General features: G+C 39.8%; 5 protein-coding genes across 6 annotated transcripts; 3 read left to right on the top strand and 2 right to left on the bottom strand.

Moving 5' to 3' along the window:
* Positions 1–21,244: 21,244 nt before the first annotated feature.
* Positions 21,245–63,184, bottom strand: cd109 (CD109 molecule). 2 transcript variants are annotated; one of them, XM_017695709.1, is made up of 33 exons: positions 63,098–63,184; positions 62,746–62,897; positions 62,619–62,647; positions 60,140–60,376; positions 58,954–59,079; positions 58,502–58,541; positions 58,325–58,406; positions 58,073–58,166; positions 57,845–57,989; positions 56,198–56,307; positions 54,229–54,522; positions 53,030–53,128; positions 52,877–52,939; positions 51,388–51,564; positions 50,318–50,470; positions 48,365–48,454; positions 48,178–48,244; positions 47,325–47,421; positions 46,450–46,564; positions 46,231–46,344; positions 41,622–41,840; positions 40,854–40,995; positions 37,945–38,121; positions 34,974–35,055; positions 34,631–34,859; positions 32,952–33,123; positions 31,532–31,722; positions 27,175–27,327; positions 27,026–27,091; positions 24,646–24,782; positions 24,351–24,507; positions 22,132–22,234; positions 21,245–22,005 (listed from the first exon to the last, which is right to left on the bottom strand). In XM_017695709.1, exons 1-33 carry the CDS (start codon positions 63,166–63,168, stop codon positions 21,809–21,811), a joined length of 4,380 nt encoding a protein of 1,459 aa, XP_017551198.1. In that variant the 5' UTR covers positions 63,169–63,184; the 3' UTR covers positions 21,245–21,808. The 2 variants fall into 2 exon arrangements, with proteins under 2 accessions (XP_017551198.1, XP_017551199.1); XM_017695710.1 differs by having other exon boundaries at positions 47,325–47,418.
* A 1,589-nt stretch (positions 63,185–64,773) lies between these two features.
* On the top strand, positions 64,774–69,518 carry naa20 (N-alpha-acetyltransferase 20, NatB catalytic subunit). The gene is made up of 6 exons (XM_017695713.2): positions 64,774–64,934; positions 66,488–66,512; positions 66,803–66,893; positions 67,405–67,540; positions 68,927–69,072; positions 69,194–69,518. The coding sequence occupies exons 1-6, from the start codon at positions 64,882–64,884 to the stop codon at positions 69,277–69,279; spliced, it is 537 nt and encodes a 178-aa protein (XP_017551202.1). The 5' UTR covers positions 64,774–64,881; the 3' UTR covers positions 69,280–69,518.
* A 175-nt stretch (positions 69,519–69,693) lies between these two features.
* Positions 69,694–79,029, bottom strand: crnkl1 (crooked neck pre-mRNA splicing factor 1). The gene is made up of 14 exons (XM_017695712.2): positions 78,848–79,029; positions 77,143–77,295; positions 76,961–77,052; positions 76,701–76,859; positions 76,273–76,439; positions 74,601–74,779; positions 74,347–74,517; positions 73,723–73,914; positions 72,680–72,739; positions 72,492–72,572; positions 72,152–72,391; positions 71,925–72,026; positions 70,731–70,979; positions 69,694–70,137 (listed from the first exon to the last, which is right to left on the bottom strand). The coding sequence occupies exons 1-14, from the start codon at positions 78,893–78,895 to the stop codon at positions 69,790–69,792; spliced, it is 2,241 nt and encodes a 746-aa protein (XP_017551201.1). The 5' UTR covers positions 78,896–79,029; the 3' UTR covers positions 69,694–69,789.
* A 43-nt stretch (positions 79,030–79,072) lies between these two features.
* On the top strand, positions 79,073–134,474 carry cfap61 (cilia and flagella associated protein 61). The gene is made up of 26 exons (XM_017695711.2): positions 79,073–79,175; positions 79,622–79,781; positions 82,242–82,392; positions 82,498–82,574; positions 82,947–83,014; positions 85,069–85,186; positions 85,347–85,479; positions 87,809–88,027; positions 88,605–88,679; positions 88,823–88,944; positions 89,506–89,545; positions 90,505–90,644; positions 92,669–92,795; positions 93,408–93,485; positions 93,585–93,791; positions 95,700–95,828; positions 104,399–104,526; positions 111,766–111,858; positions 116,035–116,203; positions 117,361–117,538; positions 125,651–125,943; positions 126,674–127,001; positions 129,349–129,434; positions 130,000–130,205; positions 132,583–132,679; positions 134,059–134,474. Exons 2-26 carry the CDS (start codon positions 79,639–79,641, stop codon positions 134,260–134,262), a joined length of 3,609 nt encoding a protein of 1,202 aa, XP_017551200.1. The 5' UTR covers positions 79,073–79,175; positions 79,622–79,638; the 3' UTR covers positions 134,263–134,474.
* Positions 134,475–139,709: 5,235 nt separating this feature from the next.
* Positions 139,710–142,275, top strand: insm1a (insulinoma-associated 1a). Its single transcript, XM_017695631.2, has one exon. The coding sequence runs from the start codon at positions 139,895–139,897 to the stop codon at positions 141,266–141,268; it is 1,374 nt and encodes a 457-aa protein (XP_017551120.1). The 5' UTR covers positions 139,710–139,894; the 3' UTR covers positions 141,269–142,275.
* Positions 142,276–144,179: the final 1,904 nt, after the last annotated feature.

The following is a 144,179-nucleotide window of genomic DNA, read 5'->3' as shown; positions in this document are numbered from 1 at the left end:
AGTGAGAATGCCTAGATCTCACAGTATCAACAAATTTGCATTCCAACAAGGGGAGAAAATGCACTGTTTACCATATCATGTTTACCATAACACAGCTTACAGCGTTGTCCCCCGCTCCTACTTTGGACTCTCTAACTACACCTCTGTCTCCACATACCAACCACAGCTAAGTCAGAAAAACCTTCAAAGTGTAACCAAATGGAGCAAACTGTGGAGATCACACAGACTTGGAGAAATATGCATCATCTGTCACTGGCCACATAAGCAAGCATGTGGATGATGCCGTGAACTCTTGAGAAGCCACTACACCACCCAAACAGAAGCTCTGGCTAAATACTGAAGTCTGTTTGCCACTTAAAGCCCATGATGTTGCATTCAGGTCAAGTGAAAGAGTGATTCTTAGCTCAGCTACTGGTTTCAAGGGCTGTATTACAGAAACTTCTTAACGGTGAAATCGTATCTGTTTAGTCATCATGAGAGCTTCAGTTACAACTCAATTTAGGGCAGAACCTATTACAGAACAACAGTTCTTAAGTACATAATCTTATCCATTAACACCCTAACTAAACAAAATGTTGTAAATTCTGCCCTAACTTTAAAACAACTCCAGAGGTGTTTTAACATCTGTTCTAATTCTAATCTCTTCTATTGTTTTATGCAGTAACAGCCAGCATAATTCTTTATAACTAGCATAATTACATTTATCTACACTGAAAATGGTGCTTTGACTTATGAGAATTTTTTTCTAACCGGGTTTTTAAAAACTCCAGACACTGCAGATACAATTTTAAACATCCCCTCTTATTACTTTCGTGTGTTAATGTTGATAAAAACTCATCAGATTCATTGATGTTGGTGAATAATGAGGAGACACAGCTAAATGTGGGATTGTTTTTTAGGAGGAATAACATTAGCGTGGTTGGCTAAAGACGGTGGAGCAGCGACACTCAAGCTATTTGAATGTCTTTACTTCTAAAATGAATACGTCTAAGATTACATTTGACCTACAGCTTATGTGGTCAGACTCTGAAGATGAGACTACACTAAATTCCCAAACTGTCATTACCACTGAGCAAGCTTTTCAGTCAATGCCATGACGGAAGAATAACTAAACAGCTTGGAATTGGCCAGAAATGAAACAAATACCATTCGGCAAACAAAATGAGCTGTAAAAATGCTTTACAGACCAGCTGGAACAAAACAAGATATAATATTGATCCAGCAAAAAATGACAAAACTGAACTAAACTTGATATTGCAGCAGTTTTATGGCTCAGTCAAATTTGGTCAGACTCTGAAGATGAAACTGCATGTTTGGTGAATGGTATTCGGTTCATTTCTGGCCAATTCCAGGCTGTTTAGGCGTTCTTCTGTCACAGCTGCCGATTTAAAAGCTTGCTCAGTGGTAATGACAGTTTCGGAATTTAGTGTCAGGAGCTGGAGAACAAACAAGTCACTGGAGGTCATTAATCTGACAGAGCAACAAGCCGCTTCTTAAGGAATTATAATTTGATGGAAGGACTCGTTAACATTATAACGTATGAAATTACATGAAATTCATGGCCCTATTTATTTATATCTTACTTTATTTATTTAACTGTTGTATTAAAGCAATAGAACACCTGAGGTTGTGCGTTATTGCGAATAACAGTTTGCTCGTGCCTGCAACTAATATGTTATTCGTGATACGGCGGCACGGTGGTGTGGTGGGTAGCACTGTCGCCTCACAGCAAGGAGGGCCTGGGTTCGATTCCCCGGCCGGGCAACCGGGGTCCTCTCTGTGTGGAGTTTGCATGTTCTCCCTGTGTCTGCGTGGGTTTCCTCTGGGTTCTCCGGTTTCCTCCCACAGTCCAAGGATGTGCAGGCAGGCCGATTGTGTAAAATGATCAAATTGTAAGTTGCTCTGGATAAGAGCGTCAGCCAAATGCTGTAAATATAAACGATAACACACTCCCTCTGGTGTTCTATTGCTTAAGTGTGACAGGAAATGTAGATACTGATGAATATGGATAAAGTGCTCAAGTGATGAGAACATTGAAAATATTGCACAGAAATTGGCTGCATTTTCAGTCTTGATTAATGACTTGATTATTTTGATTACGTATACGTTTCAGCTGTGCACGTGTGTTCGGTTGCTAGGTAGCAGACGTGACAGGTGACTGTTGTCTTCGATTATGTAAGTTAAGATTTCCTAGCTTGAGAAAAGATGCTGTAAGATATGATTCATAAATTAAGATAAGATTTGCTTCTGTAATATGAATTTCAGAAAAATCTTATCGTGACCTCTCTGCTCTTAACTTAGATCAAAAGGATATGTCATGTAATTATGTAATATGACCCCAGGATTCTCACTGCTGGCTTCAGGAAACCCAGGACCTCTTATACAATGAAAATCCAGGAACATTTCACAAACAACAACCCATGGTGCATATAATAGGTTATTGAAACTGACACTGACTACAGAAGGAAGAATCGCATTGCCTCTGCAAATGACACCACCCTTCTAGATCAATTGAACAACATCTGTGTTGACCTGTTTTGAAGCATTTAGCACTGAGTCACATCTACCCCTGGCAGCTGGGAGCTCTCTTTGGGAAAGCTGCCATTCTGACAACATCCATGGTCATGAAATGTACCCATCAGCTAATTGATGTGTTCATTGGCATCTTCACCATCTCCTTGTCATAGGCCGCTGTCCCAACCTGCTTCAAATCAGCCACCGTCCTCCAAGTGCCAAAGAAATACTCAGACAAATGCCTCAATAATTATATTCCTGTTGCATTTACTACCGTTTCCATGCAGTGCTTTGAGTGGTTGGCCATAGCTCACATTAAAGACTACATTCCACACTGGACCCTCACCAGTATGCCTACAGGCAGAACCAAGGATGCCTTAACCTTTGCCATTCTTCTGCCTTCGGACAACAAGGACACTTACTCCAGAATGCAGCTCATTGATTTCAGTCAACTTCATCATAGCTCAGAGACTAGTCAACAAGCTCCTTTCACTTGGACTAAACTCTTTACTCTGCAACTTGGTTCCAGACGTCCAGAGCAACAGGCTTCAGACAGGATCCAGAACATGTTGTCCTGCTCTGAACACAATTCAGTCGTCTGCTGTATACCTTGCTCACCCATGACACTTGATGATAGTACTGATGCAGCGTTGCCAAAGGTTGCAGCAGTAATAGCATCAAGCGTGCTGACAACACCACAGTTGTGGGGCTCATTTCCAACAATGACTCCAACAGTCTTTCTTTTTGTATGTCAGCAAGACAAAAGAAGTGATTGTTGACTTTAGGACACACATCTGCACATCAGTCATACAACAGTGGAAACTGCACGGCTTCAAGTTCTTGGAAGTGACTGACAACTTAATATAGCTGACAAAATATTGCTGCATTAAAATTAAAGTCACATGCTCAGAAGCTTGGGCATACACAGCGTACATATGAATAAATGTGTATACATAAAGAAGTTGATGCTCACATGTGTTGTGGTGTGGCTAAACAAGCTTTGTTTAGGCTGGAGAGAGGAAGATGTTTTTCCTGGGACCAAATTTAGCAAACTGACATGAAAACAAAAAATACACCACTCGATTAATTCATAAGGTACTCTTTATGTTCTGAGAGGCAACTATTGAAAATAAATTTTTTTGTTTGAGAATTGATGCAACTTTACTTTGTCAGTCATCTGTCCAGGTGGGCTGAACAACAAAATCAGTGGCACAAAGGAGGCAGACACAGGAGTGCATTTATAAAAATGTTAATTTTTTTTATTAAGCAAACTATCTTGATTATTCAGAGGTGATCGTAAATATTTTAGCCTCTGTGGATCAAATCACAACATGAGCTAATAATTTTATATTAGAGTCCCTGTCTTCGACACATGAAATTATTTCCTTTTTTATTTATTTTTTATTCACTATGGCACTTGTAGTACATAGTAATGTTAGCAAATTACTATTAAAGTAAAATAATATACAGGATTAAGACACTTGACTGAGTGAGAAGCCATGTTTGTAGGTTGTTTTTTTATAAGCATTTACTTGTATCACATATATTTAATTGAAAATAGTATAAAGACAACATATGAAATGTTGAAACTGAGGAATTGTTTTGTTTTTTGAAAAATATATGACAAATTTGAATTAGACAGCAATAACATGTTCCAAAAAAGTTGGGATGGGGGCAACAAAAGGCTGTTAAAGATGTGTAATGTACTGGCAACACGTCAGTAACATAATTGGGTATAAGAAAGTATCTCAGAGAGGCTGAGTCTTTCAGATGTAAAGATGGGGAGGGGTTCACCTCAAGCAAACAGTGCAACAATTTAAGGATTAGCAGTGATCTTTGGGCTCTTAGGTGTCACTGCATTAAAAACAGACTTGATTCTGAAGTGGAAATCGCTGAATGGGCTCAGAAACACTTCTGAAAACCACTGCTGTGGACAGTTTGTTGCTGAAAGTTAAAACTCTAAAACGCAAAGAAGAAACCACATATAAGCAGCATCCAGAAATGCTGCCACCTTCTCTGGGCCTGAGCTCATTTGAAACGGACTGAAGTGAAGTGGAAAAGTGGTCCTATGGTCTGACAAATCAACATTTGAAATTTTTTTGGACATCATGGAGACGGTGTCCTCCGGGCTAAAGGCCTCTCAGCTTGTTATCAGTGCACAGTTCAAAAGCCAGTATTCATGATGGTATAGCAATAGAACTGTTGAGCAGCTGAAATTCTAACAAGAATGGGAAAACATTTTACTTTCAGAACTACAGCTACTGGTCTCCTCAGTTCCCAAACGCAAAACACAGAGTGCTGTTAAAAGAAGAGGTGGCCCCCTGTCCCAACTTTTTTGGATGTTGTTGACATCAAATTCAAAATGGGCATATATTTAAAAAAAAAAAACAATCAAATTGGTCAGTTTCAACCTCTGATATGCTGTCTTTGTAGTATTTTCATTTTTAAATATGGTTTACGTGATTTGCATATCATATATATGATAAATACAACCTCATTTCCAAGGAAGTTGGGACGCTGTGCAGAATGTAAATACGTATATATTTACATTTACATTTATGGCATTTGGCTGACGCTCTTATCCAGAGCGACTTACAACTTGATTATTGTTACACAGGTAGGCGAAGGAGTGTTAGGAGTCTTGCCCAAGGACTCTAAACCAATAAGATAAACCACATAAACCACAATAAACCACAGCGTCCCAACTTCCTTGGAAATGAGGTTGTATTTTTTCTTATTATCTGTGCTGTTGTCCGCTGCTGTTCTGTGTTACATGTTGTAATTCACTCTCAAGTCGAGATCACGAAACCAAGTCGTTCTTTGTATTACGGGCTTTAATCACACAAAGCATGATAGTGTGCTTATTTCCACACAAAGACTTCAAAGGAACAACGCGACCGTACTGTTACATGAAATTCGTCACATTATATCTTTACACTCTTACAAAATTACAGTAACAGAAAACATTAAATGTACCTCATTGGCTGCTTTCCCTTGAGAGAAAATTAGAAATCTTGAGTCCTTAAACGCACTATGCACTTTATCCAATCTTCCTTAATCATTGCTGATCTTAGGCAGAGGAATCAGCGAGGTGTCTGCCTGCTAGCTTGGTCCAGCATGTTACAAGTATGACCCTCAAAAGTAACACCCTATCAACCCGCGGCAGCAAACTTTGGTTCCCCCCTATCAAAACAAACAATATACATGAAATATATGAAGTTATGGGTGGCACGGTGGCGTGGTGGGTAGCGCTGTCACCTCACAGCGAGGAGGGCCTGGGTTCGATTCCCCAGCTGGGTGACTGGGGTCCTCTCTGTGTGGAGTTTGCATGTTCTCCCCGTGTCTGCGTGGGTTTCCTCCGGGTTCTCCGGTTTCCTCCCACAGTCCAAAGACATGCAGTCAGGCCAATTGGACGTGCTAAATTGCCCCTAGGTGTGAGTGACTGTCTGTGTCTGTCTGTCTGCCCTGCGATGGACTGGCGACCTGTCCAGGGTGTATCCTGCCTTCCGCCCGAAGACTGCTGGGATGGGCTCCTGCGACCCTGACGGAGAAGCGGCTTAGAAAATGGATGGATGGATGGATATGAAGTTATGCTTTTAATATTTAACTATTTTACTAGAAATGCATGTATTTATGAACACTATATTTTTTAACCTAATATTTATTAATCTATTATTTATTTATTTATTCTGACCTCGATGGCAGCTACACATGTAGCACTGTGTTTTGGAGAAGCTATATTTTGTTACTCATTCAACAAATGTCTGTGGAGTGAAGGAATGACAAATTAAACTTTGATTAGCTTTACACTGGAAGCACAGTGGAGAAGGAATTTGTTAACACCCTATTACACACAATTCCCTACAGAATTACTGTCACCCTCATTAAAGATGAGCAGACAGGCTGCAAAGAAAGGTCTTTGTTTACCAGTTTGATGTGAATAAGAGAGAAATATTTCCTTTATGTCTAAATCCATAATAAGATTCATTTGAAAATGAGCGTTTTCCCCAAACGCACATGTAGCATAACCATTAGCATCCCTGCATTTTTGACTAGTTTGTCCTCTCACGCCACTGGATCAGCCCTGTGAGACATTCACCCAATTGAGGTCCTGGCCTGGAAATTCGATTTAGATTTTGAAAACTTGTGTGGAAATTGGGGCTAAAAAAGTGTGTAATGCAGACTTGGTTTTAGACACCAAGGTTAGAACACTGAAGTAGGTCAGCAAAAGGAAGTGAAGTCCAAGGCATGTCCATGTTTTTAGTCCATATATACAGGCACTAGGCGCAGCCTCAGAGGCCCAGACAAGTACACAGAGTGTCTAATACATACTCCATGCTAAGTTGGTCACAGCTATTGAGATTTTGTCAGTTTTGTCATGTTTGTGTGTATGTATCTCTGTACAGTAAGTTGTATGTGTCCGACACAGAACTTCTGCAAGCAGTTTCCCATTCTGTGGAGCGTAAGGTATATATCATGTTGCTGGATTGAAAAACTTGTTTTTCAAAAGATTTCTAGCTTTTTGTTGCCTTTCAGCCAGATATCGTGGTGTCTCTGCTGACAAACTTACCAATTTGCTTCCCACATGTCTGTTTTTGTTGTAGGCTGATTTGACATATGCCTGCCCCTACACATCATTCTAAAACTTGAAAAATGTGAAAAGGGTAATGAGGTACAAAGTGAAAAACAAGCGTACTAGGAAACAGAGTGAGGCTCTGAAATGCATAGGATGAGTGCTTTGCCAAGAATAAGGGCAAACAGGGTGCGTAAGGAGAGGCTGATGAGTCCATAAATTGCTAACAGGTGAACATGAAGACTGACTGTCCAAGAACAGAAAGCCAATTCTGAGTAATTCAGATTCAGATTCAGATTCCTTTATTGATCCCAGTTGGAAATTGCAGTTGTTACAGTTGCAGCCATTTATGTAAAAATAAACACTTTACTAATAATTTAAGACAATATAGAGAATTTACAGTATGTACACCAGATTTACCTGGAAACTATATGCCATGAGGTACATGTAGATGTTTTATTAAGTAGTTCAAATAATCTGGTTATTGGATATTTAATAAGTCATTTATAAGTGTTATAGTGTATATGTGTTAAATTCTTGTCAAGTTATCCACCTGAAGGTTTGGTTGCCAGTTTTCAAATGTAGTGCCCACAGGATGTAAATTTTATCGCAACTTTATTCTCCATGCTATAATTATATCATCACCCTCTCTGTTCATTGCTCTGAAGATGTCTGAAAGTTTTTCATTTTCGTTATTATTATTTTTAATGATTTTTCTTACCTTTTTAAATGAATCACATTTATGCCTTGAAACTATAACTCATGAAGTTAGAGTATCATACATGCAACCAAATTGGTTTTCTAATAATAAAAACCATGTTAAACGTTTGATTGGTGATTCCTAATTTCTATACAGTGGAGTAGGTTATGTGAAACATCTCTGCGTTAGTTAACAAAAATTATTTATTGGGCTGGGGGTGGCGGCTTTCACGTCCTGGGGCTGTATTACAAAAATATCTCAAATCTTATGTTTAGTTACCATCACAAGTTTGGACAGAATTTAGGACAGCAGTTATTACAGAACAACAGATCCTAAGTTTATAATCTCATTCATTAACTCCAGATATGAAAACAGTATTAAACAAACATCCTATCCATCCATCCATCCATCCATCCATCCATTTTCTAAGCCGCTTCTCCCTCAGGGTCATGGGGGGATGCTGGAGCCTATCCCAGCGGTCTTCGGGCGGAAGGCAGGATACACCCTGGACAGGTCGCCAGTCCATCGCAGGGCAGACAGACAGACAGACACAGACAGTCACTCATACACTCACACCTAGGGGCAATTTAGCACGTCCAATTGGCCTGACTGCATGTCTTTGGACTGTGGGAGGAAACCGGAGAACCCGGAGGAAACCCACGCAGACACGGGGAGAACATGCAAACTCCACACAGAGAGGACCCCGGTCACCCGGCCGGGGAATCGAACCCAGGCCCTCCTCGCTGTGAGGCGACAGCGCTACCCACCACACCACACCACCGTGCCGCCCAACATCCTAAGTAGGCTAAATATCCTAGAACCCCAGTAGTGTCCTAACTTCTGTATTAACCATTTGTTTCTTTTATTTTTAGGCAACTGCAACATACAACATAGTTCACTACTAGCACAGTGACGTTACATTAATTTACATTACAAAGCGGTGCTTTCACCTGTGAGAAGTGTTCCTCTCTAACTCTGTGTTTTCACAGACACCGCATACATGATCTCCACCATCCCCTCTTATTACCTTAGTGTGTTGTTTATCAGGAGGAATAACATTTTGAATCCATATTCAATGTATCAACATGTTTAACTGAAGTCGGACTGTAAGTTAGGATAAAGATAGTAAACGCAAAGGTCAGCATATAGGCTAGCGAACCAGCGGGCAGTGTTATTTTCATTTAGGTCAAGTAGCAGTAGCTTACCTGATCCGAAGCAGGTAAGAGGAATGGTGACAGTGTAGAACCAAATAAGTTCAGTACATCCACAGGAGCATCTGAAACATACTACCATTATTACAACCCCGCAAGCCTGATGTCTGGCTGTATCGAGAGAATCTGGTTTTCATTGCTCAGCCTTTAACCATCTACTTTGACAAGAATTAAGAATTAAGTATTGTTTGCAATATATTGTGCTGCATTTATATATCATATGTTATTGTATTGCACTGTGTATTGTAGTTTACTGTATTGTATTGTATTGCATTGCACAGAGTTCTGTGCTCAACTCTGTTCCTTCTCTCTCTGTATCTACAGTGACTTTTGTTTCTAGCAGTATCTGAGCTCAGGACCGTCTTTCACTCTAACCTACTGGTTACCAGCAAGGATACTTTCTCTAGATAGACAAAGCACTTCTTGTAAGTCGCTCTGGATAAGAGCGTTTGCTAAATGCTGCAAATGTAAATGTACAAGAGGCAGACAGTTGATCAACATGTAGACAGCCCCATTGTTTGTGTGATGTGTAGTGGCAAATATTTGTTAAAACGGTACCACAACAAAAACACAGTAAAAATCTTGAACAACTTAAAGTCTGGATGCTGCAAATTTCAAAACCCTTTTCACTGTAGAAACTTTTTATGTGCTACTGTTTGCAACTGGTAGCTGGCATTTACCTTGACATGCAAAAGATAAGGTTTTATTGGTATTTATGCTGTGGTTTGTATATTTACTTAAGCTGCCACTTAACAATTCAGCATCACCCACAAACTCTGTGACAATACAGTGCATAAATATAAAATCTACAAACATTTCCGAAATCTTTGTATCTTATTGCAAAGATCATACACGACTCGTATCTGGTGTTATGAGGCTGTGAAGAGGGGTTGAGAAAATGTGTCATCTGCCTCTCACCTTAAGGAACTGGTGGATTCATATGTCCGTTTACATTTTGTGTGAAACTGACCAATGAACGTTCAGGAAATCACAAAGGACTGACCCATCACAACAGAAACCCTTCATTTTTCACTCAGTCGACATCAGAGACGCATGTGAGGTGACGTGCAAAAGATTTACAGCCCCTGAAGTTGCTGCAGCGGTTTTGGAAAGTAGCAACGAAGAGCATTTTGATATGAAACATATGGGTGTCATGTTATGTGCAAGTGCGTTTAACGGAGGATTTAAGAAGACCGAGAAAATGCTCGCAGACCCTGCAGGGTTAAAGCTTTTAACACTGGATGAACATACAATATAAAATGTGCCAAAACATTCAACAGACCACTTGTTATAGATTTTTTTTAAATATGTTAAATTCAGCAAATAAACAGCAATTGTGCATTAAACTGTGCAAAAGCATGTTCCTTGCAGATGATTAACTTATTTCCACATAGAAAAAAGAAAAATAATTGGAGCAGGGGTGCCCAAACTTTTGCATACAACTGTATAGCCTACTCATCTTGCCTGCAGGCCCTCTGGCATTAATTTGTTCCCCCTTGGATATCACAGTTACTTTTTGCATACTCTTTCGGGTTTTTTGTGGTCAATGTAAAGTCTTGTTTGGCTGTCCCATTGTGCCTGATTACTAGTTTTAGTTTTGTCTCTGTACTCTGTGTTCCCTGTATCTTTTTCCAGTTCAGGCCTTGCCTGTTTCCTGCGTTATGTAAAGAGTTATCCTGTGTTGTACCTGTCAACCTGTGCTTCGACCCTTTATTAGGATCAGCCTCTTCCAGCTATGAACAGCCACTGGTTTTGGAAAAGCCCCAAAGCAAATAACTGTGTCCCTGTCTAAGTTGTTGAAAATTGACAGTGTAAAACAGCATCTTAGAAGGGACACAAAGCAGGTCTTCATTTAAGCCCTTTCACCGAGAGAAAGCCTGTGGTTAACATGTTCAGGGGCGTGTACCGGACTGTCTGATGACTAACAATTATTTCTGGAAGCTTGTGTAAGTAGGGCAAGCAAAAGCCTCTATAGACATGCCCTTTCCAGTGAAAAGCACCTTATTTATTTGTTTATTTATTTATTTATCATTTCTGTGGTTAATGTAGTAGCTACTAAAAATTCAAATCTCATCATGGTGTCATTTCTAAAGCAGCCTTGAATTCCAGGTGCATAATATTTACTAGGTTTACTGTGGAATTATCCATCCTTCTTGAGCATTGTTTGCAAGTCACACTCATGCGTTGAGAAAGAAAAAAACACGGAAGGAATTCTGAACATAAACATGCATAAACTTTCTATTTGGAAATCAGTTACCGCAAGCAAATGCTGCTCTTTCCCTGAGTCAGTAGACTGAATCCAACACAGCTCTGAATAAATTGAGTCTCTTAAATATTTATTTAAAGCAAGAAGATTCTGCAACTTATGCACAGTTAATGCTGCTAGTTGTAGTGGCTTGTTTGGTGGACAGACTCTCTGAGCAGTTGTGTGGTCAGCACGTTCTGCTGAGTCTTGAAAACTTGACTGGGACCAACGGGAGCCGTTAAATCCATTCAGATACCAAGTCAGTCTACTCCAAGTTATTTTTTCCTGTGATTTTGTGAAAATGAAGGCTATTCATAAACTAATAATACTTTAAAGTGAACTGTCTTTGTGCTTGTATGTAGCAGAAGCAGTAAGGAAAATTGCAGCAGTGATTAGTGGACCTGAATAAACACTATCAGTAATGTGGACGTACTTCAGAGCAGCATTTGCATTGTTTTGTTTCATTAGGCTCGCTTGTCAGTCCAGTCAAACAAAAGCGTCATTTTCGATGCGGTCAATAAAGTAAACATTATCCCACCAGTTTCATGTGCAATCATGTCATGTTACCAAGCGGTGGAGAAGCAGAGTGAGTCATTTACGTATGCTTTTTTCAAACCCCTCCCCCCCTTTGAACGGACCCCTGATGTATGACTGTGCTTGTTTAAATAAAGTCCCTGGGTGGGATGACGAGGCCAGACAGGGTGTTTTCATGACTCTTTATGATGAGAAGAGCTAGTCATGCCAGAAGCACAAATCACCACAGCAGGCCAGGGCAAGGTCATGTTTTGTTGTTTGTCTGAAACAAATGAGAACTTTCCTACCGGCTATACAGATGGGTGACGTCACCTTGCTTGGCTGCCAAATAATGTCTGTTGATGGGGCAGCTGACCGTCCATTGTTTACGAGACTTGGAATTTAAATTGTGCGCGCTTACTTGAGAGAATTCTCAAATGACAGATTATATGCAAAACTAATAAAGGGTCATAAGAGTTCATCTTCAGTTTAAAAACGTGCAGGGTCGTGCAGAAAGGGCTCTCCAGCCTAACTAACATTTGAATTAAAATTGAATTACCCAACCACTTAGGAAACCCTAAACATCAGGAGCATTTGATACGCTCCATTTAAGCAGCTAATAGTCCCCATCAATAACAGTTCATTCGGAACCTTTTCCCTTTTTCCCTTTGCACTGAACAACTCTCTGTTGTTTTCTGTGATTGCAAACGGAATTACAACCTCTACAACGGAAAGATCAGCAACTTTAACTTCTGATCTAGCCTGCCTTGGTAGTATGTTCAGTTCCAGATCTCTAGCTTGTACTTCAAGTAGAACTAGTTTGAGGGGCATGTGATATTCCATACTGTGTGATAGTAACGGAACAGTCTATACAAGGTTGGCCATATTATGAGTTGGTTGTGGGCCAAATCTAAGATTTTTAAAAATTTATTAGAACAAAGATCAACATTTAAATGATGGCGTGCATCGGAATGATTCTGGAGTAAACTGGTCAATTTTAATCAGGCTAGTGCGCATCTTCCAGAACAGCACTGCGGGTTTTACATATTTGTTCATAATTAGTCATTCAAAGGAGAAGATGCATCTACTCAGTGGCCAATTCTTTTCTGTTTTATTAAAACTTCAGCAGAATCTGAATGAGTTAGAACTATTGCTCTCAATCAATTTAGCAGGTACTTGGCTTTCATCCTGCACTGAGAGCCAGCTGGCACTGCAGCGCCTTCAGTTTATCCAATGCAACGAGCTGTACCTAACAGGGTGTCATCCAGAGCAGTTTACCAGTGGACAAATTTTCCCCTCTTGGCCTCTGCCACTTCAGTGCAAGCTTGTGAATAACGGCGAAGAATCTCACACACTATACAAACCAATTTTAAAGCTGAAAAAGAACGACAATGAGGTCAGCCCTGAGCAAGAAGTAGTGTTCTCGAACAGTGACAAATGTTCAAAGCTTTGTGCTGTGGAAAACGTTTCAGTAGACTTGGCCATAGCATTAACATAAATCATCGCCTTCTCAAATGAGGAAATGTGTCCTGGTGCAGTATCACAAGGAAAATCATTACGATTAGTAAAATAGCGTCTGAGAAAAAGTAATGTAAGTGAACGTAGCCAGAGCTCTGCTGTTTCTTCGGTTGCAGCCAATGCAGTGTGAATGAATGAGTGTATGGGAATAAGAGAGTAAGAAAAAGAGGGAAAGAAAGAGAAGTTTCCATCGTCACAGCATTTCCGCGGCTACTTAAGCCTCTAGCATTACGACTTGGGACAATGTGGTAATGCTACTGTAATGGACTAACTCTCTCAGCTTTTTCTCCTCAACCTTCAGACCGCTCACACTTATGACATCATCATCCCACAGCGGGGCCTGAAAAACTATCTGGTGGGTAAAGTCCTCCAGCCCTCCACACGAATCCCCAAAGTTTATGTACGAGTTCTCCAAAGCTAATGAATCACGTATATCACCTACGGCGTTGCTGCCTATTGCTTGGCTAAGACAGTAACCTCCTGACGTTCACGGCTTAGCCGCAACATCCCTCATGTCTCTGGGGACACACTGTAGACGATCTACATGTGTGTGCATGTTCTTTCCATGATCTTATTCAGCAAAAATGAACGTATACTCAGCCTGGCCCTGTCTGTCCCCAATGCGCCGTGCAGTGCGTTTTTATGGGACGGCGTGAGTTTGACCCACTTTCAGTGTGCTGCTATAAACTGGGCTGCGCTGTTTTTTCTACAACTCAAATTTTCCGTCTCACCTTGTCTTATATTGAGATTAACCTACGACATAGTATTTTAAATTTATTCATCTGCCCTGGGTCAGTCCTAGTGGCCAGCAGCTTTTCTGGCACCTCCAAAATAGTGAGGCTAGCCTCCAAATAACTTGGCCAAAAATCTATCTAAACCCTCAAATCTACACAAAATCCATACCTCTTACCCCAAATATAAATAATCAGATAAGACATGTTTGGTGTCTGAAGTACGTGAAGAGCTGCGAAGCTAATATAGCTAAAAAGCTATGGAAACTTTTGCTTCACCAGTTAGCATTGTGCAAAATGTGTGCCTAAGTCACATGCTTAGAATGTGTTATGTAATCTCTGATAAACAAAATAATATTACAACTCAAACTACCTCTGCTTTATACTGAAGTAAATTCACAAGTAGATATGTTTATATATATATATATATATGTATATATATATGTATATATATATATATATATATATATATATATATATATATATATATATATGTATATATGTGTGTGTGTGTATATATATATATATATATATATATATATATATATATATATATATATATATATATATATATGTAAATGTATGTACTGTATTTTTTCTCAAGTAGAAATACAGAAAAAATACTTGTATTTCCACTTTTACTCAAGTCTGCTTGAGTAAGTACAAGGTAGATGGAGCTCTACCAAAATGACCAGAGAGGGAAAGGCCAAGGTCATTTCTTAATTTCCATATGTTAGTCGCCCAGTCTATTTGAGTTCATTTTTTGGTCATATTATTCACGATACATCGTATTCTACCATTTAAAATACAAAATGATTGTTTATTGTTAATCTTTCATCAGAATGCGATGACTTTTTCGCATCTCTAAAGCATTTTCTGACTTTTGATGTCCCTGTGCATCAGCAATATCCAATAACAATAACCAATAATACCATGTTTCACCTCCCCCAATCTCAAATGCTGTATTATTTCTGATTCACGTTGACCTTAGGACGACTACTTGCTACTACTTGCATCGATGGAATTGCTGTAGGCATATTTAGAAAGCAGAACGTTAAACAGTGTCAGGAACCACATAAGGTATAAGACTCAACTACTTCCATTCACTTTGTAGCTCAAGAGCAAAAGTCAAAAAGCAAATTTCATGTCAGGTCTGAGTGAAAAGTTTGTCTTCGGGTTCCATCGAAGTTTCACTCTTTTCCTTTGGCTTTTTCTGACATTTGCAGTTGTGTGACTACATTCCGTAGGAATGACCCAAACGTGAAATGCTCACTTTTCTCTTGGTGTTTATAAAGCAGTCTTAAACAGAAGCACAGGCACAGGCTACAGTGTCTACTTGGCAGGCTTGTCGTGCAATCATGGCTTAGTCAAGTCTGCCCCCTAGAGGCAGATCAGGTTAATCACATCATGGTCAATCCAGTGCCAGGATCCATAATGTCTGAATTAAAGGGACTTGCTCAACTGTTACTCATTTCCTCGGTGCCTTTGGGGAAGAGTAGAAGGTTCACTCTTTCAAAAGCTCCTTTCTTTTGCTTTCTTTCTTTCTTTCTGTCAGCTGTCCCAGCCAGCACTCCAGTCTTGGGACATCCAAACCTCTGGGTGCAGCACGCTGGCTTTCACGCCAAACCTCATCATTTACCAGTTATAAGCTGAAAATCGGAGTCTGTCATCATGCGAATTTTGATTCAACTTTTATTTTTTCAATCTGAAGCAGATCTAGTGTTGCGTGTTCTCAAAAATGTGTTCATTAAAACTTTTTTGTGTGTCGTCATTGTTTTGAAAGGTGCTGTAGAAAAAGAGAATCAGACTTGAGGCTTTTGTAATGTGAACTTAATGTTTTGTTAATGTTGTGATTTTTTTTTGTGGTGCATTTAGGAAAAGAACACAGCTTTCACAGACCGTGTTGTTAGAACATGTATTTGTGTTAAAAATCAAATAATATGTTGGTTGTATTAAAAATGACACTTTGTCCACCGCAAAAAGTCCAGAACTTCTGGCACTACAAAACTAGAACTGTGCTTTTTCTGTGGGCCATTTTTATGGTTTTTGGTACCTGCACAAGACAGGATCTATTGGAACCTCAGGGAGTTCACTTGTGTTTGGTAACACTTACAATTTGGCTTCACTCTTGCAGATGGTGCACCAGAACGCAAACTAGAATGGCATGTTGATGTGTAGAGTTTGTCTGCTGTAAGATGATATCAGCTAGTTAAGAAGTTAATACTAACACTGCTAGAATTTATGGTAGTACCCAAAATGAGGGTTTTCGCACTCTTTACTTGATTCCACACTTGATGCTCTGTAACAGAACAGCACAATTCAGAACAACATTATTTCGTGTCAGCAGAAGTAGTATTAAGATAACTAGTAAGAAGATATTTTACCATGTTTGTTTGTATTGCCCACCAGAAGTCACGTCACATACATGTTGCAGTTGATAACAGTAAAGTGGCTTTGTCAGCGTGTGGAACCGGAGCTTTCTGTTCACTACCGTGTTTCTATCACTGTGTAAAAGATGCACAAGACTTTCTTTCCTGTTGAATGCACTGAGAAACACTAAGAAATCATATTATTTAAAAAGAAAATTTGAAGAGAAAACAAAAATGGCTGTTTTTCTTCAGCCTTAATGGTTTAAATAGTTAATCATTGTTATTGTGATGGTTCTGCTGGTGTGTCAACCAGAACTAGATTTAGCACCATAAGTCCTGTTGGTTTCCAATATGCAAAATGTGTTGTCTTAACAGTAGGTTAGATTTGCCAAGCAAACAGAAGATTATTCCGTAAATAGCACAGTGGCTTCTAATATCTTGAAGCATTAATACAGCAATAATTAGATGTGTGCAGTCACGTTGTTGTTCTGTTAAGCATTTTACTCCAGCTAGGAACGTGTTTTAGCCCATCAGATTTTAGAGCCAGAACCTTCAGTTTTATAACAGTGATTTTAAACTCGGCCTGGATGTGCTCTGGGCAGCACGTGCTGACTTCATGTATACACCACACTGGTACAATAACGTGAGAAATCAGGAAGGGGAGTAGAACTATTTGGTTTGAGTGAAAGGCTGCAGAGGCATGTTTTCACCAGGCCTTCTTGTTTACGTTCCCATGAGTTCTGGATGTGCGCTGAACAGGACATCTCAGCGTTGTGTTTACATTGGCCGCTGTGTTGTGATGCATATGTGTTTGCAGTATGATTTACTGAAAGATCAAATGCACGGCCAAGTTAATGGGAATATGGCTTCTAGGGGACCGATGGACCCTGATTGTTTGTGAAACGCTCTTAATGTTCTCAACCAAACCAGCTAGCAGTGCACTGAACCTTTTGCCTTCTGCCCTGATCTCTGCCAACTGACAGTCATTATCTTCCCAACTAGTTGTCTGATGATGATTAACAGTTGAAGGCATTGAAAATACCTTGCATGACAATTTGACTGATTGATTCCAGCACTGTTTGGGGCTTGTTTAGTGAGAAACGTCCTTCATGTGACTTTGCTGCAAGATGTGGATAGGTTGTTATCGTTCAAAACTGATTTTTTGATTTGTTCAACTCAAGAAGTGTTGAATTCTGGTACAAACATGAAATGTTAGGAGAGCTCTTTCAATCTAGATTGATGATACTGTGCTCTGTAGTAAGGAAAGTTTTCACATAGGCTGTAATTTGGTATTGCATAATGTGGTACTGTATAAACACAAACGTTCCTGAGCCCTTTGGAGCTCAGTTTGTAGTTTGTCTCTGTATATGAATGATAACAAAAGTTCAAGTAAGTCTCTTGCTGGGGGAAAACAGTCAACCTAAAATCTCACACAAGACCTTCCATGGATACACTAGATCAGAGGTCACTAATAGGTGGACTGCGGTCTGAGCCCAGACCCAGAAGCTGTCCTATGCGGACCTGAACCACGCCTATAACCAACAAACTATGGAGAATTATTTATTTTTGACGGGGTAGTTCTATTTTAATCGGTGTAGATTTTCTAGCCTTTACGGCTTTAGCGGCCCGGGAAACTCACAGACCTCATTCGTTGTGAATATCACACGTGACGCTACTCAACCAATCAGATCTGTGCATTACAATAAGCCCTGAGATTCAAATGAGTCGAATGACACAGGGGGAGGGATGAGGCGAGACACAGCAGTCAGAGAAGAAAGTGAGTCAGAGGGAAGTGATTTCACATGTCGTGCACTAAAAGAGAAATCTGACAATAAATGTTGAAATATTACTGAATTGTACTGAGGAAATTTTCTGGACAAGAGCCCTGCACTAGATGGTGTGCAGTATAACATGCTCAGAACAGTGTCATTTTGATTGCCAATCCTTCTGATATCTTCTCATAACTTCAGTTACATCTTACTGCAGGTAGATGCATGCTGGCAGAGGAAAGCAAGGCTGTAAATTAAAAGTCCTTTTGATCCCATCATAGGCTGGATGACCAAAATATGGAAATTTAGATACAAAGACACAACCTTAAAAGCTTGCAGGTGAATGCACCAAAAATGTAGAGTACATAAGGTATCATATAAAGGGTGTATCCTGCCTTCCGCCCGAAGACTGCTAGGGATAGGGGATAGGCTCCAGCACCCCCCCCGCGACCCTGACGGAGAAGCGAATTAGAAAATGGATGGATGGATGGATAACCTTGTCTTGGCTTGCTCTGCGAATATCAAGCTGTCTTCTTACATTTAGATGACATACCCTTTTTATATACACCTAATACTAGACTAGCATATTTAATTTTGTCTTTTGGACGGCCCCACACTGAGGAAACCGAGGCAGATGGGGAAGTTGAAATAAGAACAGCTGGGAGAAACTTAGTGCCAAAGTGCTATAGGCTCAATAGCTTCCACAAGTTCACCATAGCTCCACATCCCTGTCACTGTGGGGACACTATTGCAACCACATGAGGACAATGGCTTAAAGGGACAATGAATAAATTTAAGACTGAGTTGGGTTGGAATTTTGGACTGCTGCATCACATTGTGTTTCTCCAAGACAGCAAGGTCTATATATTAGCAAATTTGAGCACTTTTATTTTATCACTTGGGGAAAAAATGTGCCCAGTCCTGTGTTCAATGAAGTTGACAAATGGTCAATGCAGCTTTGCAAATGGTCCACAGAACATATTTTGCATATTAGGATGTCTTCTTGTAAATATTCAAGCCAAATGACTTTAAGCTCATTTTGTCAGTGCTTGGAATGTGTGGATTTAACCAGGAACACAAGTTTTACTACAGCCTGAGAGCCAAAAGTCTTACCATATAATATGAGTGATTACTGTGCTTAGTTGTGAACATGAGTGTTTATTTTAGGTTATGGCCGATGAATCTGAAAACCCAATTAGGCTAACAATTCAATGTCTCTTCAGCATAAGAGGCACTTCAATTCATCCATCATAAGAAAGCCAATAATTGGTGCAATAACTTAAGCAATAACTTAAGGCCCCATCATCTGAAGATCGAGTTTGATCTTTGTCAATACCATCATCCATGGCCAGATGTCCAAGAGTGCGTATACTTGTCCTCTCCCTCTCAACCCCAAACTCTGCATGCACATGTGTGTACATGTATACATTATATGTAATAAAAAATAAACTATTTTATTATCATTATTCCATTTGGCTAGCTAGCTCGTTTTGCTTGTGTTATTGATCAGGACTGGCTGTACCCTTGTGTGGGCCTTGAGCGGGATTATGTTGCTTGCTTATGCACAATAACATGATGTACTTACTAATAACAATAACCACAAGCTGTCTAAATGATGCAAATTCTTAACTGGATTTTACATTTTTGTTAATGCTGAGGACTGTATGCCTGTTTGGGGTTTTAATGAGTTACAGTTTAGATTAAAGATATCCAGGGATGTGCCTCACCATGCAGCAATTCTTGCTTACCCAGCTAACCTTAAGCTTAGTTGGATGCAGACAGCACCTGTTTTTTTTTGTTGTTGTTGTTATGAATGCTGTACTTTTTACATATTTAGGTAGAATGATTTCTTTTGCCCTCTTTGGTGATTCTTCTGTGATTGACTTTTCCTCATAAATGTGATGCTTTTATATGTACGTTGACAAGGATCAATCATAGCTGGGATATCTAAAATTGTATTAACAGAGAAAGTTGATATCCCTTGTAGGAAGGGCTAACCACATGTGTGGTCATAAAGCCTGTCGAAGTTGAACCTGTTTCCTAAGTTAGATCCTAGATTGGCTTTTTCTTGTTGCCCAGGACAAATTACATTATTTTAACACCACGCAAAATGAATAGATCCAGATGTCTATGATCTTTTTTTTTTTAAAACATTATTAACCAAATGCTTTTTTTCGCCTCATGCAAGCATCTTAAACAACATAATGATTCAGTAATAACCTAGAAGTTGTTGGGGGCTTCTTGGTGGCCATGGGGCCCTAAGCAGCTGCTTATGTCGCTTATTAGGTAGAGTCTGCATTGTTATTGATTGTACTCTGGATTCTGAATTTGGAGGGCGTGTTGAACAGAGGTTTAACAGGTTGTCTCCATCTATACATTCTTGTTATGAGACCAAATCCGACCTGCAAGAATAACATGTGTGTTGAGCTATCCAATAACATTAAGTTAGTGGCAGTTTTACTTGCACATGCTAGCCTTCACCCTCCCAGCTTAGTAGCATTGTGTGACGGGGATGACTTAGCTAGCAGATGGAGCTGCCAAGTCACATTGCAGGCTGTTTTTTTGGTAAGATCTTATGTTTCAAGCACTTTGACTGTGAGGCAGCTTAACTTGGACTACAATTGCATGCATGTACTTAGATTTATAAAGGCTACTAAAATGTCTGTATTGCTAGTATTTACTCTTTGCCCTTGACTGCTCCTCTCACTCTTGTTCTTATTCCCTATCTCTGGCTATAAACATGTCCCGGGCAGTCCTATTCATCACAGTGCATAAAAGCATGCTGGATATTAAAGTGATTCATTTCCTAGTCAGGAGCTCAGCATTTGGAGTAAATCCTTGGCAGTTTACGTATGGCTCAGTCACAGTGTCTATCATTTACTGCACTTCAAAAGAGCCAGGAGGTGCTAGAGATTCTTCACAATTCTGCGGTTGCCCAGTTAGCCTTTGAGTGAAAGTATGCAAAACAGTATCTATCCATCCATCCATCCATCCATCCATCCATCCATCCATCCATCCATCCATCCATCCATCCATCCATCCATCCATCCATCCATTTTCTAAGCCGCTTCTTCCTCAGGGTCGTGGGACAAAACAGTATATAAAACCAAAATCTTTTTATTCATTTCTTTATCTTGTAATTATTCACAATGAGTGTTAGCATATAATCATTATCATCTGAAAAAGGGTGCTATTTATTTCTAAACCATGTTCATTCATTTCAAATGGCATCAGAATTCTCTAAAAGCTGAGCAGCTTTCATCAAATGTCACTGTAAATTCACATAACAGTCTTGCTAAAATTGTAATATGTATAATTTTAATTAATTACAGTTCATTTAATTACACTGGATAAAAGGAATCAATTGAAATTATATTTGTAAGTGGATTCTATCAGCACAGTTATTGCACATTGTAAGTAAACTGAAAGATAAACTTGCGTTGTTGCTTTCTTCATGTGGAAAGTGCATTCAATGCATTACTTTTTCCAGTGTACAGTAATATGCCTATCTATTTTACTGACCTACTGCAAATATTTTGCAGTACTCACTATGTATCAATTCACCACCACATCTGTATTTCCATGTTGGGGTTTTCTTTTCCAAATTCTGTTCCAGATTACACAAGAGAAACTTTCAGAAGGAACCTTACATTTCAGTGAACATCTTAGAAGCAAAGCGCTAAGGTGATGAGAAGAACAAAGGCCAGGCACTGAACTAAATAGTTGCCCTGATGTGAGGACAAGACGCTATCAAACACAGTCACTTCGTTATTTTCACACTGAGAGCAGTCGTTTCCACAGATTTGACAAACTGACAAGTCTTGTCTGGCCTCAGATGTATAGGTTCTCACTGTCTTCCTCCCTGCAGAGAATTAGGAAGAGGGACAATGCAATTGTGAAAAAGAGTTGTTGAAGACAGATTCAAGCACATAAAGAAAAGCAATGTGTATGAGGTTTTGTCTGGATGAAATCAGACTGATGAGCTTACGTGGCTCATAATAGTCATAAATGGCAACCACTGCATCTTGAACACGGGTCACTTTGAATTCCATTGTGGTTGGAACTTCAATACATTCTTCAATCTTGGTTACCTGTGAGGAGAAAAATGGGAAAAGCAAATCATTGTTGTAGCTTGACCCTTGGAACAATATGTTGTAGTGCATCATGAACCATCCATAACTCAGTTGCTCCCATGCTTTATGTTTCTATGATGGAATCTGTGGTTGGTGTCCCCTCGTTCAGATACAGCTTTTAAATGGCCTTTAAAGCTATACCTTTAGCGCCTTCAGCAGACTATGCAGGACAGTGTTCGCGGGAGATCTAGGGGAAAGTCAGTGAGTAGCAAACTAACAAAAGCAACAGCAAAGTGGAAACTCTGGTTCCTCTCAAGAGCCTTCCCAGTTACAAAAATCCACAAGCTATATAAATGGTAGTAAAAGGCTGGTCACAGAAGAGTTGAACCATTGACTTGATATATGACATATATATTGACATTGATATGATATATACACTCATTGGTTTGAATGGCTGACATGGTTTAAAATGTTTATAATTTTGTTTTAAGAGTAAACGTATGCTGTGGAATAAGCATTTACCATACCATGTTCAAGAAATATATACACATTAATACAATTTAATAGTAGATACATGCTCCAAAAATCTGAGCTGCTGCCTGCTCACAACTGTCTGGACATTTCAGATTGCATAACGATGACAGTGGCACCTCTTTGACAACATAAACAACCTGTTCCAGTGGCAATAGCGAGCATTTAGAAAAGCCTAAATGACCTCTCTTGCGGGGAGGGCTATTGGTCAGGATTTGGAGCAGCAGGAGAACAGACACTTTGTGAGGAAGAATGCAAGTAGCTGATGCACGCCTATTGGGGATCCTGACTGGTTCTTTGGCAGATCTAATATCATCTGCACCAAATTTAGGCCCACCCAACTCAAATTGAACAAAGTAATTTGAAAAATCTCTATAATGAAAACATAACAGAAACTATAGAAAATAGGACAAAATTATGAGACTCAGTAGGCAGGGGTTTTAAAATATATGCATTATTTATCTGGAAGTTCAAACAGGAGACCACTGTAATAGTCCAAGAGAAAAACAGAAATGCATGTAAAAGCATTTCAGCTGCTGATGCAGTGAGTGTAGGATGGAGACGGGCAATGTAAGGTGGAAAAATGTTGTTTTAGATGAACCACACTAGCAGCATGTAGGGGTGGATCTGTCAAAACGCATTCTAAAATCACCCAATTTCCTAAGTGAAATGGGAGAGCCAAGAAGCAGAACCACCGTCTTGTTGCTATTAAACTTAAGAATATTATTGCTCATCCATGTTTTCTCTTCCTGGAGGCAGGCCAAACAGCTAGAAGTGGGTCAGTAGGATTGGTATGGACATGAATTTCGTTATCATCAGCAAAACGAATTTATAACCAGGACCATGTTTACAGAGTGTCTACCCAAGGGGTAACACATAGATAGAAAAAAGTAAAAGTAATATGGATCTCTGTGGGACCTCGTAACCAGGACCGATGATAGGACGAGAGAATGACAATGCTGCCGTCCAATGGGGTTGGAATGGAATCACTTTATATCTGTTCAAGTCTCACATCACTTCTTCAGGGCATTAGTAAATATATGATAGCATCCAGTAAAGTGCTGCAGATAAATCCAAGAGAACTGATACTCTGTCCCGCATCAGAAGCACCAGGCAGGTCAGATTAAAGCAATATCTGTATTGAAAAAAGAGTGTTCAAAGAGTTTATCAATTAAATGAGCTGTTGAAGTTGATCTGCTTCTACTTGTCTAAGGCTAAAATGGGTAAAACTTAGAGATGTAGTATATGTAGGTATGTAGTTTGTTGGATCTGCAGGGTCAAGACTGTGTTTTTTTTAGAAGAAGAAATACAGTATCAGCAATATTAGAAGCATTCTCAATCTTGTCTCTAAGGGGGCACAAAGCAGGCAGACAAGCCTTAACTAACGTAGACAGAATTGGGTCCAGATGGATTTTGTTTTGCAATGATGATGTATAATGAATTCTCATCCGCAGGAGAGAATGTACGGAACAGTGCTGTAATTGAAGAGCTGTTGGGCCCACTCAAAAAAGTTGGGATTTAGACAAAAGGAGAATTTACTGGAGCTGGTGGGATATAGCATTTACATTGTCACGGAAATGAACAAATGCCAGAGAATGCTCACTGAATCTAAGTAGAGGATGACTTTTCCTGGTGAGGTCTCCACTTTTCTGACCAGGCTATTTATGAGGATGCCATTCTGAGCCAAACTGAAGCCAGTGAGAAGGCCAACATCCAGAATAGCCATGCCGGTCTGATTCAACTCCTGGTCTTCTGATAACCTGAGAGGGATGCACATTTAAATATACATAAATGTCTTGTAGTCTAATCAAGAACCTTCTTTTGCATCATTTTGCATATGCTTCAGTCCCACATTGTGACACTGTGAAATATAATTTAAGACATTAGTAGTCTCTTACCGGAAACATATAAAAATGAAGATATTGTACATGTTGTAGTCCATGACGTATATGTCCAAATCAAAGGCCTCGTGGGTGTGGTCATCGCGACGTCTGCGGGACAGCCCTTTGGCCTCTATGTTATAGAATGTAGTAAGCTAATAGAATTGGGGATGAAAAGAACAGATCATTTAAGGGTAATCACTGCCTTAATTATGGCACTTCAGTGTCTTCATTTGCACGAAGCTGAGTATATGAAATAACAAATGATTTCCTTCTTTTCCATTGAACTCCCATCTGTTTTCATTTCTTCTTTGTTTCTTTTTTCTTCTCTCTTTTTTTTTGGAAACAACAGCCCAGAGCTAGAAAAGCATCTCAAGATGTTGCTAGTATCTCACTGAGGAGAACAATACAACTCATTTGGAGTAAAGGGTACAGAAAGCTTCACGCCAAGCTTGCTGTGTTATTATGCATTGCTGTAAGTGAGCAGCTCTGTGCACTAACAACAATGGAACATTTTCCCAATTACAGTCATTCTTTTTATCCATGCAGTTCAAGAGAATGAGTGTTATGACGCAGGACGCCCTGCTTCCTGATTATCACTCACAGCTGCTGGACCCCTGCTTTTGTCTGCAATACCTTGTAAATTGGAATCTCCCAGGCACTGGCAGGCTCTCCAGAGGAGATTTCCAGCTGCCTATGCATGAAGTCATCCTGCTTTAAATACACAGCTGAAATTCCATTGTAAAGGTCATGAAAGTTTGCCATATCGGCTTTTAGAATAAGCTATTGTATTATAATGACATGTGTAATGGCACTGACAGATATCATCCTTACGTATTTGTCTCAGACTGCTTTTGTCATCTCTGATCTCCAGGGTAAACACCCTACACTATACCAATAAGAGTCCTTGGGCAAGACTCCTAACACTACCTTGGCCTACCGTGTAAAATGGTCAAATTGTAAGTCGCTCTGGATAAGAGCGTCTGCTAAATGCTGCAAATGTGCTAAATTTCTTTGGATTTGGATTAGAAAAGCTTTAAAACAGGCGTGAACTGAAGGCTTTTTATATTTAATCAACATCTTTTAATAGCACTAGAAACCCCCCTAAAGAAAGCCTTTAATTGAATTGAGGAGAAACTTAAAACATCTACTGTTTAAAATGAACAAATTTCATCCAGTAATTTCTTACTTTGTAGGTTTAAGGAGCTCATAACATTTATTTACTAGAAGAGATTCCCGGCATTTTAGCAGTTTTGTTTGTTAGCTCTTATTTTTCATCTTAATTTTGGGTTATAAAAAGTTGAGCTTATTTTATAGGTACCTGTATGATGCTTTTTTGTCTTCAAATTTACCAGGTCAGCTTGTATCACCCATATAAAACATAAAACAGGTAAAAAGTTGGCTGCCTCTGAATGGCGTAAGCAAGTAAGTACACTAAACTAATGGAATCCCTGAAATGGGAGTGTTTCTAGTCATTGTAAAGCCTCGTTGTTTGTTACTTATGGAGTCATCCATTATTCTAGTTCTTTGATTCAGCGACATACACGTGGCACTGGATCCGCCGAATGCTTATACCAAAAGGCAGTTTTGTTAATGCAGTTAATGAAGCTTAAATGTTTTGAGTTAAGCAGTTGCTACAAAAATATTTAAATACAACTCATGTAAATGTGAATTAATTCATATTAATGAAGTAATTACTTTATTACTTTAATAGCGGTGCACAAGCTTTTATCCGTACTACACAAAGACTTAGTAGCAAATTAATACAAGGACTCCAGTCACACCTGGACCCAATCACGGAGGTGTGGCCTGTCCTACCAACTGGTGACTGATGAGAAATAATGAAGAAGACTGAAGAAGACTGTCCCTTTCAATAAACCCGATATCCATCAATTAAACAAAATCAGATCAGTCTGCGAGTGTGTTTAAGCTGATCTAAAACATTTGATGTTTCAGCTTTAAATTTGGCTACTTTTTCCATGTTTAGTTGTTTTTTGACCTGTGCAATAAATTTCTAATGTCTTTGTAGTCACTGCATTTAAGGCACAGTTTGAAGATGCTCATTTAAATATTTTTACTGATTTAATATTTTAAAGAAGATGGTTTTTCATATGTTTTTTAAGCAGGGATTGTTCTATTTAGACCCACGAGTTCTATATAGAATCATTTTAAGCTTAAATGTTTCTTTGAATGTTGAAATGATTCTGTGCAGAATGTGTTGTATATGGTTCTATATAGAACATGGTTCTGTATATAGAATCACAAATATTGTGTTAATAATGCTATAAGCTTGGCATTGTAACAACAGCAGAACCATATGCACTTTCTCCATCAATGTGAAGAATCATTTCACCATTTTAAATAATGGTAGAGGTTATGTGAGAGGAGGATACAGTACCTGGAATACAGCAAATCCTTTTCCCACTGCTGACACCCTGATATGGAGCTCCTCCTCGGCTTCAATCTGTTAAATTAGCACCACAATTACTCACAAAAGCAACACAGAACTATAGAGTATAGGACTCAGTGGTTAATGCTGATGTCGACCTCTTGGCATTGATACAGGAGGTAGTTGCTTTGGTTTATAGTGAAGGTGGCTACTTCATCTCTGGGGTCAGTCACTGTGATGGTGAGGTCAATCTGCTCCACACTGCTCAGGGTGGCATAGGCTGAGAGAGCCTGCAGTGCAATCACTGTGTCCTGAAAAGAGAACAGAAAATACAAGCTACAAGCATGAGTTTATGACAATGATGAGAGTAAGAGTTCTTTTTCATTGCAGAGTTATAAGAATTAAGATTGGGAATTTCTAAATATCAGTCTCTTTGAGACTCCCTCTGTTTTAGAATATATAGTTTTATAGTCTTTTTTTCGCCCTGCGATGGACTGGCGACCTGTCCAGGGTGTATCCTGCCCTTTCTTTATATTTAAGATTTTTTTTCCCCTTAAATCTGCACTTTATATATTTTAGCCTTATGTTTAGATATTTTAGCCTTATGTTTAAATTGTTTTGTATGTAGGAAGTGCTGTTGGACTGCTGCTCAATTTTGTTGTACACTGTGCAATGACAATAAACACATCTTATCTTATCTTATTAAAACTTTGTTTTATTTTTGTACATCAATTGCTAGTGCCACTTTGCATGAACAAGGTGTACCACTAGAAATTGTCCAAATTTATTAAAAATCTTGTTAATGTAAATTAAAACTACAAAAATTGCTGCTTGTTCTCTAAGTATAGTGACAGTAATCAGGTTGAAATCACAAAGCCAGTGAATAAAATGTTATCTAAGGACATTGAGCCAATTCAATAAAGCCTCTAAAAACACACAATTATTGGGGTAGGGCTGTTCTTACAGTTAAAATATTTATATGGGGTTAAATTAGACCATGGTTTGCAGCTTTGTTTGGTGTCATTAGTGGAGCTGCTATCATGTGACTTGTAACAAGCAGGTGCCAGCCTGCTGCGCTCTGTGGAACATTTACCACAACTAATCCATCACCTGCCAACCATTAGATCACACATGAAAGGATCAGGGAAGATTCTGCAGATAGCGGCAGGCATGGAAGCTTTGATTAGGCTGCCTTTAATCTTAAAACAAGCTGCAAAACAAAGGCCATCTAAGACTAGACACAAGGCACGGCGCAGCTGGTCTTTAGGTTCTCAGAAAACTATTTAATGATCTAGCTCTTCACTGAGCTCTTCAATATTTGCTTAAAATATTCATTCAATCTCAAAGCAACCATGCATGGATCACAGTGAAACTTCTGACAGTGTAAAATTCTCTTGAGTTACATAATGGAGAGTGTTCGACAACTCATTTGCAACCCATTTAAAACTCAGCTATATATATATATATATATATATATATATATATATATATATATATATATATATGTATATATATATTGCTGTTGTCAGAAGAAAACCTCATCTCCAAAATGATAACTTTACAGGAGAAGGAAAAAACCTGCTTTACTTTTAATGTAAGTCAATAGAACTAGACTTTTTTCCAAGTCATTTTGGGTCATTTATGTTGGTCCATTCATCATGAAATTTGCACACACTATATATGACCATGAGTACTTTCGTATTATGTCAGAAACTGAGAAATGTCAAAAATGGAGATACACGGCTTTATATATATATATATATATATATATATATATATAAATTGCAGTATTTAGCCTGTCCACCATCTGCTTTTAGACTTTCAGTTAATCTTTAGTGACATTTCAGCATTTCGGTTTAATTTAGCAAGGCCATCTATGCACTGCTTTTAGATATACACTGCTCAAAAAAATTACACAAACACTTTTTAATCAAAGTATAGCATCAACTCAATTCAACTTCTGGGATATCGATCTGGTCAGTTGAGTAGCAGGGGCTGGTTGTTAGTTTCAGCTGCTTTGGTGTTAATGAAATTAACAACAGGTGGACTAGAGGAGCAACAGTGAGAAGACCCCCAAAACAGGAATGGTTTGATATGCGATTGACATTTTGTCCCTCCTCACCTTTTCTGACTCATTTTTCACTAGTTTTGCAGTTGGCTTGGGTCAGCATCACTACTAGTACCATGGTGCATTACCTGGACCCTACAGAGGTTGCACAGGTAGTACAACTCCTGGAGGACGGCACATCGGTACGTACCATTGCCAGAAGGTTTGCTGTGTCTCCCAGCACAGTCTTAAGAGTATAGAGGAGATTCCAGGAGACAGGCAGCTACTCTAGGAGAGCTGGACAAGGCCATAGAAAGTCCTTAACCCCTCAACAAGCTCCTTTGTGCAAGGAGAAACAGGATGAGCACTTCCAGAGCCCTACAAAATGAACTCCAGCAGGCCACTGGTGTGAATGTGTCTGACCAAACAATCAGAAACAGGCTTCATGAGGGTGGCCTGAAGGCCTGACATCCTGTAGTGGGCCCTGTGCTCACTGCCCAGCACCGTAGAGCTTGATTGGCATACGCCGTAGAAAACTGCCATTGGCAGATCTGTCACTGGTGCCCTGTGCTTTTCACAGATGAGAGCAGATTTCACCTGAGTACATGTGACAGACATGACAGGATCTGAAGACGCCATGGAGAATGTTATGCCGCCTTCAACATCATTAAGCATGATTGGTTTGGTGGTGGGTCAGTCATGGTCTGGGGAGGCATGTCCCTGGAAGGACACACAGACATTTACACGGTAGACGACGGCACCCTGACTGCTATTAGGTATCGGGATGAAATCCTTTGACCCATTGTCAGATCCTACGCTGGTGCAGTGGGTTCTGGGTTCGTCCTGGTGCACGACAATGCCCAGCCTTATGTGGTGAGAGTATGCAGGCAGTTCTAAGAGGGTGAGGGAATTGATACCATTGACTGGCCCCCTGCTCGCCTGATCTAAATGCAGTAGAACACCTCTGGGACATTATGCTTCAGTCTGTTTGACGACAATTTTTACCTGATTTTCTCCCCAATTTAGTCGTCTACAATTCCACCTGCTAGTTAGGACTCCCCCAATCATACAATGCTACCAATGCTAGGAGGCTTAGGCACAGGCTTCCTCTGAGATCTGTGAAACCAACCACCGCTTTTTTCGAACTCATGCAACGTCACAGGACAGCCGAATGCGCTCGGAGGAAAGCGCCAATCGCCAGATCTGTTACGTCAGCTAACAGATGCCTGCACTGATGAGCATCGCGTTGAGTGATGGGAGGAGAAGCGGAGCCATTCAACCCACCCGGAGAAAGCAAGGCCAATTGTGCTCTCTTGGACTCTTGGCTACAGAAGGCTGTAGCTTCACCAGGGATCGAACTCGCGATCTCCTGATGATAGGGCCAACGGCTTGATGGTTGCGCCACTCGGGAGCCCTCCAGGTTGCACTTCAGACTGTCCAGGAGCTCAGTGATGCTGTAGTCCAGATCTGGGAGGCCCTCCAGAACACCATCTGTCATCTCATTAGGAGCATGCTCTGATGTTGTCAGGCATGCATACAAGCATGTGGAGGCCATACAAACTGAGTACTGAATACCAACCCCACACCATAATCCCCCCTCCACCAAACTTTACATTTGGCACATGGTACAATGCAATCAGACAAGTACCATTCTCCTGGCAACCGCCAAACCCAGACTTATCCATCAGATTGCCAGATGGAGCAGTATGATTGGTCACTCCAGAGAACACATCTCCACTGCTCTAGAGTCCAGTGACGGCGCTTTACACCACTGCATTTGATGCTTTGCATTGTACTTGGTGATGTACGGCTTGCATGCGGCTGCTTGGCCATGGAAACCCATTCCATGAAGCTCTCTATGCCCTGTTCTTGCTAATCTGAAGGCCACATTGAGTTTGGAGGTCTGTAGTGATTGACTCTGCAGAAAGTTGGTGACCTCTGCACAATTTGTGCCTCAGCATCCATCATTTTATGTGGCCTACTACTTCATGGCTGAGTCACTGTCGTTCCCAAACGCTTCCACTTTGTTATAATACCACTGACAGTTAACTGTGGACTATTTAGTAGCGAGGAAATTTCACAACTGGACTTGCTGCACAGGTGGAGTCCGATCACGGCACCATGCTGGGCTCCTGAGAGCGATATATATAAATTGCAGTATTCAGCCTGTCCACCGTCTGCTTTTAGACTTTCAGTTAATCTTTAGGGAAATTTCAGCAAACCTACAAAGTTCAGTCGTAGAAATTGGTTGCGTTTGCTGATTCTCACAATTCTACTAATCCCAATTACACATTTAGTCCTTAAAGCCTTACTACATTTCAGAGTTAATATTGTACATAGTGTTGAAGGCTTGTGTGTAATTTCCTGTTAAATATGATTCCTTTTTTTTTCTGGATCTTATTTTGTACAGTACTGTTTAAACTAGGTGGACCTGATAAACTGGCAACTCAGTAGAAGAGTGTTATTGCCTGGGTGGAACCGTATCCTCCGAGATGGTTCCTCTGCTGGCTAAGCCACTTCAATAGACTGAAGCCGTGCTCCACAGTTCCTTGTTTGTAGAAGGACAGCAGCGTGTAGGCCGCCATTTCAATGTCTGTGGAGCGGGGCTGCCAAGAGTCCGACAAGCTGGAGTCCCGAGAGCTCCACGTGGGCACATCATCTGAAATACAGAGAGCAAAGCCATGACCACCTGTGCAACATCTGCCTTTTTAAAAGTCTTTAACACCTAGCGTATTCAACAACCCCAAACGACAGGACAGCTGGGCAAACAAAATCTCTTCGGTTACACGGTCCATGTTGTTCGTACACTGCACGTGTTCTTTGAATGTGTGATTTCAGAAGCATCCAAACTTAGCATGTTCAAGTGGGAAAGGCAGTCCATTTCTTTACAAATCTGCCTATAAAGATATGGCAAAATGTTTTTTTGCATTTTACATTGCACACCAAATGTTTGGAGACACCTAGGTTTTCCAGGTAAAACACTGCAAATGTTAGTAACACTGGTGCCTTTCAAATAAAGCCAAAAATTTACCACCTTTCAGGTGTTTAAACCATTTCTGGGCAAAAAGTTTTTTTTTTTTTTTCACAAACGTTTGGAAGAAGAAAACTGTCAAATGGCTATTTATGCAAGTTCTGCTCTTTATAGCAAAGAAGACTTTGAAGTCATGAAGCTCAGAGTATTTCTGCAAAGTATCTCCAAACCTTTGATGGGCGGAACAGATGCATCTTCCAAACCAGCTAGTTTGATTAACCTTAGTATGGTGGTAGAATGTAACAATATGTTTTCATGTGCTATGAGAAATGAATCCTTTGTGGAAAAAAAAAATGCAGAAGAATTTTTGAGTCCAAGTGCTCATGGAAGTTGAAGTCAGGTATTCATGAGCTGTTCTAACAGTGTGTTGCGTGTGTTATCCAACATTTCCCTGCCGCCTAAGACATCATGTGAGCTGTGACACAGGTTTAGTTCTTACAGTGATAGTAGTCGTAGTCCATCAAGTAATATGGACAATACAGAACAAATCCAAATGTCCGAAGAGAGAAAAGGGCCAAACGATGTACAAAAAACGGCTAAAGGAAGGAATCCTTTTAAACATGATTCTGGATTTGAAAGCTGAAACACACATCTTCTGCCTTTCCTATCTTTAGCCTATATACTTTCCTTATGCTGGTTTTAGAATAAGCTGATTAAATCACACATAAAATAACACTGCCTTACCTTTAGGTAATAAACTATTTCATTCCGGTTTTGAAATTTATGACTCCAGCTATACTTTCATTACTGTCTTTAAAAATTGTTCCACTAATTGAGATTTACAACTTTTACAGCACCAGCACCACATGAGAGTGATCAAAGACTGGCATAAAAACATCCTATAAATGTCTACTTACCATGTATTTGGGCTCTGTTCATCAGCTCATTGAGGGCGGTGATAGCATGCGGGCTTTTGGCCAGAGAGAGGGCATAAGTCACTAGACACAGGCTGTAGTTACTTGAGATGCCCTCTCTGAGTTTTAAGGTCAAGTAGTTTATAGCAGCAGATACCTGGCCTGAGAAGGTATGCTACCAGATTCAAAGAAACAACAAACAGCATATTAACCCTTCAGCTTGTGTTACGTGATCATTTATATGTAGTTACATTACTACGTTTACATAAGATTTTCATTCTGTATTAACAATTTTGAGTTTCCATCTCTAACAAAATCGATCATTTTTTCTTTGCTCAAAGCAAAACTGTACATTTTATCAAATTAAAGTCATAATGAAGTACACTATATTTCCAAAAGTATTCTCTCACCCATCCGAATCATTGAATTCAGGTGTTCCAATCACTTCCATGGCCACAGGTGTATAAAACCAAGCACCTAGGCCTGCAGACTGCTTCTACAGACTTTAGTGAAAGAATGGGTTGCTCTCAATTCCAGCATGGTGCCGTGATAGGATGCCATCTGTGTAACAAGTCGAGTCGAAATTTCCTCACTACTAAATATTCCACAGTCAACTGTCAGTGATATTATAACAAATTTGAAGTGATTGGGAACGACACAAAGTGGTAGGCCACGTAAAATAACAGAGTGGGGTCAGCAGATGCTGAGGTGCATAGTGAGCAGAAGTCACCTCTACAGACTATAGTGCGCTACAGACCTCCAAACTTCATGTGGCCTTCAGATCAGCTCAAGAACAGCATAGAGAGCTTCATGGAATGGGTTTCCATGGCCGAGCAACTATATCCAAGCCTTACATCACCAAGCGCAATGCAAAGCGTCAAATGCAGTGGTGTAAAGCACCGCCACTGGACTCTAGAGCAGTGGAGACGTGTTCTCTGGAGTGACGAATCACGCTTCTCCATCTCTCAATCCGATGGACAAGTCTGGGTTTGGCGGTTACCAGAACAGTACTTGTCTGACTGCATTATGCCAAGTTTGGTGGAAGGGTTGTTTTTCAAGAGTTGGGCTCGGCCCTTTAGTTCCAGTGAAAGGAACTCTTAAAGCTTCAGTGCCAAGAGATTTTGGACAATTTCATGCTCCCAACTTTGTGGGAACAGTTTGGGGACGGCCCCTTCCTGTTCCAACATGACTGCGCACTAGTGCACAAAGCAGGTCCATAAAGAAACGGATGAGCGAATTTGGTGTGGAAGAACTTGACTGGTCTGAACAGAATCCTGACCTCAACCCAATAGAACACCTCTGGGATGAATTAGAGAGGAGACTGCGAGCCAGGCCTTCTTGTCCAACATCAGTGTCTGACCTCACTAATGCGCTTCTGGAAGAACGGTTAAAAATCCCCATAAACACTCCTAACCCTTGTGGAAAGCCTTCCCAGAAGAGTTGAAGCTGTTATAGCTGCAAAGAGTGGACCGACATCATATTAAACCGCATGTATTCAGAATGGGATGTCACCCAAGTTCCTATGCGTGCGAAGGCAGACGAGCGAATACTTTAGGCAGTATAGTGTATCTCCTCTACTACTTATAAACACAAATATGGTGTGGCATGAAAAATTAGAATTCACACTTTCATCAGAATTTCCCTGCTTTGAGTGTGAAATAATTAAACAAAATACCCCATACATTGTATTCCACATCCTCCAGAAGGGCCATGAGAACATAAGCAGTGAGAGACACAGAGCCATCCAACCCGCCCTGTAGCTCAGTGTGGATGACCCGGCCAGGCTCTTGAAAGGCCCCGTTTGGCCCTTGTTGGGCCCTCAGCCAGAAGGCCGTCCTCATCAACACTGCCTCGTCGATGTACATGAAGGCCCGAGCCTGGAGAAAGCACCTCAGCACAAAAGCTGATAACCTAGAAGTAATGAAGAATGTAACTGTGTTGTATATACTTTGTGTTGTATATACTATGACAGTAATTGGATACTATGACAAACATATATACTTATGTGCATGAATGGCCTCTTACCACGTGCTACCAGAAGAGTCACTGTCTCCAAATGCGCTGAAAGAGCCGTCTATCCTCTGGTATGACAATTCGCGCTCATAACCTGTTTATAATCAGACAGCCAGCACTTATTACTATTATCTCTTTATGACTTTCAGATTAACAGTTCAAGCATCGGCAACTCACTTCCATAACCTCTTCATAGACAAAACAGCACATGACTTATACGCACGTAGCCTCATTCATAGTGAGACCATTCATGTTAATAACCTTTTTCTTGTTATTCTTAACTCAGTAGATTTTGCGTTATATGTAGCTAAAACATTTAAAGTAATATGAAGCCACAGGTACAAAAACAAGAGAATGATGACAGCCTAATCACTGTTTGCTAGCTTGTTTGTCCAGATCAGGAAGCAATCCGTGTGTGCTATTTGATGAGGCTTCTCACTTTACTGATCTGGTGGATTTAGTCTGTATTTTTAGCACTATAGACCTTTTCACATATCTACTTTTTTCTGACGGAAGTCCTTGTTGCAGTGTTACACAGCTTTGGGCTGAGAAGATCATAGACACATACGTAAATGCTGTGTTGGGTTCAGTGAGGACTGCATTCAGTACAATTACAGAGCGGCAGTTAAGGAAAGATAGCATCCAAGCTCAGTACTGTTTCAAGACCATAGAACACAAGTGGGACAGGATTGTATAATCGTGAGAATGCAGCAGATTTCCTCTGGCTTTTATTAAGCTTATTTCATTTAATGACCTATACTGGGTATCTTTACTTGATGTGAAGTTGTTGTATCATTTTATACATTACATTTCATACATTACATTAAGTATGTTAAAATGCACTTAATAATCCAATCCAAATCTCTGCATATTATTCATATGGTTATGTAAAAACTTAGATTTCTTAGATCAGAGTAAAGTCCGATTAAGAAATCAGAAAAAAGAAAGCTGGATTCAAGCTCAGTAATCAGATCATATATACTCTTGCTGGATTGCTTTCAGATTTCTCAGTCTGTGCATGTGCTAAAACAGACCACAGTAACAGAAATAAGCAAGCGGTGTTTAACACGGCACCTGTGAGATGGCAAAATGAAGGATTTAAACATTCTTCAACGTCTATATGATGCATGTTCATATTTTCGCCCTCTTCTTTGAGTTTATTTGCCGGTTCTAAGGAAAAATCCAATTATTGCCTGATTCATGTAAAGTTTTTACGTCATCTGATTACTGAAGTGCACGTAAATGCATTGATCAGATTACTGACAAACATCTGATTTTCTTAAGACAGTCATTAAAGAACATCATGAACAATCATTGATTGTAAGTGGGCATTATAGGTACATCATATTAAATCATACATTAGATTAGTACCTTCTTGCTGCGTTTTGGGAGTTATATTTCACTTTTATGTGCATGAAGATTAATTATTATTATTATTATTATTATTATTATTCATTTGCTTATGTGTGTGTGAGACTGTTGTGTTTCAACAATACTTTTCCTGTTGTTCCAGACAGCTCATGTTTGGTGTTACAAAAAAAACAAATAAAAGCATCTGAGAGCCTCAAAAAACTGCTTTGCACTTGTAAACATGTTGATTGTCAATAGATCACCACCTGCTCAGGAGAGATCAACAGTCAGTTGAGTAATAGGCAAGTTATGCCTGTTTTAATTCCGAATAGTCATAATAGCTCAATACGTGTGCGTTCGGTCAAAAGCGAGGCTTTACCACTCCAACAAGGTAAGCGAGCAGATGTATCCTCAGGTTAAGAAGGACAGAAAACATGACATCCATGTATTTACATGAATGGAGTAAACCTTCCCTAAGTACTTGAGCTCTTACCTCAGTTTCGATGGCTTCTCAGCTGATGAGGAAGAGGAAAAATGGGTTTGTGCAATTAGGTGAATAAATTTGTTATAAGGAGGGGAGGTGTCTTTGTGCCAGCATTTCACTGCTGCTGATTCATTTTACACTGAAACTGAAGGCAGATCGCGGTCTAAAGTTGGTGCTGTTCCCAGTAGGCCTGTGTAGCATCAATGATAGACAAGTTGCCCAATGGTGCTGTGTAAAAGCCGATAATCACCATTTCGGGAAAACAATCGATGATATACAGGCGTACTGGGAACAGCACCAACTTACTGAGAATTAGAGAGGACTAATTTATCATTAAACAGCTTGTAAACATGTTGGGAACTCCATGAGTCAAACATGAGTCCTGGGAGCATAGAAGTGTCCAAAAGCCATCAAACCTACGTTCTAGTCACCTTTTTTTTTAGCTAGAACATATTGCTGATTATTTTTAGATATTGCGCAGGCCTCGTTGCTGCCCACTTTCAGTTCAGTTTCATGTTTCCCCTCAAAAGCTGGCAGCATTTGAGCGAGTAAGTCCTCAGTGGCTTGTAGACTGGACTGGAGCTGGCGGTTGTAGAAAACGTCTAAACATCTGCGGTGGCACTACGGATCTAAATGTCACAGCATGCCCCCTGCCCGTATGTTTACCTTTTTACCGTTTAGTTTCTTGCCACCAAGATCTTCAGCTAACATGTCTCATCTAACGTTTGGTGCAGTCATTTTCACCTCTCCCTCGCTTTATCACTCTGCAGATGTTAGCAGCTGTTACTCCAATAGCTGTGGAGGAATTCACCCACAAAGAATGCATATATGCTTTATTCTGCTCACACAGGACTGTGAGTTTGGTGATCTCCAGCCATTGTGGTCAGATCCTTGAATTTTATTCTTGGCCACGAGATGAAATGACGTACCTTTCCATGGTGAGCTAAGTGGTACAAACTCCAGTATTTCTGAGGTTAATAATCTTCTGTAAGGGTTAGGGTTAGAAATTTGTTTCACCCAGTGTTTAAAAGAAAAGAGCCTATTAGTCAGTCATGGGATCACAGTGTTTTTTCATGGGGTAAATTGTCTACTTATGCCATTGAAGAACTCCATAGCTTGAAAGTGATAAAGATGGTAGAGGTGGCCCACCTTGTGTCATGTAGGTCAGAGCTTTACTGCGGATCTCCTCGTTAACCCGGCCTGTAATGCTCAGGTACTGCAGGATGTAAACGTTTGGGGCAAAATTGATCATGTTCTGTTCACCACAGCCGTATGGCATCTGAATAAGCGCGTCCAGACCATTGATGGATGGCCCCAGAAGGTCACCTTTCACAACCATGCACACAAACAGGAAACAGATAATGGAGTCTGAGAGTCAGATATTCAAATCAAAGCACAAAAATATGCATGTACATATACACATCAGCTAGTGAATCACCTTGCCTGCTGACCAACAGAACATCCAAGTAGGAGAGACAGCTTAAAGAGCCCCCTCTCTGCATATTTACAGCCAGCGGCACCTAAAATTGTGCCCATGTTTACACCAACCCACTACAGCTCCAAACAAGCAAAGAAAGCCGCTAAGTAGAATAGCGTGACAGAAAAGAGAACGTTTCACTGCCTCATGCGCCCGGGGCAAGGAACATAATCACACAGCTGCTGGCCATAAAAGAAAAAAAAAACACCCAGAAGAGTGAACTACAGCCAAGAGTGCCATTATTCCCCTGCTTCCCTTCAAATATTTATGGATCAACTTGTTTAGGGGCTTATCCTCTTATGTCAGTGTTTCCAAGGAAGGCCTATGTTTTATTAGACAAATGAATAGAGAGAAAGGGGAGTGAAAAAGAGCAGGACGAAAGCGAATAAGAGAGATAAAAGATATTGTGAGTGAGTTAAGAAGTTCGAAACATAAAAAGAGGGGAAAGGAGAAGGATCAAGATTGCTGTTAAAGCAAGCAATCAAATATGCTTCAGTGTCTTCTGACAGTGTTGTAACACTGTGTAGTGCGTAGCCGTAAACACTAAGGGCAGAGCGCAGCTGAATGTTGGGTGAGATAATGTAATGGATAACATTCTTGTGTTGTGTGTAACGTCACACTGTACAGTTGCTGAAATTTTGAGGACCGAATCAGGGGGACGACTGCGCTAGAGCGATGCCTTTAATATGCTGTGCTTTGTGAACGATTCGCCTACAAGACATGACAGAAGCCGAGAATGATGAGAGACTACACAGACCTTTAATCCAGTAGCACCCCCTGCACTGTATAGTTAAGAGTTCTCTGCTGCACACATCTCGCTCAGTTCAAGAAGGGTTTAATTAGCTAATGATATAAGGAATTTTAACCAGGATAAGTACAATTATGCAGTGCAGGGGTTGCAGGACTGGACGTGGGGAAAACTGTACTAGCAAACTTACAAAATCTCATCTGTAAAAAAAAAAAACACAAAGTAGTTTTCTGACCTGTGACATTCACTCTTCTATCTAATGGGGCAGTCGTGGGCTGGAGGTTAGGGAACCAGCCTTGTGACCGGAAGGTCACCGGTTCAATCCCCAGAGCCGACAGCACATGACTGAGGTGTCCTTGAGCAAGACACCTAACCCCCAACTGCTCCCCGGGTGCTGCGGACCGGGCTGCCCACCGCTCCGGGCAAGTGTGCTCACTGCCCCCAGTGTGTGTATGTGGTGTTGCACCTCATGGATGGGTTAAATGTGGAGGTGAAATTTCCCTGTCGTGGGACTAATAAAGGTCTCTTAATGTTTAATCTATATAAGCCATTTCACTCTAAATCGTCCACTGCAGGTTACTCCACTGTAAGTAAGTCTACTCAGTTTGTAAGTTGCTCCATTATAAGCCACTGCAAGTTGCATAAATGTAAGTTATAAGTCACTCCACTGTAACCCTTCCACTGTAAGTCACTCCACTGTAAGTCACTCCACTGTAAACCTTCCACTGTAAGTCACTCCACTGTAACCTTTCCACTGTAAGTCACTCCACTGTAAACCTTCCACTGTAAGTCACTCCACTGTAAACCTTCCACTGTAAGTCACTCCACTGTAACCCTTCCACTGTAAACCTTCCACTGTAAGTCACTCCACTGTAAGTCTACCACTGCAAGTCATCATAAGACTATAAGGCCCAATCCCATTTCTTCTTTTTACCACTTCCTCTTATTTTCGAGTGTCACCCTAACCCCTTGGAGCTGAGTTGCAAGTGGTAGTGGTTGAAATCTTGTCCTACAAAATGGGAAAACCCTCAAATAAAAATATAATAAACTGCTTCATCAACAGGCCACTAGCACTGCTCTGTAGGTGACCTGGGTAAGGTAAGGTAGGTAAGGTAAGGTTCAGTGCCCTCACTGCTGGGCTTTAGTTACATTTAGGGCATCATATGACTTCAAAAGGGGTTTAAGATAATTATTTATTATTGCCCACTGCTAATTCTTTGGTGATACGAAGCTGAAGTCAGCTATTCGCCAGCTTCTTGTTTGAATTTTCCTGTTCCACCTTAAATGGTGCAGCAGTTATGTTCTGGCACTTCAGGCCTCAAAACTGCTGGACTATTTAAAGTGGAACGGAAAAATTCAGAGCTACCAAAACACGAGCATGCTATTAGTGATTTTTTTGTTCTTGGTATGACAAAAATGAACATAATACATTGAAACGACATTAAACTACGATAATACAGTGGTTATTGTCATTTTTTAAAGTGAGAAATGTCTCACATTTGTGGGTTTCTTTGGTCGCTCACACAGCCATCTTGCCGGTTTTTCTTTTTTTTCTCATAACACTCTGTTTGGTGTGTACCTCTGAAAAATCTCAGTTGTAGCTCTAACACTTCGCCCTACCCCTCTATCTCAACAAAAAATGGGGCACCCTTACCCTAGACGTGAACGCGGAGGGCTAAGGGCTAAGTGGTAGGCGTGAGGGGCGAAATGAGACTGGGCCTAACACTGTAAACCTTTCACTACAAGTCACTCCACTATCACATAGGCTGTATGCATAAATGCAAGTGGTGGAATTGAAGGCAAGGTGGAAGAGAGCTGATCCAGTTGACATACCTACAGCAGTCACCATAGCCCTCTGACTGCCCGGCACCACATTTACAGGGAAGTTAAACTCCATCTCTCTGGACAGGGTCATCTTGTTCAGGGGAAACTCAAGAAACAGTGTCTGAGAAAACGACTGCTCTATTCCTTCGGGCTGAAGAGAAGAAAAAGAAAGATATTGTACATTTACTGGTCTTTAGAAATCTTGTAGCTCCATTGTGCTGACGCACGGTTCGAGAGTGTAGCCCATCTGTTGATGCACAGTTTGTGCCATCATCTAGTTCTTTATCATTTGCCAGGTTTTGACCACTTTTGGACGTTTTTGGCTACTGGACAGCTCTCAACCAAGCAGTGACATTGCTGTGTTTGATACGGTCAGATGGAGCTCATAAAGTGTTCAGTGAGTGGAAATGCAAAGTGAGTGTTTCTAATAAAGTGCTGGGTTTTAATGACACAGTCAGGCCTTCAAGAAGCTCTTTTATTTAGTTTGATTTGTACAGAGTACAGACGCTAAGGGCTTAGGACACATAATAAATCTTCTTCATGCTGTGTCTCTCAGTCTGCTTAATGTGGTCAGAAAAAAACGTGCATTTGGGGCCCAAGAAAAGGGCGGTGAATTGTTTTTCGTTTAGAAATTGGATTGGGGGATGCAGCTGTTTCTAAAGGAGATCATAACTAAACAAGTGAAGTTGACATTTAGCGAATGCTATAATCAATTTTCGAAACTGATGAAATATTTAATCACCGTAAAGCGTTTAAAGGAATTGTTTTTCATGTTACCTTGACCAGGATGGTTTGGTAGACAGAATCAGAAGCATAGAGGGAGATGGCTTTGACGATGATGGGCACCTGTCCTAACTCCGTGACTCTAATGGGGAACAGCACTGTAGTGCCATTCTGACTCCATACAGACACCCTAATCATGCTATCCATAGAAGAGTTCCCACCACTAGGAGACACAAACTCAAACATACTGCTCTCTTGGACCATCACGAGCACCTAGACAGGTATGACAGAAAGACACAGAAAGAGAGAGAGAGGGTGAAGTGAGACTTGGGTGCACACTTTTCATGTGAAGTGTGCCTCAAAATATCCACTAATCCTCTAATTATATCTCAGAATTATCATTTTCTCAGGGTTTAGATTTTTTTATGATTTGTGTTTAAACTTTATTAGTATAGATCTTGTGCCTACACAGTCAGTATGGCAGGAGTTGCTGAAATACGCATTCTGTAGGGGAGAGCGGGCACAACCAAACATTGGGTAAAATGAAACATGGGTATTTTGTGCAACAACATGCTTTAGGTCATCATATCATATTTCAGTAGCATATCTGTGAATTTTCTCAGCTGAAGTCAGCTATTTGCCAGCTTCTTGTTTAAATGTTCCCGTTCCACCTTAAATGGTGCAGCAGTTACATTCTGGCGCTTCAGGCATGAACACTGCCGGACTATTTAAAGTGGAATGGAAATGTTATCTAGGTAGCACCAAAACATGAGCATGCTATTAGCGATTTTTTGCGCTTGTTATGACGAAAATGACCATAATACATTAGACAACATTAAACTAAGATAATGGTCATCGTAATTTTTTGGCGGAGAAATTTCTCATATTTGTGGGTTTCTTTGGTCGCTCACGCAGCCTTTTCTTTTTTTCTAATAACACTCTGTTTGGAGTGTCATATCATATTTCAGTAGCATATCTGTTCATTTTCACCCCAATTAGACAGATATTTCATCCTGGAGAAGAGCCATGAATGTAACTTTTTACACAGTGAGCACAACCTACAGTCCGGCCTGGAGTACGGCCTCTACACAGCAGGGTTAGCTGTAACACCCTGTTACAACTAAGCCACCCATGAGGAACCATGACAGAGGTCGACATCGCTCCATATAAAAGTTAAAATGGTTAATTATTTGGAAATTTGTATGCACAGATTCAACAAGTATATTGTAAAGATATTATGTAAATACCAGATCATTTAGTTGTATCATGATGACATTTCAATAAACTTGACCAAGCCACTCATAAATATTCACCACTCATAAATATTGTTATGCATATTTTTAAGCATGTATGTATTGGAAAGTTCATCTGGTTCAAACATGATAGACTTGTAATTAATCAATTGCCCATATTAACTAGAGGTGTCTGTTAAAATGAGTCCACTCAAGTTTGTAAGTAACATTCCGCTTGCACTCATTCCGCTTTTCACTGAATTGTTCACAAAAGTTGTACTGTATCTTATACATACTCTAACACGTATTCTACTGTGTCTTATACATACTCTAATACTTATTCTACTGTATCTTATACATACTCTAACACGTATTCTACTGTATCTTATACATACTTTAATACTTATTCTACTGTATCTTATACATACTGTAATACTTATTCTACTGTATCTTATACATACTCTAACACGTATTCTACTGTATCTTATACATACTGTAATACTTATTCTCCTGTATCTTATACATACTCTAACACGTATTCTACTGTATCTTATACATACTGTAATACTTATTCTCCTGTATCTTATACATACTCTAACACGTATTCTACTGTATCTTATACATACTCTAACACGTATTCTACTGTATCTTATACATACTGTAATACTTATTCTCCTGTATCTTATACATACTCTAACACGTATTCTACTGTATCTTATACATACTGTAATACTTATTCTACTGTATCTTATACATACTCTAACACGTATTCTACTGTATCTTATACATACTGTAATTCTTATTCTCCTGTATCTTATACATACTCTAACACGTATTCTACTGTATCTTATACATACTGTAATACTTATTCTACTGTATCTTATACATACTCTAACACGTATTCTACTGTGTCTTATACATACTGTAATTCTTATTCTCCTGTATCTTATACATACTCTAACACGTATTCTACTGTGTCTTATACATACTGTAATACTTATTCTACTGTATCTTATACATACTCTAACACATATTCTACTGTATCTTATACATACTGTAATACTTATTCTACTGTATCTTATACATACTCTAACACGTATTCTACTGTATCTTATACATACTGTAATACTTATTCTACTGTATCTTATACATACTCTAACACGTATTCTACTGTGTCTTATACATACTCTAACACATATTCTACTGTATCTTATACATACTCTAACACGTATTCTACTGTGTCTTATACATACTCTAACACATATTCTACTGTATCTTATACATACTGTAATACTTATTCTACTGTGTCTTATACATACTCTAACACGTATTCTACTGTATCTTATACATACTGTAATACTTATTCTACTGTATCTTATACATACTCTAACACGTATTCTACTGTATCTTATACATACTGTAATACATATTCTACTGTATCTTATACATTAACACGTATTCTACTGTATCTTATACATACTCTAACACGTATTCTACTGTGTCTTATACATACTCTAATACTTATTCTACTGTATCTTATACATACTCTAACACGTATTCTACTGTATCTTATACATACTCTAACACATATTCTACTGTATCTTATACATACTGTAATACTTATTCTACTGTATCTTATACATACTCTAACATGTATTCTACTGTATCTTATACATACTGTAATACATATTCTACTGTATCTTATACATTAACACGTATTCTACTGTATCTTATACATACTCTAACATATTCTCCTGTATCTTATACATGCTGTAATACTTATTCTACTGTATCTTATACATACTCTAATACATATTCTACTGTATCTTATACATACTGTAATACATATTCTACTGTATCTTATACATTAACACATATTCTACTGTATCTTATACATACTCTAACACGTATTCTACTGTATCTTATACATACTCTAACATATTCTCCTGTATCTTATACATACTGTAATACTTATTCTACTGTATCTTATACATACTGTAATTCTTATTCTCCTGTATCTTATACATACTCTAACATGTATTTTACTGTATCTTACACATACTCTAACACGTATTCTACTGTATCTTATACCTACTCTAATACATATTCTATTAACACGCATACTCCAGTAACAGAATTGGTGTTTCAGGGATAGATTAAGTGGTTCCTGCCAGTAAATGTAGATGTCTTCACATCAACACTTTGAAGCAAAAAAGCCTGTTTATGTTCTGTAAAGAACTGAGAACTATGTGCTTGTGGTCTTTCATGCGTTGACAGAAATGAATTCCATATTAAGTGAGCTATGGTTATGTAATCATGATACACATATGTGTGTTCTGGAATGTGTTTCAGGAAGTCTGAAACTGTAAACCCTGCGTTAATTTTAACCCAGCAGAAAAATCTTCACTCTTCTTCTGCCCCATGTCCAGTCTGAAATATGTCGAAGAAACAAAGGCCTGTTTGATACTTGACATCGACTTCCATAAAGTAAAAAGAGTTAACAGCTTTTTCATTGAAAAACTACTCAAGTGAGTTAGTTACTTGCCTTACAGAAAGAATAGTAACTTACGTTTAATGATACATGTTAAAAGTAAGCGGTTCAAAGGAGCAGCGACTGAAATTTCTGCCACCAGCAGCAGCAGCTGCAGCACACTGTAGCACTCTCTTAAGAGTTCAGTTCTACCAACTTTTTCCAGTTGATTTTTTTGGGAACCCGTGACCACTGAATGCCTTATTGTTGAAGTCCAGGTTAATCCAGTATTATATAATAAGTAAATAAAAGAATACAGGACATCTGACTTTTTTCACTTTAAATAAACAGTACACACAGCAGAAACCCTCCTTAATCATCCATTTTTGCCTGGTGGAGCTCTCGCCATGCCAACGGTTGCGTGGCTTCATGCCATTGTTAGTCACATATTACTATGGAACAATGTTTTTTCCAGCACAAACTTGTAAACGCAGCATAAGACTTCATTGGATTTTGTGGACAGCTAAACTAACCCATTAGCTTGTCTTAAACATTAGCTTACAATAGCTTAATTAGATAACTAACAGGACGTCAGCTGTAGGTTTAGCCACCACATTTGATTGAATAAAAGTCTGTTTGTTATTCAGAACTAACTAAAAGAAAATGGTAACAAAACAGCAAAATTTAGCGAGCCAGGCAGCTAATTACTTCCTCAGGTTGGACATGAAGTAGAATTTTCTCTATAATGGTTGTTAAAAATTAAAATAGCTATTGATTTCATGAGAAATAGAAGTTAGAGTAAAATTGATTTATTTATACCAAAATTATTGATTATTGTTACTGGAGAGAAATGTATTCACATATCCTAACCAAGTGTCAGTCGGTTAACTTTGGCTATATATTACATACATTTATGATACAGCATGATACACTATATGCTGGCATAGAACAGAAGGCCCACCTCCAGGTCCCAGTCCATGTAGTTGAACAGGCTGACCTCCAGCAGCAGCAGCTCTCCCCGGATGATGTAAGCTGGGAGATTCAGTGACAGGAAGAAGTCTTTGAACACTTCCAGCTGTGGGAGACACTCAGAGTAATTAACTGTCCATTATACAATGTCTTTTCTGTGGTACGACTGCACTCTGAATATGTTTATAACCAGTCAGTAAGGGCACATTACCTCCACAGGAGCACTAATACCCATGCCCAGATTTTCAGATATTACAAAGGCAGTGGCCACCCAGGAGGTCATGGTGTCCGGCACGGTCAGCGGGAGAACTGTTGTGGTAGACTGACTGTAATTCAAAGAGCAGAGATTTGCAATGTTCATATCGCTCTGTATATGTGTGTGTTTGCATGTGTTCATACAGAGGCAGATTTAAGGGTTTAAATGTTTAATATTGGGTAGCACAAAATACGGTGTAATACTGCATTGAGAACAGTGAAAATGATCACTGTAATTGGGAATATCAGCCCCTCTGGTATGTTTTATATTTTGTCATTGGTGATTTAATACTGGTCCTTATAGAGTGTGATTCCAAAATCTGAGACCACACTGAAAATCTGAGAGAACGTCTTATTTCAACCCGGATAAAAACCGAAAATATTAAAACAAAGAAAAGCTACCTTTTCTATATGACTATTCAAATGTAAGCACATTTGTGACCATGTTACTCTCTGTACAAAAAGTTCAGATGTTTTATTTTTAGTTTTATTTAGTTTACATTAAAGCTCGTTTTCAGAAGACTCTCGGGTGCATTTGATCTCAGACCTTTGGACCCCACTGTATGTAGTTATACTAAGGAAACCAGGATGCCAATGTTAGAAGTCCCCTCTTTTTGTTTGTGGGTGTTTAAAATAGGCCCTGAAATATTACATAAAGACTAGAAACCATGCTGCACAAACAGTAAGCAGTGCCCCCTAGTCAGCGCAATGAAAATTGCTTCTACCAAAATGTCCTACACGAGGCACCATTGGATAGAAAGAGGATCTGTGTGGCAGGCGGTTTAAATAGAAAGAGGGGAACAGGCAGATGGGTGTTATTTTGCTCTGTACTTCATGTTGATGTCCAGCCACAGCCATGTCTCAGGGAAATTCCTGCGCTGCTGCTGTTCTTCCTCCTCTATGGTGATCATTTGCTCTCCCTCCCCTGCTGTGGGAGACAAGAGACTTTGTGAGAAAGGAGCTGTAAGCATCCGTGGTCATCTTCAGTCCAGAACACATTATTAGATTCCCCTCACCACCACTAAAATGCTAGGAATCGCTGTTTTCAATAATATAAAACCAGTTTGGTTACAAATACATGTAAAAAAGCGTCTTATATTCTAAAACTCGACAATTTTTAGTTATAAAAAATGAAGATATTTTCAATGATGAATGAAGCTGTGGATGATCCCATAATAATTTATACAGCTCTAAAGCATCAACTTTTTTTTTTTTTGAATATCCAGAATGGCTCATTTTCCAAATTCACTGACCAAATCTCGCTGATCTAATAGCTATTTATAGTAAGTTTTTTTATATAATACTTTAAATCTTTACAGTTTACTATTTAATAACATTTGCACTTTTTTTAACTGTTTTATCGTTTGTCATAACTCTTTTGGTTTTCAAAGTATTTTAAATTGTGAATAAACATTTGGTTTACTTTGAAGTGACTAGTTCACTCCACACTGTGTGAGTTATCAGTGATTAAGTCATTATTAATATGACAAGCGATTCCAAACTTGAACGGTAACATAGCTTCGGTCAAATTGCTACAACAGTTGTTTTAATGACTTACGTGTTTAGGATGCACGTCACCTATTCACAGCCTCAAGAAATATCTGATCAGTCATGTGGTCTGTGTAATATCTGCATTTAAGAGTATTTGCATTTCTATTTCATTCATCCCTATTATTAGACTTACGTAATTCGGGTGGATAGGTATAAACAGGGTTCAGCCATGCATCTGTCAGGACAGTCATGCCACTCGTCTAGGGAATGAAACAGAAGAGCCTTTAAACCCCCATGGTAAACTCCCTTTGCTTTATTTCTTAAGTGTGCATAGAAGAATGGAAACAAGTGTGAGATCAGATAAAGCCTTTTCATGCTACCATGAAGACCGAATATGGATCCTTCATGCTCATCCAATCCGACAGAGGCTGGGAAACCTCTGTATTGAATTTAGACATCTCCTCTATCACCTGCAAAAAGACCACACCGTTCTTTCTTTTAGGACAGTATAATAACAGCACATCAGTAAAGAAACAAAATAAAAGCCTTGGCCCTAATGGCCCCCAAACCCACTTTGAGATCAGCATACACTGGCCAACAAAAATGTCAAACTTTCAAATGAATGTCTGATTTTCATGGATACTTTTTAACTCAGTATGAAAAAAGACCTGCAAAGGTTTTGTTAGCATGAAACAGCTGGGTGCTAATCCCATGTCACTTTATTTCTTTGTTCTTTTTTTCTTTGAAGCCCAAATTAAACACTTCTAAATGGTTTATTCACTATGCATTTAGCTTAATTAGTTGCACATAATTTTAGGTCTGTTATGTGAATTATTAGCTGTAACTAGTTAGCATTAGTAGTTGTAATAATACACAATGAACACTTTAAGAGCTTTGTACCTTACTAAGGTACGTCTTGTTAGTGTATTCTTGACAGCATTTGAGTCCTAAAAGTTCTAGGTATGTTATAGGACTTCTGGAGGTTACTTCTTTAAAGCCAATACGACTGTAACTGTCACGATTGGCCCCTCCCAGTCCTCCATGTGCTTCTGTTTTGCTACCTTGTTTTGTTTCTTCCCGGTCCTGCCCCCTTGTTTCTAGACTCCGTCCTTGACCGTTTTCACCTGTGTTTTGTAAACCCTCTTGTTAACCACCTGTGTCTTGTTACCTGTTCCTGTATTTAAGCCCTGTGTTTTCCCCTGTTAGGTTGCTGGTCTTTGTATTGTATGGTATTGTATGGTGTTTGTTCTTCTGGCCTCAGTTTTGTGTTTAGTCTGTGTTCCTTTTTGTTATGTCTGTCCCTCCATCTCTCCGTGTTGACTTTACGACCCTTGACTGTCTACACCCTGATTATGGATTTGCCCCTAACAAATCTCGCCTCTCTCAGCATATGCGTTAATAATTCAGCAATACTTAAGAATGTTTTTATTAAGTCAATTTACCTCACAAATTAAACACTTATTTATGTTATTTTTGTGGCCAAAAACATTGAAAACTTTACTGAAATTTTTGTATGTGTTCCATACAAGAGTTTAATGGCTAAATCTGCACTTTAGAATATGGAATACATCGTGAAGTATTAGAGACATATTAGTTCTTCAGTAATAAACTCAGAAAAGCAAAAAACTAGAGAACTCCATCTCTAGGAATTAAATACTGCTAATTGAACACTTTTCAGTGTTTATTGTGCATTATTACTAATGAACTAATACTAGTGTAGTAAATAAACTGCTTAAAAGTGTACTGAACAAAGAACTAGACTAAACATAATATATATATATATATATATATATATATATATATATATATATATATATATATATATATATATATATATATATATATAATACAGTGCATTGCCAGCTATTAGCTTGATAACACTTATTAATGGCTTCACAAGGACATTGTAATGCCCCCCTAAAATGTGACCAGACTAAGAAAAGATGCAAAAAAAAATGTCCCTGTGAAATCAAAGGTCAAACAAAAGAGTTCTGCAGTGTGAAACCTGTTGGCCAGGTTTTTCAAAAGGACAGCTCCTGTCTTTTAACACTACACTGAAACATGAGTGTGTGCTGGGCATTGGATTACATAGGAGTCATTGTCCAGCACATATTAGGAAGAAGACAATGTAGGAACTCAACATAACTTAGAACTGAACACAGAAGCTGAGAGTTCTCTGACTGAACTTTCACAGTTGTTTCTTTGTGATCGCAGATAAGCCACAACAAATTGAGATAATGGCTGTAAGAAGACAACTCCCTCCTCTATTGGCTTTACACTTGCTCTAAATCAGTGTCACACATCATCAATGGTTTTGGGTGTATCGTGTTTACCTTCCTCTCTGTGATGTCATTGGTCCTTTCAGAGTCCAGGCTCCCTTTGTCTACCACCAGGATTCCCACAAGTGATCCAGGCTCAGACACGGAGACGGTCAGAAAAGCCGCCTCTGCTGGCTCTGCCCTGTGTGTCCCAAAGCTCAGCGACACCTGCCATTAGGTCAGATTATTATGTATTATCAATCAGAATGTTCCAATTGTGCTAAATGAACTGAAATCTCAAGAAGCAGGTACCATATTTCCTTTCTTATTTGCCATTTCATTGGAAACCATACAGGTCCACTCCATCTAGTTTAGTCTAGTCTAGTTGCTGACTGCAGCCCATCTGTTGCTGTGCTTTGATTATTTCACGCTTGAAAGAAGCAGTTTTAAAAATGCTCACTGCCAGTATCAGTAGGAGTCACGGCCACATCAAATTGAATTAAACACATGTAAAGGTAAATCATGTCAAGGCGCATAGCAAAACCATTCTGAAAGATCCAACCAGTAAACGGCATTTATTCAAGCTTAAATATGTTTTATTTGTGAAACCAGACAATGTTTTTGCCAAAATAAGTATTTAAAAAGTGTTATTAATATCAGGATTTACAGGCACTTATTGGGCAGATAGATTACATTAGCTCAGGATCTGTATCAGTAGATATTTGAAGATCATGTATTATTGCAAACTTCTAGGATCACTTACACTTCAGTTGGTGGAAGATCATTTTCTTCATTCATTCTAGAGAATATTAGGAATTCCGATGCAAAACCTGTTTTTAAATCCAGATTAAACACATATTTATTTATATTTAATATTTATTCTTTGAGTTGCATGTGCCTCAAAGTACTGTGGCTCATTTTTTGCTTTTTATAGCTACTGTGTTTGTGGAAACAGTTGTGTCTAGTCTTGCACTAAGCTGCAATGTCAATGTTGCTTCATCATTACAAACTCCTCAACCTGAGCCTGGGAAATGGCCCTCAGCCTAGTGCTGCGAAAACAGTAAACTCAAGGTTAAACCCATAAAGTGCTGTATACCATCACTGAAGTCTAGTGGCAACTTTACAAGTTTACGAGTTAAATTTACATTGTTTCTTAGGACTTGCGTGAAAGAAACGTCTAGTGCATCATTGATGATCTCTCCATCAGGATTAATGCAGTAGACCACGACACTGGCCAGAGGAAACCACGGCATGTCTGGAGACAGTGTAAAGGAAGACGAGTTGAATGTCCCAGCAGTCAGAAGCTGACCACGAGCTGTCACCTATACACACAAAACACACACACACACACACAAAACACACACTATGCAAAAGTCTGAACAATTCAATTCAGTTAACTTGCATGTTGTGTTGATTTTCTAAGTGATGATAAGTGAACACTTTCTTTACAGAGAACCAATGTCTGCACATTTTAATGCATGATTACTGTTTACACACACACACACACACACACACACACACACACACACACACACACACACACACACAAACACATATATGTATATCGTTTATATATTATTTATATTATATATATTTTAATTCAGTAAATAAACCTTAATTGTGCATTAAAATGTGCAGAAGTGTGCTCTCTGTTGAAGACATGGTAATTTATTTACACTTAGAAAATCAACAAAATATGTAACTTGATTGTACAAAAAGGGTGAACCTGAGAGGAAACAACTACTGTTCAAACGTTTGGAAATAATTCCTCATTGCTATTTTATTTAGTAATAACAGTTTTAGATTGAAATGTTATAAACTGGACACCAGAAGTGATTTTAAATGTCGGTAACACTTGAACTCTGCTACATAACAAAGAAAATGAAGCTCCACTCTTGCTCAGGTCTGGACATCTGACATAAAATAAATTCTTATTTTAGAATCAGTTCTTAAATGTCATATTTATTTAGCTTTCTGCACCATTATTTGAATCCTCTGAAGCTGAAAGTAGTAGCATTATGAAAGCCTTTCATATTTATGTTTGCAACACAATTATTTTTTATATAATACGAAAATATGAGCCGGGCAGAACTCTCTGATCATCAGGAACTGGTCAGTTAGTGCAGCCTAAGGTAAAAACTAAACACGGAGAGGCGGCGTTTAGCTACTACGCTGCTCTGAAATGGAACCAGTTGACAGAGAGCATCAGAAGAGCCCCAACACTCGACACTTTTAAATCCAGAATGAAAACCTTCATGTTTGAGCCTTTAGCTCAGTTTAATCCACTTTTATCCTGTAACGGCACTCATTTAACTTCTTTTATATCTATTGTTTTAATCATGTTTCTTATTTTTATTCTAATTTTTTATCTCCTTCTTTTAAATTTGATTAACTTCTTTTAAATCTATTGTTTTAATTATGTTTTTTTAATTTTTTAATTTACATAAATTTTATTTTATTTACATTAATTACATTTTTCTGTATTTTTTCATTTGTAAAGCACTTTGAATGACCGTTGTGTATGAAAGGTGCTATATAAATAAACTTGCCTTGCCTTGCCTTATTATTAAAATGGAATGCAAGAACAATGAACTATGTACTGTTAATCACTGCTTAATAAGTAAACTGACTTACCGCGTAATGGAACTGGGAAAAGGGAAAATTAGTTTCCACAGTGATTGTCAGAGGCTCTCCCATCTGTGTCATGTAATAAGAACATATGTTAATCCTGAATCTCTGTAATAAAATATAATATATAAGAGAAATATGCATCAAAAAGAGGCTTGCCTGGAAGTTGCTGGTTGTTTGAAGCTGGATATAGGATTTGCTGGGAGATGAGTATTCTCTGTACAGCTGTAAGGTTTTGTGTGCGTCTTCATACTGGGCCTAGAACATACACCAGATGGCAGCATGGCACAATAGCCACATAAGAGCCATAAGTGAAGACATTGTTTCTCTCTCACACTGAAAGGTTTATAATCTGAAACCCGGCAATTTACTATAAAAACACAATTCACAAGATGAAAAACAGCCAGAAGGTGGTGTGAGGGGAAGGTGGATATGTAGAGCAGGCTTTGTACTGATCTTGGTTTGCATTTAATTGGTCTTAAAAAAAAATAGTTCAGCAGCACATACATTTTTTTTCATATCTGAGATGTTTACTGTCTGAGGGTGGAGCTATGAGGCTAATGTAATATAAGCATTCACCCCAAAAACTAGGTTTGTGCAAATCATATGAATCATATGGGTCAGTTAGTAAAATGCAAGTGAAAACAGAAGGCAGTGATTTCTAAGTCTGTATTGATGTGTATATGATGTGTATCATTTTTATCATCATCATGGTTTTTTGTAAATATACACTCTACAAATGTTCCAGAAACATTAGGACAGGAGCAATTTAATACGAGGTTTATTGAAAAAATGTTCAAAAAACAGCTTAAACAGGTGATGCAACCACACTCGGATGTAAATTGAACGTCCAGCGAAAGCGTAGTGCACTATGAGTGAGGATGGTCGAGACTACTTATCAACAAATAATCCAACATTTTAAGACAAAAGGTTTCTCAATGAGCATTTGGAAAGATTTTTGGTGGTCCACTGAGGCTTTAGTCTGTTAGCCTCTTACTAGTTTTACTACTGAGCTGTGTGTCTGACACATCGTTTAATTTAAAACTTTTCCAGCTTCAGAAATAAAATAAAAACAGCTCCCCCTTCCAGATGATAAATATTGCATGTACCCGGCATTATTCATTCATCAGAAACACTTTTCCACCATTTCTTACTAATTTACCGCCACTGCTGTTCTCACTGACAGGTTGTTTTGTCACAGGTTTCTCCTGAACTGAAGAAGGAAGGACTATTTAGAGATTATTGTGATTGGCTGAGCGGCTATTTTGCAAATGGTCAGCTGGGTAAAATAGATTTTTCTCTGCTGAATTATTGTTTTTACAAGCCTTTAATTTTGGTCATGACCAGTGCAGTGTTACCTCTATGGTAAGCGTAGCCACATCTTCTGTGAGTTGTGTACTGATGGATAAAACTCCATCAGCAGGCACATACAGCTGCCATCTCTCCACTGGCATATTTCCAGAAGGATAAGGGAAGGTGGATGCTGGGAAGCGGTCATGTGCTGACTTTGAGGAGTTTTGACTTCGGGGTTGAAGATTTGCGGGGTTATCCCATACCATCGGACTGAAAGTCTGTTGACTGATGGTTACACTCACTTGCCTGTTTTGGTCATCTAAGGTCAGGGGATGGTTGTCGTAGGTGGACAGTTTTAGCTGTAACAGAGAAAAGCACATATGAGTTAGTCTGGCTGATATAAACTCTTTATACATTGCCTTTACTTTTAAAAGCACATATAAAGCATACAAAGCTAAGCTAAAATTTAAAGCTGGGCTAGGATTTGGCGACCTCTTTGGCAGAAATGTGTAATTGAATGCAACGTGTGGAAGAACATTCGTAAAGTTAAGTGATACTTTTTTAATCCCACAACTGGGGAAATTCCACCTCTGCATTTAACCCATCCGTGAAGTGAAACACCACATACACACTAGTAAACACACACACTAGGGGGCAGTGAGCACACTTGCCCAGAGCAGTGGGCAGCCCTATCCATGCCGCCCAGGGAGCAATTGGGGGTTAGGTGTCTTGCTCAAGGACACCTCAGTCATGGACTGTCAGTGCTGGGGATCGAACCGGCAACCTTCCGGTCACAGGGCCATTCACAGAGAACTCAGTAAAAATTTGGTGAAGGATGTGTCTTCTGAGGATGTGAGTGAATTATCTACTATAATGTTGAACTTGAACTGGATACCTTAACACTGAGCTGGAGCTTCATTTTGAGCCTGAAGTTTGACATTAATGCATAAAGATGTGGTGTGACAAACTTCCAACCCAATGCCACTGACATGATTATTTCAGGCTTTACAGGGTGACTGGCAGCAATGCACGCTCACTATTCCTATTTTTATTCTTTATAGCAACGATGCTTCTTTCAGTTTTAACAATTAAAAAAACATATGTTGCACTTTTAAACTAAAGCAGATATTAAATGTAGCAATTGTTTTTACATATGAAGGAAGAAAGCTCCCTGCCTCCCTTCAGCCTTCTAGTTCACAACGCTTAGCACACGGACCCCTTTCTGAACTCTTGCTCCCAGAATCCACCGGGATATATTGCTGTGGTTTTTGCTCACTGGTTTTTGATCTTAGCTCATTATATGGTCCTGTTGTCTGGTAATCGTCTTGTTCTTGTTTTGACTCCAGCCTGGATTCTGACTATGTTTTTATGTCAAGGGCCAGAACATTGTAAGTTGACTGTTCATAACAAGATGATGTAAAACATCATTGATTATCTGTCTTAGCAATAAGCAAAATAATGACCAAATGCGGTGATCCTTGTTAAATTACACCAAGTAGGCATACAGCACTATTCTCTCGGAGTCACTGCTGTTCACCACCAAAATATCTCGCCACCAAGTTGCCCGGTGGTGAAACTGACCAATGTTGTTCACTGACAAATGGGTAGAGAGGTGCTGATAAGTTCTACCGAAAGAGACAAACTACAGTATGTAATTGTCCACCTAGGTAATGGACATATAAAGTACATGGAACTTGTAACGATTGCCTATAGGTATTGTACTACTGCGCATGCGCGGGGAGTTGTAGCCCCTCCGTGCAAGATGGTGAGCTGCTGTAGCCCAGCCGCCGGTCTGCTGTAATTATCTTCTGAGTTATCTGGACAGTGATGGTGAGATAAGTGGGTGACCTATCATTAAATACGTCTTCTACCCCGCACGGAGTGTATTCCTGTCTGTGTGCCTACAAAGAAGCCAGGAATCCTTGCTATCTCTTCTACCACCCCCCCCCCCCCTTTTTCACCATTACAAACTCATGAAGTGCATAAACAAAGTAGGTCACCTAAAATGGGTCAATGGCCTCATACAGCACTAACCTGTAATGAGAAGCTGAGCGACGGCTTTATGGTGGTGGGATAGTGCTGAAATTCCAGATTATATGCATACATCGCAATAGAAATCCTCACAGTGCTGTTCTGGGTCACTCCTTTAGAAAGACATACATAGTTTCATGTTATTCACTAAAGGACAATCAGCTTTATAAAAGATAAAGATGGATTACAAAAAAGGGTTATAAAAATATCGTTTTGGTTAATTAGCTGAAAATATGAAAGAAATCTAACATTTACACCCTTAAAATCCCAGACTTATTATACACTAAGGCTTATTATTCAGAAACTACAGGGAATACAGTTATTCTCAGGTTATAGAAGTTGGTAATAAGACTTTGGACCCACCAGCTGGCCCATGGCCTGTTAAGGGGTTAATTGAAGTAAATGTAGTCTAAGAAAGCAAAAACACTTGCACATTTTCACAAAACCATGTATGTTACAATTATTGGTACCCCTAGAAATTCTTATGAATCAAATGTAACTGAAGGATGTTCCCAATTATATTTAAGTTCAGCTGAGCAAACGGTAACTCCTTAGTGATTGATTGTGACTTCACCAGGATATTAATATGAGGTCACGCAATGGCATATTCTCTCATTCATCAAAATGGGGAAGATTAAAGAATACACAAATAGGCAATGGCTGCAAAATCTAGCTACATGCATGCAGAAACATCTCTATATGGTGATTTGCAGTGGATGGGAGTATTTTGAGGTCACCAAGTTTCCCAAAGTACAATTAGACACCAGGTCCCTATGAAGGTCACATGATACATCATGGTACCCATGAAGGAGGACCAGAAGATTTTACATAAACATCTGGCTGCCTGTGTCATAGAGCTAAGTCACTTGCCTCTCTAGGTCATCTGAGGTCAGGGGATGGTTGTTGTAGGTGGATAGGTGGTGGATCTCCATGATGTATCATGTGTCCTTCATAGGGACCTGGTGTCTAATTGTACTTTTGGAAACTTGGTGACCTCAAAATACTCCCATCCACTGCAAATCACCATTTAGAGATGTTTCTGCATGCATGTAGCTAGATTTTGTAGCCATTGCCTTTTGTAGCCACTTATGAACTTTTATCTCATTTTATTTGTGTATTCTTTAATCTTCCCCATTTTGATGAATGAGATCCAAAACATTTCCAAAATGTTTCATAGATGACAGAATCAAGCTTTTGACATGACCACTGCACACCCCTGACCTTAACCCAACTGAAAACCTGTGAGAACCTAGACCCGTGGAAGATCTGGAGAGATTCTGCATTGAGGAATGACTTTAGATTACAGGCCCTGTGTTCTTTACTCCCATCCAACCTCTGTTATGTTGCACAAAGAACTAAATGAAAGAGTGCTAATAAATGCAATACGTGATCTTGTCAAAGAATATAAGGGTAAGAGTTTCTGCTTTGTTGGAATAAATTTATGTCGAGATTTTTCTCACATACTCAGTGTGACATGGAACGAATTAACCACAAAGACATTCTTCACAATTCTTTTATACCCAATAGTGCCAAAGTTTATGCAGCTGACTGTATCGAAATGAAGTATAGTTTTGTCAAAAAGAATAAGAGAAGCATATTATATGAATATGTTTGTGAAGCTGAGGTGAAAGTGTGAAGTGTGATATTTACCGGTCAAATATTCTGTGACCTGTGTGCTAATGTCGATATAGTCACCGGTCTCAGATCTTCCATAATGTGGGTACAAATAGTCATCAGAGCGCTTCTGCCGATACAGCGCAGGAACATCAAAGCTTAAATCCACTGTGCCATCAATCTAAGAGAGGAAGATAAGGTTATTCATAAGGTAGTACAAAACTAGAGTGTGCAGTGTAGATTAGATTTCTAGCAAATTCCTACCATTTTCTGATCTTCATAATGTGCTTCAACACCATGGAAACCGTGAACATATGTTACGGTTAACATCCCCATAACTGGCTTTCCGTATAAATATCTAAATAAAAATAAAAAAACATTTGAGTTTTCCTGCATTTTGACAGTTATTTGGCTTTTCGGTTACTATGGATGCTTCAGCACAAGACAAAACAGGAATTTCAGTCAAAAGTGAACAGCTGATTAAGTCACATTAGAGCAGTTTTAATGCAGACTCACTGTGCAGTAACAGTATAGGTCAGGTGATCTTTATAGTAAAGCACTTCAGGAGCTTCCACCTCAACCTCAAATTTGGGGAGCACTGCAGTTGAACACAAACCAGCATGTTTGTAAGACACGATTATGACAGCCTTCACTTTGGCCAGTACTGTAATTTTCTTTTACAATCAAACTTACCATAATGATGGACATTAAATACCTGCACCTGTGTGACTTCCTGAAAATAAGAAGAATCAATTCATATTTGCTTTCTGTTATTATTGTTGTGGAGCCGCTCACACTGAAAGAAGTGACTGAATTTACTTGACTCAACCATTTTCATCATTTACATGTGAATACCATGTATTACACCCACACAATGCCATCTTTCATTTTACTTACTTTTGGTAAACTATGTTGATATTTAAGTGATGGACCCATTCAAAGTAAGTAATGCATCAATTTTTCAACATGTAATTTAAATCAACTCCAGTCAGATAAATGTTAATCAGCCACTGTCGATGGTCAATCAGTGTAATTAACAAAACTACAAATTTAGACCAAATGCCGGCAGAACAACTTAAATCAAAGCATCGAAATGAAGCAATAGCAAGAAGAAATTGATGTTCTGTCAAATGCAGTGGACTCACATTTACTGAGGCCATGATTTCCCACTTTCCAAGCGGAGGGTTCTCAGAAAGCTGGAACTCTCTAGATGCCGTGCCGAGGACAGTGCTCACTGACAGCCACTGATGAACCCTGTTCTGCCTGGGATCCTGCCTCATACAGACAACAGCAGAAAACATTGTCAAATTGTCCAGCTTTGCATGTTTTTTATGTATGTTTTTTTAATTGACAGCACAAGGTGGAGGATGATACTTCATAAGTAAATAGTGCATGACAGGACGATACATAGTGAAAGAAGGGTTTGGGCCCCATTCATAAAACCTTTGTAAGTACACAAGAAAGCAGATCAATTCTGAGTGCAAAGGACTAAAACTGCACTGATCATAATCTTTTATGGCCAATCCAGATTCATATTTCTTTACGATCAAATTAATCATTTGAGTTCATTATTTCATTTCATTTCATTTTATTTTCGGAGTTTGGTCTTTTTTTTAACCTGAATCTCACTCTGTCTGCACTAAATAAACAAGTGTAGCACATTTCTAGCACTTTCTGTTAAGTTACAATATAAGCGACATGAATTACTCTTTAATGAGCCACACTTCAAATTTGTGAATGAAATGAAAAATAAGTTGCCCATTTCAGAATCAGAGCATAAAACATCAATACTGGTTATTTATCATAATACCTTGGGTTTAATATACTATAGTAAAGATGTATCAATAGTATCAAATAGTGTGTTTGCAGATGCTTGCCTCACATTATTTACCTCATAGAATAATTATAATAAACTGGCTGAGTTCCTGTTGCATGTTTGGAGCAGAGATTGGCCAGACTTTCTGCCTGATTCACAAACTCCATGCAAATGTTAGTAGATTATTTAAAATGACCATACAATTAAAATAATCCACATATTACAAATGACCATTGTAGAAGAAAGCCGTCAGACTGGCTGACCAATCTGAGTAGTACAGCCTTCAACATGTATGTGCAACAAAAACCACAAACGTCTTCATGAAGATGAAGAGTCCCTACAGGTCACAGTCAGTTTACTGAGGATTGTTCATTTACAATTTACACTTTTCAAACTGTTTATGTGTGTCTTTCAATGAGCTACGAGAGAGGACTGAGTAAAGAAGATGTTAGAAGAGCCGCTTTGAGGCAAATCCACCATGAGGGTCTTAGGAGGATTATTATAAGTACACCCACCATAATCACAATGTCTATCTGAGTGTCGTATGGCTTGCCGTCGAAGGTTAAGAGCACTGCCCGGATCTTCACTGCTTGGCCTGGCTTGTAGTTTGGCTTGTCAGTCTGCAGTAAAATGGACATGCTCTTGGGGCTGTAGTGCAGAATGGTGGAGTTAGAGAAGACTAGAGTTCCTCTCACATATCCCCTGACATGCAGCTCATACGGGAACCAGTAGCTCAGTTCATTCTCAGGAATCTGAAGAGAGAAAGAGAGAAAGAAAACCACACTATTAAAAAATAGCGGTAAACTGCACCAAAAAGGGTTTTCTGGCTCGATTCTGCAGAAGAACCACTTTTAGTTCTCTCAAAACACAATAAAAACACAATAAAAGCACAATAAAAGTTTTAATAAAAGTATGATGGTTTTATGTGTGCGCAGCTGTTCAAAGTTGTGTTTGCTCCTGGATAGTGTTTTTGAGTTCTGCTCAAAATGAACTAAAATTGAAACAGTCACTAGTGAAACATTTGCTAAAGTTTTGAAGGCATTATTATCATTTGTAGTGATGAAATGTTCAATCCATCCATTTTCTAAGCTGCTTCTCTGTCAGGGTCGCAGGGGGTGCTGGAGCCTATCCCAGCAGTCTTCGGGCGGAAGGTAGGATACATCCTGGACAGGTCGCCAGTCCATCACAGGGCAGACAGACACTCACACCTAGGGGCAATGTAACACGTCCAATTGGCCTGACTGCATGTCTTTGGACTGTGGGAGGAAACCAAAGAACCCGGAGGAAACCCACGCAGACATGGGGAGAACATGCAAACTCCACACAGAGAGGACCCTGGTTGCCCGGCCGGGGAATCAAACCCAGGCCCTCCTTGCTGTGAGGCAACAGCGCTACCCACCACACCACCGTGCCCCTGGAATGTTCAATCAATTATTTAAATGAAATGAGCATAATTAAGGCACCTAAAGCAGGAGGAATTTAGTTAAAATGTCAGTTAATGTCAGTTAAAAGTCCAAAATGTGTTTTCAACTCTGACTTTGGACTAATTCAGTAGACTGATTCACATATACGTCATCAGGCTCTATTTCTTATACTTATAGACTAATGAGAGTCTGTACCAGTGAGTCCATATCAAAGCCATCTGTTTACTGTGAGTATGATTGCTTGATCACCATTATCAGGTTTCAGTCTTTCAGTTTGTGGTTGCATTCATCCAACAAAAGCTTTGTCTGGTCGTGGGATTGTGCCCCTATCTGACCCACATCTGTACAACTAAGACACTCCTAAACACTGAGGAATCTGATCTTTTTGGCGTGACCCATGATTCAGCAAAAGCTAAACCAGTTTTTCCTAAAACACTTTGTCACCTACAGAGTTATTTCAAGGTTGAATTCAGTGTTTGTAATATGTAGTTACATTAGATATGTTATATAATTATATTATATAATAGAGTCTCTCGCTGTCTTCAAACGCAGACTGAAGACTGAAGACCGTCTCTTTACACAGCACTTAAATGAGCATTGAATTAAGTATTGTTTGCAATATATTGTGCTGCACTTATATATTATATTTTATTGTATCGCACTGTGTTTTGTAGTTTACTGTATTGTATTGCACTGCATGGCACTGCATGGCACAGAGTTCTGTGTTCAACTCTGTTCCTTCTCTCTCTGTATCTACAGTGACGTTTCTTTCTAGCAGTATCTGAGCTCAGGACCGTCTTTCTCTCTAACCCACTGGTAACCAGCAAAGATACTTTCTCTAGACAGACAAAGCTCTTCTTGTAAGTCGCTCTGGATAAGAGCATCTGCTAAATGCTGTAAATGTAAATGTAATAATATGGAATATATTATACATGCATATACGCTGCTGTCCGAAAACTGCTGAAGTTATCATGAAACTTGCCCACTGTGTAAACCGGCATTTTAAAATTGTCAAAAACTATATAAATATATATGAGATGCTCTGTTCGCTGTGGTGGTGATATGAGCCAGATGTCCATCTCTAAAAGCTCTTGTGTAGCTCTTATATGAAATGGTTATGAATGCACTGCTTGATGCCAGAAACCTTGTTTTATGATAGTTTTGAGGTAACGTTTTAGCTTAAAATATATTTTCATATTTTGTCCATGGTGCAAAGGTGCATTCAGGGCAATATGAGGCAAAATAGCCCCCAAACGAATTGCAATTTTTCCGATTTACAGCTATTTTATTATCACCGACATTAGATAGCTGTTTAAATAAAATGGCTATACTTGTGTTGTAGTCATGGCAAACCTTGGTTCCTGTCACCACCACTGTAAAGAAAAGTCTGTAAGTTTCTCTGCAATTAACTATTTAACACCCACTCTGAAGGAGTTTATCTACATCTCAACCACTGAATTATGGAGAAATAAAAATAAAACAGATGGAGTTGCTCTTCAAAGTGGTTAGTACTGTACTGGTACACACATTTGAGGTGGGTTTACGTAGAAATGATGAAAAAGATACTCACTGCAGGAAGAACTTGTGTTTCTGTCGACCCTTTGAACAGAATACAATAAAAAGTCAATAGAACGCTCGGCTCTTTTGGAAACACTAAGTGGGTGCTTTACTGCCCTTCTTACAGGCTAATAACCCACCTGCTTTAATGCTGCTCTGAGTTTGGATGCTGCTTTTTCCATGGATTATCTCAGAGATGACTAACACAGGAGAATCTCTGAGGTTCGTGACTGAGACTGTGGTGGGAATCCCAGGTCGCACGACTTTAGAGACTAAGATCAGGTATGTTGAGCTTTGTGCAGGACGGGGAGGGAATTAAGGTCGTTAGTAAATGGCAAAAAAACCAAAAAACAAAAGAAGCAGAAAATGAAACAAATCACACGCTATGTTACGGCATATTACATCATATAAACATTAAAGTAAAGAAAGAGACTAGCACACAAGCACAGGAGAGTGGTTTCTTGAGTAGACCTGACCAAAGCGTTTCAATACCTCGACGTATTTTGGGCTCCATTAACAGCTGCTAGAAATCCAAACAGTGTTAAAATGCGAAGCCGATCCATTTGGTCCTCAGCTCAGATGAACTTTGTGTGGTTATGAAACCAGCATGGGCAGATTTCTTAAAGGAAGCTGTGTCCACCTGATCTGACATAACCACACCTATACATCCCTGAGGGAAAATCTTTCCAAAGAGCCTTAAAAAAAAAAAAAAAAAAACTTTCTGAGCAGAAGCAAGTAAAAGTTGGATAATATGATTACTAATTATACCAAGAGAGAGGAGGAAATAATAAATAAATAAATAAATAAATGTGTGTGTGTGTGTGTATATATATATATATATATATATATATATTTTTTTTTTTTTTTTTTTTTTTTTTTTTCTTCATGATGAATGGACTAAAGGAAACGGCCCAAAATGACTTGGAAAAAAAGTCTGGTGCCATTGACTCACATTACAAGTAAAGTATTCTCCTTTACATTTTGGAGATATGAGGTTTTCTTCGGACAGCAGCTATATATTATATTATATATGTCACTATAAACAGACTCTGAGAAGAGATGACTAGGCTGGAAAAAGTGCATAAAGAACCACCAGAATCAAATGTGCAGTTGAGATGCAGCAATTTTCTGTACATGCTCAGTGTGAAGACTCACAAACAAATGAAGACAAACAAACAAATAAAGGTTTCCTGGTGAGACAGCACAGTGGCGTGGTGGGTAGCGCTGTCGCCTCACTGCAAGGAGGGCCTGGGTTCGATTCCCCAGCCGGGCGGCCAGGGTCCTCTCTGTGTGGATTTTGCATGTTCTCCCCGTGTCTGTCTGGGTTTCCTCCAGGTTCGCCGGTTTCCTCCCACAGTCTAAAGACATGCAGTCAGGCTGATTGGACATGTTATGTTGCCCCTAGGTGTGAGTGTCTGTCTGTTTGCCCTGTGATGGACTGGCGACCTGTCCAGGGTGTATCCTGCCTTCTGCCTGAAGACTGCTGGGATAGGCTCCAGCACCCCCCCGCGACCCTGATGGAGAAGCGGCTTAGAAAATGGATGGATGGATGGTGAGGCAGCAAAGAGGAACAAAATGAGCCAGCCATTAGTAGCACTTTTTTTATAGACACTTTTCAAAAATATGGTCCTTTAAGAGTTCTTTAGTGAACAGAACCAGAATAAACATGTACGACACTGTCACTGGGGCAGTACCCCTCTTGTCACTGTGGTGGTACCCTCAGGGTTACATCCCAGTACCTTTGGTCCGGGAACCTAATTGTACCAGAATCCACTGAAATATTTTCTAAGCTGTACTGACTCCACACTCCCCGTCTCACCTCCAGGCTTTTCATTTTAATGATCTGTTTTAAAACATTTGGTTACAAAAAGGTACAAATATCTACATTTCCACTAGGAAAAACTCATGTAAGGTGCACCTCTGGACCTTAAAACCACTGCTGTACATTTGAGGGTGCACTTACGTTGTTTGTACCTTGATGAATGAATCATGAACCTGCACGGTACCTTTATTTCTAACAGTGTACATAAATCAGCCGGGTTATGGTAACAAAACAAAACAAAACTAAACAGAAAAGATCCAGATGTTGTCCTACATGCTGGTACTTCGCTTCAACAGCCCTCAATTCTGTGTCATTTCTTTCGGCAGCTCAGGCCAGAAGTTGCGCGGTTTGCTCTCCGGCCGCCAGGTGGCGCCGTTTCGACAGCAGCGCCGTAGTTTGCTAAGAGACAGAAAGCGAAGCTGGCTACGGCTAATTTTCAACGAAGACAGAGACGATGACGACATTACGGGCTTTTAACTGCGACGACCTGTTCAAATTCAATAACATGTGAGTTTGTCTTTCGTGTAAGATGCAGGACTTGTGTGGCATTAGCGGACAGACCGACTACGAGCGAATACAGGCGGAGAAATGCTAACTAGATTAGCACGGCGGCTAACAAATGCTCTCATGTTAACGAAGCCGAAGTCGGATTCTTATTCGAATTCCTCGGTCCACCTTAAATAGTGCGTGATGTTACTGCTGCAGCGTTTAAGGTGGCACGGGAAACATGAATTAGAGGACGACTTCGGCTACGTCAGACGTACTTCTAGTACCTCTAACTTCACTAGCTTGGTTTTCTAGGAGCGCCTGGTCTCTGTAAACCCTTCAGCCTTGTAGCTAGTAAAACCCAGTGTTCTGTCTTTCTTGTTGTGGGAGATTAAATGTAAGGCATATAGGTGTGTAAACTGCTGTATGGTTATAGGAATCAAACCTATGTACCAGGAACAAAAGCAGTTTTTTGTAATGGGACTGTGACTAATAGGGTAGGCACTTTAACTCAGCCCTAACATTAAAACCTTGTTTCTGCACTCATTGTCTGTTTTATCATCTCCACTTTCTGTGTAGTTCCACAATTACAGTCTGTAAGTCCATCTGTTCCTCTGCGTGCTCTGTTAGCCCCCTTTCAGCCTGTTCTTCACCTGTCAGGACCACCACAGAGCAGGTATTATTGGGTGTTCAGTCATTCCCACCACTGCAGTGAAACTGATGTAGTGGAGGAGTGCTATTGTGTGTCACCAGTGTCCTGTGGCCACTGATGAAGGACTAGAGGATGACCAACACAATCTGTCTCTGATGTTACACCTACAAGGTGGACCAGCAAGGCAGGAACGTCTAATAACGCTAACAGCACTGCTGTGTCTGATCCACTCACACCAGTGCGACGCACACTGACACACCACCACCACCACGGCTGCGCCGCTGCAGTGCTCAGAAAGAACCACCTCCAAAATAATACCTGCTCTGTGGTGGTCCTGTGGGGTCCCGACCATTAAAGAACAGGGTACCAAAGTATGCAGAGAAACAGATGGACTACAGTCTGAGACTGTAGAGCTACATAATGCACTTGTATAGTAAGTGGAGTTGATAAAATGAACGAGTGTAAATAAAAGTATTTGGTTTTAATGTTCTGGGTAAAATCTCATGATACATAAAGTGAATGACATAAATCTTTTTGTTGGTTTAATAAGTTGGAACAGGCAAAATATTATTCTGTAGTGAGTTATAGCAACTGTATCCATTTACTATACGATTCTGTTAAGACTCCTGTAGAATTACTATACACCTTTAAAGCCAAGTGTGTTGTTCTATACAAGTAGTAGTAGCAGTATCATGAAGACAAACCTCAAGTTTAAGCACTTAGACACAGTCTCCATTCAGAGTGCTGCGTTGTCTTAGACCGGGTTTCGTCCCTATCTGGGAATCCAGCCCTTGATGTTGAGTAATAGACCGGATGGACAGCTATAGATCATTAAGCTCTGCCACGTGATATTACTGTGCATAAGTTTCATAAAGTTGATCTGATAACTGTCCACGTTGCTGTTTTTGTTCTTTTCTTACAGAAATTTGGATCCTTTAACAGAGACTGTATCCTTTGCTAAACATTACTCAATTGTCAAACACTGACCACTGTGTTATGTACATCTACACTGTATCTACACTCACTGTCCATTTCCACTTTACTCATTGAAGTTTTCTGTTTCTCTGTATGATATTTCCCTGTTTAGCTTGGTCATCAGTGGTCACCACTGCTGAGCAGATAACGTAAGACCTGGTGAAGTGGACATGAAGTAAATACAAGGAGGTGTGCCTGTTGCCACCACAAGTGAACTTCTTAATACCCATGCAGTCTGCTTCCTTAACTGTCTGCTTTACAGTATGGAATTCCCTTCTACTTGCAGTATCTGGCACATTGGCCTGAGTATTTCATTGTGGCAGAGGCTCCAGGTGGAGAGCTGATGGGCTACAGTGAGTCTCTTTTAAATACATTGTAGTTTGTAGTGAAGGCAGGGTTACACTAGTAGTTTCACTGATGTAACATTAACATATTGACTTTAAAAAAAAAAAAATAATTTTTTTTTTTTAGTGACACTCCTGTTTTGATCATATGAATGCCAAAAAAAACTAAAAAAACTAAAGTCCTGTATCTCAAAAAGAAAAAAACTTTACAAGAGAAGAAAAAAAGGTTCTTAACGTTTGGACATTGGATTTGAAGCAGCAGCTTGATTCAGGGATAAAAGTCTTAATCATGGAAGTCCAGTTTTATCCTTAAGTGGCTGGTGTGGCTGCAGGTTTTCACTCAAAACCAGCTGAAGCACAATTGAATTGCTGGAATGAAAACCTGGCCCTTTGCGGGTCAGATTTGACACCCTTGACCTAGACGTATGACTGAACGACCTGGGTGAACTTAACGGTTTCGGTGTCCTTTTTTTTTTTTTTTTCCTTTTTTGTCCTCCTTGCCCGGTTCCTGCTTCTGCAGTTATGGGAAAGGCAGAAGGCTCCGTTGCGCGAGAAGAGTGGCATGGGCATGTTACAGCTCTGTCAGTGGCTCCTGAGTTCAGACGGCTGGGACTCGCTGCCAAGCTCATGGATATGCTGGAGGAAATCTCAGAAAGGTGTGGTTAAATTGGTCATTTTGCTTTACCATCACAACAGTAGTTCCCAGTTCTGGACAGATGTGGAAAATACTTGAGTAATTATGCTTCATTACTTTACTCAAGTAATATTATTTTGGAAGATGTATGCTGATGTATAATTGCTGTTAGACCTTTAAAATCCACTTCTCTTTTCTCTTATGCACTGGACGTACTGTACATTTTAATGTATTGATTTTTTTCACTTATGAATTTGGATTGATACTAAGTACAATAATTGGTAATTGACTACTACCACTGTTCAGTCACTGCATCACACACCATTAACTTTTACACCTTCCATTCAAGTATGTTTGGCTCCATAATTTCTGCAATCGAGGAAGATTTTGGCAAAGTACTCATTACTTTCACACCTATAATTTCTTTGCACAAAAAGTTGACAAAAATGGTCTCACCTCTAAAAACCTGCTGTTGCAATGTCAGTAATGTTTATGTATTTGGTGCAGACCAACACTCTTGGACATCACATACTAATATGTATGCATAGAACCCGTGGAATTTGTTGTTCTGATTTATAGAGGCATAAAAGTGAAACATTAAGTCTTTTTCTTTGTTTTGCTTTCTCAAATAGTACTGACAAAATAACCTTTTGCTTTGAATGCAAGTTTGCAAAAGTTTAGCAGCTTTTAACCTCATGTCATTTGGCATAACTCCTTTCATAAAAATAGACCGTTTTCTTTAAGCAAACTGATATCAGCCACATATTCATTTCCTTCAACTGAAAGTTGTGGTAGTTTATACTAATGTAAAGGCTTTCAAACACAATTTCAATATCCACTTTTTTAAAACTGGCTTTTACTGTAGAATGAATTATCTTTTTAAAGTATTGGTACATCGGCTTTGGTGTTGGATTGAAATCTGGGGGCAGTCATGGGCTGGAGGTTAGGGAACTGGCCCTGTGACCGGAAGGTTGCCGGTTCGATCCCCAGCACCGACAGTCCATGACTGAGGTGTCCTTGAGCAAGACACCTAGCCCCCAATTGCTCCCCGGGCGCCATGGATAGGGCTGCCCACCGCTCCGGGCAAGTGTGCTCACTGCCCACTAGTGTGTGTGTGTATTCACTAGTGTGTATGTGGTGTTTCACTTCACGGATGGGTTAAACTTAATTTAATAGTGGCCCCATTTTAAAAATGTCCTTAAAAAAAAAAAAATCTGTGTCAGTTTGATGGCCCTTTCCTCACTGGAGGTCACAATAAGTGATGGAATGCACCAGATTCTCTGACTATAGGCAGAAGACTTACGAGACTAGGAAGACCGCATGATGTTGCAAGGACTGGGAACCACGGCATTCAAAGCAAATAAGACAAACATGGGTAACCTGTGTGTTTGTGTTTCTCCACATGCAGGAAAGGAGGATTCTTCGTTGATCTTTTTGTTAGAGTCTCAAATCAAGTTGCTGTTAACATGTACAAACAGCTGGGCTACAGCGTCTATAGAACCGTCATAGAATATTACTCCGCAAGCAACGGAGAACCAGATGAGGATGCTTATGGTGATTTTAAACGTTTTACCTTTAACAGTAGCTGATTAATCAACAGCCACATTTTAATCAGTAGACTTATTAACCTCAATTTTGCTGCCTAAGTTAAGTACTGTAACCTTTTTGTCTGCAGATATGAGGAAAGCATTATCCAGAGACACGGAGAAGAAGTCTATAATCCCACTGCCGCATCCTGTCAGACCTGAGGATATAGAATAACACTCGACAGTGGCTCTCTGACTCCCTCTGTACCCCATATTGGGAAAATAAAACTGCAGGCTTTGTCATTCTTGCCTAGAGTATTTAACATGCAAGGTAATTTATGATTTCAAGAGAAATAAACTCTGTCAGAGGGTCACTGCTTTGTAAAACCTATTTAAAATGAGCTTTGCTGCTTGTTCTACTGTTCCCATATCTGTTCAGATTTTAATAAGTCAATAAAAGATATTCACTTAAAATGTTGTTTTGAGTTGTTTGACATACTGAAGAAGCTCCATACAAAGGCTGATTCCACTCCACTCACTCACCGGAGCCTATCCTAGCGGCCATTGGGCGGAAGGCAGGATAGTAAAGGCTGATCAGATTTAAGAATTTTTTTTTACACTTTATGCAATTACAAAAACTGGCACCACATTTAATTTTCCCTTTTTATTTTGTTACAAAAGAATACTTTATGTAAAAAGCAGATCACATCAGTTCAAGGAATAAAACAAAAAAATCTCACTGACTTTAGTCTTCCTCTGCAGCAGCTGTCTTGCTCTCTTTTCTGCTTTCAGTGTTTTCCTCATCACTCTCGCTCTCACTGTCACTACTAGTACTGCTGTCGCTGTCATCACGATCATCATATGCGCTCTCTTTAGGTTCCTGTGCTCCTGTATCCTCCTCTTCCTCATCTCCTGGTTTTGAGGGGCCACTTCTCTCCTCCTCTTCTGTCTCTTGTTCTTCTGATGGCTTCGGCTCCTCTTGGTCTTGCTGTTTCTTCCACATCTTGGCCATGGCCAGCAGTTTGAGGTTGGGCTGATTGGCAGCATCTTCTGGGAAGATGTAGTCATAATACTCCTCCCATCCTGCATCCGACTGGAATGCAAAATAAGTTTTACAGCAAGTGTGGGAGATACGAAAAAGATATATCCTGATATTTGACATTTTCATATGCATCACAGAGTTTTTGTAGCAGACAAAAAAGAACCAGAAGTACCCAATTTAAAAACACTTAGAAATGTGTGTTCTATTCAGTGTTTCTACACTAGACTAAATCCTATTAAACAAGACTAATTATGCTCTCCGTGTACCGAAACATGAAGCCAATCAGTGGTGTTCAAGTACGTACCATATTCTCAATATGCTCATTAAAGCATTTTGTGATTGTTACTGTGTTATGTACATATAAATAAATACATACATGCATTGTATATGAATAAAATGCACTCAATATTTTGGTTTTAAATGTAATAAAAATCTTGGTGTACTGTTATTTTAGTCTAAAGTCTGTATTTTGTAAAATGTCAGAATAACTCAAAGAATCATAATTAAACAATTCTTGTGAGATCTGACAAAGAAAAGTACCTCTAAAATCCTAAGAGTGGAATAAGTTAAACACTGCAAACCCAACTATATGAAAATGCAACGATGCACTGTGCAGTCCATGTGTTGAAGGCCATCTCACTCACCCCATCCTCTGCTGTGAGCTTCCTCCTCTTCTTCACCTTCTCTGGCAGTAGTTTCCTCACTCTGTCCTTGTTGGCAAATGTGCCAAACTCCTGCTCAAAGTCTCTCCAGGACTCCAGCAGCATCAGCCTCTCCTCCTTCTCCTCACAGTTTCGTAGGCTCTTGTTGGCTTCCTCATACACCTGCCTGCACCTCTGCAGCCTGTCCTCACTGTCCACAGACAGCTCGAACTGGGCATAACTGATCCAGACCTGCAGCCAAGACCGAAAAATGCAAGTGAACCATCTAAATACCTTTAGCAGAGAAGCACATACTTTCAAGTAAACGTACTTAAGCTGAATGGAGCTGCTGGGGTTATACATACGACAGAATGTACAGGTCCAGGTCTGGAAAAGTACAGTAAATATGGGTCTATTTACAGTTTGTGTTTCACAGCCTGCACATATTTTTTTTATCATTACATGCAGTGTGATCGCTTCCTTGTGGCTGTATTAGTTACAGCCAAGCACTGTTTTCTAATGTGAACAATAGTGGGTGAAATTCCTGTGGCTAAATCTTAGCACCACTCTGCTCCTTTAATAGCCTCAGCACTATGAATTATGCATTCTTAGGGGATTGGTTAGCCTAGGCCAAGTGCAAAAAATAGAGGTATTTTTAAATAATTAACATAGATGGATAAATCCACGATGAACCTGTATTTTCTATTAGAATTATCTGATGGTAGTAGAACAGGCCCCCTCTCCTAAATTTAATAACAAATTTATAGAGGTAATGCAAACATCTTGTTCCCCAGTCGAAATCATGAATTTCGCTGAAAGGTGACAAGTTCACATGCAACTTTCTGCTGACAGCCATACCACTGTGAGATTTCGTAAGCTAAGTAGGGTCGCACCTGCTTGTGTCCTTGGACAAGGACCTTGAACTCCCACTGCCCAAAGTGGTGCTACTCTGCTGGCTACTGTGCTGCTTCCAAGTAAGGCATAATAAAACAGTAACATTTTCCTTGTAGGAGCAATGAAATAACACTAGTGTCAAGCAAAACTTCATGTTTACTTCATGAACCAGAGAAGCAGCTTTCCTCTCTATAATAATGAAAACAAGAAGCCCTGAAATCAGGCAGCAGAGTGTAGCAAGCAAGCTCCTTTTTTTTTTTAAAGCATCTGTTAAGAACGCTGGGAAATGTGAAGTGTCCTCACCTTGACATGCTGCGTGCGCTGTAACAGCCTCTTATAGAGCCCTCGTGTTTTTTCATACTCCTCCTGCTCAATCTCAAAGTCGATGTAAGATTTCCACAGCACCTGGAAATACGACACGTTTTTTAGAATACCCAGAATATAGAAGTATCTTGGCCTGGATGACAATCGAAGATCAAATGAAAAACCGGCAAAACTGAGGACAGGTGAACTGAAATGAGTGAGATTACTTCTGGCATGTCCAGCCGAAGCTGGTCAATGGCCAGCTCAAATATGGCCCGTGCTCTTTCGGTATCACCCAGGATAGTCTCCAACTCGGCAAATTTGATCCAGGTGGTGCAGTTCTCCGAGCCAAACTCCAGATACTTCTCATACAGTTTTCTGCAGCGGTCAAACTCTCTTAACTGCAGTTCCAGCTCTATGTAGCCCTTAAACAGCTTGTTTTTTGGGCATTTGCCTATGGCTGTGCCCTGTTGAGAGTGAACAAGAGTGTGGCATCAGACTCTGCAATAATGCTGTTCTTAAAGCAGGATTCAGGCAATTAAATGGTGTAAAGGGGTAAAATCTTACCAGGCCTCGTCTGGCATTCTGCAAGTTCTTCTGACGAATTTCAAACTGGGCATACAGCAGCCAAATTTTGGCAAAAGTGAACTGTGAACAACAGCATAACAGGATAAACAAATCTCTTAACATAGTAGAACAACAACACTATTAGACTTCACTTTGGCCATGATAGTTGACGTTGATGTGGTCTGTACCTTTTTGTGAGGGATGAGCTCCAGACATGCCTGATACACCTGCCGTGTTCTCTCAGGATCCTGCAAGGAAACCATGCAGATTGAGTTGTTAGGTACACAGATGTACAAGTAAAAGACTGGGGTGTAAAAACGCATCATAATTCATCTGCATCAGTTTTGTTATGAAGAATCAATACTCGTCCATTTTAATATCTAATAAACTATAATAAATGTATAGCTGCTATTATTGCCATTTTGTTGTAATTATATCATTGTCTATATTCTACTACTGCGTAAACAGTTACTAAGGTCATGTTTCTTGTATTTGGTGTATGAATCGTATCAAAATAACTTCAGAAAATGTGAGATTTCATTATGCAATTATGTTTTGCTACCCTGCAGTTTGTTTTCATCACTTTGGTTTTTAATGATAATGTAATAACATTACTTTCTGCTGCTGTTGCATAAAAAAAGTTCCATCTCAAATTTCATGCATGTCCCCAAACCCCTAACCAGCCACCGTTCTCCCTCCAGCCAGAACTGTTATGCAAGAGATCGCATTTTTCTGCCAGAGTTGTTTGAGCTTTTTCTCTTTAGAAAGGCTGCAGTCTTTCTGGATGTCTCTCTGTAAGAGCATAAAAATGGCAGCATTTCTTCTAAAATGCTCTCAGCCCCTCATCAGGCCAACTCTACATCTTCACCATGTTGTTTGCTTGTTTAGGGTTCGTTGTAAGAGATAAAGCAGAGGGGAAGTATTTTCACATGACATTAAATTTATGTACAAATTCATTACTTTTCCCAAACAATGTTTCCTGTGTGGGCTTTTGGAACATTTCAGGTGCTGAAAGACACTTTTCCACTACAGTTCCACATAAAGCTGTCAACATTTATTAAATATTGCCATTTCTGTAGCCTACATAAACAAAGTGTTAAAACTTTTTTTTGGTAAAAAATCCTTTGGATGGAACAGTGTGGTCTGAGATTGACATCCCTGCTAAAAGACAGGCAAAAATCTGCAGCCTACTGAACAATATGAAATCATCAGGTAAAGACTTAGGCCTGACCTTGACCTCCAGTTCCTCATACAAAGCATAGTTGATCCAGAGGTAAATATAGCGTCTCCAATGTCTCTTTTCTTGGATGGGGGGAATGTTAGCGATGGCTCTTTCATACACCTCTCTGACTGTGTCCACATCCGCATCACTCTCCACCAGGCGCAGGTAATCAAACCAGGCATCGTAGTTGTGTGGGTTTGCCTAAAAGAAAGGAAAAAAAGGAAAGAAAAAAAAAAAAAAAAAAATCACATGTAATCAGACTACATGGAATATAAGAAATGTCTTATGACTTTCATTTCTACAACAGATCATTTCTAAAAACTATTGGCATTGGACAGATGGTTAGATATTACTAATCTGGCACAGTGATATTTTTACTTTTGATGTATTTTCATGTACTCCACAAGAGGTGACTGCACAAATAAAATCTGTATTTTATTATGTTAATCCATGAAATTTAAAACCATAAAAATAAAAACATTATATTTCTGTGTAAGATGGATTGTGTCCCAATTTGTACATCCCTGTATTAACACTGGCAGATATGAAAACATCAGCTTTCCATATCAGTGCATCCCATGAAAAAAAACAAACCAAAAGGAAGAAAAAATAAATAAATAAATCACATCTTACCTTGACCTCCTCCTCATACTGAAACCGCCTCTTACTGACAATGACATCCTCTATTCCTCTCCTGTCTCCAAACTTCTTCTCGAACACAGTGTAGTTCTTGAAGAGCTCTTGGGCCTGCTGTTTGGGGATTCTGTCCAGGGAGTACTTATAGATGACCCGAACTCGCTCAAACTGAAAAATACATAAAACTTTTGTCATGTCTGAAATGACCTGTAACATGTGCATTATGCACGATGATGTGAGCAGGTAATTACCTCTTTCTGCTTCTCCTCGAATTTAGCAAAGGCGACAAAGAGGTTTTCATCAATATGCTCCTCACCAAAGAACTCCACAGCTCTCTCAAACACTTTCCTCGCATGAGCGATATAGCCATGCTTATCCTCAAAGCGAGCATATTTGATCCAGTTCTTCACTTCAGGGTGAACGATCACAAGTGCAATGGAGTTAAAGACAGTAGCTCAATAGATTTCTGTGTAAAATAGCAGGTAGGAGTTCAACACTTACAAGAACCAGCTTATAGACTTATATAATTAAACTAAAACAAGCACATCATTTTACCCCTCACGCTTACTGGTCTGACAGAATTCACAACTTTTTTTGTTTTCTTTCATCTGTGTTTTTACTATGATACCCAGCATGCATTGTGCAAATACATCACACCAATACTGAGAGTCCCTGCTGCGTCAACCAATCCTGACTGCTAACTTAGCCGCTGAGCTACTTGCTAATAAATACAACCAACTTAGCATTAGTGTAATGCTAATCTCGACAGTTAAACAAAATCCAAGAAAACAGTGATTCCATCCTTTTTAACCACAAAGTGGACACTGGAGAGAAGTTTCTCTTTCAGTCAGAGAAAAGTAGCCAAACTGAGGTGTCTTTAACTTTTAGCTTGTTGTCCTCTTCAACTGATAAGTCGTTTCTCTCATTTGAATAATTGTTTCTCTCTGTTGACACAAGACAGATACTACAGTTATACAACTACAATAAGATATTCAGCTTCTCAGAATTAATGTAAGGTGTCTGCTAACATGAAGAAAAAAAAAAAAAATCAAAAACAGCCTTTCCTAGTCTTAACAAGTCTTTCCTAGTCTTTAAACTCTCTCACTAGAGCAAGGGTGTCAAACAACAACTAAAAAGGGCCAATATTGAGGGGGCAGTCGTGGGCTGGAGGTTAGGGAAACAGCCTCGTGACCAGAAGGTCCCCGGTTCGATCCCCAGAGCCGACAGCCCGTGACTGAGGTGTCCTTGAGCAAGACACCTAACCCCCAACTGCTCCCCGGGTGCTGCGGATAGGGCTGCCCACCGCTCTGGGCAAGTGTGCTCACTGCCCCCTAGTGTGTGTGTGTGTGTGCGCGCGCGTGCTCACTAGTGTGTATGTGGTGTTTCATTTCACAGATGGGTTAAATGCAGAGCTTTTAATTCTCTTAATTAATTAATTAAAACAACTTTTTTTTTGTGTAGGTTTCGTGATCCTGGCCCATAGACCATTGGGGAGGGGGTGGGTGCACACGTTATGTTGCAGTGCATGCCAGGCACTATAATGTAGCTCATGGTGAAATGGGGTAATATTAATAGAAAATTAAAATAATTTTGCAGGCCAAATAGGATTGTGCCACAGGCCTTGTGTTTGACGCATGGGCTCTAAAGACTACTGTGGCACTTCTGCATGATGTGAGTAAGCATGCTTACAGGGGAACAGTTAAAGTACTCTTCTTGGCCAGAGCTTCCCCTTAAATAAAGGCAAACACCAAAAATATATTCTCCTTAACCTACAGGGTACAAAGTAATATACAGTATACCATAAGGACAAGTGAAGAACCATTTTGGATATACAGTTGGAGCAACAACATTAATGACATTTACTCCAAAAGGAGGCAGCACTTTTATCTCTTATAAGATTCCAATACGCTTAGGTAAGGATATATCTCTCGTAGATGATGCGGGCTTTCTCCACCTCCTTGTAGCGCAGCTCAAAGTTGATGTAAGAGTGCCAGGCCTGTTCTTCTGGCTCCCACTCCATCCAGCGTTCAAACACCTGCCTGCAGCCCGCTACGTTCCCCAGCATCTCCTCCATATAGGTGTATTTGTACCTGTGAAAATGTCCAGATCAAATCCAGTTAAATGCACCTAGGAAAAAAAGCACTGCACTCTATCATTCTTCTGTGAATGTTTCAGTTTGTTCTTATTGTTTTCTGTACATGTAAATCTGTGTAATTAGGTCTTTTTTGCTACTGCAGCAGATAGATTTTCCATCAGCGTTTAATAACGCTTATTTAATTACCCTTTACATGTAAAGCTAACCCCTAACACCTGATGAACTATGTAAATGAAGACTCTGTAAGGATTATTACCAGAACTGGTTGACCCGGGGCAAGATGGTTATGGCTCGGTCCCAGATGTTTCGAGCATGATTGACCTGTCGGTTCTTCATCTCCATCTCTGCGTATTTCAGCCATAGCGTCACGTTTCTGTGATCTACGTCCAGCGCTCGCTCGTAGATAGAACGAGCTCTTTAAATGTGAAAGAATGAACAGAAGGGTTTACGTTGATTTTTTTTTTATAAACATCATCTATCTAGTTTTTATATTAAGAAAATTCCTGAGTGTCACACCTCTGTATTTCCTTCAGGCTCTCCTCCCATTGTGCGTACTTTATCCAGTTGCTTATGACAGTTCTGTTCTTTCTGATATTGTCTTCAAATCCCTTTTGAGTAGATAAGGCATTAGTGTAGGAAGGTAAAAATAGCTGAAGCAATGACAAACGCTGAAACGGTCCTGTTATACTAAACCTTACCTTGCGTTTGCGTAATTTGTAGTCATTTAACTCCTCTTCATCAGTGATCTTCTGTTTGGGCGGTGGAGGAAGAAGCTCAAGTTCCCTCTCCTTTGCCTCTCTAAGCAGCTGCTCGGCAGTGATCTGCACCTCTGCCGGGGCTTTATTTTTCACCTGTGAGAGCAAAGAAGCACAAATTGAACACAGTTGAAAGTGTGGTACAAGTACTATTATTTACTGCAATGCTACACTATTTAATAGTTTACTGTAGAGACTAAACTTTACTTATATACATAGTCAGAAAACCTCATATGTCCAAAATAGTAACTTTACAGGGAACAGGAAAAAACATACTTTAAGTCAGTGGAATCAGTCTAAATCACATTTAGTAAAGGCAGTATTCAAAATACAGTTAATGTTTATATTTCTAAAGCATACAATCTTCAAAAGAAGCACCATTCACACTTATTTATTATTTAATATCAGCGCACGACAGGTTCTTAAGTCTGAATAGAATTACGAATCAGTGTAATGTTATTTACTGATCTGAACATTACTGAACTGTCCTGAGAAATGATCCAGCTAATAATCTTCTCATTAATGGACTTCTGTGAGTGATGAGCTTAGAACTGGTGCTGTACTGAACTTCTGCTCAGAGGACTGTGCAAGCAGTAATGGAGTGAAGCAGACAGTGAGGGAGGAATAAATTATTTCATCATTTTAAATGGGGCTGCGCGGTGGGTAGCGCTGCCGCCTCACAGCGAGGAGGGTCTGGGTTCGGTTCCCCGGCCGGGTGTGTGGAGTTTGCATGTTCTCCCCGTGTCTGCGTGGGTTTCCTCCAGGTTCTCCCGTTTCCTCCCACAGTCCAAAGACATGCAGTTAGACCAACTGGACATGTTAAATTGCCCCTGGGTGTGAGTGACTGTCTGTCTGCCCTGCGATGGACAGGCGACCTGTCCAGGGTGTATCCTGCCTTCCACCCAATGACCGCTGGGATAGGCTCCAGCATCCCCCCGCGACTCTAACGGAGAAGCGGCTTGGAAAATTGATGGATGGATGGCTCATTTCAAATGATAAGCATTTTCCATGACACATATTAACAGAAGATTTAAATCAAGAAAACTGCCAACCAGTAAAATCACCAGTGTGAATTGAGTTTCCCCGTAATGTAATGTTTTCAGGTTTCAACCCTGCTTGTGTTGTAACCAGGGCGTTTAGCAAGTGTGTGGAAGTACAGCCACAAAAGCCCATCAGTACCACTCAGCAGACGTGTAAGGTCTGACCATGCACACTTGGCCAAACGATTCGGTGACGTTAGCCAACTAGCAGCGAAGAACCGAGCTAGGATAATAAACTCAGGTCGCATAAAGCTGCGGGTGACATTATGAAACTTGCAGTTAACTCTTTGTAAAACGTTCAGGGATCCATTGAACAACGACAGCATGAATGTGGGATGTTTACTGTCTCTACTGCAGCTGAGTAACACACGATGTTGGCAGTTAAAGCGTCCGCTGTTTCACTCAATAACGTCGCTTTGTCGTAAATACCAGTATTGACCTCGCGGGTGAGTGTACTAGCTAACTAACTACACAGTGTGCGCGTATTTAAAACGGTGTCAACTGTACAAAAATGCGAGTTTGCTGGGTTTTAGTGAACGAGCGCCCAGACCACAAATACTTAGCTTAGCGTGCTAACCGACGGTTAACACACCGACGCGCAGCCATACCTTCGCCACTTTCGGTATTCTTTGCTTCCCCGCCGCGGTGGACGCCATGCTTCCAGAATATCAGAGACCACAAGTTTGTGAGGGACTGGATTTATCGAGTATAATGTATATATAAACATAGAGAAAGCCTCAGCACTCGTCCACCACTGGCAGGTTTTCCGCCATTACGTTCCTCAATTCGACCGGCGTAAGACGTAAAGCCGCATACGTCATGACGTTAGGTGACCATGGAAACAGGACGCCCAGCGCAGGGCTCGCAAGGTTAGCTTAGCTTAATGTGCTGAGTTGAGCTGCATATTAGAGGTTTCTCCTTCCACATGATCGAAAGGTAGGTAGCTAACCGTTTTGCTTTCTCCAAAACACAAAACACTGCGGCCATGGAATAAGAAGCCAATTTAAGTCTCGTTGCAAACAGGTTAAGCTAGGTTAACTCGGTTACCGTAGAGGGGAATGTAACGCACTGTCGGATGAGAATGTCCGTTAGCTAACCTAGTTACGTTGTTGACTTTTTATTAGTTTTCATTGGATATTTTATCGCTGTTTTAGCTCTATTTCCTACTTAAGGCTTTATTTATTTTGTAAAATACATTCAGCTGTTCATTTAATCTTGTTAGTCTTTATTTTGTGACTTTTTCGGTCCCTGCTTAAACTTCCTCGGCTACACTGTAAATGAAGGTCACTCTCAGTGCTCCCACAAGTCGAAATTAAGGTTGATTTATTGATGGATGGATTGATTAAGTGATTGATTTACTGAAATAAGTGTGTGTTTTTTAGTTGCTCTCTAAGAGAACATGACGACTGTCACATCCTCCAGTGGCAAAGCTGAACCTGTGACTGTCAGACGCACTGAGTCCTCTGATGCTCAGCAGATCTGCAAGCTGATCACCCCTGCAGCGGTTGCAGTATTTGGCAGAGTGAATGTGATTCACCTCTTGTGAGTACTAAACATAATTTTTTTATGTGTTTCAACATGTAGAGTCTTAGCTCTTAAGCAAAATTATCCACCACATATAGTGGAGTAATGTTTATACATGTATAGAAATGAGATATACAATTTTATTATAAGCTAACAACAGTCTTCAGTGAGAAATAAAGCATATTTAATAGATCATTTTGCCTGATGAGATATTTTTTGTCAGGAACGTTGTCTAGTGTGGACCAATCAAACTTTTTCTTTAGTTTGGTTTGTTTTGACAGATGTGATATCCACCCATATTCAGGTGAGCACTAAGCGAGCACTTGCTGGTGGAAACACATGGATGCAATGGTTCATGGAATGTTTTTTTTAGTTTTGGTCAAAAAAAAATGTGTTTTTTTTTTGGTTAAGCATCAGCAACCTGATTACATTCAACAAACCAATCAGTCATAAAGAGACAGAGATGAAGTAAAATGTATTGTTACTTTGATTGTGATACACATACATCTGTGATACGTGTGCATGTCAATTCACTCTTGTCTGGATATTTTTGGGTGGTGGTCCACTCTGAATCTAGCAGTGACACTGATGTATGTAAAAACTCCAGCAACACCGCTGTGTTTGATAAACTTGTACTGTCACCACACAAACTATCACGTGAGTGTCATTGCTGTGTTGAGAATGGGCCGCTATTAAAATTATATAGATAGATAGATCGATAAATAGATAGACTTTTATTATCCCACTGGGGGAAATTTGCATTGTACAGCAGAACACAGAGTAAGCAGATAAAGAGCAGTAAGTAGACAAAGATGTGCATCATATAAAATACAAAATATAAGATATACTATAGAAATAAAGAAATAAACAAGGCGTCTGTTAGCAGAAAAATATAAAAAAATAAAAATAGAATTAAGAAACTGTACAAATTTACTGTTTACACATGCAGCTGTATGGATATTGCACATTTCTGAGCAGGTAATGAACGGATATCGCACAGAAATTGTAGATATTGCACAGTAATGATTATAGATATTGCACAGAACGTGTGTATATATTGTATTATATCTGGACAGCAGCAGTGTTGTAGTCATAAACTGACCAATTGGGCTAGAGTGTGATTCATATACTGTGCAGCAATAGATGGACTGCAGTTTGCAACTGAAGACTTGGACCTCTGATGTAGGTGGGGCATAATGTAGCCAGTGGGTGTATGTTGTACTTGAGTGTATACTGATGAGCCACACATTATGACCACCCACAGATGAAATGCATAATGTTGATTATCTTGTAACGAGAGCACATGTGAAAGTCTGGGATATATGAGATGTAAGTAAACAATTGGTTCTCATAGTCGACATGTTGGATGTGGGAGAAATTAGGCAACTTTGGGTGACCTGAGTGACTTTGACAGATCATTATGGCCAGATGGCTGGGTCAGTGCATCTCAGAAACCTCAGCAAGTCTGGTGTTCATGATTAGCATTCGGGACTACAGACAGTCGTCCGAGGAGGGACAAAAGACAAGCTGGTCACAGGGTGTTAGGTGGCCTTAAAGGCTCATCAGTGTACAAAGCAATGAAGGCTATAGCATCTGGGCTGAGCAGACAGAAGGGTTACTCTGGCACATGTCGCAGAAATGTTTAAATGATGTTGTTATGGCGGGGTGGCATAGCTGCAGATGAACCAGAGTGCCCATGCTAACCCCTGTTCACCATCAAACGTCCCTACAATGGGTACATGAGCATTGGAACTGGACCTTGGAGCGATGGAAGAAGGTTGCCTGGTCCGATGAGTTCCATTTTTTTATTATCTCATGGTCAGCCGGGCAGAGGTGCGCTGTTTAACAGACAAGCCGGTGGAGGGAGTGTGATGCTCTGGGCAGTGTTCTACTGGGCAACCCTGGGTCCAGGCATTCATGTGGATGTCAGTTTGGCACATGCCACCTACCTAAAAGTTGCTTGGTACAGCACTTCATGGCAGTGGTATTCCTAGATGGCAGTGGCTTCTTTCTGCAGGATACTGGGCCCTGCTACACTGCACATATTGTTCAGGAGTGCTTTGAGGGACATAATGAGGAGATCAAGGTGTTGCCCTGGCTTCCAGATTCCCAAAATCTTAATTGTTTTGAGCATTTGTGGGTTGTGCTGGAGCAACAAGCCTGATCCGCGACGGCTCCACCTGACAACCTACAGGGCTTAGAGGGTCTACTGCTAATGTCTTGGTGTCAGATATCACAGAACACCTACAGAGCTCTTGTAGAGTCCAGGCCTCAGCATGCCAGAGCTGTTGTGGTGGCACATGAAGGACCAACAGCATATTAGACAGGTGGTCATCATGTTTTTGCTCATCAGTGTTTATTGCACTATGTTGTCAGTTAAAACTGAAGTGGGACATACGTTTGTAAGACCTTAAACAGAGATATAGGTTGATGTATTCATTTACCTATTCATTTGTCTTTTTGTTTATGAATTCTCAGAGAAAAGGCTAATTTGGCAGTGACTTTAAACACAACGAAAAATCAAATTCTTGCTCATGCTGCTTTCTTGGACCACCCCATCGGTGACCTGGTGGATGAGGCTTCATGGGAGGAGTTTCTTCAGGCCCATTTTGATGGCTCAAAATTCACAGTAGGTAGAGACATCAAGCAATGACGTATGTAATTCAGTAGATGATTGATTCTGCTGTTTCATACCTGATACTTTGGTCTCTTCCCCTTGTGTTTCTGTCTCTAGCCGTTGAATACCCTCTTCTTGCATTTGTTTGTGGCCCAGTCCAGCTTTTCAACTGGGAGCGCTAAAGAGATTGTAAGGTAAAATATAAGAATGCATATAATAGCCACCTACTTTATATGTAATGCACTTATACATTTCCGGATTTAGTGAAAATACATTCAACATTGTGAGATTTGTTTAGCCTAACGTTTCCATGTGCTTTGACAATGATTTGCTTGAATAAGACAGACTTCTCTATAGTCATCCAGTTAGGCTGAGTTGAAATCTTGTTTGAGGCAGCAAAAATTACATTTCCACTATGGCAATGTCTTCCTGTTTCCATTCATATCCCTTTGCATTGAATTCTACAATCTGATAAAGGTAGATTTTGCACTGTGAGCTTACATGTTATAAAGGGACACACCATAGATCTTAACTGTAATCTTTTCCTTTTTCTTCATCATTACCAGAACAGTCTTCAGTGCCATCACTGAGCTGGAATACATCTGTCTGGTTACGCCTTACAGCAGCTGTCTCGGTAAGGAAACCAGACCATGCACTTCAGGCATTCTGCCCATCACTTTTATTTTGTCTGTTCTGCATCTGCCTTCTGTTTTAGAGTGTATATATATATATATATTAAGCCATAATTCTTTTTTTATCTTCTGTTTATCTCACATAATAAAATAGGCTGATTTTGTTACTAAGCCTGCCTTCACTTAATTTCCAGTCAAAACAGCCATGAAGGTATTTATTTACAGCATCAAGGGAAAAAAAGCAGAAAACATATACAGTGGTGGCCAAATGTCTAAAATGATGGGATATAAAAGTTATGACATGTAAAATGGAGAAGAAATATTCAAGATTCTGCAATATTTCCAAGTGACTATTTGTGACGACAACAACGTTGAGGCATTCGTACAACCCCGTTTCCAAAAAAGCTAGGATGCTGTGCAGAATGTAAATAAAAACTCAAGGCAATAACACGAAAAAAACATAGATCTTCATTTTTAAGTGAGAATAGTATAAATACAGCATATCAAATGTTAAAACTAAGAAATTGCACTGGTTTTTGAAAGTATGTACCTATTTCGCCTGTCCCAACTTTTTTGAAACATGTTCAAAATGGGCATATATTTTATCACCATTTTCACTTTTCAGTGTGTCCACACTTAACCTTTATTACAGCTACATTCAGATCCACAGTGCCGAGTAGTCTTGTTACAGTGGAAGGGTGGACAGAGACACCTGTGGATGTTTTCAGATCTGAAGCAGCTTGATTTTCTCCTCCCTCTCAAAGATGAAAGCTTGAAGTGCTGTTTATCTGATGGGGAAAGTTTTGGTGTCTACCAGGTCTTTTTTTAGGAGTCACATTTTCTCTGCAGCTTTTAATCTCCAGTTAAACCCTTGTTGTGCTAATTTAAGCTGATTTGCCAATTTCAGCTAATTTCAGGTCACACAGGCATTAAATTGCACATGCATAGTTTGTATAATCTCCCAAGAAAAGCATTAACCAAAGGAATGGGACTCTCTGGACCAGCTGTGCATGAACCTAAGGTTATTGCACCTAGAAGTCCAAACATTTAGCACCTATTTCAAAACTGGGAACTGTGTGTTCCAGAACTAAACATCTAACATCAGTAGCTGACCTCACTAATGCTCTTGTGGCTGCAATCAAATCCTCACAGAAATGGTTTATTTTGAGCAGGTGCCTGCAATGTACTGTGTGACTTCTGTTCTGGTTGGCTGACACCATTCACTAGTAAAATGAAGCACATCACATTTAAAGAAAGAGTAGAAAAATGAGTAGAAAAAACATGAAATTAAGCCTGAATTGATCAGGAATGTAGAACAAAACCTTCAGCCTCTACTTTTAGATGTGTAGGTCCTTTGGATTCTGCAGTGATGCGTTTTCTTCCTGACAGCCAGGAACAGCTCAACATTTAATCCTTACCACTTCCACTCAATAACTGCTACAGGTCTGCAGGACCAACACTCCAGATTGCTTCACCATAATGAAACTGACAGAGGCTTAACAGGTGGACATAAAGTTGTGTGCAAAAGTTTGGGCACCCCTGGTCAAACCTCTCGTGCATGTTTGTGATTTTCTAAGTTAATTCATTCATTATCTAGAACAACCTCTACAGGGTCCAGACTTGAACATGACATTTTTCTGCAGATTGTAGTACACAATTTCTGTTAATATATTTGGGGAAAAAAACTATAATATAATATAATATAAAATATAAAATTTGCAATAACAGGCCACATTTGATGTTTTTCCAATATGTTAAATTTGGCAGATAAACAGAATGTGTGCATAAAAATATGCAGAAGCGTGTTGCACCCAAACCTTTGCAAATGACTAGATATAAATGCTGTGACATCACAACTGTGATGATTTCAAAACGTGCTTTTTGTGCAGCTTACTTTACGAATAAGCCTGAGAAATAAACTGTACATTTTGACAGTTTCACAATGTTTATGTGATGTATCAAACATAACATTCAATTCAACGTGTGCCCTTTAAGTCTGCCCTTTAAATTGTTAATGTAGCGCTAGGTTTACTCTCACTTGCATTTCATTTTCCAGAGCCAGCTCTGGTGGGCATTTTTGAGCCCATGCCTTGTGTTAAGGAGGGGGTCCAGTGTGCTGCGTTTGTATGCCACAGACACAACTACTGCCCAAGGCTTCATGTGCGCAGAGCCAGGTACTCAAACTTGAAATGCAGTTTGCTTTTGCATCAGAAGTTTTAAGCTTGCATCACTAATTGCTTTATATTGTTGAAAAAAAGCATTAGCAACAAGTAAATGTATAATCCTGCCATAGTTACTCAATGTGGAATAAAAAAAAAACTTAATGTCCACCAGAGTGGAGGACCATGATGACCTCACCGTCCTATTACCGGAGCAGACCAAGGCTCTGGCTGGCTCCTATGGCCCATACTTCCTGGCTGAACTCATTGAAGCCCAGGATGAGATGAATCACGTGGCGGTCTGCGAGGTTAGTAATGCTTGCCAAAAAAACGTCCCACGAATATTCATGTGCTTCGAGCGAAGCTCATGCAAATGCAGCCCAATCTGGGCACCATCAGACCTTTCATTTGTAAATCACCATGGCGATAAAATCCTTGATATACTTTTGAATTGCACAGCAGTAGGCGCACTCAAGGCTGCAGATGCTTTTTTTGCGAGATGTAACTGAAATTGTGGCGGGGTGCACTCCCCCAGGAACGACACCATGACAGATCCACCCTCCCCTCCCCTCTCTGCGACTCAAGCTGACATGTGTTCATAGCAGCATATGGCAGATGAGAGCTAATGCCCAGCCAAGACATGCTCACACTCAGCATATTGTGTCCAGACATCTGTAGCATTTTTGCATTTTTTTGTTTGGGTGCGCGCTGCACTAACGGTTCTACATTGCCCAGGAGTGTTATCAAAGGAACATCATGTTTTTCCAGAGAATGTCATAAATTATTACAGAGCTTTTTGTTGTTCTTCACACTGAGGGTTTTTAATAATTTATTCTGCCCTAAAAGTCTTCATTACCAGGTTTTTTTCCCGATGATTTTGGATGTTGAACATGACAGATTAATACATTTACATGTATTTAGCACATGCTTTATACTTTATACACAGTAAAAGGTATGCAGTAAGGGAAAACAAGCCACTTTTGTTTATGGAATTTAATATACTTTTAGTGCATATATCCACTTCAAATTTGCACACATTTAGGCCTAAAATATCAACAAAATATGCATGTATGCATAACCATAAACAAAGATTTCATGTTAGATGTTAAAAACTGAAATTGATAGGGAAAAAGATTTTGAAGCAAATTCATAATTTTAGTACTTTGTTGCAAAGCCATTGTTGGCAGATACAGCTTTAAGAAGTCTATAATAAGAAATAGCCTCTCAGCCAACCATCTTCACCTCCCTGTAGCACTCACAATGTCATACATTTCATATCATTCATACATTTCCAAAGGGCCTCAAGTCATAACTTTATTGACTATGATATGCAGGTACCGTCACCGTTTTTTTAGAAACCACTGTTCAGTTATTTTCACGTTGCTCCATTCCTGCAATGCCAGCACTGTTTGCAGAGCAGCTGCCTTATGTCATGATGCTCTCCTCTTCGTAAGTCGCTGTGGTGTTATTAGGGTCATATCGTCACTGTCCAAATAAAATGTATATCTTCAAAATAGTAGCCATGCAGAAGATGACAAAAACATTCTTTACTTTTAATGAAAATGAATGTACAGAGATGTTATTTCAAGTGGTTGTGGGGCTTTTCTGTTGGTCCATTCAATATGACATTTTCACACAATGTAAAGGACGGTTTCTGTGTTCAAATTATGGCAAAAAATCTAACTCATCAAAAATGGAGATGCACAATTTTGTGGATAACAACAATATGCGCAACCCGTCTTTCTCCAAACATGACGAGCTGAATTATTGCCAATTCTATTTTTGTTACACCTGAGCCAAGTACATTTTTCTAAAGCAGTTCTGATTTGTCTAAATGCTGGTGTGCAATTTTAGACATTCTCTGTACTTCTTTTTAAGTCAAAAGATTTATTTATTCTACATATATATGTAGAAAGTATATTAAATAACAAATAACATGAACATTTGTTTCCACTGTCTGTATTTTATGTTTTTTATATTTTTTATGTGTGCTGTATGGGAATTGGACTATGGTATGGTATGGAATATTGACCTTGGAACTGATAACACCATACCTACTACTTAAACTAAAGCAGCAAAGCTTAATGTATATATATATGTATATGAAAGGACCGGCCGTTTTTGGTCCGTTCATGAAGAGGAACCAGAGAGTGGATCACCTGTCCTGTGGAAAGTCTCAGTTGCAGCGGGAGCGCTCGGTGCAGAAAGACAGAACCACTCTCGTAATCAATCAAAGAGTTTATTAAGTCTTCTGCACAAAGAAAGAAGGGCACTCCTTCTTTTATACAAACACAGGGTGGACCCAAATAAGTTGTCTAACAGTCATGAAATGCTAGGCTGACACTCACGGACCACCGGAACTGCCCAAAGGAGGGGGGCTTCTGCTCTGTGTACGATAATCTTACCTACGAAAGAGAACAAATGGTTCTGGACAGAATGTTGTCCCGATAAGAGGAGCAAGTTGTTTGTGCAAAACTGCCAAGGACAGTAGCTATGCTTGCTGCAAAGTCTGCTTAGAGCAGAGTTAGAGCAGAGTTAACCCTTTCAGTATATATATATATATATATATATATATATATATATATATATATGTATATGTGTGTGTGTGTGTGTGTGTGTGTGTGTGTCTTTTTTCAGAATGAAGGAACTGCAGTGGGTTTTATGAGTGTGAGTGGTGATGTCAACCTGGAGCTGCTCATCCAGTGCTTTGAACTCGGCCCATTTAATGGACTGCTAAAGGAAAATCCTGTAGACCAAACAGTGGACCCAGGACAGACACCGATGGACACACCCACAGAGGAGGACACTGAGGCTGCCGAGTCCCAAAACCATTTGATAAATTCAGAAAGCAAAGAGGTGACTGTTAAACCACAACTGCAGAACTTGAACATTAGTTTCATAGTAGTTTAATAATTTGTAGTAGTTGCGGAATGTTTTGTAATAGTTAATGAATAATTCATAGCAGATATTTGACAAGTCATATTAGATACTGAATAATTCACGGTGGTTACTGGCTAATACATAGCAGCAGTAACTGTTATTTGTGTTATTAAGTGGTTGTTATTTAGTTAATGCATCTTTATTATCCCTTAAAGTGTTTCTCCAACTGTTCATACACCTTATTAGTGACAACACAGATCAATCTACAAACTTCTAGTATGAAACTGTTGAATACTCTTATTGATAAAATCAAAGAAATATATATATATTAATCTGTTGTTCTTTGCTTATCTGAAAAAATAAGAGTGCATTTAGGGCCCACCCTCATAACTGCATTACATACATACTGTATTAGTTTCATGGTAGTTACTGAATAATTCATAGTCGTTACTGACTCTGTCTTAAGACTAAAAACTAGATAGTAATAAACCTAGATTTGATGAGCTAAACTGTGAATCTTACCCGTTTTAATGAATCAACAATGGTCTTTCAGGTGTTCCAGAGGCCTGATGCAGACAGAGCAGAGAAGGGGTCAGAAAGATCAAGAGCATCCTGTGACATGTCTGAGGTCAGAGTTAAACATTAAAGGGCCTTTCAAAAATGTTCCCAAATAATATGTTGCTTTTAAAGCAAGTTTGGTCTTTTTAAAATCTAGCATTGCCAAAGAATCATTTTAAATCACTTTTCCCTTTCCATATGCCTTTGCATTAGGCCAAGCCCATTAGAGCAGGCACAAAAGACTGCGCAGGATCCAGCATGGGCTCAGAACAAGCACAGTCTTCTAATGCTTTCTGCATCCAGCTCTTTGCCATCGACAAGAGGTTTGAAGTAAGGTGAGTTCAGCTGTAGGGCACAGGCACAAGGCCCATTCCTCCAGCACATACACTGCCCATTATATTATCCACCCCTGAAAGTTTTTCTAAGCATTGCCAGATCAAAGAGCATTTATAGAACCTCAATACGATTTAATGAGTGTTTCCATTGGCGAAGTATTGTGCATGGAAAGAACACAAAAACTCGTACCTCTCCTGGCCGCGCTCCAGTGCCTCTTGGTTAAGAGCCGTTGTCGGGCTGGGGGGAAACTGATTGCTAGTTGGCTCCTGCTGGGCCCAGCTTTCTGCGCCTTACTACCCAGCTGTTGTGGAATATGGAATCCATTCCCTCCCCGCGGAGAGTGAGCATGTAATTAATGAGTAGAATGCTTAAAGTGACAGCGAGATGAGTGCAGAGGAGTTGAGTGGAGACCAGTAAGCAGATTGGTTGGCTGTTCACACTGACGTTAGCATCCAACATGGCAAGTTTTCACTGTTTCTCAACAAAGAGATGCCATGCATTCAAACTTTCCACCATTTCACCACCTTCCTTCTACCCTCTCTGATTTTATTCCCTCACAGATCAGTGGACTTCCTGCCTTACGTATTCAGACTTTTCCCGGTGAGTGTACATGCTTACGTTCAGGACAAATTAGCACAACATGTTCCTATTTACTGTAAATATTTATTGGTTTAATCATAAAGCTGGGTCACGCACACTTTTTTTCTGGCCACAGATCCAGATTGATGACGATCCTCTGCACCTGTTCTTTTATTATTGTGTAAATAGTGGTATTGAAAAGGACAACAGTTGTTTTTACATGGGCATTTAAATCACTTTTTCATTAGTAATGTGAAAGTAAAGGCTTAATTTATGTCCATGACGGACCACTATGAACTATTCAACCCATTTAATTCAGAATATCTGCCTTCTATCTACTATCATTGAGCATTTTATCGGAAACCCCTAGCATTTAGTGCACTTTGTAGGTTTACACTTTCTGACTGTAGCACATCTGTTGCTGTACAGTTTATCAACCCCCTCTACTCTATCCATCAGAAAGAGACCATCATAGGACCATCATTATTTATTTATTTAACCAGACATTATTTAGGTGTTGGATCATTCTGAACACAATGGCATAGCTAGTGTGAGTGTTGCCAGTGTTGTTGTTTTTTACACATATTAGTGTAACTGCTATGTGGAGAATTGACCACTACCCAAAATATCCAGGCAGGAGCGGCTCTGAGGTCCGAAAAGTATATGCTAAATGTATATATATGACTAATGCAAACTATGCAGCAACAGACAGTCTGCACTCTCTATCTGTTTGCCAGCAAGGTGGATCTATGAGAGAGAGAGAGCACTATTCATGTATTTAGTGAAATGAATCTCTTAGCATATTATTGAATGTCTGTTTTGACTGGAAATAAATAAATGACAGGTGGTCTCAGACTTTTACACAGTACTATATACATGGCAGTTCTGTGCATCCCTCTCCTTCTGAGGCAGGTTGTGCCATATGTTATTACTTAGGTGTTATTAGGTGTGTTATGTGAGTTTTTGTACTCTTTTATCAGGAGAGGGACTTCTGCATTATCTCAGTTCCTAAGCTGGCTCCAGAGTTTCCTCTGCTGCAGACCTTCCTCAGAGCGGTGCCTCATCGCTCCAGCAGCCTGCCGCAGGAGCTTTACATCTTCCACCGCTCAGGCCTACTCAAGTAAGCACACACATACACACACAAACACAGAGGTACAGTAAACACAGACACAACAAAGAAATGCCGATGGCGCGGATCTGATATTGTATCGGTATGAGGCTGATATCAGCAGAAAATGCTGGATGGGATTTTACAGGGAATAAAGGAATGAAAGGGATTCAATCCAGTAACAAATCTCTCATGCAACAGTGCTCCCTCACACTGTGATGTGATGTGGTTAGCTGTGTAGTTCTTCCTGTGAGGTTAATAGAATAACTAGAGTAGTTTCAGCATGATGGTCTGCTTTCAGATGCCCATCTTATATGCTAAGAATAGCTCTTTTTAAAGTATAGCTGATGAAATATCAGATCTGTGTCTTTATCAGCTGATACTCAAGGTTTTGATATTGGAAAAGTGGTATTGTGCCATCACTATAAAAAAATTCATATGCATTTATTTTTTACTTCATTTAACAGTGCCGACTGCTCTAGATATAATATGCATATATAATTATATAATTGATAAATGGGCCGATGCTGAGATTTTCGTTGGGAGTGACCAGGCTGGACAAGATTAGAAATGAGCAGATCAGAGGGACAGTGAAGGTGGAGCAGTGTGGAGATAAAGCCAGAGAGGCCAGATTGAGATGGTTTGGACATGTGTTGAGGAGGAATAGTGGATATATTGGTCAAAGAATGTTGGAGATGGAGCTGCCGGGTAGAAGGAGAAGAGGTAGACCTCAGAGAAGGTTTATGGATGTAGTGAAGGTGGACATGGAGATGGTTGGTGTGAAAGTAGAGGAGGCAGTGGATAGGGCAAGATGGAGGCAGATGATCCGCTGTGGCGACCCCTAAAGGGAGCAGCCGAAAGAAGAAGAATTGATAAATGGACCAGTAAACCCTTTGAAAAGCAAACTTTTTAATTGTTGTTGTTTTACAAATGCTTTTCTTTCTGTTATATAGATCATTCTACCAAATTTGTTCAAAATCAGTTGAAAATTTTGATTTTCATTTTGATTTTTAACTGACTTGGGCTTTACTGTAAGAGTGACCCTATACCTTAATTATAGTTTTTTGTTAAAATAAATAATAGAACATTCAATTTTTCACTAACAAAACAAGCATAGAACTGTACCAAATGTTTCAGTAGTGACTGTTTAGATCTCGAAAATGCTGGTCAGTACACACTGATTTTCAGACTTTTCAGACTCATTTTCAGACCTGCTCGCCATGTGACCATGAGGGACAGGGATCCAGTTCCACGTCCTGCCCTGAAATGTAGAGGCATGGCTAAAATAAGACTCCACCTATGGACTAAAACTCTGTTTCAATAGTAACATAAAAACATGAGACAGCATTTTTTTTTTTTTTTTTTTTTTTTTTTACATTAAACCTATTAGAAAGCGAAATCTTTCAACTTAAAGAAATCAAAAAGCAAATGAGAGAAAAACACATTAGAAAGACAATAGGAACAAAGTATTATTTATACAGGTGTAAATTTAGGGGTTATGGTTTGCTCCAGTAAAGATGGTTTTGTATATATTTAGCTTATTACTGTCTTACTTAGTGACCTGGGTTAAGATTAAGATTAAGTGACCCTTATTAGTCCCACAATGGGGAAATTTCATCTCCACATTTAACCCATCCGTGAAGTGAAACACCACATACACACTAGTGAGCACACACACGAGGGGGCAGTCAGCACACTTGCCCGGAGCGGTGGGCAGCCCAATCCGCAGCACCCGGGGAGCAGTTGGGGGTTAGGTGCCTTGCTCAAGGACACCTCAGTCATGTGCAACCTTCTGGTCACGAGGCTGGTTCCCTAACCTCCATAAATCATAACATAATCCTTCTAAATATATAAGATCTGAACATGTAGTTACCGTTTCTGAGATATGAGGTCGCTTTACTGCTTTGATGAAATGCAAAATTCCTTAAGTACTTATCAATGCACTTCCTGTCTGTTTCTCTTTTTTAATATAACTTTGGTCATAAAGATATAACAGGTTGATTGTTGCATTTCCCTGCTGTTGTTTCCGTTTACAGGACACTGCAGGTGCGTGTACCAGTGTGTGATGACATGGCTGCGGTTCAGAGACTTGTTCAGAAACTCAACCTGCATAGAGCTGTGGTGGAAGATCTGGACACGTTCTTCAAAGCTCGCCGAGATCCGGTCAGTCATTAATGTCATGTGGCTGCAGATGATAATCTGTGCGACTAATGGTCTACTGTACTGTATATAGGCCATGTGCCATCAGGCCTGTTGCACAATCCTATTTGGCCCACAAAAATATAAAAATTTTCAATTAATATTATCCCATCTCTCTATGAGCTGCACTACAGTTCCCAGCATGCACTGCAGTGTAATGTATGCTCCCACTACCTCCACAACAATGGTTGTGGGCTATGGGACAGCACCACAAGAAAAAAGATGCCAGGTGTCTAGTTAAAGCAACTGGGCTGTACAAAAAACCTACCGTACACCAGGGACATTAAAAGAGGTTTAACAGTTTTCTGCAGCTGATGTCATCTATTATTTTATATAAAACCATTTTTATTAAAAATTATTTTTGAATTATTCAAGTATTCAGTGCCTATTTTTTGCTGTTGTAGTTACAGTGTGTTTTTAATAATCAATGGCCAGTTGGGGTCATGGTAAAATGGTAAGGAAAACTAAAAGAACACAGCTGGCCCACAGATTTGTTGAGATTTTTTAAATTTGGCCATTTTAGTGGTTGAAGTTGACATCCCTGATCTACAGCAAACTTTTCTCTTTCACCCTCAGGATGGAACACCTGTTCAAGCGTTTGTAGCTGAAGCTGAAGGACAGGTTGTTGGAATAGTAATCATTAGAAATGAGCAGGTAATTCAGTTACAGTTACCCTGTGAAGCTCATATTAAAAGGCAGCTCATGATTTTAAATGTGTGAATTTACCTTATTCTCCGTCCACAACTCCTGCAGGACATTGAGTACATTCGAGCCAACTACAACATTGAGAACTTTGTGTACTTCAGTCATTACCAGCGTGAGGAGCACGGCCAGCTGTGCCATTTCACCCTCAACCCCATCTTCCAGCACTATGCCAAACACTTCCTAAAGGAGGCGCTGCGTCTGGCGCACAAATCCTGCCTCTACTACCCCGTCTACCCCCCTTACTACAGGCAGAGGGTGAGGAACCTGCAGTAGCCTGGATCTGAACCTCCATCTTTTTCTGTCTCTCTCCGCCTTTCTCTGTCCCTCTCTCTCTCTCACTCTCTCTCTCTCTCTCTTTCTCTCTCTCTCTCTCTCTCTCTCTCTTTAACTTTCTCTTCCTCTCCATCTTTCACTCTCTTCTGCTTCTTATACCTTCCTATCACACTCTCTCCATCCCTTTCTTTCTCTTTTCCTCTCCATTTCTGTCTCTCTCCCTTTTCTCATCTCTCTTACTCTATCTCTCTCTCTTTTCTCATCTCTCTTACTCTATCTCTCTCCATCTCTTTCTCTCTCAATCTATTCCTTAACTCTCCCCAACTCTCTTTCTCTGTCTGTTCCTCTCTCTCTGTCTCACTTTCTTTTTCCCATTCTTTTTCTCTGTCTGCCTCTCTCTCTCTATCTCTTCCTCTTCCTACATCTCTCCCACTCTCTTTATATTTTTCTCTTTCTCTCTTTTTTGCTATTTCTATGTTTCTCTTTTTCTCTTCCTACATCTCTCTGTCTGTTTCTCTGTCTTTCTTTTTTTACTCTTTCTGCATTTCTCTCTCTCCCTCTCTCTCTCTTCTCTTTCTCTATTTTTTGCTATTTCTATGTTTCTCTTTTGCTCTTCTCTCTCTCTCTCTCTCTCTCTCTCTCTCTCTCTCTCTCTCTCTCTCTCTCTCTCCCTCTCTCTCTTCTCTTTCTCTCTTTTTTGCTATTTCTATGTTTCTCTTTTGCTCTTCTCGCTCTCTCTCTCTCTCTCTCTCTCTCTCTTTCTCTCTCTCTCTCTCTCCCTCTCTCTCTTCTCTTTCTCTCTTTTTTGCTATTTCTATGTTTCTCTTTTGCTCTTCTCGCTCTCTCTCTCTCTCTCTCACTCTTTATATTTTTCTCTTTCTTTCTTTTTTGCTATTTCTATGTTTCTCTTTTGCTCTTCTCTCTCTCTCTCTCTCTCTCTCTCTCTCTCTCTCTCTCTCTCTTTCTCTCTTTTTTGCTATTTCTGTTTCTCTTTTGCTCTTCTCTCTCTCTCTCTCTCTCTCTCTCTCTCTCTCTCTCTCTCTCTCTCTCTCTCTCTCCCTCTCTCTCTTCTCTTTCTCTCTTTTTTGCTATTTCTATGTTTCTCTTTTGCTCTTCTCTCTCTCTCTCTCTCTCTCTCTCTCCCTCTCTCTCTTCTCTTTCTCTCTTTTTTGCTATTTATATGTTTCTCTTTTGCTCTTCTCTCTCTCTCTCTCTCACACTGTTTATATTTTTCTCTTTCTTTCTTTTTTGCTATTTCTATGTTTCTCTTTTTCTCTTCTCTCTCTGTCTCTCTCTCTTGCGCTCTCTCTCGCTCTCGCTCTTGCTCTCTCGCTCTCTCTAGTCTATGATCTATGAGCTATGATCTGCTCTGGAGGTCCTCTCTCTCTCTTTCCTGCTAATTAGCTCAGACAAACATGAGCCAGATTGAGGGATGATGAGGTGTAAATAGAATTATGGTAAACTAACAGGTGGGTTTGTGTTGTGAAGAGAGCGTGCCAGCCAGCCCTCCACTAAAATACAGCATTCAACACTGTGTCATGTGAAGCCTTTTACGCATCTTGTAATTCCTACTACTTCCGTGCATCACGGATCTCAGACTGTATGACTCAGATATTACTGAGAATGACTTTAAAAACACGCTGACAATGTATTTCATTCACACCTGGAGGAGCTATTTACAGTAGTAGATTAAAGAGAAAATTTTTTTTCCTGACATAAGTATCCTGACATTGTTTTTGGCCAAAAACACCCATATTTTATTGAATGTTATTGTAAGTGATTGTAATTGGCACCGCAGTAGTGAAGTTTTGTGTAACTTTGCCCTGGCTCCTACACTTTGCCCTCATAATTCTTTATGAAAACACTTTTCCATTATGGCTGTTTTCCCAGAATGCCTCTGCCCATTCTGTGATGGCGGTGCTGAACTGCATGGTGCCAGTGCGTCCTCGCCGCCAAATCGTCTACCCTCTAGAGGAGCTGGACATTAACGCCCCATCCACATTGATCACCAGAGAACAGGTCAGATGGGATTTGTCTTATCAAACTGATCTAAAACTTCCAACTCAAATCCTGACAGGTTTGATTTTTTGACTGTAATTGAATGAAATTTCATACGACTTCCAGAGTGTGATGCATACTGGCAATCATGACTGGAAACAGGATGGAAATAAGTTATAACTAACATATTTCTGATATGGTACAGGAGAAGGTAAACAAGCCATTGTTCATGAAAAATCTTTGTAAAGTCATTTTAAAGCTTAAAAAACATCCTTGCAATCTAATAAGACCGGAAGGTACTCTGCAAAAAGTAGGGATTGATGTCGGTAATGATATTTTGTGTTAAATCTTAACATCTGTGACACTGGTTCCATGCTGATCTAAAACCTATAGGCTTGTTTCAGTGGGTCTGTGTTGTGTCGATTGCTACACTGGCAGCTAAAATCTTTTGGGCTTACAAGGTCAGTGGAGCGTCCCTGCTGCGCTATGATTAAAATGTGTAAAATCGACCTTCAATCAAACTTAAAATTAAGCTTCAGTCATTTAAAATGTATTATAAGAGCACAGAACTGGGTAACATAAATAACTGTTTGATGTATTTGATCAAACAAGCAGTCTAGAGTGCAATGTACATAAAAAGGTTTCCCAGGTATATTCATTTTAAAACGTCTTTTAAATTCCTTTTAAAAACTCTCTTTTAAGACGACAGTGAACACAGCACAGTGTGTCTAATGAGAGGTATTTTTGTCTACATTGCCAAAGAGATAAGGCCTGAGCTTAAATTCCTCAAAAAAAAGGCAAATATAGCGCTGATGTGCTTTACATAGCGAGATTGCAGTTCTCCCTCGGTCACCAGAGGGCACTGTTTCGCAATTTCATTTCCCACTAAATTTCACTCTTGTCTTGTGTTCAGGTCTGTGGGATCCATTTTCAATGTTTACCAAAAGAAATAAAAACAATATATGATTTATTATTATTTAAGCCACAGATTCCTTGGCCTTTGTTCATTTGCTGTGAAGAACATATAAAGTAATTAATTTTCAATGACTTCATACTGTAAACCCCATACACACTTATATTACATATGTGGTTTTGGGGTATAAAAGTGTGGGGGTGCTATGTCCCTTCACTCTGTTCCCCTCCTACGTGTGTGTGTGTGTGTGTGTGTGTGAGGGTGGACGACATGGACAGGCTGCTGACTGGCTACAGCTGCTAAAGGAGAATCCAATGCTGGCCACTTGTATTTTTAACATGTGGTATTTTTGCATAAAACAGCTATAAAGTCTTCCATCCTCACAACAACAAAATAAATATAATAAATAATGTGTCCAACAGTTTATAGGACACCTGCTTGTGTTTCTTGTGAAATCAAGGGTTTTAGTAGGACGTTTTGCAAGTGAGGAAGAGTTATTGGTTGCAATCAGTCAAAAGAGCATTAGTGAGGTCAGGTACGCATTAGTTCCACTGCTCCACAGCTTAATGCTGGGGGGCTTTTGCCCCTCTGACACTTGACACTGCACTCTGTTAATCAGTGCTTTTCTATGGCATTTATATAAGCTGTGCATGTGCAATTAAATGCCTCTGTCAGCAATACATGACTTCTGAAGTGGTATCAGGATATTTTTGGACATTGCAAAGTACAGCCTTTAGGTTTCCTAGCAGACTTAAGTCTGTTTCTTGCCAGAACACAACAGCACTACATGGTCAGGCTCATAGATGTGCAAAGAAATTGAGAAGTCCAGGGGCTGAGTATTCAAAAAGTTCGCATCATTTAAAAATTTTTTATTACAGTATTTATTACAGGTTATTACAGTATATAACAAAGCAATGCAAATGCATGAAACGTTATTCTTATATTGTGGTATTCTGTATGCAGATCTGTTTTTAATTACAGAAACATAATGTATATTAATTCCTATTGAGTAATTACAGTGACAATATAATATTATTCAAATCGTTGCTGTCCAATGAAAGAAGAGTAAATATTAACTTTACAGGAGAAGGTGAAAAAAGGTTACCTTTTAATGTAAGTCAATGTAAAGAGATTTCGTTTCAAGTGATTTTCGAGCATTTCTGTTGGTCAGTTCATCATGAAATGTTTACACAATGTAAAGGACAGCTGATGTCCTTTAAGAAAACTAAAAAATCGACAAAAACGGAGATACATGGTTTTCATGGACAGCAATGAAATGTTTAATTCAAGCAAGGATAGTCATATTTATCACATTAGTAAAATGTGTTATTATTATTATTATTATTATTATTATTATTGTGTCAAAAACAAACTATGCACTCTACCTTCAGATTTTCCATGTGTTATTTGCAGCCAGCTTGCAGAAGTGGCTGGCTGTAAATATCAGAACTACTAATCAATGGTTATTCAAAGGTTCTTTAGTAAAGAAAATGGTTCTTTATAGAACCATGAACACTCAAGAATCTAAGATTCTTCAAATTGTTGGAATATGTGCATAAATGTCCTACAGATTGTGCTACATAGAATCTTTTTGAGAAGGGTTCTAGATAGCACCCAGTAGGGGTCTTCTGTTGTTATAAGCTTGAAATCGTAACAATAGAAGAACGCTTTTGTGTGCAATGTGAGCTCTTTTCAAAAAGGTTCTATAAAGAACCATCTACAACACATTGTCCATCAAGCCGAAGATCCCTTTCATGATGTAAAGAAATGTTTCATACAAATCATACAAAAAGTTCTTTGAGTGTTCATGGCTCTGTATAGAACCATTTACTTTACTAAAGAACCTTTGAAGATCCTTTTTCTATTTAATCCTTACTGTGTCTCAGTAATCCTTAAGAGTTGTGACTTGTTGTGTTTTAACAGTATTTAAATAGAGCTGCAAAAGTGCATCAAGAGAAATGATCTTAATCAAAATTTCCCATTTTCAGATGGTTGTGTACTTATTATGAGATTATCTCTCTTATTGACAGATTCTTTTACATTTTAGGTCATTTTATTAGGTAAAATGATCTCACTGTACTGGCAGATCATTTTGCCGGTTTTAAGCACATTTCCTACAACAAGTAAGAATCATCTGCCAAAATAGTGAGATAATTGTACTTCATAAAATGACCAGAAATAAGTTAAATGATCTAAAATTAAGCTTACAACAATCTCAAATGAGTAAAGATTTTTTTAGATTTTTTAGATTTAAGATAATTTTGCCTGACGAGATGTGATTTTTTGCAGTGTTGAAGCTATAAATCCTCCTTGTGCCTTTCAAACAGCACAGTGATTGTAACTTTGGCAAAATAGTTTTTGTTTTTTATTTATATACTTTTTGTTAGCTTCCTATTTGGATTTCCATACCTTAAATGGTGCAGTACTTACATTTCAGTGCATGTACAGTCATATCTCAAAAAAGCTTCACTCTAAAGGAAAACAAGTTTAAAACTACATTGCTTCTATAATGCAGATGTTTTGTTACAATATCTTAATAACCATACATAATAAAGAAGAGTGGTGTACCGTACAGTCTGTGAAATTTAATCTAATGTAACTGAGTGTTTAAAAGTTGGACAGATCTGCTGGCCCTGTTAAATGACATAAACTGAAAGCAGGAGGCAATAAAGTTTGGACAGACAATCAGCAACACTATGAGATCAGGCTGGTGTTTTAAAGGCCCTTCGTGAAATTAAGGATGCACATGTTTTGCACAGAAGCATATTAAGCATTTAGCGCTCACCAATAATAAAATGCACGCCGGTGCTCAGGCTTAGTTCTAACTGTAGTCGCTGGTCGGGGAGCCGTTTCGCCGCAGGGTTATTTAACAGGGCAGGTTAATGGAGCAGATGGCCTCAGCAACAGATGGGGTGGGAAATGTTTACCACTGGTGTTTAGCAGGTAAAGCTGTGTTCTTATCCAGCTCCGCATCAGGCCAGCAGCTTCCCCACCTGCACATGTTCACCTGCCTGACCAGATACTTGACCTGAAGCAGCAGCAGGCTGACTTATAGGAGCAAAGCTTACGTGCAGTTTAACACCAAACAGCTAACAGCGCCTTATCAGGATCATCTAAAAGCACCTAAATGAGATGTGAATGGCAGCATGGCTGCATTAAAAGGCAAATGACCATTTCACTTTGCTGTTTTTCCTTGACAAAAAGCACTACATTTATGTAGAGATAGTGGGATAGTTTTGTAATGTGAGGATACCTTTCCAGTACAGTTATATAAGAATCTCAGGGGAGGGTTAGGACTCAGTGTCATACCCTTCTGTGTGTGTGTGTGTGTGTGTGTGTGTGCTATGCTTGGTGCATTAGCAGGTACAAACAAACTGCCAGTGCTCTCCCACACTCCATCTCCATTAGAAAGCTCCATTTGGTAGCGCGGCAACCGTGGTGTCCAGGCAGCAGCAGAGATAAGAGCACGTCTGGCGGCTTAGCATGAGGCAGCATGCAGTAAAGCCCTGTGTCCAGCACACGCGGATTAATCAGGTTTAAAACACCTGTTCACTTTCTTTGTCAATAGTGGATCATGTTACGGTGGGCCATTGTGTTTCTCTGAGCTTCTACATGTCCATGAGGAGCCCAGAGATGGAGGCTGCACCTGCTCTGAGCTTTACCTGCCCGCAGGATGCCTGTAATAAGAACTAGGGACCAGCTGATGTGAAAATGTTTAAAGATACTGATTTTAAGGATTCCAGCAGCCAGTAGTATCATTTTATATAATTATTATATAAAAAAAGACACTTTTTTTATTATGTCTTTCAGTTTATTTATGTTGAACAAGCATTATGAATTATATTATTTGTGTGTGACCACTTGAAACATTTGAATCAAGTAAATTCAAAAGATCACTTTGTTCATGAATAATTATTTTCATAGACCTTTCTAAATGATGTCAGTTGTTAGTTTTCTTTTTAAAATTACAGAAATGGCAGAAACTCTAAATGCCTTAAGACTGGGGTTCCCAACCTTGTGGACCACACAAAGGAAAACAAAAGCTTCAAGCTTCCGCGGCGCACAAGAAGATTTACGTGATCATTTTTTCTGAGAACAGTAAATTCTGCTTGACCTGTATTAAATTGAAAATGATACAAAAGCACAGTATATTATCTTTTACCTTACGAATTTATTATTTTTTGTAATTCTAAGCTCATTCTAAATTTGGAGCCTACAACATGTTCCAAAAAATCGGGACAGGAGCATGTTTACTACTGTTTTACATCACTTTTCCTTTTAACAGCACTCAATAATCGTTTGGAGACTTAAGACACCAAGTGATTGAGTTTTGAAAGCAAAACTTTTTTGCCATTCTTCACTTACACAAGTCTTCAGCAGCGCATGTTGTATTTGTTTTTTTTTTTTTGTTTTGAGATACTTTTTTGATCCCACAAACGGGGAAATTCCACCTCTGCATTTAACCCATCCGTGAAGTGAAACACCACATACACACTAGTGAACACACACACACTAGGGGGCAGTGAGCACACTTGCCCGGAGCAGTGGGCAGCGCTACCCCTGGCGCCCGGGATGCAGTTGGGGGTTAGGTGTCTTGCTCAAGGACACCTCAGTCATGGACTTTCAGCCCTGGGGATCGAACCGGCAACCTTCCAGTCACAGGGCCAGCTCCCTAACCTCCAGCCCACGACAGCTGTTTTCAGTGGAACAGTCCTAGCACTTACAATTTTTGATTGTGCAGCCATGCTGTTTTGACATGTGCAGAATGTAGCTTGATTTTGTCATGGTAAAATAAACATGTCCCCAATAAAGATATCCCTGAAAAAAGCAACATATGTTGCTCCAAATGTTCAGTGTTAATGGTGCTTTCACAGATGTACAGGTTACCCAGTAATACCCCCAATACCCCTAATCCCCCCCACCCCATTCCATGATAAACTATGGCTTTTGAACTTTACGTAGGTAACAGTCTTGATGGTCCTTTTCTTCTTTGGCCCAAAGAACACAACATCCATTATTTCCACAAACAATCTAAAAGGTTGACTCATCAGACCACAATACATGTTTCCACTGAGCATCAGTGCATTTCAGATTAGCTTGAGCCCAGAGAAGTTGGCAGTGTTTCTGGATGCTGTTGACATATGACTTCCTCTGTGCATAGTGCAGCCTTAACTTACATTTAAGACGCAGTGATGGACAGTTTTTATTGACAGCGGTTTTTCAAAAATACACGCTGGTCTTTAATGCGGCGCCATGTAAGGGGTGAAAGTTCATGGCTGTTTAGTTGTGTTGACCTTGTCCTTTCTAGATAGAGATTTCTCCACATTCCCTGAATCTTTATAGGGTGAAATAATTTAAATCAGTCACTCCCTGAGGAATGTTATTCTCCAGCTTTTTTCTGATTTTGCTCATAAATCTCTAGCCATTTTCTGGATGCTCCTTGACCAAAGCATCACATATTTAAGATGTTTCTTGAACATGACAGTCTTAAATTATCTCCAGAACCAATTGGGTTTGTGTTATACTTTGTGATATATATATATATATATATATATATATATATATATATATATATATATATATATATATAAATGTATCATTAAAAAGTATATAGTTTAACATATTTTTCATTAATATTATAGTCTTACTCTAGCTTTGCATTGTATGTTTTGGAAGCAAATGATGGTTAGGGTGGTTTGGGCATCTGATCAGGATCCCCCTGGATGCCTCCCGGTCGGGGTTTACCCAGGAATCATCCTATGACTCGCTGGGGGGATTATATTTCCAAGTTGGCCTGGGAGTGGCTCAGGGATGAGGAATGAGCTGGAGGAAGTTGCAGAAACCAGGGTCGTCTGGGGTTCTCTGCTCTCGCAAGTACTACTGCAACCCGATCTAGATTAAGCGGTTAAAGATGATGAATGAATGATGAATGATTAAGGTTATTCTCTGTTCTTCTTGCTTAAAACTGATTCAGAATTACCATCACGCTAACTAAATATAAACCAAACAACATGCATTTTTATTATTAAATGAAAATATAGTAATGAAAACATTCCCATCTGCCCTAAGCGGTTGTTTGAATTTGATATCAGTGAACATCAGCAAATTAATAACCCCCAGTTAAGACATACTGGGGGCGAACAAATTTGATTTAGACATGTACAGAAATAACGGTTATATTCTGTTTGTTGATATTCGATAATTACAGAAAAATATTTCCACTTACCTCAGATGGGTCACACTTGGCTGGTCTTGAGAACAGTTTCCAAGTCCATCTTACCCTAAGACCGAGATCGGTGGTACTGAGAAATCCATTGGACCTTCATATTTGCTGATTTTGTCACACAAACAATACGCTGGCCCCGCGGCCCTGATGGAGAAGCGGCTTAGAAAATGGATGGATGGCCAATACGCTGGTCTGTCTGTAGTCAGTAAACAGATACTCTCAGCTCTGTGTGGGTCAACATAAAGAAACCTGCAGGCTCCTGCTTGACTTGTTGGAATGTTTTTTTTTTCCCCTTGTAATCACTTGTTTGATGTTCTGGTTACTAATGAAACAGCGCGTTAAAATCAAAGCATGCCACTTTAAACCACTTGTTGCTGGGCATGCGAGCTAGAAGTAAAAGACAAACTTGAAATATAAAACACAAAGGATTCAATTCGTTCGCAGAAGGTGAAAAGGCAGTCACGCCCATTTTGATTTTGGAGTGAAATAAACTAGCCTTTTTTGCATCCTTCCCAGAATCCCTCCTGTCTTTAGGCTCCACAGGTCACTGCAATTAGGTCTTTTAAAGGGCCCTCAAAGCTCAGCCATTGATTATGGGATTTAACGCAGGGGCAAGAGGGTCAAATAGTGATGAGTGCGCAATCAGGTATGTTCCTTAATGTTATGGTGATAAATTGTACAGTCTTTTATCCACTCTCTTTTAAGACTCCTCTCTTTTTCTCCTTCTTTTCACTCGTGTTCAATCAGACAAGGTGTACCGTGGAACTAAATCCATCAAATTATTCATGCTCAAGGACCAATTAGAGCTTGAGCTTGGGGGGAAATGATTGGGAGCACGTGGCAGCTGTGGGGGTTTGAATTGATTCGAATACTAGCAGCATATTCCTCTCATTAAATCTCCTTTAAAAACCTGTGCACTACTTTCAGGTGGAAAAAAAGCAGGCGCATTTTGGAAAGCAGTCAATATTCTACCTCAGGAAAGGCCTGTCAAACTCTTCTCTATTTTTATTAGGCAATGGGTAGATACGCTCTCAGTTAGCAGTCGCCACTGGCCTGCAGAACATTAGGACATTTCAATATGGCACATTAGGTACAGTGCAGCTGCATTTTTTCCATCCTAGAGTGGTGCTTACTTTTTGGTGGTTAAGTGCTTTGTGAAATGCTCTGTATAGCCTTGTCCATTCCATTAGACTATTGTCATTCGAGGCTGCTCTGGTGGTGCTCTTACAAATGGACCAGTGTGCAGGTAATCAGTATAGCTTTTAGGAATGTAGTAATTGCTGTTAGCTGGACTTTGTTGGTCGTAAAGGACAAACGAACAAGCGAAAGACGGTCCAAGGCAACCAGAAAAGAAGCCCTCACTCTGCATATATGCTTTTAATGAACCATTATACAAGTAGGCCTTTTCAAAAATGGCTTTTAGTTTTCTCATTTCCCTCTCTTCTTCCGCAGGTGCCCTACGCGCTCAATCACATTAACAGAAAGCTCACAATGGAGCCTAAGGTTAGCATCAATGCTAGGATCGTGGTGGTAGGAGCTTCTGATGTTGGTTTAGCCTTCTTGGAAACTCTTGCGTTCTGGTAAGTAGGTTGGTTACTCCATTACGCTTAGAGTAATCCAGTAAAATGTACCTGCTTTATAAATTAACAACATTGAGTTAGCAGTTGACTTATCCATGCTCCACCCACAAATGTGCCTTTTGTACCAACTGTTGGACCAGCTTTGCAGCTTATGAGCAAAAATTCCATGCAACCCAATTAGAAACTGTAGTGCACAACGTCACACTTACAGCACTGTGTAAAAGTGAGAGACCTCCTCTGGTTTCATATCATATCAGAACTAAAGCAGGAAACATCCACTCAGTGGAAAGTTACACATTGTATGTAAACCAACTAGTTACAGTGGTGTCCTCCCAGCAAAAGCTGTCCCCAAAGATTTAAGAGACATTATGTGTCCCTTTAAAGAGACACTAACTTTTATACAACTACCCAATCTCATCTTATTTGCCTCATATATTTGTCTGCACCTGAAGTAAAGGAGATATTTCTGAGGAGATTAGATATGAGTTAAAAAACTTGTTTAGAAAAGGAGAGTCAAAGTAAAACAAGTAAAAAAATGATTAAAAGCTAAAATAAGAAAATAAGACTCCTTTTATGTATATATGTTTGTTTTTGCCATGGGATTTATAATTTATAAAGTCCTTTATTAAGTTTTCTAGTTAATTTTTTCACAATAAAGTATTTTGAGAGCATATTTGAAATGCTATTCAAGCTTGTTGTTCTGCGATGTTTGTTTTTATTGTTTGTCCATTTTAAAACTTTGATTCATTAAATTAATTTTCAAGATAGCTGACTAGTAGATTTTAAAACAGTGAATTTACTTGAGATTACTTGAATAATACAGTCATATGCAAAAGTTTGGATCCCCTTATAAAATGGCATTGCTAAGTTTCTAACAAACCTCTGTTCATAGTTAAAGCTTATTTGCATGAGAGAAAAAACACAAAATATGGCCTGTGCAAAAGTTATGGTATGTTTAACATTTTGATCTTTTTTTCCAGTCGATTAAACTCAGCAAATACATAAGAATTGTGCACTAAAATAAACTGAAACATGCCACATTGAAGTGTGTTTCCTGGAGAAGATGTCTTTCACTTCAAAAATCAACAAAGCAAATCATTTTGACCAGGGGGTGTTCAGACTTTTGCATATCACTGGATAATCAATAATGACAGCCCTATTGATAAGCCTGAGAACCAAGCAGATGTCCTCCTTCAATCAAAAGTACAACATTATAATGGGGCCCTCAAGAACATTCATGATTTTCATCAGAAACAACATGACCATTTTTTTTGTTTTGTGAGTGGGGGGAAAACAGCATAGCACATCATCTTTGGGGCGATTATAATTAGTGGGAGTGACACCGGGGATTAGACAGAAACAGTGATTGCCTGAAATATGAGCTTAGGGGCTTATGAGCTAATACTCAACGCAACGTTCCTTCTCCAACCAAAGGCAATTAGTGCCTGTGCGGTGCCTCAGGATTGAGTTGTATTTGTACTTCAAAGCCTGTGATTGCGCGCTCAAAAAAGGGCATTTTCCAGTAACCTCAAATCAGTTTGTTTCTGCCTTTAAGTGTTCTGAAAGGTTGACTTTGACAACGATGATTCTTTTAGGCTGCTTATTTGTCTGTTTATTGGAGGATTCTTGTCTTTGTTGGTGGGCTTTTTTAGGGAGAGTGGTTAAGATGCTTCGTGTTTGCTCACAGCCTCCCCTCTAAATGTCCAGCCAGACAAAAGATGCATTTTAGGGCTGTTCTCATTTTCCCAAAAGCAGATAACTGCCTGGTAACCAGGGGTCAGCTCATACGTTCGTGTGTTTGTATGTGTGTGTATTTAGCTGATTGTGGGGACCCAATCCCTGAGGGATCATGAACGTACAGACCGTTCATTGTTGTGCCGACTTTTTCCAAATCTGCAGCTGTTATTTAATTGGTGGTGATAGGGAACCAAATGTCATGATAACGACAACACAAATATAGCATTTTATTTACAATCCAAAACCACCGCTTGACCTACATGTGTCTGATGGTAACAACGTCCTGTGTGTATTTAAATTACATATTTTAAAGTTAAAATAAGTTAACCTCTACACAGAGTTGACATTTTTTCTGCAATATTTAATTTAATAATTTTATTATAGTTTAATTGCTGAGTTAACATATTGGAAAAAATAAACACATGACACTTTATTTTGAATAGTTCAGTAACATGTCAAAAACATATGAAGGTCAAGAATAGGTTTTGGATTGAGGTTAAGGTTAGGGTTAGGGTTAGGATCAGGCCCAGGATGAGGGTTAATATTACGTTTTGGGCTGAGGTTAAGATTTTGGTTAGGATTAGGGCTGGGGTTAGGTTTTTGGTAAGGTTAGGTTTTGCATAACGGAGCTAATATGTTAAGAATAAATCCACTGAATATATTTAAATCAATGTGTTAAGATGTTTTACTGTTGCTACTTCACTGATATGTTGATGTTGATAATCTGTTAAGAGTTTATTAATCATCTATAAAGGACCGCTCCAACTAAAGTGCTACCAATAAAACACAACATTATAGGAATAATATATACATATATAAAACATTATAACATGTGCATTTACCTTTGTACAGGCCACATTTTTTCCTTTCTTATGTATTAAATTTAAATAAACAGTAATTGTACCTCAAAATGTGCAGAAGGGTGTTCTCTGTAAAAGATGTGTCAACTTATCTTCCCTTAGAAAATCAAAAGAACATAGAAATGGGCATTTTGCAAACTTGTACATACGACTGTAAATGCAATTTGTCCAAAAATCGGAAGAATTATTAGTGTGACCTAAATTGTCATTTCCTCCTGTAGTGTCTTCATGTGTTCTGTATAAATGTCTCCACAGAAGCCCATAGGCTTCTATTATGATTGCATTTTGATTTGACTGTTTTTCTTTTCTGTTTTTAAAGTACAGGTAAACGTGGTCTTATTGTCTATGGGAATCGATATTACAATACAGCTGCAGAAGGCTGAAAATGTTGAAGTATGTAAGTTTAGGACGAGTCAAGTGTAGCACAGCAGCATCAAGCCACAGTTATGTAGAAAGACACAGAAACGCCCCACAGAGAGAGGAATACAAATTTGTGCACGTGTGAGTTAACTCCTGTGGCATTGGCAGGCTGAGCGGGCATGCAGCTGCCCGGGGCTGGCAACTCTTGGACCGTTCGCTGGCCCTTTAATTAGCCGCTCCACTGTGCTCCTGTCAGGCTCCTCCGCTGCGATCCGTGTTTGCTGTCACTAATGACTTGACTAATGAGGCAGTTAGTGTCCACTAAACTGATTGCGGGTCAGTGTAGTTAGCGATGGGGGCGGCTGCGCCGCAGCAGGACACTCTTATCTCCTAAAACCCAAAGCGCTGACCCCCACAGACCACCCTCCACCCCTCCTCTCTATCCGTCAGCAGGACGGGGTCAGGAGCAGTAGCAGCAAGGGACAGATAAAGATGCATTGGTCCCTCAGCTTGGCCTCTCAGCGCTGGTGGTCAAAACCCGGCCACAATAGGGGCCTGTGTGGTGCTGATAAGGGCAGAAAGCCGCAGGGTGGTAATGTGCTGAAGAGCAGAGAGATGGCCGCAATGCTTCACTCCTTCGGTCTCATGGCCAGGCCCGGATTAACATGGCAAAGCCCGAAGCCACAAGATTTTTCCCATTTTCTTCTAGTATAAAAGCATGGACACAATACAATATCATGAATTAACCCCTTAAACTGAGGCTTATATTTAGATATTAAAGGGCCTATATTATACATTTTTAATGTGTTTACTTTTTTAAAGCATTAGTGTTGTTTAATGTACAAAAAACAGTCATAGTTAATTTTTACGTAATAATTGTACATCTGCTGTGGCTGAAAACACTCCTTAGAACTTCAGCTTGATTGGATGGAGCTAAACTGCTGTAGGCCGAATAGGTGGACATATATAAATGAGTTGTTTCCTGTGACATGACAGAAGCAGGAAATTCAAAAGCTGTTTTTGCAGTTTAATGTGGACCATATGGACTGTGTAATGAAGGATACTTTAACAATGTTTACATTTGACTTCAAACTCTTTATTTAAAAATATGACGTTTACCATGGTATGGGCCCTTTAATCTGAAGACTTAAACTGTGGAAATAATATGTAATTTATGTATTTATTAAAGTGAGGGCTGGAGTGTTGACCCACATATAGGTCTTCAAGACATTAGAGAAAATAATTCATTCTGCCGTTTAACCCCGGGCGTATTGCAGTCTGATGCTTAGTATTAAGTAACTACGCTATAAAGCCAAAAGTATTCGCTTGTCTGCCTTCACACGCATATGAACTTCAGTGACATCCCATTCTTAATCCATAGGGTTTAATATAATACCGGCCCACCCTTTGCAGCTATAACAGCTTCAACTCTTCTGGGAAGGCTTTCCACAATGTTTAGGAGTGTTTATGGGAATTTTTGACCATTCTTCCAGAAGCACATTCGTGAGGTCAGACACTGATGTTGGACGAGAAGGCCTGGCTCACAGTCTCCGCTCTAATTCATCCCAAAGGTTGAGATCAGGACTCTGTGCAGACCAGTCAAGTTCTTCCACACCAAAATCGTTCATCCATGTCTTTATGGACCTGCTTTGTGCACTGGTGCGCAGTCATGTTGGAACAGGAAGGGGCCGTCCCCAAACTGTTCCCACAAAGTTGGGAGCATGAATTTGTCCAAAATCTCTTGGTCTGCTGAAGCATTAAGAGTTCCTTTCACTGGAACTAAGGGTCTGAGCCCAACTCCTGAAAAACAAACCCACTCCATAACCCCCCCTCCACCAAACTTTACACTTGGCACAATGCAGTCAGACAAGTACCGTTCTCCTCGCAGACTCGTCCTTCAGATTACCAGACAGAGAAGCGTAATTTGTCACTCCAGAGAACACGTCTCCACTGCTCTAGAGTCCAGTGGCGGCGCTTTACATCCCTGCATTCGACGTGTTGCATTGTGCTTGGTGATGTAAGGCTTGGATGCAGCTGCTCAGCCATGGAAACCCATTCCATGAAGCTCTCTGCGCTGTTCTTGAGCTGATCTGAAGGCCACATGAAGTTTGCAGGTCTGTAGTGACTGACTGTGCAGAAAGTTGGCGACCTCTGCGCACTATGCCCCTCAGCATCCGCTGACCCCGCTCTGTCATGGCCTAACACTTTGTGGCTGAGTTGCTGTCGTTCCCAAACACTTCCATTTTGTTATAATACCACTGACAGTTGACTGTGGAATATTTAGTAGTGAGGAAATTTCTCGACTGGACTTGCTGCACAGGTGGCGTCCGATCACGGAACCACACTGGAATTCACTGAGCTCCTGAGAGCGACCCATTCTTTCACTAATGTCTGTAGAAGCAGTCTGCAGGCCCAGGTGCTTGGTTTTGTAGACCTTTGGCCATGGAAGTGATTGGAACACCTGAATTCAATGCTTTGGATGGGTGACTGAAAACTTTTGGCAATATAGTATATGTGGATTTCAGTACAAACATATACAGTTATTCTTAAATTATCAGAATCACACGTAGAATAGCTTCATTTTGCCAAGTGTGCTACACATCAAAGGAATTTGTCATTTGTCATGTGTGACAGCCGAACACTGCACCGGGGAGGCAGAAGTCGCCATAAAACCTGCCTGCATTGCTTAGCTAAAACTTTACTCAGTGACCTTTTGTTCATTTTCATAGCTCACAGTAAGTCATTCTGTGTCCTGGATGCAGCTTACATGGGTTGAGAGACGTTTTGGGACATAAAAGATTTGGGTGACTATTGACTTCCAGTGTTTGTTAGCAACGTTATGGCCTTATTACTCCTAAACTAAACTAAAGAATCAGAAATTGAATACCAAACATGTTGTTCCTGATCAACTATGTAAGTGGAAATTTTTGTACATTTGATGTATTGGCAAAACAATCATTTAATAGGAAAATTGGACCTTCTGCTATTGCATTTCTTTTTAAGTGAAATTTGTAGAAGTTTGATCTTTTGGTCTGATGTATGCTCCTGCTTATTCATAAACTACCACAGTACAGCTAACAGCAATATTGGCATTGCTTCCTTTTGATGCATTACTTTAGCTAATATAAGGCCTTTACATTGGTATTCCTAGTTTTATACGTTTACACCACTAGCAGGCCTGCATGAAAAGGCTATGGGGTTAAAAACACATTTGACTTTGCTATTAGTGTATACACTTCAAAGTATCCCGCTACAGAGCCTTTTGCAGGCACTATCATTAGTCACATTTGTCTCAGTGGATCTGCAGATACATTTCCAGATGCTAAAACTGTATGTTTTGGTGGTCGCTACCCCTATACATCAAAAACACCAATGGTGGTGTTGTCCTGTCTGTCTTAATCACTTAGAGAGCCATAATCCAGAGCAGTGTCCAGCTTTCTGCCTCCGATCGATGCTGACGATTCCCAGTGCTCCCTCACTCCACACCCTCCAGCCTTTCTCATCCAGATAACATCTTTCTTGCATACAGAGCAGGTCATTTACATGACAAGGGACCTTTTTACACTCCTGAGGGTAAACGCAGACTCAAGGGAGTGGGGGGGTGAAGTTTGGGGGGACGACTACACCCAGCACAGGATGGAAAAAAAAAAAGACAAAACAAAGGAAGGGCTTTTACCATGATGCTTGGAGAAGAAAGGCCTATTAATGTATGCCAATGCAGTAAGCGGGAAACAGGGATGTCAGCATTGGACTGCATCTGGTCCTCCAGCGCTCACAGAATAACCCCACATGGCCCGCGGCCTTTTGTTCCGCCTCTAATGGCGTGCGGTTATCCTCTCCGTCCTCCCTCTCTCGTGTCCCTGCTTTCAGTGGCATTCCATTCTTCACAGGAGAAAGAAAAAAAGGGAACACGCACACAAAAGCCTCATTATTGGAAATGGGCAAAATCCACTTTACGAATACATCTTCATTTAGGAGGTATCTGTATGAAAGCATTATTTTCAGCAAAGCTCACTACAGCGCCAGGCTTTATTTCTCTCTTCACAGCAGGGTTCATTCTTCTTTGTCAGGGAAAACGTACAGTGCTGTGAGTCTTGCCCATGAAAATGCTGCTTTGCTCAGTTTCCTTACCTTACACAGAACTTCCTGAAGGCATACTAATCAGAAAAGCTGAGAGACCATTGGAGTTTTCAGAATTGCACTGGTTTCAAAGTGAAGCCATTAAATGGCTTGAAGTTTGAAATTGTCTTTAATGGTGATATATAGTTCATTCTCTCCACAGCCCCCATCTACGATTCAACAATCTGACTCTCATCTCCACTCATGGCCTCCCAGGCAGCCACAGCAGTGACGGCTCATGCTTTCTGACTACGAGGTGGGCTTTTGCTATTTCATAGAAAAATTACATTTGTCTTGATGAAATGGGAGATTGCACTTTTCTTAAAAGGCCCATATCATGGAAAGCTGTATTTTACTTACAATATAATAATAAATGTATATATGTAAACATTTCCATTCACTACTTATACATTTCACTGCTCAGTCCACACAGTCAAAATATGGAAGTACACCAGCAATTTGAATAGCAGTAACTTACACACACCAGTCTTAAAGACACAGTAACGAAAAAATGGTTAATTATAAGGAATTAAAAGTTTTTTTACAGTTCCTTAAGTTCTAGATATTAACTAGGTATGTATCAACTAGGAATGTGCGACAACTAGGTACACTAAAGTACTAAGTAATTATTTTTGGTAATATGATGAGTTCCAACACAATCAAACTATATTACACTGAAATGCACAACAGGTTCTAGATATTACATTGTAAACATTTTCGCTGTAAAATTACAGTGAATTACTGGTTTCTAGTTCCATTACTTTCACAATAATATACTAAACCAAATCAGTAAGTAACAGTATAATAGCAACTGTATACTGTGACACAATCACCAGAACACAAGATTACTGTGATGGACCTCCATTCTACTGAACACTTATATGCTGTAATAAAAATACTCCTGCATTTTTACAAAAATATATAAAAGTAAAAGTAATATAATTTTAACAGATCTGCAAACCTGTTAATAATTACATATTTAATTACATATTTGCTAGTAATGTGCACAACATGGCCAAAAACTCATATAAGCAATACCAATAAACAAGAACACTTTTGCCAGTACCTCAGTGTTCTAGCATTTAAACAATCCAAAAAACCACAACAAGTCCAGCATAATACAATGTTAAAACACCGAAACCTGAATTGTCAGTTTACAAACACATAAAATATTTTTATTATAGTGTGAATGTATTTTTAACTGCCATATCACATAATACAATGAGTTTATTTCACAATAAAAGAATGAATACAAATCCAATCAAATGACATTTATGGTCACAGGTGTGAAAATTTTAGGTGTGTAGCCCACTTGTAGTACTTAAATATATAAAAATGTCTAAGAAAAAGAAATATATATACATGCATTAGATTCCAGTTATATGCACATATACACAATGTACACATAGGTATGCACACATTATTGTAACAGGGAAACTTTTTGTGTCAGTAAGTATATTGTAGAAACTCCACAGCGCTGGATAATTATTTTGGGTATCAGGTAGTATATCATCCAAATATGTACACAAATAAAGTACAGAGAACCTTACATGACATTGCCTGTAAACTACACTCAGTCTTCTGTAAAAGAAAGATGATTTTATGCCGGATAACAAATAAGCTTCTATCTTAAGGTGCTACTGAGTTTACTGTCCTGCATAAATTTCTGACATTATATTGAAATTGAGTATATATACCACTATGCTACTACAATTATATATAAGAAATTTTACTGTGGCCTAAAACCTGTTAGTCATTTCAGAGTAATTTAGTTAGTCTTGGTACTAATTATCACTTTATTTATCCCTTGTGCGCTGTTAATTTTTTTGTTACTTAGTGGGCTGATGCACCCATTAAATTTTTTTGTCTTTAATTAATACAACCATAACATCCATCCATCCATACATCCATCCATCCATCCATCCATCCATCCATTTTCTATGCCGCTTCTCCGTCAGGGTCACGTGGGGGTGGGGGGGTGGGGTCTGTCCCAGCAGTGCCCTGCGATGGACTGGCGGCCTGTCCAGGGTGTATCCTGCCTTCCACCCGATGACTACAACCATAACAACTTATGTAAAAATACCAGATACTTAAAATATCTCCAGGGGTCAGCGTAGGGTTCTTCTTTAGTAGTTGTAGCCAATCAGCAGCCTGTCCATATTGTCCACCCTCACACACACACACAGGAATCTGAGCTTGAAATAATAATAAAGCACATCATATTTTCTTTTGGTAAACATTGAAAATGGGTCCCACAGACCCGAACACCACACAAGGGTTAAAATACTTACAACCCCAATTCCAATGAAGTTGGGACGTTGTGTAAAACATAAATAAAAACAGAATACGATGATTTGCTAATCCTTTTCAACCTGTATTCAATTGAATACACTACAAAGACGAGATATTTAATGTTCAAACGGATAAACTTTATTATTTTTGCAAATATTCACTCATTTTGAATTTGATGCCTGCAACATATTTCAAAGAAGTTGGGACAGGGGCGTGTTTCCCACTGTGTTACATCACTTTTCCTTTTAACAACACTCAGTAAGCGTTTGGGAACTGAGGACACTGATTGTTGAAGCTTTGTAGGTGGAATTCTTTCCCATTCTTGCTTGATGTACAACTTCAGTTGCTCAGCAGTCCGGGGTCTCCGTTGTCGTATTTCGTAATACGCTTCATAATGCGCCACACATTTTCAATGGGAGACGGTCTGGACTGCAGGCAGGCCAGTCTAGTACCCGCACTCTTTTACTACGAAGCCACGCTGTTGTAACACATGCAGAATGTGGCTTGGCATCGTCTTGCTGAAATAAGCAGGACGTCCCTGAAAAAGACGATGCTTGGATGGCAGCAGATGTTGCTCCAAAACCTGTATGTACCTTTCAGCATTAATGGTGCCTTCATAGATGTGCAAGTTACCCCTGCCATGGGCACTAACACACCCCCACACCATCAGAGATGCTGGTTTTTGACCTTTGCGCTGATAACAATCCAGACAGTCCTTTTCCTCTTTAACCCAGAGGACATGACGTCCATGATTTCCAAAAACAGTGTGAAATGTGGACTCGTCAGACCACAGGACACTTTTCCACTTCGCGTCAGTCCATCTCAGATGAGCTCGGGCCCAGAGAAGCCAGCAGCGTTTCTGGGTGTTGTTGATATCTGGCTTTCGCTTTGTATGGCAGAGTTTTAACTTGCACTTGTTGATGGAGCGACGAACTGAGTTCACTGACAGTGGTTTTCTGAAGTGTTCCTGAGCCCATGTGGGAATATCCATTACAGAATGATGTCGGCTTTTAATGCGGTGCCGCCTGAGGGATCAAAGGTCACAGGCATTCAGTGTTGGTTTTCTGCCTTGCCGCTTACTTGCAGAGATTTCTCCAGATTCTCTGAATCTTTTGATGATATTATGGACTGTAGATGATGAAATCCCTAAATTCCTTGCCATTGCACGTTGAGAAACATTGTTTTTAAACTGTTGGACTACTTGCTCACGCAGTTGTTCACAAAGTGGTGAACCTCGCCCCGTCCTTGCTTGTGAATGACTGAGCCTTTCAGGGATGCTCCCTTTATACCCAATCATGATACTCACCTGTTTCCTATGAACCTGTTCACCTGTGGAATGTTCCAAACAGGTGTTTTTTGAGTATTCCTCTACTTTCCCAGTCTTTTGCTGTCCCAGTCCCAACTTCTTTGGAACGTGTTGCAGGCATCAAATTCAAAATGAGTGAATATTTGCAAAAAACAAAAAAGTTTATCCGTTTGAACAGTAAATATCTTGTCTTTGTAGTGTATTCAATTGAATATAGGTTGAAAAGGATTTGCAAATCATCGTATTCTGTTTTTATTTATGGTTTGCACAACGTCCCAACTTCACTGGAATTAGGGTTGCACATAGCACTTTGGAAACTCCACTCCACACTTTGACAGTTAATAGTTAATATCTAGAATGTATTGGGCATTTCAGTGTAATTTAGTTAAACATCATGTTACCCAAAATAATGAACTTATATCTCCTGGTTACCTGAATAATACCTAGCACATGTGTAGTGTATTCGAAAATGTTACTGATTTTCTTTTAAAGAATTTGTGAAAAAAATTACTTGGTAAAAAATTACCTGATGTTTACAGTGCCACTCTACTGACCTTGTTAGTGCAGCAACTGAGCGAGCTGAAGAAGTGGTCCAGTGCTGTATAGAAAAGACCTTGCTTGCAGGAATATATTATGCTTTGTTATGTTGTGAAGTTACTGAACTCCAGCCATTTAGCCTTAAATGCTGACGTCCTTACAAGATTTTTCCGTCAGTGTTATTCTTTCAGGATTAGAGGCCTCCAGCTGCTTGATTCTAGTACTTCATTTCTGTGAGAGTGTTTGTCCTTCAGTATATAAGAGTGATGCTCAAGTATCGGTGTTGTTCCTCCACAGTCACTGCTACAGTGAGCGCGATCACGCTCTGCTCTCTCTGCGCTCCTGGGTCAGTGTGGTCACAGGCAAGATGACAGTCATTAATCGAGCCTCTAAGCACGTTCAAGTGAGCGGGGGCAGGATAGTTCCATATGACCATCTCATCCTCTGTACTGGACAGCAGTACCAGGTCAGCGAGAATTTCCAAGTAATTTGGCGTTGTTTCTTTTGGTCCATTCTTCATGAAATTTACACATGATGTAAAGGGCAACAGGCATTTTCAGATTATGACAAAAACTGAAAAATGACAAAAATGGAAATACAAGGCTTTCTTCTGACAACAGCAATATACAATTTTCATTTTGGGATTTTTGCATATCCCAGCTTTGAAAGCTGGGGTCAGAACACAGGGTCAACCATGATACAGCATCCCTGGAGCAGAGAGGATTTAGTGTCTTGTTCAAGAGCCCAAAGGTGGCAACTTAGCAAACCAAATGGCACACTTGAAATCATCTCTAGACCTTTTATCTGCCCGAGAAATAATAAAGAATAACACATTCCTGGCCAGGAATAGCTGTGCAACCAATTGTCCAATTACTAAAAATGGGGAGACTATGTATAAAAATGATGGTAATTCGTACATCGTTCACTTTTATTAGTTTATGTTCATTGCCAGATTTACTCAGTATCTCGTGTTTCATGTCTTTGTTTAAGTTTAGTGTGTTCGTGTTAGTTTTACGTCTTTGTGTTTCAGGACTTTCTCTGCCCTGTGTGTTTCTGTTTACTTGTCTCATCTGACCCTGACTCAGATGAGGAGCGCATGTATTCTGTCTCCATATCTGCCTTGCCAGCCCCTACATCATAGACAGAGAGCTAAAATGACATTTATGGTCATGATTGTGTACATAATGACTTTAACAGGAGTTGGAGACAAAAAATCTTATTTTATTGTTGATAATTGATTCTTTCAAAATGTTTAAAATGTTTAAGACAGGAGAATCTAAAAAGTGAAGATCAAAAACAGTCAAAGGATTGTGCACAGGCAAACGGGGCGATACAGTCTAAGCTAAATCAGAGTGAAAGACACTAACAAAAAGACACAACACAAAAGAGGCAAACAAAGTCAAAAAGGGGTCGGGCTAGAATCGTCAATGAGAAAAACGAACATGTTTGTCTACAACGTGAAGCTTTTCAGAACATTCTGTAAATGAAATTGTTGCTTTATCTTCTTTAGAACCCAAATTTTCTTGTCCAGTTCAGCCATAACGTTCTCGACAGAGAATGGTGTTGTTTTGGACTTCTGGTAAATCTAAAGACTGACTAAAGTATTTACGTCTCTTTTCTCAGATACCCTGCCCTACTGGAATAGACATCAGTAAGCAGAGCTCCATGGACAAAGTCCCAGCTCAGCCCAGACACAAAAGATACACTGGCCACGTTCCCTCTAACTTCTTCACTCTGAATGACCAGCACGACTGTGCACAGGCCTCTCGCTGGCTGCTGGATAACTTTGTGGAGCAGGAGGGTGAGTCTGAATGTGCACTTGAAATGTGCAAACCTGATGCAGCTTGAACTCTGCACACTGAGAACGTGTGACTCGCTCCTTATTCTGCCTTCAATGACTAGTTTAAACCTCTGTGGTCTTGATTTCTCCTTTAAAGGCTCTTGCATAACATGATGCTTGTATATTTCATATCAAAATTCTCCATTATCCTCATCACTCCTTTCAAAACCACTGCAGCAACTTGAGCTTCTGTAAACTCTCTGTATGCCATTCCACTTGGTCTCTGGACTTAATGATGGATTAAGGCATTTCCTTGATTTTCTGACTGTGTCCATTGGTCAAGTGTTCCTTGGTGAATTTCACATAGACTGTAGATGGACACATAAATCACAGTTACACACAGTGAGAGGCAGATGATGTGTATCTCAGCCCCTGGAAAGCAGCTTTAGCTTGTAATCAACATATGTGAGAGTAATTTAATATTGAGATTCAAATTGATTTTACTGCAAGCAGTGTTAGCTTTTCATCCTATTTTTCAATTTACAATAGGTTTTACAAAGGAATTCAACGTGTGAATACATGTTGAATTCCTTTGTACTGGTGTTTTACTAGTGTAAGTTAATTCAAACAAGTAAAAACTGAATGTTTACTAGTAAAATTATAATATTTACTAGTGGAATTTTAATTTTTTACATGTACAAATTAAATAGGCCTACCTGTGTAAAATGATCAAATTGTAAGTCGCTCTGGATAAGAGCGTCAGCCAAATGCCATAAATGTAAATGTAAATAAATGTAAATGTAAATACTTCTGTCTTTAACATATAGAGGCCATTTGCATGTTGATTAGCTCTACTGCTAGTATACTACTACTTCTAATTTATTAGTCTTCTTATTGTTATTTTTTCTAGTTATTGTTGTAGGTTGTAATGATAGAAAAATGAATACTTACAAAAAGAAAAACACATTTTAGGTAAAAAGTTCACTGAAAAAAATATGTAGTTATAATTCATACTTCACAAAATATTAGTCACTTTTCTCCCTGCATTTTTTGAGACCACTGCTACAGATGAGGGCTGTTTTGGAGTGTGTAAACACAGAAGGAAAGTAGATGGCTAATATCACTGCAAGGAAACTAAATATCTTATAAATACAAATAACAGAATGGATTATTCAGTAAAGAAATCACTCATCAGATGAAGGAACAAGTTAAAGGCAAAAAAAAGCTCTGGTATTTCATTCAGTGCTGAAAGACACATAGAATCATTGTTTTTCTTACAAATGTGGGCATCATTTCCAAATGAATGAAATATAGACAAAAAATGAAATCAAGGCACTTTTGTCTTTCAGTTCATGTAACATGTATTCATAAGGAAGTGGTAGAATTGAGAAAATTCAATGCATTTAATTTCTCTGGCCAAAAGGCCAGCCCATCATAGATTAGGAAAAGGTCAGAAGGTACTATGATAGCTGGCAACAAGAGATTGTTTTTTGATTTTATATGAATTATTTTTCACCTGTTGCTTATTAAAACAAGCAGAGAAATTGTGTGGAAAGGGCAGATTTTGCCATAACAGTCTATACCACATTTGCAAGTAAAAGAGGAGATATTTTATAATGAGATGAACGTGATATGCAGTTATTGTAGAAGGACGAGCCACGTTTTTGTCATTTCTCAAAAAAAGTGCAGATTCAAACCTGTTGATGCAGATTGTAAATCAAATGTTAATGTAATTCATTATGCAAATAACTAACTAGTGCAATTAATGACATAATTACATAATTACATTTAAACAGTATAGCACAACAGCAGTAGTAATTCAAAGGGTTAAGGCTGTTGGGAATTGTGCCGTTAAAGCTGGTCCTGAAACAGAGCAAAATGAGCAGCGTCTACACACGGCTAATCTCTTTTAGCGAGGCTCCATTACTCCTGGCCCGCTCCAACTGGCAGGCCATAATGAGGAGCTAATTAGTCAGAGTGAAATCTTTCATCTGTCAGGTCTGGAGGTTGGCCTCCTCCATCTATTTACAGGATGATATTAATATCAGGAGGGCTTTAGAATTAATCTCGCTCTCTGAAGGCAGAGAAGAGAGAGCCAGTGATCCGTGTCTGATTAGGCCTATTATATTTACTAATTACAGGCTCCTTTAATAATCCGGGAAGTAGTGCAATTATCAGTGAATGCAAATTATGCCGTCTAAATGTAGAGGATATCAATTTGGCAAGATGGAAATTTGCATTTTGTGCTGTCCAGAGATGCGTCTCCGAGACTGTCTCTCAATAAGCTGGTCTGATTAAAATTTTTTTTTTTAAACAATAAACACCAGGGAGATTGCTTTGAATTCTGTAAATAATGAAAGTATGTTTAAATACATAAAACAGATTATATATAAACTGCAATATCTGTTCGCAATACAATTTCTGCATTTAGTGGTTGAGATGGAAACTTCTTTACAGTGGTGGTGATAGGAACCAGGGGTTGCCATGTCCACAACACAAATTTTATTTACTATCCAAAACCACCAGTGAACCTACACGCGTCTCTTTTTATAAATAATGTTGATGATAAAATATATAATGATGATAATATGATGATGATAATATATATATATATATATATATATATAGTGTTTTGTTTTGTTGTTTTTTTTTTTTTTTTTGGGGGGGGGGGGGGGGGGGGTATGGGACTATTCTGCCTTACTAGATAGATAGATAGATAGATAGATAGATAGATAGATAGATAGATAGATAGATAGATGTGCGATAAGGTGTGCAGAACTGCTATATGTACAGTAAGGTGTCCATATTGGCACACAGATAAAATAAACCTATACTACATTGAGCGTGTTCCTCTCCACCATGAATGGATTGTAAAAACATATGTTTTAGGCCAAAAACTCAAAAGTACCATAAAACAATTTCTCAGGCAGCGCATTCATAACCAGTTCAAGGCTGACTTTCTGTGGGAGTTTTAAAGGTGGATGTCTGGTTCCTATCAACACCGCTGTGAATAGTTCTGACTTGGTAAGTTTCTCTAGAACGGAATAATTTGCACCAAACCACTATGAATGATGTTGTTTACATCTAAACCATTTTATTATGCAAATTTGGTGGAGTCTGTTGGACTGTTTTGTGTTCAGCACCATGGACAGTGCTCAGAACGAACCCCTTTAACCATACAGCATGCGGCTACAGTGAGAAAACAAATCATTTTTGATTCATGTTAGAATACAATTAATATCCAGAATGGCTAACATTGATGAACATTGATGAAGGTGGACAACCTGAAAGTACTGTAATATTGATGATCACAGTATATTATTTGTCAGTAACTTTTACTGTTCACAAAATAATGTTGAACTGTATTTAAGCTTCCATTACTTGTTTGCTACATTAGCTTCATAGCTCTGGTGTAAAATTAAAGAAGCAAACATGCACCAAACATGCACCAAACATGCCTTGGCTGTTTGGGATAGTATTTGAAATGCAAATAAAAAGACAGCGATTGGTAAATCCACTTTGACCTGCATCTAAACAAAGCAGTAAAAAGGCCTGACCTTTAATATTTTACTTCATTAACGTAATTCATCATCATCATCGCCTTTAACTGCTTAATCCAGATCGGGTCGCGGTAGCAGTTGGGAGAGCAGAGAATCCCAGATGACCCTGCCCCCCACAACTTCCTCCAGCACATTCCCAGGGACCCCAAGCCGCTCCCAGGCCAACTTGGAGATGTAATCCCTCCAGCGGGTCCTAGGACGACCCTGGGTTCTTATTCCGGTAGGCTGTCCCTGGTACACCCCCACTGGGAGGCGTCCAGGGGGCATCCGGATCAGATGCCCAAACCACCTCAGCTGACTCCTCTCAATGTGGAGGAGTAGCGGCTCTACTCCGAGCTCCTCCCAGATGGCTGAGTTCCTCACCCTATCGAATAGAGTGTAGCCCACCACCCGACGAAGCTCATTTCCGCTGTTTTCGCGATCTCATTCTTTCGGTCATTACCCACAGCTCATGACCATAGGTAAGGGTTGGGATGGAGAGAGCTTCGCCTTTTGGCTCAACTCCTGAACATCTGTGAAACTCTGTCAACATTGTAGGAGCATCGTATAACGCCTTATAGATGATGTGGTTTTTGAGACGTTCAGCATGACAACGCCTAGCCTCATTGTGTATATTACAACTACACTGTCCTGCCTGGTCCAAGTCTCCCAATGAAAATGTGTGGTGTTTGTGAAGCCTAAAATACGACAACAAAAGCCCTGTGTGATTCTGCAGTTGCAACTTGTAGAACTAAAGAATGGCAAAAACTTTAACTTTCAAAACTGGATCAGTTTTTGTCTTCAGTCCCCAAATGATTAAGTGTTGGTAAAGGGAAAAATTATGCAAGTGTGTACATAGTATAAAGGTACATTAGTCAGTTTTATAAGGTAAGAGGCATCCTGTGTTCATAACATAGGCATAAAAAAGATCTCATAACTGCTTTTTGGTGCTCTGAAGAAAAGCATTCAATCAAAATTTTCCACTACAGAGCAAAACAATGTTAGAAAGCACTGGCATGACATGTATCCACTGTGTTTTTGTGCAGGCTTCACTGTAGAGCATAATTAGCTGTAGTTGTTGAGATAGCTGTGTGCTTTCTAATCAGAGAGCCCATTTACAAAAGGCCCCTCATTTAGATCCACCTATTTCCATCACCATTAACATCATCATTGTGCTGAAGGAGTTTTCGCCCTTGTGTTTGAAGCTCAGCAGTAAAAGTGGGAGAGTCGCCTGACGCCTGCTGTTTCCTCTTTTGCTGCAAATCAGTGTGGAGCTGTTGACTGTACAGTGAGGACTATGTTCCAGTAAATTATAGGGCTGCACAAAAAAAACATATTTTGATCACAAAATGCCTTGCAAGGTTTTGAAAATGCTGCAATGCAATGAGAAGGTTGAAATAAGCATCATTTCGTCTGCGTTGACCAAAAATATTAAGTTTCGGGGGGAGGAAAATGCCTGAAACCCCTCCTTCTATAAACTCACGTCCTCACTTTCTATTCCTGTGACGAAGTGTTCACAATCCCCAGCACTACCCCATCTTCTCCCTGTTCCTCAGTGCTACATCAGTCCTACTACAGCTACTACATCAGTCCTACTCCAGCTTTCTAGCTACAGACAGAAGCTGCCCAGAACTCCAGAACAAGTTTTCAGAGTTGTCCCCCCACCTCAATCAGTCTTTTCATACTACCACCATGTGTTGAAGGCATGGACTGAACTCACAAAATTCTAACAGACCTCTGAATTCATGTTGTCATTCTGTCGATTAAAATTAAGACTGTTCTGGAAAACCAATTATATTACATCCTGTGGTTAACAAAAATGTTCTAAAGGTCATACACTTTGGCAAATGTATGTTCTTCCTCTAAATTGTACTATATTTAAACCCAGAATAGTGACAGCATTTAGAGTTCATGTTACATTAAAGTTGCACTATGTAAGGTTTGGGGATTTGGAGACTCCTCTGGTGGAAGTGTGTAATTGCACCTCAGTGTGCGGAAAAACATTTTTGTAACGTGGGTTGTGCTTGGGACCCCTTCACCAAATGCATGAATCTATATATATATATATATATATATATATATATATATATATCGTCACATCCTCAGAAAGCACATCCTTCACCAAGTTTTGACTGAGTTGTCTTTGAGAGACAGACAAATTAGACTTTGATGCTATTTTACTAAAACCAACCACAATACAAATGCTGTGCTAAGACACCTAATACCACACTGGAAGAATCCAACTGTGGGCAGCACAGGGAAAAATAATAACTAATAAACAATAAAAAAGAAACAAAACACAGCATATCCACACATGCCTATTTTGAAACTCTAGTACTTGGCTAAATGACATAAAGAAAGAAAAACTTAACTAAACCTCTCTATCCAATAACCAAAAGTACATGGGGTGGTGCCCACTTTCTGACCTAGGGAACTACTCTCTCACATGCTGTGAATGTATAGGTGCACATACCCCCAACATAAGAGCTGCATAGTTAAAAGTATGCAGATAAAATTCCACAATCAAAGTAAAAGTATGGTCTGAACACAAAATACAAGCTCATGTAAAAAGTTGAAAGAACTACTGGTGAAATATTAAAAAGCACACTCCCAACACAAAAGATGAAAAACACAAACTAAAATACAGTGCACATTCGGTATGGGTCGACTCTCTCTCACTCTTTTTAGCCATCTTGAAGGCCCCCCTTTAGGGCTTAAGCACCTCAGCCCCCAATAACACTAGCCAGGATTGTGATTGGTCAGAGACCCTGATGGAAGAAAGCAGGCACACCTGTGATGGAAGAAACCAGGGGAGGAAGGGAGAGACACAATACATACACACAGAAACCAAAATATATGCTTGCTTGACTCAATACTGCTATTTCTTTTCATTTCAACCCCCTAAATGGCCAAAGTTTTATTACACACTTCTACAACCTAAAAATAGCTCCACCACTTTGCATTGAAGTTCCTGTAGTTACTGAAAAATATGCCTTAGTATGTAATAAATCTGGGATTTTAAGGGGTTAACAAAAACACATTATACAGCTTTAAACTTTTTCTCAGGCCCCCTAGTGGCTGCTCTGCTGTTCTGCCAACAGGATAGGAATCAACTTTATAATTAATTTTTAATTAATGTAATCAAATAAAATATTTGTCCCTGTAACTCTGTCATCAGATTACCTAGGACACGTTTGGCTCTCTGTGAGCCTATTCACACCTTGCATTAATATTGTAGAAGCATAAGATCATAAGATCTGGTTAAACTTTGGCCGGGTTCCTTATACGCTTTTCAAAAATAATTGCTGAAGTGAGGCCTGGTGAATTTCGATTGTTGATCTTTTCCCATGTAAAAAGCCCATTTTCCATGTCACGATACAAGTGGGCTAGTACAGCTTGGACACTTATTTTTTGACCCAGAGTGGCCTTGGGTCTGGGGTTTTTTACAGCCTTGCATGTCCTTCATCTTTTTTTTTTTTATTTATTCTATCACCTGCTAGTCAGAGCTCAGCAGACACATTTCTGCTCACCTAACTGTGTACAGATAATGATAAAACATTTAGTTTACACAGGTTCAACAAGGTAAACATCCGTCTCTGGGTGTCTCCCAGTGTGGTGAACGATCTGATCGGTATCCGGTCAGTAAGGTGTAGAAAGGCCCTATATGTGAAATGTTGTGACTCTGTGTTGAGCTGCTAACGTGCAATGATGGGTGAAAGGGGAGGGGTGGGCACCCCTTGCTGTGAGCAAATCACACCTCTCCACAAAGATGGTCATGCTGAGATTGAACAAGATTAGCACTTAAACACACACGGCTGGGGGATGCTAGAGCCTATCCCAGCAGTCATTGGGTGTAGGGCAGGAAACACCCTGGACAGGTCACCAGTCCATCACAGGGCAGATTCACCGACATATACAGTCACACACACAGTCACACCCAAGGGCATTTAAGCATTTGCAGTTGACCTGACTGCATGTCTTTGGGAGGAAACTGGAGCACCCAGAAGAAACCCATGCAGACACATGGAGAACATGCAAACTCCACACAGACAGAACACTGGTTGCCCAGCCAGGCGATCAAACCCAGGTGATAGTACTACCCACTGTGCCACCATGCCACCCAGCATTCAAACAGAAATGAAACTTGTATAAATGTTAACTTTCGTGTTCATCTATGAAGAGAAAAATTGTGTTTACTCTCAGCTTCACACATACACACTTCCATCAAAATAAAGTCCATCAACATTATTAAGGGAAAATTGCATGCATCTCCAAAACAGGCAGAAATTGCATTTTAAGAAAACTACATTAAAAAGCTGAAATAATCACATTTTCTTTCTTTTTATTCTTTCAAGAGTTTTAACCCCTTAAAATCCCAGGCCTATTACACAGTAAGGCTTGTTTTTCATTAACTACAGGGACTTCAGTGCAAACTGGTTGAGTTATTCTTAGGTTATAGGAGTGTGTATTAAAACTGGCCTTTTAAGGGGTTAATAATTATATTATAATAATTATATATTAAAATATATTTTATATGTGAAATGTATTCGAGTCCTGCTCTGAGACTCCATGTATTGTACTGCTGCTTCCTCAGGTAATGCAGTGGTGTATGGGGACTCAACAGATGTGTACAGCTGCGTGGAGATGCTGCTGTGCTTGGGTGTGAGAGGCTCCAGGATCCATGTGGTCCACACACTTGCCGACAAACCTACGTCATGCTTCCAGAACCCTGCAGTGGACCAGGCAGTCAGGAATGCTCTGCAGAACAAGGAGGTTAATGTCCATCACAACTGCCTGTTGGCTCAGCTGAATGATGGACAGCACCCTGAACCACTCAAAGCAGTGTCCTTTACCATTGATGGCCCGCCCCTCAGACTGGAGTGTGCGGTGAGTGGAAATCAATACAGCTTCTGTGTGACGAAGAAAAGACTCAAGAGGGAAGTGTGTAATAGTGAAGGACAGCAAATTTGTGGAGGTAACTATGTGAGTTTATATACTGTATATCAGAGAGCTGTTCTGATAGCAGGGTCCACAGTCCACCTTGTAGATGTAAAGTTAGAGACAGTAGCTCTTCTGCTGCTGCACAGTTTGTTTTGGTCATGCTCTAGTCCTTCATTAGTAATTACCCGGCGCTCCCCACAGGACGCCGTTGGCTGGATGTTTTTGGTTGGTAGCTTTTTAAGCAAACAGGTACACGAACATCTGTTACAATAACAAATCTCCAAGCGTTATTTTACCTCACATGGGTTCATGCTGGCTCATATGCGAATGAGCACTGTCGTCTGATTTCAAGGACAGGAATTAAGCCTGGTATTGGACTAAATTGCAGTGTCAGTTATATTTCACTGTTAGAATCAAACTGAGTCCTGGCATAAGCCTAAGTATGAGAAACTGGCCCTATAGGCCAGAACAAATGGATTGTGTTTTGAAATATCTAATGTGGGTTACAACTTATATAAGGAATCTTTTGTAACTCATATGAATGAATTCCACTACCCAGTGCAGCCCAGAAGCTCAGGACAGTCTTCGTTCCTCTCAGTGTTTCTTTACAGTGAATGAAGGTAATTCATAACAACTAATAAATTAATTTAATAATAATAATATATTTCCCTTTCAGGTCTTCTTTAACTTCTCCTATAAAGGGGTAGACTCCGATGCCTTCAAGGCCATTAATGATGCCTGTCTCGTGTTTGATGGCCGCCTAGTTATTGACACTACCTTCCACACAAATGACTGCACCATTCGAGCCGCAGGACCTTTAACAAAGTTTGCCCGCCGCTACCACGCAGACCAGTGGTCCCATGTTAACTTCAACTCGAAGGAGGTGGGCCAGGAGCTGGCATCTGTACTGCTGCCCTTTTTTGACCCCACACTTGAGGCGCCTGCCAACCCCACACCTGACTTGGACCATCTTATACCCACCTACACACAGCCTAAAACTGAAGGTAAAATGGCTGTGGTACAATGTGGTATTGTGGTCTGTACATTTAAAGGGTTTGATTTTTCAAAATTTCTGCATAATTCAGTTGCTGATAACTTACCGACTCAGATTTCTTTACAGTGGTGGTGATAGGAACCATCGGTGCCATGACTACAGCATCTACAGACCTTTGGGTCCTCTGACTTTCTGTATTGCAGCACCTCCCTGGCATGACTCACCTTGAACTCCTCAATCAAGCTGCTGATGGGGAGCTTCAGCTTGTTGTTCTGGCCATACAGGGCAATGTTGCTCAGGCTCCGAGGTAGACTCAGCCGCTTCCATAGAAACCTGCTGACTCTCCTCTCAAAGCCTTCGATGGTAGAGATTGGAACCTCATAGATCAGGAGGGGCCAGAGAATCCGTGAGAGGATACCATGTTGGTAAACCCAGGCCTTAAATTTGCCAGGTAGGCCTGACTTGTCCACCGTGGCTAGCCAGGCTTCCAGCTCAAGGTTGGTTGCACATATGGCTGCCGTGTCTTTCAGGCTACAGTCGAACACCTTCCCCAGGCTCTTCACTGGTGTCTCAGTGATTGATGGTCTCTGGGCAGTGCCAAGTGTGAAGTGGAACTTGTTGGTAATCTTTCCTTTCTTCAACACCAGAGATCTAGATTTTGCTGACTTGAAGCACATGCAAGCCCAGGTGGTCATCTCTTCCAGTCCCTTCAGGATCCACCTGCTCACTGGGACGTGTGGTGTATAGCCATTTTATTTACTATCCAAAACCACCAGTGAACTTACACGTGTCTTCTGCATCACAGCTCCCTGAATGTACCTCTCCATCATGAATGGCTTTAGGCCAAAAGCTGATCTCGAAATCATAAAACAATATCTCAAATTTCAGGCAGCATATCTATAACCATTCCATGTAATAACTTTATGTGAGGGAGCTTTTAGAGACATTAAACTCCTCACACGTCTGGTTCCTGTCACCACCACTATGAACGATTCTGACTTGATAAGTTTCTCTAGAGAGAAGCATTTCACATTAAACTACTCTGAATGACTTAGTTTATATTTTAACCATTTAAATATGCATAACTGTTGAAACATTGGTGGAATTCTTCTTCACACAGTGTAATTTCTTCAAGACAGGACAATATAGAAAATGCATATGGAATAGAAATGATGTATGTCTGCTTTAATGATGTTATATTACAAAGATTGCAGAGAACAATACAAAAAGTGTAATTTACAAAATGTACACAAGAAATTCAGACTTCAATTACTAAACAAAAAAGACCACGCTTTAAACCACAAAAAGCTGATCTAGAATTAATATTTGTGACAATAACCATCATAAATACGGAATCTGATTCAAGATCACTCCTGCTTTGTGTAGATCATATTGTGATTCAGAAGTGGCTGCCCATAGTGGTTATTATTTTTTAGTCCTACTGGGCGGTAAATCACATGGACAAGTCTACACAAGCCATATGAACACCTGGATGTGGTTTGAGTGAGTTAAGAGAAGTTTTGATTTTGTATTTTTCACAAAAGTGATTTGCGCTATTTAGGTGACTATTGAGTTTTAGGACTTATTAGCAATGCAAGCCTTGCAGCTCCATTTCTAACTTCATAAGCAAAATTTGGACTCTGTCTGGACTGATCAATTACATCTAGGAGAAGGGGAAAAGGGTCTGAGTGATGGCAAGAGGGCAAGATGTTTATACACATTGTGTTGTGAACTACCTCATATCACTTAGTGCAATACCTGCTCTCATGTAAATACTGCCTAATATGCTATGGAAATATGCCTATATATATATATATAGATACTTCTGTTTTCTACTCTCTACTCTATATCCGTCCATCCATCCATCGATCTCAATTGGACGATGGTATATTGCACACAGTCTCATGAGTAAACTACACTTGTGCATGGCCTAGAAACTTGTGGTAGTTAATGCTTTACAGTTCAATGCTTTACAGAATTGGGCAGTGATCACTGATGAGTGTGCCATTTGATCAGTCCTGTAGTAAACGTGGTTATGGAGAGAGGATTACTGTGCTGCAACAATAGCCTTGTTACCTTGAGCTATTCTGAGTGCTGTGATAAAAGCGTTTAGAAATGCTGTATCGTTGTCAGAGCAAGTGGCCATATGCTTCATTGTCTTCTGCAACTTGTTAATTGTGCTGTGTCTAAACAGTACACTTCTGCGCAGAGTGTGACAGCATAAATATAGTATTAGATTGCATTGTGTCATTTTTGCTCAGCTTTTGATTCAACCCTTTTACCGCAGCTCTGAACTGAATAACAAAAGGAAATAATAAGCTTCACTCACCCCCTTTCTTTGTCCTTTTCATTCACAGGTGGAAGGTTGCCAGGTGGATACAGTTATCTTCGCATCAGAAAACCCTCCCTCTACACCAGCACAGCGCCTTCAGTCGCTAAACCAGTAGGTTGCATTTCAGTTTGGAAAAATTACTGCGAGAAAATTTACACTACTTTTCAAACGATTGGTATCATTGTTTTTAATAACATATATATCTCCATTCTTTTGACAGATAAATATATGAAATGATTCTATACGCTTATCCTGTATAACTTCACAGGTTATAAATAATTAGGACAGTAATTAGGAAGCTGTAAATAATGTTAGATGTGTCCAGAATGGTGACCAGAGCTGAACATGATTCCAAATGACTATGCTGTATTTCAAAAAGCAGGGAATTTTTTTTTTTTCATGAAATGTGTCCTTAAATTTAACTTAGCTTTCTAAAATAACTTAAAAATGGAATAAAACAGCTTACAATATCTTCTAGTGACTAGTTTCTATTATTTCAACCTACATTGTGTTACTATTGAGCAAGTAGTTCTTTGAACGCTTTTGTAGGCCGTTACTCTTTCTTTGTAATCCTGCACCAAGCTCTTTTACTCAGTAGATATCAGTGAAGCACTAATCTTTAATCCAATCACATTCAGTCTGAGATCAGATTAAGGATCTTGTTTGTGCACTGCAGGGCCGAGAGCTGGTGACTGGACGTGTTGAGACAGGAAACTACTTTCACCTGCAGTTTAACTCACAGGACCTGGTGGAGGGCATCACCTGCCTGTTTCTGAAATCACTTCCAGTCTCCAACTACATCTGCCTGTATGGCAAGCACCAGCTGCTCCTCAACCGCCTGTACGAGCGCTTTGACGGAGACTTGGTCCATGACTTCTACAGGTTCTACACAAACATTTCACACTTTTCTCACAGAAACATTGTTTGCTTTTAAAATTCTTTCAAGAATCGCATATATATCTCGCACTCTCACAAAAGATATACTAAACAGTCATTGGGGTGGAACCCATCAAATCAGTGGAACCCTAAAGGGTACATCTTCAATCCCTTTAGTTAGCACACATAATTGCGCTATATTCCATTGCAGTTAAGTCCTTGACTCCGTACAGTCTGGCTTGACTCCAGCCAATTTTTGTTTTATTTTCTGTTTTAATACATTAGGTACAAATATGCACATTTTCTCTGATAAAGTGAGCATAATTTACCTTTATTTACTTTATTTGCTCTTAATATTACTCTCACTCTACTATATATACAGTTTAGCCCCACCTACTCAGACCGAAGTTATTTGTTTCAGCCTGGACTTGTGAATGCTGCTTTCTAAATGAAGTGCAGGACAGGGCAGACGGAGATTATTGACATATATTAGTCAGTTAAAAAACTGTTGAACTGAATAAAAAGAGGTAATGTAAAAAATAATCGTGATTGTTTTTGATACATAAAACTAACATTATAAGTGGATGTCAATGAAAAAAATTGAAAGCAGTAGAAAAATGTAGGATATGAGCCCTTTAAGCCCATTGTTGTACCTTTGAGGGTACATTTAAGTTGATGCACAAAACTGTATAGTGCTGTTTTTCTGACATTTATGATATGAAGTGTCAAATTCAGTCAATCAATGCATCTCCCGTAAATGCATTCTTTTACAGCAGCTGTTTCAAAGTTGAACAAGCAAAACCACATTGTAATTCATTTATACATGTAGAGAAATCTCAGCCCAAAAGCAAAACTTTATCTTTTTACATTACCTGAACACAGCAGGTATCCTTTACAGTGACATTCATGATGAATGGACCAATAGAAATGCTTGGAATAAAATATATTTACACTAACTTACATTAAAAGTATAAAACATATTTGCCCTCTCCTGTAAAATTACCATTTTGAAGATACTGTTTTTTTTTTTAATTGGAAACCGACTAAATACAGCATATTACTCTCAATTAATGGCTTGAATTTAAATAGATCATAACATAAGTATGACAATATGTTGTTTCTAAAGGTAACTAACGCATGAAGTATATGCTATGTATCACTTGATTACATGACAAAAAATATATGATATGTCAAATGTATATGTAAATGGAAGTGTGCTAAAAGGGATTTCTGCCAGCAACACATTTGTGGGTGGAGCATGTATAGGCCATTTCTAATAACACTGTTTTCCAGTCTGAGGTTAATCTTAAATTTGATTTAATCTGAGATTAATCTTAACCATGTCTTGTGTATAAGTGACTTCTTATATGCGGTTATGTGTAATTCAAAACTAGGTCCAAACTATATTGTTACATAGTTTATATGTTATACTGCCAGTATTGTATTTAGTATCATATCAATGCAGATATAACATACATATGTACCATAGTGACACATAGTATACAGACATATACAAAATAGTTTAGTTGCATGTTTTGTTAAGCAAATTTGTGACCATGTTAAAGACTTTAAAAGTTAAAGGTAACTGTTAATTTTACGCATTCCTTGATACATTATATCACCTTTATTAACACTGTTTAAAAGAAGACCAGATATTTGTACGTCCAAATATGCTGAAGAACTTTTCATGGGGTGTATTTACTTCTTCACATGAACATAGATAATATGCATATGAAGCTAATGTGTCATATACAGAAATAGATATATTTAGTATCATATTAACAGCAAGTATCACTGTCATATCTGTGTTATATTACTGTCCTGCTATATTTTGATGTTTGCGTATTATACAGTGCTTATGAGCCTCTCACCTCTACATAGACCGGTCTTTAAGGCATGCTTGTTCTATGACGTTCCCCTAGTTCAAATCATGTTATCATTGTTTCTATGGAGATCCCTCCCCACCGCTTGCGTGTGTAGATCTATGTCTGACAGTGTGACCTCTTTTCTAATATTTTAACACTAGCGACCCCTCAGCATCAGTGCCATTGTTCATCAGCCCTAATCTGTTTATGCAGGTGTCCAATCTGCTTTGCCGCATGGCCAGGAGACAATGGCTCAGCCTCCCAGCAGTGGTCATCAGCCGCTCCGCCACTTATTAAATTTGGATTCTTCACTGGCCTCTTGTCTTGCTCTGAATGAAGCCTGCTCTCAATGTCATTATTGAAACTGGCTGAACATCAAGAACCGTTAAGATAATTGATTGACCGTGCTGTTGCGCAGCAGCTATTAGATGAACATGCTTAGTGCTGTGTGTGTCTGTGTGTGCGTAAGGAAAGAGAAATAAGCTTTCAGTAATTCTTTTATTTATTTTTTCCTTCAGCTATTTCAGGGAGAGGTGGTGCATGGCCTTATTTCATGACCGCTTTGCTGACTTTGAGCAGGAAGTGCGTCAGATCATGGAATCAACTAAAGTCCAGGTCAGTGCAAGCTGCCCTTTAGTCTGGGCATTTATACACCCTGTATAACATTACTAAGATGCAGAAAATTGAAGCAAACCCCTCTAATATAATCTCCAATAATATTGTCCTGTCATCAAGTGTGTTTTGGCTAGACTGGGGTCCATACTAATTTTTTTATCTTTTTTATCTATCATTGAATTTACTTGATTCAAATGTGTTCATAAATTATATTACAAACCTCAATTCATGCATGTAAATACATGTTCATTCTGTGATTAATGACTGCAACACATTCCAAAAAAGTTGAGACAGGGACTAGCTATGCAGTGAAATACTAAATAAAACAGGTGATGCAATCATGCTTGAGTATAAGAGGAGCATCCAGGAAAGGCCCAGTCCTTTAAGAGCAAGGAAGGGTTGATGTTCACCACTTTGCCAGAAGATTAATCATTGAATGATCTGACAGTTCAAGAAAAAATTTAATTACAAGGATTTGAAGTATTTCACCCTTTATAGTGCATCAAGGACTCCAGAGAAATTTTGCCAAACTTTGACCTCTGCATTAAAAACTAGCATACCTCTGTGATGGATGTCACCACGCGAGCCCAGGAATACTTTTGTTGACAAACTGCATCCACAAAGGCAAGTAAAGACTATACTATCCACAGTGGAAGTTTTATGCCAACAGCCTCCAGAAACGCTGCTGACTTCTCTGGGCTTGATCATCTGAAATGGACTGATGCACAGTGGAAATGAGGTCTGATGAGTTAACCTTTCAGCTTGTTTATGGAAATAATGGATATAGTGTTCTTCAGGACAAAGAAGAAAAGAGCCACTCAGATTATTGCCAGCGCAAAGTTCAAAATCCAGAGTCTGTCATGGAATGGGGGGTTTGTTACTGCCCATAGCATGGGTAACTTACACTGTAAAGGCATCAGTTATGCTGAGAAATATTTACACATTTAGGATGCTGCCATCTAAATGCAACACCAAACCATATTCTGCATGTGTTACAACTGCATGGCTGCATAATCCCATTGAAAATGTGCGGCACATAATAAAGTGCAAAATATGACGCAGCTGAAAACTTGTATGATGAAAGAATGGCAAAAATTCTGCTTTTAAACTGGATCAGTTGATTTCATAGTATTAGAATTAGTATATATACATATATATTTACATAAAAAATACATTTCATAAGGTAAATCATAATATATTCTATCTATTATTACCTGCAGGCGGTATAAAATCATGAAAATGCACAAAGTGTTCAGCTCAATTGATTAGATGTAATATATTATATTCATGTGGAAATGATTTACACATTTGAATCAAGCAAATTTACTTTTCAGTGCTAAAACAGCAGCACTAATTCTGTGACTGCATTTTGACCCTAGCTTGACCAGGACTCTGTGTCCATTCCAAAACTTGCTGAGATGATAGTGGATGGCACCTGGGAGGTACCCGCAGACCCATCCCTATACTTGAACCAGATCTTTGAGCAAAGTGAAGGACCACAAGGCCTGAAGAGAAGCGTTCTGGATTACCTGAAGTACAACAAATATCATCTCCCCATGTATGCACAGCCTGGTTTACTCTAGCAGTCACCAATGAAGATTCAAAACAAATATCATTATTATAAGCTGATTGTCTCCTTATGTTTTAGTCTGGAAATATTGTACTCAGTGAGTTATTTCATTTAAATCTCATTTTTTCTGTTTGTTTTGATGTCAAAAGTTGTTTTCCTACAGAAAAACGAGACTGTAAACATAACAATAACCGCAAATCATTAAAAAAAATACCTCCTTCTCTACTTTCCACTCAATTTCTCCACTTCAGTGAGCTTCGAGTGCAAAACAATGAAACAAAACTCAAGAAGAGGCGTTTCAAGGCTTATACACAAGAAGGGAACCTTCGGTGCTTATTACGCCTTCAGAGAAGGCTTAATGATTTCTGTGAATTTAAAAAAATAGTCTGTAATTTTTTGTTCATGTGTATTTAATAGAATCCTTGTGCTTGTTGTCCTTAAACTGTGCAAGCATTGTAGCAGATACAGCCAAGAGAGCTCTGCCATTGGTTAAGACTTCAGGAGCTGAACCGAAGGCCATGTCACTCCATGAACATAATTAGTAGAAGAACTGACAGTGGAATCAACCAATCTTTTTAGATGTACAAAGGGACCATCTTTATGAGATGATCTGTCAGGTCTTCTGTAAGTGGTAGATATGAGCTGTTGTCTAACCAGGTTTCAGTTAGTTTTTGGAAAACAGCAGCTCAGGACTAACCGAGTGACTTACTATAAAACTGATATATAAAACATATTCATGTATGTTACGAGCTGCAAATAGAACATATGCAATTCTTTCACAAGCTTCAAACCTCCGAGTTTAATCAAGAACATTTGTTGAAGAAAAGGACATAAGCTATCCTGGAATCGATTTCTACCCTTATTACTGTACTGTGATCGTTTATTGAATTATGTCATTACAGTTATTGCTACTCCTCCCTTTTTCTTCTTATCTGTCATCACATTTAGCATTATTGGGATGTTTTGCTAAAATATTTATAGCAATATGCAAGTTAGACTTTAGTGGGAAAAAAATGCCACTGGAAATAAGCAACCAAATTGAATTTCTATACTGAATATGGGTGACATTCATGTTAATATTATTTCTTTTTGGTTTGATGTTGTTTTTGTTTGCCCTGTTTTAGGTATAAACTGCTTTATGTAATGTTTAGACTCCTGACATTGACTTCCTCCAGTCATCAGACCAAATTTCCACCCTTAAAATATATATATTAGAATAAATGCACATAAACATAAATACTGTAAAATAGCTAGATTTTTCTGTGAAAAATGTTATATGTTGGTTAGATGAACAGGTTCCTGACTGTGCATTCCAGCCAGAGCATGGATTTGTTCATTTACATCAGCAGCATCTGATTTCATTTAATAAAGGATTTATCCTGGACTTCCTCGAGGAGAGATCTGGAAATGGCAAGCAGTGAGATTTTTCAGTAGTAATTTACTACGTATTGCATCTATTCTAATATTGGTGTGCTTTTTTTGGATGGGTAAACACTTCTGCATATTTTTTTCAGATGTTTAACACTTTTGCTGTGCATTTGATAATAACAGTGATTTACTGCATTCCTCAACTTGTGCCTCTTGGTAAGTAAATAAGTCTTGTTGTAACTAATAATAGAAAAGGCTGGTGGAGAGTGATGCTCCGTCTGAAGTATCTGGCTTTTCAGCCTTGTGGTGGGACATTATTTACAGTCGGCTGGCTCAGGGCAGGGCTGGAAAACGCAGCATGACTCCTGCATGCAGCCACAAAGGGGCGCGGCGAGGGTGGATTTGCGGAGTTTTAAAGAGACTGCGCCAGCTGTATGGTAATGTGACGCAAATCTCCGGCGCGTCCACCTTGCAGCGCAGCACACGCCACTGAACAAACACACACCCACGCGCCTGTACGCATATGATCCATCATGCATGCATCACTTACAATGCAGACCTGATAACAGAACATAGATAAAAGCCAAGCTGCGAAAAAGGCGCTCTCGTTTGTGAATGCTTCAGTTGACCTAACTGACTCTTTCTTACCAAATGTTAATGCAAACTGTGTCACAGGTGAAGAATGGAAATGTGCTGAAAAATTACAGCTTCTGTAAAATAGAAATGACCAAGTCATTGCCTCATAACAGCTGTTTCTGATATAAAGAATATAGAAATGTCAATAATTTAGCTAGATATTGTTTATTGTTCCTTTTGTATGTTTTGTACTTAAACCATATCATTTACATGAACCACACAGAAAGATAACTTAATAGTTTGCAACATGATGTTAGATTCTTTTAAACAAACAAATACACTTTGTATAGGACACAATGCGCCTGTCCACAATCAGCCATTATCTTTCTGTGCCACTGTCCAGTTATTTTAGGGGCCAATGAGGCCTACACTGTAAAAAGATAGTATTTTAACATAAACATAACCTGGCTGCCTTGAACCTTCTGTTAGAGTTCACAGACCATCTAATGGTAAGAACAAAAATCTGTGTCTTCCATTTCGTCAGCTTACAAGTTTATAAGATTAATCAAATCTAAATTTTAAGGCAGCCAGGTTAAAGTTGAATTCCGCAGATTCTTCAAAGTTTCGGCTTAATTCAGTCATGCAGGGTGGGTTGATGTGAAATGCTTATGACTTACTGAGTTCTTTACAGTGGTGGAACTAGCGGTCATGATATCGACAACACAAACATAGCCATTTTATTTACAATCCAAAAACTACCAGTGAACCTGCACGTCTCTTCTGAATTTTATCTCTAACACTGATGATGGTAAAATAGTCTTAAATCTGAAATAATAAGATGTTTCCTTGGAATCTACAGTATTTAACTGTTGTGTAGATTTTCTAAATGAAAATAAGTTAACACATCCTCTATAGTGAACAAACGTAAACATAAATTTGGTGCATGATTAGTATTTATTTCTATTGGGAAAAAAATAACAAAACACACAATATTAACCACTTAACAGACCAGGGCCCACTGGCATGCCCAAGGCTTTATTATACACTCTTATACAATCTTAGAATAGCTGAACCAGTTTGCATTGAATTCCCTATATTTACTAAATAATAAACCTTAGTATGTAATAGGCCTTGGATTTTAAGATGTTAAATGTACCATAACTTCTGCACATGCCACTTCTCATAAAACAATGCCACAGGTACATTTGTAACCATGTCTTATAATAACTTGTGTGATAGCGTTTAGAGTCTGATGTCTGTGATGTTTGTGAATTTCCCCGCTGTGGGACTAATAAAGGATTATCTTATCTTATCTTATCTTATCTTATCTTATCTTATCTTATCTTATGTCTGGTTCCTATCACCACCACTGTAAGCAATTCTGGCTCAGTTTCTCTAAAATGGAACATTTCACACCAAACCGCTCTGAATGACTTTGTCCACATGTTAAAGTGTAAATTATGAAGACATTTTGAAAATTGGTGGAGTTCTCCTTTACCCTGCCTAAGCTAAAACTCCACTGAATTTTTACAGTACAGAAAAAATGATTTGTCCGGTTATGATATGCTGCGTTCTGCTCTGACCCACTTTGACTATTCACTATTATAATATTATGTCATGGCCTGGTTTGGCCAGATATATCCAACAGTAGTCTGCTTTGGCCCGGTATATCCTGTAGTGGCCCTTTTGGCCCAATAATGGCCAGCTTTAGCCCAGTATACCCTGTAGTGGCCTGCTTTGGCCTAGTACATCCTGTAGTGGCCTGCTTTGGCCTAGTACATCCTGTAGTGGCCTGCTTTGCCCAATTATATCCTGTAGTGGCCTGCTTTGGCCCAGTATATCCTGTAGTGGCCTGCTTTGGTCCAGTATATCATGCAATGACCTGCTTTTGCCCAGTATGTCCTGCAGTGGTCTGCTTTTGCCCAGTATATCCTGCAGTTGTCTGCTTTTGCCTAGTATATCCTGCAGTGGTCTGCTTTTGCCCAGTATATCCTGCAGTGGTCTGCTTTTGCCCAGTATATCCTGCAGTGGCCTGCTTTGGCCCAGTATATCCTCTAGTGTTCTGCTTTGCCCCATTATATTCTGTAGCGGCCTGCTTTGGCCCAGGAAACCCCTGCAGTGGCCTGCTTTGGCCCAGTATATCCTCTAGTGTTCTGCTTTGCCCCATTATACCCTGCAGTGGCCTGCTTTGGCCCAATACATCCTGTAGTGTTCTGCTTCGCCCCATTATATCCTGTAGCGGCCTGCTTTGGCCCAGGTTGACCCAACGCGACCCCCTTTGTGGCAAGACGAGATTACACACAGCACGCGCCTATCTCACACTCCACTTGCTTGCTTATGAGCCCCTGTTTCACGCTGCAATTTCCTTTTTTTCACCCTCATGCTGGATGCAGCCTGCACGAGCGCAGCTTTTGTGATGCAAAGCAGGGGAGCCTCTCTTTCTATTAATTATGTATGCGGAAGATGACTGAGTCATATGCGCGCGCTTCAACTGTCGCATCCAGCACATGTTCACAAATCTTGGCTTTGGGCTGCCTTTAGTTCAGTTTGTTCTTTACTGGATTGGTCGTGTCGATTTGTTTGGTTTGGACAAATGGTTATGACTTTCAGATTTCTTTACAGTGGTGGTGTTAGGAACCAGGGGTCAGTGTCTACAACGCAAACATAGCCACGTGTCTTCTGAATTTTGTATGTAACCCTGATGATGGTGAAATAGTGTTGAAAAAAATGCTTCTTTGGAATCTACAGTATTTATAAGTTGTGTTGATTTTGCAAACGAACACAAGTCAACATCCTCTACAGAGAACAAAGTTGAAAAAATGGCAGTGCATGATTACTATTTATTTGCTGAGTCTAACATTATGGGGGGAAATAAAACATGAAATATTAAACCCCTTAACAGGCCACTTCATACAATTAGTTCATGCAGCGGCTTCCATTTAAAGTGTAATTGCGCCTCATTGGCTATTTCGAAAAAGACGTCACGATGGAGCTGAACGCATTTGTTGAATGCATAAAAATACTGAAGGAAGACGCTGGATAGCAGCTTTGTTGTCATTTACCGTTGTCCCCGCCCCCTACCCACAACACCGTTTTAATTTCAGATTCTGATGGACGTCTCCTCCTTCTGGCAAGATGAGAGCCCCCCCTTCCCCCCGCAGGAGGTTAGGCTGCCAAATCCTCACGCATAAGTGTGTGTGCGTGTCTGCCGAAAAGCCATCAGACCGTAAAGCAGAATAGAGGTGGGGTCCCCCACCCCTCCGCCCTCCGCTCGCCCTTGGGGCCACCGTGCGTCTGATAAAACCCCCTCAGGTACATCTGCTTAGCAATCTGCAAATCCTCCTCCAAGCGCGAGCTCACTCGCAAAGCCAAGCAGAGCCAAGGCATCCCTCAGCCTCCTCCCACTAGCATCCGCAGGGAGCACGCTGCCATCTGATTGGCCGGGGATGAGGCAAGCGTAGGGAGGGGCGGGCGGGGGGAAAGGGGAGGGGGACCATGTCATCATTTCTGCTTAAAAACGAGTGCAGCTATGCTTTAGTGATGAAAAGCGACTGATGTAAAGGGGAGGAAAGGAACAGCACTGAAACCCCCCCTCCCTCACTCCCACCCAGCAGAAGCAAAAAACAGCAGCAGCAGCAGCAGCTTGTTCGAGCTCCAGGGGAACGAAAAAGTGCCTTTCCGCGTGCAAAAACATCGCAGAGATGCCTAGAGGATTTCTGGTCAAGAGGAACAAGAAAGCAACGCCCGTGTCGTACCGGATACGCACGGATGAAGAAAACGAAGCGCCCGGTGCGCGCAGCCCAGGACGCACGGCGGTGGCAGCATCAGCAGCGTCAGCATCAGCATCAGCATCGTCATTATCATCCCCATCGTCGCTGACCATGAGGGGGGACTGCAAGCCGGTGCAGTTCGGAGACCCCGAGGCTGTGTGCCTGTCGCTCTACAGCCCCACGCGACCGGTCAGCAAGGAGCACGAGCGCGCCGGCTTGGAGAAGCGCTTTAGCCTCGGCTCGCCGATTTCTGCCGAATCGTTCCCGAGTCCCGCTGCTCTACACAGCCTGGACCAGCTCTTGCTCGCTCCCGTGGACCTCAAGATTGGCACAAGCAACAGCAACCGAGGCGCGAACGCGATCGCTCCTGGGAACGGGAACGCGCCTAAACGGTCGTCGTCGTCGTCCTCCTCCTCGTCTTCGTCCGAGGCTGAGCGTAAAAACAAGCCCAAGCGCCCCAAAGCCATGAGGAAGCTTCAGTTCGAAGACGAAGTGACCACTTCTCCGGTGCTGGGCCTCAGAATCAAAGAGGCCCCCGAGGGGCACGAGGAGGCGCGCGCTGGGATGCAGAAGCAACCGCTGGGCGAGTTCGTGTGCCAGCTGTGCCGCGAGGCGTACGCGGACCCGTTCGCGCTCGCGCAGCACCGCTGTTCCAGGATCGTGCGCGTGGAGTACAGGTGTCCCGAGTGCGAGAAGGTGTTCAGCTGCCCGGCCAACTTGGCCTCGCACAGGCGCTGGCACAAGCCCAAGCCCACGAGCGCAGCGCAGGGGCAAGAGCAAGGTGGGCAAGGTCAGGTCAACAAGAGCGCGCAGGACAAGAGCAGCTCAGAGAGCGACAGGGACACCGTGAGTCCGGGCTTGTCCGAGTCTGGATCTGAGGAGGACGGCGCGTGCGAGTGCCAGCACTGCGGGAGGAGGTTCAAGAGGCACGCGTACCTGAGGAAACACGTGCTCGCGCACCATAACCACCAAAACCACCGGTTTGAGGAGGATGGAAAAGTCGAGAACGAACCGCCTCAACATCAAGCCCAAAGCCAACCTCACATTCAGCATCAACCACAACCTCCTCTCAACCTGAGCTCCCAGGACGTCCACATATGTCCCATCTGTGGCGAGTCCCTCCCCAACCGCGCGAGCCAGGAGAGGCACGCGCGCCTCCGGCACGCCTCGCGCGCATTCCCTTGCAAGCATTGCCCGGCCGTCTTCTACAGCTCCCCTGCGCTCACGCGCCACACCAATAAGTGTCACCCGTCCGAGAACAGGCAGGTGATTCTGCTCCAGGTGCCCGTGCGACCGGCCTGCTGAGCGCAGTCCGCTCCGATCAAGCGGACTTTTACGCACGGCTCCTACAACGAACGCGTGGTGATCGCGCGCAACAGAGAGACTCCACGTCTCCACTTTTACGCAAGGCCCCGGCGTGCGAAGGCGACACGAAAGAGACTTGAAAACCCCAGAGACTCCAAATTTCCACTTTTACGCACGGCTCCTGCGCATTTTTTACGCACGTCCCTGCATCGTGAAGAGCTCACAGGACACGACAGAGACTGAACTCCAGAGACTCCGAATGCTGCACTCCTATGCGAAGTGAAGAAAAAGCACTGTTTAGACTGTTAAATTATTTTTCTAGAATTCTTCTGCAGTAGCTCCTAGACCTAAGAAGACCTGTGTGCCAATACAGCAAGATGCCTTTCAGTCCACAGGCCTATCCACTTACATACACACCTACACACCTTTAGCTTTAATAGAGCTTGTGAATCTGTGGACTTTTGGACTCTAGCTTTTCCTCCTGTCCCTCACACCTTAAAAGGGTTCCCCCTCTAGCGTAGCCAGAAATGCCTTGAAATTATAGCTCTTTTTCCACAGAGGCTCTGCTGTAAACCTGCCTTAATCATGTAAACATGGGCTGATTGAATGTCTTATTTATCCTAAAGTGCGTTGAAACGGTGTGCTTATTATTTTTATATCAATCTAAGGTGTGTCCTTTCACACTGGCTTTTATTTATCGATTATGTATTTATTTATTGCAAATGTTTTATTTAAATTATTCTGTCAAGTGGTCAGTGTGTGGGTTAGAGCTAGGCGAGTTTTTGAAGCAGCCAAAAGTTGATTTGAGTGATGCATCGATAGCCTAGGAGTCAAAAAAAAAGATGAGCTGTCCCACTGCTTTTAGATAGATTTACAATCATTAGCCTATTCCCTATAGGCCAATTAGTTTTTTAAGATCATTACAGTGCTTGTGTGTCTCTCCAGTATTGCTATATGTCCAAATATGAATAATAATAATGATGATAATAAACAATCCAAAAATATTACATGGGAGTCATGTTGTGGTGGTGTGTGTGTGTGAAACCGAGGAGGACATTATAGCAACTCTAAAAACTTAGTGTTCTTTTCAGTGCTGTTGTACTGGATGCTTGAAATGTTGCCTTTTCTGTGACTTTCTGAGTAACATGCTTAGTCTCAGTCAGCCAGGTGGAGTATAAACATCCAGTACATGACCCTAGAAGGCACTTTGCAAAAGCAGTGACAATAATGGAATAAATAAGAGATCTATGCTGAGCATTACAGCTCCACAGCATTTGAGCTTGCGTGGAAAATGCCTTCACATTTGAAGGCAGAGATTCTCTTAGTCCGTATGTTTGGTGCCCGCTGAGAACATGTTTACAGTCATATTACCTGTTTGTCCCCGATACTGTATTTGCAGGCGATGCTGGTATATTTAACATAACTGCTCCTGTGATGCCATTTGTCTACATCAGCAATTCAGTAAGCTCTTGAAGAACAGAAGAAGTCATTTTTCATACATTTCTCTCAATAATTTAAGAATAACAGCATTTTTATTCCTGAATAACAAGCCTTGGCGTTTATTAAGTCTGGGATTTTAGGGGGAGTTAAAGTGGAATTTTGTCGCTGACTTTTCTATTAAGACCACTGAAGATCCTCATTCAACTTAAAAGTTTAAGGGTCAGTTTTCCAGTAAGGGATTAAGCTTAGACCTGGACTACGTTTTGCTTTTAAGGCAAGGCAAGGCAAGGCAAGTTTATTTGTATAGCACCTTTTAAACACTGCTTTCATTCAAAGCCTTTACAAATGAGATAAACAGAGAATCTCTAGGCTTAATCACTGACTGGGAGACTGACCCTAAGAAATTTTAGACTGAGACTAAAGATATTCAAAAGTTTTAGCTGAACTAATCTTTCCTTTATTAGAGAGATTAAAGTTTATTATAAACATCTACAACATACAGAGAGCTCAACCAGTTTGCGCCGAAGTCCCTGTTACTGAATTACTAAGCCGAAATGTCTGATAATCTTGGTATTTTAAAGGGTTAAAATGCAAGTTTCAAGTTTTCAGATCAAACTATTGTGGCTACTGTTAGTAGTGTTGCTTTTGAGTTTGAAAAGGATCAAATCACACTGGGATCTATTTATGTACACACACACACACACACACACACACACACACACACACACACACACACACACACACACACACACACACAGACACACACACATATATATATATATATATATATATAAATACTTTGTATTTAGCTTGCTGTGCTGGCCCAAGAAGAAGAGAATTAGTAATGCAAGTTAATGTAATGATTTTTAGTAATTTTGTACAATTTCTTTTGCTCTGTTTATCATAAAATTTAAATACAATGAAAAGAATAACTGGTGGCTTCAAATTATGCAAAATAAAAAGAGGACGCAGGTTTTTTGTGTCACAGTGACAATTTACTGATTGTGGTGAGCAATATTACAAAGTATGCTAAATATTGATAAACATTTCTGCGCACATGAATATGAGAAAGACATTAGAAAGATTGCATTCCTTATATTCTCCAGCATGTAATTCAAGAGTGTAGGAGCTTCATAAAAATATTCTTCACCAACTGAGCTGTAAGAGATCCTGGGAGTTTGCAGCAGCTCAGCTGAGTGAAGTGATCTGGAGCAGGTCAGTAAGCCAGACTAAGACTGAATTAGTTCAAAGGAATTCTGCTTGAACTAATTTCTCAGCAACTTGCAGGGATAGCTTTGGTCTCATTTTGCACATGTTACTTGGATGCTGTCCACAGGTAAACGTGATATTTTGGTTGCTGAATTATACTGTTTAGTTTGCTATACTGCAGTAAAAACGTAAGAATCTGTAAATGAATTCTGATACTTTCTCATCGTCAGCCTGTATCAGTATTTCTGAGTCACATAAACAA

Source organism: Pygocentrus nattereri, chromosome 4 (genome assembly GCF_015220715.1).
Source record: "Pygocentrus nattereri isolate fPygNat1 chromosome 4, fPygNat1.pri, whole genome shotgun sequence".
Taxonomy (NCBI): Eukaryota; Metazoa; Chordata; class Actinopteri; order Characiformes; family Serrasalmidae; genus Pygocentrus; species Pygocentrus nattereri.
This window is presented reverse-complemented; position numbering and strand designations above follow the sequence as displayed.

Excerpts from the sequence above, each read along its gene's own strand:
- insm1a (XM_017695631.2), top strand. The coding sequence starts at position 139,895 with ATGCCTAGAGGATTTCTGGTCAAGAGGAACAAGAAAGCAACGCCCGTG.
- cfap61 (XM_017695711.2), top strand. The coding sequence starts at position 79,639 with ATGACGACTGTCACATCCTCCAGTGGCAAAGCTGAACCTGTGACTGTC. Across the intron at positions 92,796-93,407 it reads TCAAAGCTCGCCGAGATCCG|GATGGAACACCTGTTCAAGC; the intron begins GTCAGTCATTAA and ends TTTCACCCTCAG. Across the intron at positions 117,539-125,650 it reads TAACTTTGTGGAGCAGGAGG|GTAATGCAGTGGTGTATGGG; the intron begins GTGAGTCTGAAT and ends CTGCTTCCTCAG.
- cd109 (XM_017695709.1), bottom strand. The coding sequence starts at position 63,168 with ATGGATCGGCTTCGCATTTTAACACTGTTTGGATTTCTAGCAGCTGTT. Across the intron at positions 54,523-56,197 it reads CGCTCAGCTTCTCATTACAG|CTAAAACTGTCCACCTACGA; the intron begins GTTAGTGCTGTA and ends TCTCTGTTACAG. Across the intron at positions 24,783-27,025 it reads AAGGATTTGCTGTATTCCAG|CTTACTACATTCTATAACAT; the intron begins GTACTGTATCCT and ends CAATTCTATTAG.
- crnkl1 (XM_017695712.2), bottom strand. The coding sequence starts at position 78,895 with ATGGCGTCCACCGCGGCGGGGAAGCAAAGAATACCGAAAGTGGCGAAG. Across the intron at positions 77,053-77,142 it reads ACAAATTACGCAAACGCAAG|GGATTTGAAGACAATATCAG; the intron begins GTAAGGTTTAGT and ends TCTACTCAAAAG. Across the intron at positions 72,027-72,151 it reads TTCGGCTGGACATGCCAGAA|GTGCTGTGGAAATCTTACAT; the intron begins GTAATCTCACTC and ends TCGTATTTCCAG.
- naa20 (XM_017695713.2), top strand. The coding sequence starts at position 64,882 with ATGACGACATTACGGGCTTTTAACTGCGACGACCTGTTCAAATTCAAT. Across the intron at positions 67,541-68,926 it reads CTGGAGGAAATCTCAGAAAG|GAAAGGAGGATTCTTCGTTG; the intron begins GTGTGGTTAAAT and ends CTCCACATGCAG. Across the intron at positions 69,073-69,193 it reads ACCAGATGAGGATGCTTATG|ATATGAGGAAAGCATTATCC; the intron begins GTGATTTTAAAC and ends TTTTGTCTGCAG.